The sequence below is a fragment of the Cupressus sempervirens genome, chromosome 10, assembly GCF_028749045.1.
Source record: "Cupressus sempervirens isolate cs-2001-9-10 chromosome 10, ASM2874904v1, whole genome shotgun sequence".
NCBI lineage: Eukaryota > Viridiplantae > Streptophyta > Pinopsida > Cupressales > Cupressaceae > Cupressus > Cupressus sempervirens.
Window position 1 is genome coordinate 684,964,228 of NC_143127.1, and position 144,179 is coordinate 685,108,406.

Genomic DNA, 144,179 nt, shown 5'->3' on the forward strand with positions numbered 1-144,179 from the left:
GCTCCAACTTAAGTATCAATGAAGTTATTGCAGATTTTCAGTGAAAATTTTTGGAGAGAAATCTTTGAACTCAAAATTGAAGGCTTTAGAGGCCCCGAATGAGGTCCAAAAACTTGACAGAAGGGTGCTTGCATTATTTTGAGCCTATAGATTAAGAGCTAGCATTTCTGGAAAGTGGTTATAATAGCCAATCAGAGCAATGGTTCAAGAGTTATGGCTTTCCAAAGTGGCTACCTGAAATTTCAAAAATAATTGTCAAAGATGTATTTGACCAACTCTATATGTATTGTTAGGGTTTTCTGGTTCTATGTATTAAGTTTGAATGTCTAGAACCTTCTCAAGTGATATAAAATTGCCTATTTAAGAAAGGGTCAAACATTGTTTAGAACAACTCTGGGTGGTAGTTTGCAGCTTAGTCTTGCAGATTACTATAATAAAGGTGCCCATGTGGGTTAGCATATTGTACTTGTGAATTTTCTAATTCCACGTTTGCAGCGATAATAAGAAGTTCATATTTTGTTCTCGTATTTTCTATTGTTCTTTGTTTATGTTATGGGTTTATGGCATTAAGGGGAGCACCCTTCATCAGTTTTGTAACCTTTAACAAGGTTGGCTCCTAATAGAGCTCACTTTAGAAGTGTGAAAAAATGGTAGCATATTACTGGTAATTTTTTCCATATTGGGTTTCCACATTAAATCCTTGTATTTAACATTGTGTAGATGTTTTTTGTGTGTTTATATTACTTACTATTTTTAAAGTCTACGTTTATTGTTGGCTGTGATAAGTTTCCATGATTCAACACATATAGAATAGAGAGCTATAAATGAATAAGTTGGATTGTAATGAACAATTTTAATGAGTGATTTATTGAGTTAAATTTTTTGAAGTTTTAAGTGTTTGATTTATACATCTGGACTTGGGTATAACTGATTCACTTCGCCAACCCCCCTTGCCCTTGATTTATACATCTAGACTTGGGGATAACTAATTCACACTGCTGCCAACACCCCCCACTCCTAGTTATTCCAAATATTCTAATAATTGACATTAGAGCTCTTGCTGTTTGTGTGAAAGTTTGAAGGAAATTGGCATTAGAGCTCTTGGTGTTTAAAGATCAAGATGTATAAGAGAGAGATACCCTAGCTTAGCAAGGAGAAATTTTCAACATCATGAAGAGTGATGAAGTTGCATCAATGAAGTATTGGAGATATTGCACTTTACTATCTTGAAAATGAGTACATTGAATTTCCCACACCTATGATTGTTGAGTAGATGAAAGAGAAATAGGAGCATAGCCAAATGATGATTGAGCTTTCATCCTCTCTAAGCTATTTGGAATTTGACAAAGTAAAATATTGTATGAATGGAAAGAAAATATGAGACAAGATGGAATTAATTCATGAAGGAGACTCAAATGTAATGAGAGATAAGGTAGAAATTCTAAGAGGAAAGTTTGATGACATGAGAATGAATGAAGGTGAGAACATAGCACAATGTGTTGGACAAATAAAAGAAGTTGTAAATGCTACTAGGAGTTTTGGAGGTTCAATATCTGAGGATAAAGTGATTATCAAGGTACTAATAACTTTACTTCCTATTTATGCTATTAGAGTCTCTGCAATACAAGAGTTGAGGTGCACACCTGGTAATTATCTCACATTGGATAGTCTAGTTAGTAGACTCACAACTTTTGAGATGGTAAATTTTTATAATTATTCCCTTTCTAATGTTGAAAGTGCTTTCAAACAAAAATTGACTCTTGATGGCTCTAGAAAAGAGAAAAGAAGCAAACATGTGAATTATGATAGTGACTCAGATGAAGAATTTGATGTACTTGAGGTGATACTAGCTAAGAGGATACCTAGTGGAAAATATAAATACAAAGGTAAACTTCTTATTATCTACTTCACACACAATAAGGTTGGTCATATTGTTCCAAGGTTTCTTGACAGAGAAGATAAGGATGAGAGGACTTTAATGTTGGGGCAGTAAATTGTTGGAAATCCAATAGGGAAAATGTTATATTGAGGGGTGGGGGGAGGTGGGGGGGGTGAATTAAGATCTATAAAACTTCTTCAAGTTCAAACATGAAACATATTTGATATCATCACATATACCCTTATTTGAACATTAACCTTACATCAATGTAATCATTCACATCAACATATATCATAACTACCTTCTAATTGCATGAATGAAAACTCATAAATACATAACACATTAACACATAGATTTGGTAATGTAGAAACCCTCCAAGGTGAAGGTTTAATCACATAAATACATTTCTCCCATGTTTTTGTCACTCATGGGTGGTGGGGTGGAGGAGTCAAACTAAACTTATCCAAAAATGGTTTGTGAATTTGTAAAATATTTCTCAATGTACTATCTTAGTTAGTCTTGATGGATTCAATGACATGAATATCTATCTCCAATTTTGTGCAAGATCCACCATGTTGTCAACAATTGATAGATTTGGATATACTTGGACTAAGTCTTTTGCATTATTCAAATGCACCTACATAACCTCAAGGTGAGGTGTCATCATGGCTTGAATAGAAATCAATTTAGCTCTTATTCTTCTATACTCAACACTCAATTTTGCAAGCCTTTCCTATTGAAAATTTACCTTGGATAAGTACAAAACACTAGAACTAGCATCCATAGTTAGTGCATTAGCACTATATTGCAAATCAACTTCTAACTTACCCATCTACTCTCTAATGTCCTTTGTATAGGTGAAACTATCAAACAACTTGTTTAACATTATATGTATATTATTTGAAATTCTTTTTGAATTAGTCACAAGTTGTGATAGCTCTACCTATATAACAACAATATATGCTACTACCTTTTTTATCACTCTTTTCTCAAACTTCTTTTCTAACCATTGCATTAACTTTTTATTTGCATCTACATTTGGGTCATCTATATTTTCTACAATTTTTATCAATTGCTCAACAATGGGAGCATAGTCATCTAAATTATCAATAATAAAAGAATTAAGAAATATATCCTTTATGTCATATAACACTTTTTTTGTGCTTGTTTTGGTTGATGCTCTCTTCTCATCTTGACTTGTTTTCCTTTCCTAGAAAATAATTCACTTACAATCTTCATTTTCTCCTCTATAAATTGGATTTGTCCCAATCTAAAATAACCATGTCCTCATCAAGCATAACAAGCTTCACTTGGAATGTAATTAGGGACTGGGCTCTCTTCTTCTTAGTCCTCCTTCCTAGAGTGTTAGAGCTCAACACTAGTATTTGCAAACTTTGTGTTTGAAGCTCTAGAATTGGTCTCTAAGTCTCAAATTTAGGTTATTTAACCTTCTTAAGCTCTCCACTATGTTCCTTATCATTATTATATATGAGTTCAACTACAAAACTCTATTGTCCTACCTCTTCTGCTCCCTCAAGTTGAGGTCTCAAGGCTTGTGGTCATTCCTCACCACTAGTATATTTATCTACTTGACCATTTTGATCCTTATCTCTCTATTCTAATTCAATGTTTGTTGTAACATTTCCCTATGTGGTTATATCTATGTTTTTTTGTCACTTTATTAGTGACCAACCCACTCTATTGCTCAACAACAACTACTTGTTCATCACCTTTGTTGTCATATTTACTCACCATAGCAATAGAAGTAGTTACAATTTCAACCACCTATGTTTCCACCCATATCTCAATCTTTGGATAATATTTTACTATGCTAACATAGGATTAGAGTCCAATAACTATGTAGGGATTGGCAACTAAAGACACTTGACATGAACTTGGCTCTTAGTTTGTGATGTTGGCTCAATCATTACCTTCACAGGATTTGTTTCTGATTCATCATTGATTGTCATAGTCTTTGTCCTATGTTCACTCATATGCACTAGGTCATTGGACGTATCTCCTAGGTTTCCCTGATCATCAACATCTTTTGTATTGTCAAGTTCTACTTGAATAGCCCGTTTCTCCTCTTTTTCCTTGTCATCTTCATCATTAGGTATAAGACCAAAAAAATTCTTCCATATTGTCTTACTTCATCTACAAGTTCAATTTTATTCTTCAAAATCATATATGCCCTTCTTTTTGGCACAAACTTATTAGTGTATTTCTTAGTAGCTATAGACATGTGGTGTTTATCTAAATCAAACACAACTTGGGCTAATGTAGCCTCTCTCATCTATCTCTTAGTGGTTAGAGAATATTTCCATTTGTTATCTAAATTATTGTACAATTCCTCTAGAATTGACTTTCCCAGCTCTATAGGTGTATACTTAAAATTAATCATCATATCAATTACTACCTCTTCAACTTCCTCCTTATCTTCTCTACTCAAATTGTCATACTTAATGAAATAAAAACTAGAAAACCTTGTAGTATTTCTAAGATTGTCACGTACCTCATCAATATCCTTAGGTTTCTTATGTACTACAACTTTAAATTGACTCAATTCATCTAGCTTGGTCCTTTCTACTTCTTCTTCTTTTTCTTCTTCTTCTTCTTCTTCTTCTTCTTCTTCTTCATCTTTCTTCACCATGAGTCTTCTTCTCAACTTCTTCACTAGTTTACTTGGCTTAGTCTCTTCAGATGTTCCCTTTCTCTTTGTTGCACTTGGTATTGGTGTAGGCTTGGTAATTTTGACAACTCCTTTCTTCAATGAATCGATAGCTAAAGGACTAGCTACCTTGAATCTTTTTCTAGCAACGCTTTGAGGTGTGGTTGTGGGCTTGGTAGCTACTTGATTCAAAATTTTATTCACTTTTGGTTCAACTACAACAATCTCTTTGCCTTTTGTTTCTTTAGGCTTGACAACCAATAAATCCTTACATTTCCTTCATGTCCTTCTTCATCATCACCTTCATCTTCTTCCTCACTACTAAGGTCTTCACCTTTTCCTTCTATTATCTACAATGGTGCCTAACCAACTGTAACCTGTAAAATTTCTATCAGATCTTCTTTATTTTTCTACCTATCATAGGAACTTCAGTATGCATTATCATCTTGATTTTTTCTATCTCATAAATACCAAAGGGTTCTACATTCTTGTCTATCTCCTTGGCCAAAACTGTTATGATAACTAATGAAACTTCATCAATCTTCACCTCAAAATGAAGATGTCTTAGCCATGAAATTCTAGGGATAATGTCTTGAGCATATGTGTAATTATTATCCACTGAGAAACATATGCTATCATAGTATTGATCAACTATCAACTTAGGGATCCTGAATGTGCTCTTCATATTCTACTTAAAGCTTTTAAAATACTCATCCATTACTATTTTGAAATTGTCATATAACTGACCAAGAAATTTATTTATTTTCTTAGTGATTGGCTTCCTTTAATCCCATAGTACATATCCTATTATAGGGAAGTAATTTTGTACATAAAATAATATATAGACAGTGAAAGAATTGAACTTACATGAGTTATTCTTTACCTTCCTTATTGCTCCTAGGTTCTCTGCCAATTAGGTAAGTTGTAGCTCAACCAAATCATAACTATGATCTTTATTTACAATTTTGTAACCCATGTCAATAGCTACATATGACATGTTGTTCAGTCAACTCGATTGATTAAACTTGTGTGCAATGACTTGAACAAAAATATTTATCTATGGGTCTTCAATGGTGTTGATTGACATGCCTCTATCATTCCATTTTAACTTTATGTTATTCTCAATTACATCCCTTTCTTGACATCAAATGTTCTTTACCATATCCAAAACAAGGTATCTCGTCACTTGATGAATGATTGACTTTGTTTATCCAATCACATGATGAATGATTGACTTTATGATCCTTACTAGTTCATTACCCAATCATAGTTTCATGTCATGGATGGAATTTAACACAATCTTTATCTACTCTACCTTAAAAACCTTTTGGAAAATCTAGGACAAGAGTTAACCCTTCTTAGCCCCAACCTTGTGTTTTTCTTTTAACCTGCCATTGTCACTAATTTTTTTCCATGCACTCCTCATTTCAAAATAACCAATCTCTCCAATCTTGCACATGTAGGATGATCTGAAATCATGAACCATGATTACCCTTGGCAGAATTGTTGAAAATACTATGTGATGTGGAGCCTAATTAGACTTAGAGGTTTATTTGGTGTAGTTTCCCTTTAGATTATTTCTACAGGGGTTTGGGGGAAGTGCCCCTATGGGGTCCTGGGGCTTATATTGTCAAAGGTGTTGGCTACTATTTTTCTATTATTCTAGCCCTAATTTTGTAAGTGGCAAAAATATTGTATAAAAAGCTTAGGGTTGGGGATTTTGATAGCGTGTGATGCAAAAATTGGTTCTTGCGGTGGTATTGAGATGTAAGGGATTATGGATTGTAATTAGGTTATAATCACTAGATAATAATAATATTGAATTTTAGTTGGTGGATGTAGCCCAAAGATTGGGTGAACCACGTTAGATCTTGGTGTCTTGTGTTCTCTTTTATGTGATCTACTATTTTTTGGTAATTGTTATATTTGCATGTAGCTATTATTTTTATATGAGGTTAATCCTAACAAGTGGTATCAAAGCCAGATGGTCATCATTTTTTTTTAGTTAGATTGTCATCATTTTTGGGTGATGCTCTGCAAGAAGGTCTCATGGTTGATTGGGAGTAATGGCAGCCAAGGGTAAGCTAAAGGTGGAGAAATGTAATGGGTAGAACTTTTAGTTATGGAAGATGCAAATGGACTATCTTTATCAGAAGGATTTATGGAAGCTGTTGGAAGGAAAATCCAAGAAACAAGGAACTATGTCAGATGAGGACTGGGAGATTTTAGACATAAAGTCACTTGGAAGCATTTGATTATGCTTGGCACCATCAGTGACATTTAAAATTGCAAAAACAAAGATGATGGAAGAGTTGATGGAAACCCTAGCAAAACTATATGAAAAGCCCTTTGCTTCAAACAAGGTATTTCTTATGAAGCATTTATTTAATGTGAAAATGGTAGAAGGTGGATCTATTATAGATCATTTAAATGAGTTTAATAATGTTACTAGTCAGTTATCTTCTATGGGTATTAATTTTGATGAAGAAATTAGGGCTCTCTTGATTTTGTGTTCTTTGCTTGAAAGCTAAAATGGCTTGCCAAAGGCTATGAGTAATTCCATTTTTGGATCTAATACCCTAAAATTTGATGATGTGTTTAGTGTTATTTTGAGTGAGGAAGCTCGTAATAAATCCTTAGGTAGATCTACATCAGGAAGTGGTTTGAATGCACAAAGCAAAGGCATAATGACCAAGAGAGGAAATAATTATGAAAATCATGGGAAATCAAGAGGAAAGTTAAAGGAAAAGAGGTCTCAATCCAGAGGACCGAGAGATTATTGGTACTGTGGTAAAATAGGGCATAAGAAGAAAGATTGTTTGACTTGAAAGAACAATGAAGGAGATAAACCAGAAGGGAACAAGGAGGAAAATGTGGTAAATACAAAATTTGAAGAGGATGCTTTGCTTCTATCTTTAGAAAGTGTTGATGATTCATGGGTTTTAGATTATGGTGCTTCATTTCATGCTACACCTCATAGAAGTTATTTCATTGATTATGTCTAAGGGGATTTTGGGCTTGTTTTTTTGGGGGATAATGAATTCTGTTAGATTGTTGGAAAAGAAAAAGTTAAGATTAAGTTATAGAATGGGAATCATTGGCTAGTACATGAGGTAAGACATGTCCCAAGGCTAAGTAGAAATTTAATTTCAGTAGGGCAACTCGGTGAAGAGGGTTGTGTAGTTATTTTTAATGATAAAAATTGGAAGGTTTCAAAAGGTTCCCTTGTAGTAGCAAAAGGTGTGAAATTAGGCACCTTATATCTTTGTACAGGTCATATTGTTCCTTCTACTTTGATTGTTTCAGAGAAAAATGAATGTTTAGGAACAGATGCTGTAGTTGAGTAGAGTGAACAAATAGCTACTGTAGATTTTGATACAACACTATGGCACATGAGTGAGAAAGGTATGAAAGTACTTCATTCAAAGCAAGTTTTACCAGGTTTGAAATGTGTCAATATGACTTTTTGTGAAAGTTGTGTGTATGGAAAACAAAAGAGAGTTAGTTTTGTGAAGAGTGGGAAGGAAAAGAGAAGTGAAAAATTAGAGCTAGTGCATATAGACATATGGGGACCAGCTTAGGTATCTTCCCTTGGTGGCTCTCATTGTTATGTTACATTTATTGATGATGTAACAAGAAAAGTATGGGTTTATCTCCTTAGGTATAAATCTAATGTATTTCAAACTTTTAAGAAATGGAATTGCTTGGTTGAAAATGAGATTGGAAAGAAATTAAAATGTCTTAGATATGATAATGGTGGTGAGTATTGTAGTCATGAATTTGAAGATTATTGCTCCACTAATGGTATTTATCAAAAGATAATTGTTCCAAGGACTCCACAGGAAAATGGAGTGGCTGAACACATGAACAAGACTATAATGGAGAGTGCAAGGAGCATGAGGTTACATGCTAGGTTGCTCTTAAAAATGTGGATAGAGGCAATCAAAACTATTTTATATTTGATTAATAGAGGTCCCTCTACTCCTTTAGGTTATGGTATTCTAGAGGAAACATGGGCTGGTAAGAAGGTGAGTTACTCTTTTCTCAAAACCTTTGGTTGTGAAGCATTTTCTCATATAGATTCTGAAAATAGAACCAAGCTAAAAGCTAAGTCAAATAAATGTGTATATTTTGGATATGACATTAATGAATTTGGTTATAGGCTTTAGGATTTTGAAAATCATAAAATTGTAAGAAGTAGGGATGTCATATTCAATGAGAAAGTGTTGTACAAAGATCTATTGCAACAAAATGAGAAGAAAGAAGATGATTATATAGTGCTGGATGATACTCCAAAAGCTAATGTTCCAGCAATTTTTCATGATTTGCAACAACCACAACAATAAATACCACATACACCAATGAATGTTAGATGATCAACAAGGCCCAGTAGACTTGTAGAAAGATTTTCTCCTTCTTTGTATTCTATTTTACTCACTGATGCTGGTGAACTTGAATGTTATGATGAAGCTATGCAGGTGGATACTAAGATTCATTGGGAGTCTAAAATTAAAGAAGAAATGGACTCTTTGTTGAAAAATAAGACATGGGCTTTATGCAAGTTACTTGTGGGTAAAAAGGCTTTGCAAAATAAATGGGTTTACAGGTTAAAAGAAGAGGATGGAGGTAAGAAAAGATTTAAAGCTAGGTTAGTTGTAAAAGGATTTGCAAAGAAAAAAGACATTGATTTTGATGAGATATTCTCTCTTGTTGTTAAGATGACTTCTATTCACACTATTTTGAGTATTGTGGCTACTGAAGATTTTCATTTGGAGCAACATGATGTTAAAACAAGCTTCCTTCATAGTGATTTGGATGAAGATATATATATGTATGTATGTATGTATGTATGTATGTATGTACATATATGTATATACATACATACATACATACATATGGCACAACCATAAGGATTTGAGGTCAAAGGTAAGGAGAACATAGTGTGCAAATTGAAGAAAAGTTTATACAGCTTGAAACAAGCACATGGGAAATGGTATCTAAAATTTGATAGGTTTATGAACGAGCATGGATATAGTAGGTGTCATTCAGATCATTGTGTTTATTTTAACAGGTTGGATGATGACAACTACATTATTTTATGTTTATATGTTGATGATATGCTTGTAGCTAGGTCTAACATGGATCATATTAAGGGGTTGAAATGCTAGCTAGCACATGCATTTGCTATGAAAGATTTGGGGGCAGCAAAAAAAGTCCTTGGTATGAATATTTGTAGAGATAGGAAGAATAGGAAACTGACATTATCTCAGGTTGATTATATTGAAAGGTGTTGCAATATTTCTCTATGGAGAATGCTAAAGCTATTAGCACACCTTTACCTAGTCATTTGAAGTTGACTAAGGAGATGTGTTCCAAGATACTAGAAGAGGAGGATAAGATTTCCAAGGTACCTTATGCTTCAGCTGTAGGAAGCTTGATGTATGTTATGGTATGTACTAGGCTAGATATTACACATGTAGTGGGAGTCATTAGTAGGTATATGAGTCATCTAGGGCTTGAGCATTGGAATGTAGTTAAATGGATTCTTAGATATTGAAAGGAACATCTAGTACTTGTTTACACTATGGGGGCTCTACTATTGATTTACCAGGTTATTTTGACTCAAATTTGGCAGGGGATATTGATACCAGGTGAAGTACTATAGGTTATGTATTTACTATTGGTGGGGTAGTAGTGAGCTGGGTTTCTAGCTTACAACAGGTTAATGCTTTATCCACTACAGAGGCATAGTATGTTGCTGCTAAAAAGGTAGCTAAGGAGATGATATGGCTTTAGTTCTTCTTGGAATAATTAGAACACCCTTATAAGGATACTTATTTGTTTATAGATAGTTAGAGTTCCATTCATCTTGTGAAGAATTCAGGTCTGCATTCAAAGACAAAACACATATAGCTGCATTACCATTTCATTTGGTTAGTTTGGGATGATGAATAGTTAAAGCTAGAGAAGATGCATATAGATGAGAATCCAAGTATATGTTTACAAAGGTAGTGATAAGGGAGAAGATGAACTCCTCTTCAGCTTCGGTTGGCCTTCTAGATTGAACAAACTAAAAGAACAATAGAGTCTAGGGTGGTTTAATATTCCAATAGGAGCTACAAGTTTAGTAGTACTATGATCAATCTCCAAGTGGGAGGTTATTATTGTGGAGTCTAATCAGTCTCCAAGTGGGAGATTTTTGTGATGTGGAGCCTAATCAGACTTAGAGGTTTATTTAGCATGGTTTCCCTCTAGATTATTTGTATGGGGGTTTGGGAGTAGTGCCCCTGTGGGGTCCTAGGGCTTATATTGTAAAAGGTGTCAGCTACTATTTTTCTATTATTCTAGCCCTAATTTTGTAAGCGACAAAAAGCTTGTATAAAAAGGCTTAGGGTTAGGGATTTTCATAGCGTGTGATGCAAAAAATGGTTCTTGTGGTAGTATTAAGTTGTAAGGGATTATAGATTGTAATTAATTTGTAATCACTAGATAATAATAATATTGGAATTTTTGTTGGTGGATGTAGCCTAGGGATTAGGTTAACCATGTTAAATCTTGGTGTCTTGTGTTCTCTTTTATGTGATCTACTGTTTTCTAGTATTGGTTATATTTGCATGTAATTATTATTTTTGTCTGAGGTTAATCCTAACAAATGCCTCTAAAGAATCTCTAGTTAATGTGATATTTGAGTATACCTTAATATTTGGTGGAGGACATGCCTCATTTCAAATAATTTGTGCATTTCTATCCTTCAATGCCTCCTCACAAGAAGACATGATAGATGCCATCTTTATAGTTTAGGGTTTAAAATCAAACAACTTCACAACTCGGTCTAAATACAACTTTGTAGAACTTACTTGTGAATTTGATGACACACACTTAAATCTTTAGTAACTTCACTCCATCAATTCTCAAAATCTTGGGTGAGAGAAATGATTGATAAAATATGCTATATAGGTTCAAATAGTCAAATTAGGTTTGTGAAATTCTCAACAATTGTCTTAGTCAACTCTACTAGATTGGCACACACTCTTCCTTTAACTTTTCTTGATTAGTATCACAACTCAGTTCATACTAACATTCAATACTAGCACTTGGTCCTTACCAAATTCTCAACTTGGCACTAAAATTTATCTTAAATCAAACATTAGATTCTATACCTATGCATCTATTATTATGTTGATTTGGACTTACATTCATATAGTATTAGGAACAAACTATGATATAGAAATTTTAAACATAGTTCCATACATAACTTTCCATTTAGTTTGAGGGAGGGGAATCACCTAATCCATTGGATTGCGATTACAACTTCACTGTTAAAACTATTGCTTCCATCAAACTTCTTCCTCCATGTTTGATTCATTTCATTCATTGCTTCTTTAATATTGACCTTTTCCTTTCCATTATTCTCATCTATATTTGGTGCTCATGCTCGGTTCATACATTCCTTTCTTAGATGACCAACCTTGTGATGATTGAAATATACTAGTCCAAAGTTTCTCTAGTTTCCATACCTTCCTCTAAGATGTATCCAAGCACAATTTTTTTCAATATGCTCATATTTTTCACAATATTGATAATTTACCCAAGTATTTTAATCCCAATTTATGATATTACCTTGCTTGGGTACTTTTCCTTGACCTTTAGGTATCCAATTACTCTTTGATTTAGATCTACAATATCATGCCTTATGACCATACTTCTAACATGTATAACAATAACTTTCAAATCTAGAAGTAGTTGGTGTCTTGTTTTATTTTAATCTATACTCATGTGCTTGATGACCTTGTTTGTTGCAATTAAAGTAATTACTATTGAATTTGGGTTTAGGGTTTGACTTACCAACCTTTTTCCTAAAAAGTGGTTGTATGACTTGGTTTTCCATAGTTATAACATGTAGGCTTCTTATTCTTTGTTTTTTCATTCACATTCCTTTGTTCTCCTTTCTTTGATGATTCTCCTTGCTCAACACCTTATAGGAGCTTGACATAACCTAGGCCAAAGGTGTCATGAGGTAACCTTGGTGCATTCATCTATTCATTAAGGAATCTCATAACCTATTTATGTTTGTTCAACCTCCCAAAAAAATTCCTTTTCATCTTTCAACTCATTCACCAATCTGTCATTCTCAGATTTCATATTTACAATCTTTAGCTCCTTTCTTACAATCTCATGATTTTCACTTATCAATTGATTGATCATGTCAAATTGATAGTGGGTCAACTTTTGTACCTCATTTATCCTTTCATCAAGCCTTGTAACTAACTATCTTTTATCTTCATCAACTATTTCCTTGTCTTCGTCAGCCTTTGTTTTGTCTTCCTCAACCTTTTTCTTTTGTTAGTCACTTTACATGGCCTTACTTCTTGTATCTCATGTTCTCTTTTAAATTCTCTAACTTCATCATTTTTAAAATTTCATTCCTCTCCAACATATCTACTATTGCTACATTAGATTCATTGGAACTTCCTTCATCAAATAGTTCTTAAACAATCTCTTATTTGTATTGTTTGTCATTTTGTTGAATTTCCATCTCCTTCCCCATTTTGAAGGATTTCCTTAATGTCTCCTTTGCGGCCTTGACTTTTTCATATGCAAGATGGACATCAATCTTGTTTTTTTCAATGATCTTTCCCAATTTGTAGGCTTCCAGATATTTAACTGCCAAGTGGTTAGACTTCTACCAAGAGTACACTACTTTGATACCAATTGTTGAAAATCTAATAGGGAAAGTGTGATATTGAGAGGGTCGGGGGGAATGAAGATCTATAAAACTTTTTCAACTTCAAACATGAAACATTTTTGATATCATCACATAAACCCTCATTTAAACATTAACCTTACATTAGTGTAATCATTCACATCAACATAATATAAGATCTACCTTCAAAATGAATGAATGAAAACTCATAGACACATAACATATTACCAAATAGATTTAGTAATATAGAAACCCTCCAAGGTGAAGGTAAAATTATAGTGTGAATCACACCCATAAAATCTTCACTACTCCAGCAATAAAGTGTGCTTGTTAAGGATATAATTTTTGATCACTTTTGATGATCTACCCTGTGAGGGGTCTACCCTATTAAATGATAAAAAAACTACTATGTTCTACCTTGATTCAAGGACTTTTACATGATAATAAAGTGAGTAATTTTTTAGGAGATTTACAAATCCCTATTAAAGCTACCTTGTTAAGATATTTAAACCATGAAACACTTGTTAGAATGTTTAGTACCTAATGCTTTGATATTCACTTATAATGTTGATATTATTAGATTTCCTCTACGAAATATAATATCACCTTACTACAATTGATCTTCTTTATCAATTCTTGAAAGTGTTCATTTCACTACTCGATCTCTTCTATCCTTAAAATTATAGTGTGAATGACACCCATAAAATCTTCACTACTCTAGCAATAAAGTGCGCTTGTTAAAGATATAATTTTTGATCACTTTTGATGGTCTACCCTATGAGGGGTCTACCCTATTAAAGGATAAAATAACTACCATGCTCTACCTTGATTCAAGGACTTTTACATCACAATAAAGTGAGTAATTTGTTAGGAGATTTACAAATCCCTATTAAAGCTACCTTGTTAAGATATTTAAACCATGAAACACTTGTTAGAATGTTTAGTACCTAATGCTTTGATATTCACTTATAATATTGATATTATTAGATCTCCTCTATGAAATATAATATCACCTTACTACAATTGATCTTCTTTATCAATTCTTGAAAGTGTTCATTTCACCACTCGATCTCTTCTTTCCTTAACATTCTGATTCACCTCCAAAGCTTCACATGCAACCAAATTATTTATTAATACATACTCACACACATGAATTAGGTCATAAAACCTCCTTAAATAGTTATTTGGTGAACCTTCTAGACCTTAATCAATGATCTAGATTCATTTATTTTGCTTCTTAGTCCTTGTAATTTCTTAATTAGTGGATTGTCTCACATAGGGATTAATGATCATCCATTTGACATGTAATCAACTCCTTGATTACCTCCTCAATCTTCAAAACATGCTTCTAGCTTCATAAAAATGGTTTATCTTAGGTTATATTCCATTCCAAACAAATATGTCAAACTGTGTTACTTGACACTAATGCCTTATTGACACTTGACATAAACTATTTAATCCTTCTATCTCTCAGCCTTAACTGTACTTGGCATATATTGAATTACTTGGCCTTTGTATCACTTGGCATTAACTACTATCCCTGATAAACTCAATAATTGCTATATTACTTAGCAACCTCTATCTTTCTCATCAGTAATTAGTGCTTGGAAAATAACTTGTAATGTATACACGTATTTAATACTTAGCTCGACCTATATAGGATGTCTCACTCACAGTGATGACCAAAAAACCCTACCTTATGAATGACTTAGTGTTTAACACTAATAGACAACATGATTTAGGGATCAACATAAATAATACTCCTTGATTTGAAAAGAAAATAAAAAGAAAGAAGTGATATGTTATTGGTCATGCTTGGGAAAGTTTTTTAGGAGACAACAAAAATAATGTTAATCATTATTAGATAGAGTTATTGGGCTTCTAAAGCTTGTACAACATGATCATATTTAATGGTATGAAAGTATGGTTAAATTTTGGAAACATTATTTGTAAAATAAACAATGGACAAAGGGTGGTTGATTATGTCATATGTTCTTAAGACCATATCACAAGGTTAAAAGAGATAGAGATACAAGACTAATGCAGTCGCGGTAGGAGTTTTGCCAAACCATGCAACTAGAGTCAACATAGTGGAATTAACAATCTATAAGTTAAAACAACATAACAAACAAGCTAAGCTGATATTCTTGTTATTATGGAACCAAGGATTCACATCAAGTATGCCTGCAACATGTAGTTTACATTACTTTAGAACACACACTTGATTCCAATGGAAACCTATCAATTTAACTTCTCCAAATCCTATCCCTAGAATTTCCACCTACTAAGGAACTAATACTCCTATTATATAGAGGATTGTAAGCCACAATTCAATTAGATTGATAATATTCACCAAGAAAGAAAGAAACATATTACAACATATAGGTCAAAGCCCAAATATTATAGATCTTATTACATAAATCATATCAACCTCTACGATTCAAGACATAAGTCCATGTGTGAGATAACTAGGAGGGAGTGTGGTGGTGGTGGGGGGGTGGTGAATTTGTTATAACTAGATACCCTACGTGCATTAAAACACTTTTCACCAACTCAAACACTTTAATCTTTTAGATAATAAGCTTGGTAACTAGATCTAACATCAATATATGAACTATTATAAATTTTGTAATAAATTGTCAACTTAATATACCAAGTATCAAAGTTATATTCTATCTTTTATTGAGTTGCAACAATAAACATGAAACATGAAATAAACTTCCAACATCATAAGCATCTACACACATTTGACACAAGTATTTAATGTAGAAACCCTGAAAAGGGAAAAACCACCTAGGATTTGGAAACCCAAAAATCTCACTCTTCTAAAGTGAGCTCTATTAGGAGTCAACCTTGTTAAAGGTTACATACACATTATTAGTCTAATGTTGTTAGAGGGTTTTCACCAAAGATTGTTTAGACCTAATTCATTCTTTGAAACTTCTAAATAATAACCTTATCTGAAGGACTTACAAAAAAATCAAAATAATGTCACTATATAGGATTTCAAAAGACTATTAGGTACATCCAGTTAAGAGATTTTTATGCTAGAATGATTAGAGAGTAACACTAAAATGATCTATTAGGTTTAGCACTACCTTGTTTGTTTAGATCTTGGTTTTGCTCAATCTCTTTCTAATCCTTTTTTGGCTGATTCACACACTTCACCCATCAATTTAGCACTTTCCCTTCTTGATCTTCACAATGAATTTATGATCTATGCTCTTTGTGGCTATCAAATTTTCTCTTCAACTTGATCAAAAAAAATGATAAAAAAAAAACATTGTGTCCATTCTTTAAATATAAATCTTTTATCACTCCTCTAGAATCTTCTAAGCTTTGCCACTTAATCACAATCATCAAATCTTACATTTATTGAATCTAGACAATCGAGAAATATACATCCACCTTGAAATTTGTGCTCCATTTCCATTTGTTAAATCTCCTTCATCAAATCTTCTTTAAATTTCTCTAGTCATTGATCTTGAATAATAAAATTCATCCTTATCTTTGAAACTTCTCTAACAACCTTTACTTTCATCAAATGTTAGCCTTGGACTAAATATTTTTAAAAATGTTTTCTTTTTTCATGCTTGATTAACATTGGATCTTTCTCAGTCAACACTAGACTCAATTAACATTGAATTGTTCAGTTGACACTACACTTTCTTCATTGCTTCATCAAGTACTTAGTGACAACTATAGTAGCTTGGTTAATACTGTGGTTCTCTATTCATCGATAAAACTATCTTTTTTATACATGATCTCAACACTTAATCAAATCATGTAAAATAATAAAACCACCATTATATTGTCAAAGCTTAAGTCATTCAAGTGCACATTGAATACCATACACTTATTAACTCTTACATCATCATAATTTCTTCAAATCCTCTTAATCAATCAAGTCCTCTTCATCAATCAAATGATATGGCGTTGTATGGATTTAGCATAATGTCTAACCAATTAAGGCTTGACATTAATGACAACATAAAAATTGATATGACCCTTCCACATAAATTAAAAGCATTATCAGTTGGGGTTACCAATCTCTCAATTTGGCATTGATGGAAATACATAAGATATTACCTTACATAAATTTACATTATTCAATTTCAAATACCAACACATCTTCTACTCTTTGATTTCATTTGGTTTCTTTGTAACACTAGGTTAAGCATTAGGTTCTTTAGCTTTGTTTGCTTTGACAATTTATCACCCTTTGGGATTACTTCTCTATTTAGTATCATCTTTAATGTTTATAATCAACTATGTAACAAACTTTCACTTTGACTATACAATACTTCATTGTATTAGTCTATATTTCATTACATGTCACTGTATAGTTTTGTCACCTATTTGACAATAATGTTGTTTCATTATCATACTTCTAATCACTCATTCTAATTTTCTCCCATTTTGATTCTCTTTCTCTCTAATTCTAACTCTCTCTCATTCTAACTTTCTCACATTCTGATTCTCTCCCCCTTTGACAACAATGCCAAAGGTAACTATAAGTTCCAATGAGAAACCTATGAAACTATGTAGTTATACCTTGTACCTTGCTTGCACTAATTTAATTAGCTTGATTACAATCTCTTTCACAACTTCATAAAATAGTCGCTAAAGAGTGAACTCTTAGATAAGCTCTATGAACATATTTCTAATAATCCATGAATTGATACACTATGTATCTTCTCATAGTGAATATTGGATAGGGGAAGGACCCCTAACTTACCTCTCAGATACTCAAAAGCATCCTAAAGTAATGACTTTGTTAATATATCTACAATTTTCTCCTTAGACTTTACATACTCCAGCCTTACTCTAATGATACTTGATAGATATGTGATTGTGTTTTGTATGCATCACAAGATTCTTTGATATGTTAATAGCAGTTTTGTTATCACAATATATAGTAACAAGTTTAGTGACTTCTTCTTGCATACCTTCCAGTAGTTTCTTGGTCCATATAATATTTAAATAGTTAATAGAAGTAGTAACATACTTAGCTTCAATAGTAGATTGTGACATACATCTTTGTTTCTTTCTTAGCCATGTAATCAACCTTTCTCCAAATAAGAAATCTCCACCACTAGTAATTTTTCTATCATCAATGTTTCCTACTCAATCGACATCAATATAAACTCTAAGCTCAAAATAACCTTCTTTGTTGTACCATAGTCCATATTCTTCTATTCTTTTCAAACATTTGAATATTTTCTTGACTACAATCATATGTGTCTCCATAGAATTAGATGAAATTCTTGCAACTATTCCAACTAAATGTAAAATATCAAGTCTGTTATGTAAAACATATTGCAACTTCCCAATCATTGATAAGTTTTGTATTTCATTTACTTCAATAGTGCTATCTTCCTTAGATAGTTTGCATCCACTAACCATAGGTGTTCCAACTACTTTTGACTCATCCAAACCAAATGTCTTCAGTATATCCTTTATGTACTTAGATTGGGTCACATATATAAATCCGTATTTTTGGTGAATTTGTAAACCAATAAAAAACTTAATCTCACCAAACATAGACATCTCAATTTATTTTCTTATTTGATCAATAAATAATTTACACAACAAATTACTATTACCAAATATTATATCATCAACAAATATTTTATCTATTAGGACCTTGTTTTTAGCTTCAGTTCTCAAGTACAAAATTATTGTTTTCATTTGTTCTAACAAATCCAATCTTCATAATGACATCCCAGGATGGTCTAAAATTTGGATGAATATAGTCAAAAGTAGAGGATTGTTAAGGGAAGGGACAAGGTGGATTGTGGGAAATGGTTTTAGTATTAGATTCTGGGAAGACAAGTGGATGGGAGGGAAACCACTGGTCTTTAGCAAATTTAGAAGGTTAATGGAGTTGGTTAAAGAAGATGTGGGAAATAAAGTTGGAGATTATATTGATCAAGGGAGGAAGTGGAGGAAGCTTGTTAAGGAAACTTACTCTCAAGAGGACATTCAAATTCTCAAGGAATTAGAAGAGTTGATTGGGGAACATAGAATCCCTATACTTCTCCAGGAGGATACCACGGCTTGGGATTTAACTACAAGTCGTAGTTTCATTGTTAAATCGGCTTACATACACCTATTTAGTAAGGATCCTTGCTTGCACTTGTGGAGTAAGGTTTGGATAAGTAACCTTATTCCTAAAATTAATTTCTTTTGGTGGACAACTTAGCACGGATTTTTTTTAACATTGGACAATTTGAAAAGAAGAGGCTTTTATATTACAAACCATTGCTATCTCTACAAGGAAAAGGAGGAAACCATAACTCACCTATTTCTAGAATGCCAGTTTTCCTTTGAGATCTGGAGTAGGGTCTGGGAGAGATTTGGATTAAACTGGGTTATGAAAGACAATTTGGGACAATTTGTGGAGAATTGGAGCTGTCCCTTTGCTCACCCTAGATTGAATTTTCTATGGAAGATGGTTCCACCATATGTATGCTAGCACATATTGAAAGAAAGAAATAATAGAATATTTAGGGAGGAGAATAAACTGATGGAGGTGGTCTTTGGAATAATGGAGAAATTATTGAAGGAGAGTTTAAGAGTGGCTAAATGTAAGATGCCAAAGGAGGAACCAAGCAGACAAGAAGGACTAATGGTTGAAAAATGGGGTTGCCATGAGGATTTTTTCCTCTTTGATAACTCAAAAATGATGAAGAGACAAAAAACAAGATGGAGACAACCTACCCTTTCACATTATAAATTATATTTCGATGGTTCTGCCAGAGGAGGTATAGGAGTGGTGGGAGGAGTGTTGTAGGATAGGAATGATGATGTGCTATTGGTCTATGCTAGGAAAGTGGGAAATGGAGGCAATAATCTAGCCGAGGCAACAACATTGTTTTGGGGCCCTCAACTAATTAGGGAAATGCAGATTAAGGAAATAATAATTGAGAGGGACTCTAGATTAATCATTGATATGGTCAAGGGAGTCTCCCAACTAGGATGGAATATTCGAAATATCATAATGGATATTAAGAAAATGTTAGAAGGGATGGAAAGTGTCCACCTGTAGCACATCTACAGGGAGGGAAATAAGGTGGTAGATGCAGTGGCTGCTGAGGGGTTTAAAACTATGGCAATCATGTGTTGGAGGAATATGGTTGATCTCAATGATGATATGAAGTCATTGATAATCAAGGAAAGAGGCAGGGATATTATTCAATTATGATTATTAAATTTAGAATCAGGACCAATTTTGGCAATTATGTGATGATGTTCACTAAATTTAACAAGGGTCTATTGGAAATGAGGAGATGTGGCCATACAAACAAAAAAAGGAGTGAATGCAAATTAAGAGGGATGTCATTTCATAATTATGGAAACACATCGTGGATTTTATTTTACACCCCATTTAAAAGTACGAAGGATATCATTTATCAAACTATCAAAGATTTTTGGGGTGTGAAAATAATGATGCTATGTAATCACGAATCCTACAATATTTTCGCATGGGATTTTGAAACTTATCAAGCACAGGTCTAGAATTTTTTTGGTTTATTGTTAAAGGGCTTAAGGTGAATAGTAGTTGTAGAGATATCACAGAAAAGGAAGTTCAAATGATCATTACTGAAGAAGGGGAGGCAAAAATTGGCAGAATTGAGATGGGTGGGGACCTAAATAGGATGGAGCCCACAAAGATAGAGAACTTCAAAGATAGGATGACCACCTGGTTTTTGCTAAAAGAAGTGGGTTTTTTTCCCTACATGCAGTCGATGGTAGGGTATGACGAGTGCACCTTCCAATTTGTCAATGGATGGAATGATCACAAGGTCACCATCAATGGAATCACCTTCCAAGTGACTGAGGAAGTGATTGCCATGGCGAATGGCCTTTCAATGAGGGGGGAAAAATGGAGAAAGGTCACTAAAACTATAAACGAGGCTAGTATGAATAATTTCTTTGCAAAAAATGAGAGCCAGTTCGATTTAAACGAGGGTTTAAAAGGGACAAGCTGCTAGCCCCATGGGACGATGTGTGCTTGGTTCTCATGAGATATCTGACACTGGAGGGTAGGTTTGGTGTCTGTTACTATTGCCATTTCCCTTTGTTAACTCATTTTAGAAATAGGGATTTCATTTCTATCTCATTTTATCTTTTGCATTCTCTTGAGGATATGGTATTAGATATTAGGGAAAAGAGAAGTAAAGGGCAAAACTATACCATAATCCATCAAGGCCTAATTTTTCACCTCTACCACTTTCACCTTGCCTATGTCCCCTGAGGATGGTGGTGGTTGACAACCAGTGCCACCACTAGAATTCACCCTTGAGCATTAGTACTGGTACTAAAATTCACACCCCCCGCCCCTCCCCTTGCTAGGAAAACAAGAAAAAGAAAAAAATTGATACGACTATGGAGCAAAAGGGTAATAAGAAGATAAAAGTTGAAAAACCCATAGAGGTGGATGAAGGGGATTCAAAGGAGGAGGTTGGAGGTAAGGCAAGGAGGAGATTTGGTAGACTTACCCAATCCTAGGCAAGACATAAACAAAAATCCAATAGGTTTAGGGTGGAGGAGGTTGAGGAGGAAAACTCAAAAAATAATAAAGAAGAAATGGAGGAGGAAGAAGAAGGAGGTAAGGAGGAGCTAGAAAGAAGTATAAAATTGGAAGATAATTCTATTGATAATGCATAGACTCAGGTTTCTACTGGTAATGCTGATACAATAGAGGTTACACATGTGTCCACAAGCTTTTCCCTCTAGCCCATAACCTTTTGTGAAGAAAACAATAAAATGGATACCTCCCCCATAACCATTTCATCCCTAGAAAAGGAAAATTCTAAGGTTTTTACTAATCCAAAGGTTTTGCAGGATAAAATCCAAGTTTAGAAAACCAAGGAGGAAACAAGGAAGGTGGAAATGGAAACCAAGGAAGAGACCGAGGAGTAGGTGGAGCAGTATGCCAAGCTAGAAAAGAGGGTTAAAGTTTTAGAGGAAGGGTTCTTTACCTTCTCTAAATTTAACCTCAAAGTCACCCATGCCATGACCACCACCCTCCAGCTATTGGCACAAGAAAAAGAGGATACTAGAATGAATATGGAGGACCATAAGGTGCTCTTCAAATTCCTTGCTGATGACTGGTCTAGGATTCTGCTAGCTATGAAAGGGAAGGAGAAAAAATAAATTTGAGTTTTTTAGTTTAAGGGGATCCTCAAATCCAAGACTTTTATGCTTATCTGCTATTTTTGGTTTTGTTGGTATCCAACTATAATTAAGACTTTGTGTTGGCTTGTTATGCCAACAATTATCTGGATGAACTTCCATAGTATTAGATCTTTTGGAGTTTTTAGTTTAGTTGTTCCTAGTATTATGCTATTTAGTTTCTAGTTGAAAACTCTTTGGTTTTTTAAAGTTTTAGTTAGTTTTTTGCTTGCTGTTGGACATTGTTGGTAATGTGCTAGTTACCAAATTTTTTCTTGTAAGGGCCGACCCTCTAGTTTTGGTCGCTTTATATTTCAAAAACAAATCCAATCTTGATAAGACATGAATGTAATCTTTCATACCATTCTCTCAGTGCTTGCTTTAATCCATACAATGCTTTTTTCAATTTACATACCAAGTGTTTCCAATTTGGTTCTACAAATCCTTCATGTTGTTCAATGTAGACATCTTCTAGTATTCCATTTAGAACTATAGACTTAACATCCATATGATAGACTTTTAATCTATTGTAAGTTACATAAGCCAATAGTGTTATGACTCCTTCCAATCTAGCTATAGGTGCAAAGGTTTCTCCATAATAAATTCCTTCTTCTTTATCATAACCTTTACAAATTAATCTAGCCTTGTTTCTCACAACTTCTCTTTTCTCATTCAACTATCTATTCATTCATAGCATTGATCTAGTCATCATTATCAAGTGCAACTTTCATAGTTCTTGGCTGAGATTTATAAATCAAACATTATTGCCTTTACCTTACTTCTTATCATGATTCTAGCACCCTTGTCTCCAATTATTTAATCTTGTGAATGATTCCTTCTCACATACTTTGCTAAGATAGGTTCAACTCTATGATATCTAGCATTACCTTCAATTAGTTCAGGGCTCAACATTCTTCTTGGGTTGTTCTATCTATGGCTCAAGTAAGGTAGGATATTGCTCGACATCTCTCTATTGTTTCTTAGTGTACCATTAAAATGATTTATTTTAGTTCTTAGGTATAGTAGCTAGTGTACCATCATAGACACACACAATTTTTGTAATCATTAGGCTCCTTCTTGATCTCTTCACCATTCTTATCTGCAAACTCATCAATTCTAACATTTGCACTTTCAATCATTATGTTAGTCACCATGTTCAAACATTGGTAAGCCTTGCTCCTAGTAGAGTAACCTAGGAATTTATCTTCATCACCTTTTGAATCAAACCTCCCATTCATTACATCTTTATGAATATAACACCAAATTCGAAATATTTTGAATTTTTTTTGTGTATGACCATACTGATATGACATTTTTGTAACATCGAAGACAACACACAATTAATCAATTGTATCCAACAATCTCCCTCTTTGGCATTGGTGGCAACACAACATGTCATAGCACAATGAAATTTTAAGAACAAGACTCCCTCTTTAATTGATACACATAACACTTCTCTTATAGTGTTCTCCCTTTATGAAGGAACTTATTAACTTATCCCTCCGCAAAATTTCAAAAAGATATGATAGTAAACTTCTCCCTCTTTGACAACACATGCTGAAGGAAATTTTAATTAGTACAATGTACCTTCAGTATAGATTCATTTGCAATATGTCCTTGTTAATATTGCATCAACTGATTGATTTTCAACTTGATTCCTATTGATGCATCACTAAACTTTATTTAGTGAGCTTTAGATAGGGCAGTGACCCCTAGCTTACCTCTTAGATACAAAAATGAATCCTTAGGTAATGGCTTAGTGAATATATCTACAATTTGTTCTTTTGTATTAACATATTCCAATCTAATTTCTTTGTTTTGTACTAATTCTCTTACAAATCAATATTTGATAGCAATGTGCTTTGTTTTGGAATGCATCACTAGGTTCTTTGATATGTTGATTGCACTGGTGTTATCACAATACATCACTATTGGCTCTTTGATTTCAACCTTCATTCCTTCCAACAATTGTTTAAACCAAACAATGTTAGAACAATTTACTACTACTGCTACATATTCTGCTTCTATTGTGGATTGAGATGTGCAGTTTTGCTTCTTGCTTGTTCAAGATACCAACCTTTTACCAAGAAAGAATGCTCCACCACTGGTGCTCTTTGTGTCATCAAGATTTCTTACCCAATTAACATCAGTAAATAATTTAAGGTCAAGGTTTCCTACCATAAGCCATAGTCTTTAGTTCTTTTCAGATATCTCAAAATTCTTTTTATTGCCATCATGTGGTTTTCTCTGGGTTTAGCTGAGAATCTTGCTACTATCCCAAATACTAAGGCAATATCAGGCCTTGTATGTACCACATACTATAATTTCCCAATCATTGATCTGTATAAGGTTTGATCTAGTTCTTTGGAGTCATCCTTTTTTGTAAGCTTGAGTCCAGTACACATGGGGGTTCCAACTAGTTTTGAATCCTCCATTCCAAATTTCTTGAGTATCTCTTTGATTTACTTAGATTGAGTGATATAGATACCATTTCTATTCTTTTGTATCTGCAATCCAAAAAAGAATTTTATTTCACCAAACATGGACATCTCAAATTCCTTATTCATTTATTCTAAAAATGCTTTGCACAAGTCATCATTTCCTATGAATAGAGTATCATCCACAAATATTTCTTCCAATACAATATTCTTGTCTGGTCCTTCCTTGATGTATAGGCTACTATTATCATTTGTTCTTTAAAAACCAATTTGAATCAAATAGTTATGTAGTCTTTCATATGAGGTTCTAGGAGCTTGTTTGAGACCATATAAGGCTTTGTGTAATTCACAGACCATGTCCCTTTTCTCTGGATCAAAAAACCTTCTAGTTGCTCAATGTAGACTTCCTCACCAAAAATTCCATTCAAGAATTCAGATTTAATATCCATCTGATATACCATGAATCCTCTATGAGCTACATAAGCAAGTAAAGTCCTAAAAACTTATAATATTGCAATAGGAACAAAAGTTTCACCAAAATCAATACCTTCTTCTTGAGAATAGCCTTTACATACCAATCTTGCTTTATTTCTTGACACTTTTCCATCTTCATTCAACTTATTTCTGAATACTCATTTTGTACCAATCACATTTTTATCTTTGGGCCTAGGTACAAGAGTCCAGGTTTTATTCTTTTTTATCTATTCTATTTCTTCATTCATAGCCTCAATCCAACTTTCATTTTCCAATGCATCTTTAACACTTCTAGGTTGAAATTCAGCAAGTAAACATGTACCTTTTAGTTTTCTTCTTGTCATTGTTCCATCAGATTTGTCTCCAATAACCTGATTAGGTGCGTGATGCCTTCTGAAATATTTATCTAATACAAGTTCTTTGACTTTTGAATGAATTGCATTGTCTTCATTTTGAATTTCAACTTCTGGCTTAGGTCCTTCTATCTATGGCTCAGGTTCTTCATATTCGATATGCACTAACTCAATATCCACTAAATGTGACTCAGGTCCCTGTGACTCAGTTTGAACTTCTTGCAACTTAGTAATTGATGGATATTTGGAGAGCTTGGGAGCTGAAGTCTCCTTTATGTCAAATATTTTGGCAATGTATTAGGTTCATAGTAGACAAATCTTCTGTAATCTTCTGGTTCCTTTTTGCTTTCTTCTTCAGTCTTTTTAGCAAATCTATCAATTCTCACATGTACACTTTCTATGATTTTGTGAGTGGATAAATTTAGACATTTGTATGCTTTACTTTTGTAGGAATATCCTAGAAATATGCCTTCATCACCTTTTACATCAAATTTTCCTTTTCTAGATTCCTTCAAGATATAACATTTGTGGCCAAATACTTTTAAGTAACTTACATTGGGTTTGTACCATACCATAGTTCATAGGGAGTTTTGTTTGAGTCCTTCTTCAATTAAACTCGATTCAAAGTATGAATTGTAGTGCTGATAGCTTCCTTCTAGTATTTGATAGAAACATTCTTTTCAAACATTAGCGTCCTTGCACAATCCATGATGGATCTATTTCTTCTTTTAGCTATTCCATTCTACTCAGGAGTACTAGGGGCTGATACTTGTCTTTTGATTCGTCTTTCAATGTAGAAATTTTTAAATTCATTTGAGATGAATTCATCACCTCTATTTGATCTCAAGCATTTTAATCTTTTCCCAATTTTTTTTTCTACTCTAGCCAAATACCATTTGAATTTCTCAAAAGCTTATGATTTTTCTCTCAAATACATAATAGTCATCATTCTAGAATAGTCATCGACAAAAAGAATGAAAAACTTTTCTCCACTATAAGTTTCTATTCCAATGGGTCCACATAAATCAATATGCACAATTTCAAAGACATCTTCTAACTGATAGTTTTTGCTTTTAAAACTCATCTTTCCCATTTTACCAATTTGGCAATTCTTGCATAATCCAACATCAACTTTCTTCAAACTAGGAAGACCTCTTACTCTTTTGAGTTTGCTAATCTTGACCATATTATCAAAGTTTACATGACACAGTCTTTTGTTCCATAACCAACTTTCTTCTAATTAAGTAAGGAAACATGAACAAACATCAAGGTTAAGATAAAATAGGTTACCTTTTTATTTCCTGCCTGATCCAATCAGATTTCCTTGGTTATCTAGTAGTCTTGCCTTGCTATTCATGAATTCTACCTTGAATCCAATGTTGTTTAGCTCTGCTACACTCAGTAAATTATGTTTTAGTCCTTCAACCCAATAGGCATAAACAAGTTCATAGGTTAATGAGATTCAACCTTTCCCTTTTATGCAATAAGGTTCATTGTTCCCAAACCTTACACTACCTCCATTATGGTGTTCAAAATGTTCAAACTTAGTTTTATCTCCAGTCATATGGTGAGATCATCCACTATCTATGATCCATGTGTCATTTTTTCTAACATGAGAGACAAGTTCCATCTTATCTCCTTCATCATCAAATTCATCTTTTACAATAATATACACTATTTCATCTTCATTGTTATCAGAATCTTTAGCCATAAAACAAGTTTTCTTACCTTTGTCTTTGTAGGATTTGTGACCTTTGAATTCATTCTTGCCTTTGTACTTGTGGCTTTTCTTCTCTTCCTTGCCTTCTTTGTTTGGACACCTAGCAACAATATGACCAATTTCTTCACAAGAAAAACATATTAGAGGGATTTTACCTCTGTACTTTCCTTTTCTCCTAGAATATTTCTTTGCAAGTAGAGCTTCAAAAATTTCAAGATCACTATCATAACTTTCTTCAGTTTCTTCCTCACTTTCTGATTGATTATCTTTTATTTTCTTTCCTTAGCTTCAAATATAGACTCAATATTCTTGGAAGTGAGAACATAGTTGTCAAAGTTGTCTAATTCAAAGGCTTCTAGTCTTCCTCCTAGGGCATCCAAACCTATATTGTTATTTGGATCACATCTCTTTTCTTGAATGGTAGACACTTTGATTGCATAGATGGGAAGTAGAGTTCTGAGAACTTTACTTACAACAGTTTCTTCTTTAATTTCTCCTCCAGATGGTCTGATTGCACTAACACTAGCCTTGATTCTTTCTGCATATTTTGTAACATTTTCATCTTCTCTCATCCTCATTTGATCAAATTTTCCTCTAAGGCTTTCTGCTTTGGCTCTTCTTACATTGTCATCTCCTCCATAGATTTCTTTTAGCTTGTTCCCCATATCAAAAGTAGTTTTACAATCTTTGACCTCATCAAATTCAACACAACTAAGAATAGATGCAATGTCAATCATCATGATGTTATGGTTCTTCTTCTTAGCAATATCATCAACTGATAATGTTCCAATGGGAGTTTTATATTCTTCATCAAGATATTTGCATCTTGAATCACTGATGGTAGGTAGGTGAAGCCTCATAAGTCCTTGCCATGCTGCAAAGTTGTCTCTGTTGAGCTTTGGAATCTCTCTCTTGTAAGACATCCTGATCTTTAGCTTAAGTCCTTGAAACCTTCTTTGCAAGCACCAAAAAATCTAATACCAATTGTTGGAAAAATAAGAGGAGTAACTGAGGGGGGGTGAATTAGTTATCACTAAAATAAATCCTAGATCCCTTATACATCAACTATAAAATTTAGACTGATAAAATTGATTACTGCTGATACTCGATAAACACACAAAAGTTGCTGTAACTCAATAAATGTGAATTACTTTAGTGAATCTTAAAATGTTATTAGTAATTATTTGCAAGCATGAAAGAAATAATATGAACACATGAGACACTAGGATTTAACATGGAAACCCAATTTGGAAAAAATCACTAATGTAACTAGTTACTATTTTTTACTCCTCTAAAATGAGCCCTTTTAGGAGCCAACCTTGTTAACTATTACAAAACATGCTGTTAGGTGTGAATCTATTAAAGGATTTAACCACCTTATTAGGAGTGGCCTTGCAAAAGGTCTAAAAACAATTTTAGGAGTGGCCTTGCAAAAGGTCTTAAAACAATTCAATGGAAATGTCACCTTGTTAAAGGATTTACAAATAGCTGTTAAACCAACTCACTTAAGAGATTTTAGTTCACTGCTATAATGGTTAGAGAGTAACAATGAAACGACTTGATTTTAATGAAACTAAATTGCTGATTATAGATCTTTTCTCTGGTTCATACTTGATCCTTCCTGATTGAATAATACTTTTATTCTTCACAAGGATATCTACTTATCCTTCAAATTTGCTTCCTCTTCTCATCTCTTTTAAATCATTCAACTTGCATCACACACCTTGAAATCACAACTTGAATTTTTACTTATACCTTTCAGATTGTCAAGTTAGCTCAAATACAAATCAAAATAACTAATATTCATCACCTCAGTCAGCTAGAATCATTAGGTAAAATAATTAAGCCTTACATGCTAAAATAAGAAAATCCTGTGGTAGCTGACCTAGCTCTGTAGAAACTAATTTTGAAGTAATTTCTTGTGTTAGCTAATAGAAGCTCGGTTAAGATTGCAAACTTAAAAAATTCATTTGGTAATTGAGTGAACTCGATTAAAACTTACTCTACTCAACTCTCCCTTTGTTAACTGAGTGAGCTCGATTAAGACTCTTTTATGCTTAGCTTTCTTCAATGCTCAAGTGAGCTCAGTTAAAACTACCTTCTACACAGAGTAAACTCAGAAATGCTTGCTAGACTAGGAAAACTATCTTCACTGACCAAGTGAGCTCGGCATGCACTATCTACCAATTGATATGACATTTGCGTAACATCAAAGACAACGCACAATTAATCAATTGAATCCAATAGAAATATCTATCTTCATAGTAGCTCTCAACTTTCATTGGTCCACACAAACCAATATGTACCAACTCTAGAATATCATTAGATGAATTTGTCTTACTAGAAAAACTAGACTTAGTCATCTACCAAGTTGACATTTCTTGGACATAGCATTATCAAGTTTATGCATATTTGATATGCCTCTCACTTTCTTCTTTCTACTCACGTAGACCATATTATCAAAATTTACATGACACAATCTCTTATGCCACAACCATACATCTTCAATTCTAGCATCAAAAATATACTAATAGTAGGATCTAGGTAAATGAGTTACCTCTTGTTTTCTCTCTAGTACTAATCACATTTCCATCGTCATCATAGATATTTACCTTCTTGTTCTAAAATTCCAATTTGTGACTTGTATTATTTAGCTATGCAACACTCAAAAAAATTTACTTTATTCCTTGAACCCAATAAGTATCATCACATTTGATTTTATCATTTAGAATCAATGAACTTCTACCTTTCACATGACATCGAATATCATTTCCATGCTTAACAGTTCCACCATCATATTCCTCTAGCTTATCAAATTTGCTAATATCATCAGTCAAGTGATGTAAACAATCACTATCAATAATCCATGTATCACTTTTACTAACACGAGGAATAAAATATTTTCCCTCCTCATACCTTTCCTCATCTGGATCTTCTTTAACATCAATATAGACCACTTCCTCACCTTCATTCTCATCATTAGATTATGTCTTGGTGTGTGCTCCTCCTAAAAAAATAACATGACTTCTTTCCTTTGTCCTTGTAGTCCTTATAATCCTTGTTCTTTTTGAATTTTTCCTCCTTCTTATCTTTCTTTTGATGTATGTTCTTGTTAGGACATCTAGCAACAATAGGACCAACTTCATTGCATCTTAAACATATAAGAGGTAGTTTACCTTTGAATCCTCCTTTACCTCATGTTAGCCTCCTTACAAATAATGCTTCAATCTCATCCATCTCTTTATCATGTAAATCTAAATCACACTCATCCTTTTTACTCTTCTCTTTCTTTAAACTTCCAATGGTTAGTGATAACTTAAAAGAATTTTCAGTCTTAGGCACACTATTATCAAAATTACTTAGCTCAAATGTAGTCAATCTACTATCCAAACCATCAAGAGTAAGATCATTACCAGTCATAGCTCTAAATTCTTGAATAGAAGACACTCTTATAGTATAAATAGGCAATAGTATTCTTAGAACCTTATAGCTTCTTCATTGTTGATGACTACAACAATTTTGATGGCACTCACAACTTCTTTGATTTAGTTAACATAGTGACATAGGCAAAAGGGTTAATAACTAGGGCCAAAGGCTCACCTAGCTATCCAAACCACCCTGCAAGAGTTAACACAGTGGAAGCAAACATAAAGAACAAAAACCAAAGGAGGAAGAAAAGAGAATACTTTTATTGATTCATCAAAATATCTTCATACATGCCTATCTATAAGGCCTTCTGGGTTATGGTCAATTACAATACATTCATATACAAAGATCCAACAAAAAATTCACACCTTCAGTTCTCCTCTAAAATCCTTTTCTCACAAAATTTTTCTAACTCTAAGCCTAAACACTCTATTTATACTTTCCAAAATGGCTTATAGATAATTCTAGAACATTACATAAGAGGAAGGTCAACCCAACAATGGTCTAGACTCATCGCAAGAAAAGATCTTAACATAAATGTTGTGAATGAAATAAATCCCACAAGTCAGCCCACAAAAATCACATCCAAATACTGACACTCAAAATTCACTAGGTAACTCAACACATGAAGAATCACTCGGCATACATTGGGTAACTCGACACATACTGGATAACTCAACAAACACTAGACTGTAGAAACCTAAATTTGATTACATTGCTTTGGTAATCCTATTTAATTATCTCTAAAGGCATCATTAATTAAATTCCTATTTAATTAATCCTTTGCCATCCCCTAGCTGATTAATTTAATTAATCATCTATAGTCCTAATTGATAAATCAAATAACCTATTATTTATCAATTAAATCCTATTCTTCTATCTAAATCCAAAATCCTCATTTATTAAATAAACCTGTTTGATAAATAAAACCCTCAAATCTAATAACCCTTAACTTATTCCTAAACCCTCTTTTTAGCCTAATCCACCCCATCCACCCATAATAATTAAGCTTAGTCACTAACTCACCCACCCTCATGAATGCCATCCACTTGCAAATCTCTAACAAGCCTAATCTAATCCTAAACCCAAGCCTAATCCACCCCCTAATGTTTTCACATTCCCTAAACAAGCTTAAGACTTTCTTAAGCCAAGGAAAGTCAACAATCTCAACTCCCCTCAAAATATCCCAACCACCCAACAATGAATGCTCTTACAAAAGCCATAAAGACTCTTACAAGCTCTTACAAGCCATAATGAAGGGTCTTTATGAAGATATTATCCTTTGAGCCTCCTTTTTTGACTCATCCTTCCCCTTTCCTCCATCCACTCACCTTGTGACATGTGTCACTCCCTGATTGCTGCTAAACAAGCACAATCCATGTGCTCCCTTTTGAGTGCATCCTAGCCCTCCTTAAGTTTTCATCTTTCCTTCCATCTTAGCCCTCCATCTTTCAAGCCCTTAGCCTATAAATTGAATCCCCTCCCAAGCCATATCATCACAATCTTGGAGCTAAAGTTATAATGCCCTTTTGAGAGCCAAAAAGCCATCAACCATACCCTTATGATGCCAAATTGAGAGCTCACAAAGCTACCAATTTGCCATTTTTCATCTCCATTGAAGCTAGTTTTTGAGAACCTTGAGCATACATCCCAATCTTTAGACCCATCTACCAAGAAAGGAGCTAAATCCCATTGGGAGAGTCCATTCATTTGGCTCGCATTTCCAATTGGGGTTTCCTCTTTAGTTTCTCATTTATGTTATGGTTTATATGCTAGTTAATGCTTTTGCTTTTGAATAGATTAGTATTATTTGCTAACATATTTCTCATATAAATTATGTAGACACCTAAATTTGATTACATCGCTTTGGTAATCCTATTTAGTTATCTCTAAAGGCATCATTAATTAAATGCTTATTTAATTAATCCTTTGCCATACCCTAGTTGATTAATTAATTATCTATAGTCCTAATTGATAAATCAAATAACCTATTATTTATCAATTAAATCCTATTCTTCTATCTAAATCCAAAATCACCATTTATTAAATAAACCTATTTGATAAATAAAACCCTCAAATCTAATAACCCTTAACTTATTCCTAAATCCCCTTTTTAGCCTAATCCACCCCATCCACCCATACTAACTAAGCTTAGTCACTAACTCACCCGCCCTCATGAATGCCATCCACTTGCAAATCTCTAACATACCTAATCTAATCCTAAACCCAAGCTTAATCCACCCCTTAATGTTGTCACATTCCCTAAGCAAGCTTAAGACTTTCTTAAGCCAAGGAAAGTCAACAATCTCAACTCCCTCCAAAATATCCCAACCACCCAACAATGAATGCTCTTACAGAAGCCATAAAGACTCTTACAAGATCTTACAAGCCATAATGAAGGGTCTTTATGAAGATATTATCCTTTGAGCCTCCTTTGTTGACTCATCCTTCCCCTTTCCTCCATCCACTCACCTTGTGACATGTGTCACTCCGTGATTGGCTGTAAGGAAGCACAATCCATGTGCTCTCCTCTTATGCAATCTAAGCCCTCCATAAGCTTTTTCATTTCCTTCCATCTTAGCCCTTGATCCCTCAAGCCCTTTGCCTATTTAAGGAATCCTCTCCCAAGCCATTTAATCACAATCTTGGAAGTAAAGTTATAATGCCATTTTGAAGCCAAATCCATACTTTTGCATGCATCCACACCAAAAATCCCAAAAATCTCCATTGAAGCTAGTTTGAAGCTTGAGCATACATCCCAAACTAATCCATTAGACTCATCCCTAAATCAAGTGACTATCCTCATTGGGAGAGCCATTCCATGGCTCATATTCTCATTTGAGGGTTTCACTTTGTCTCTCATATATGTTATGTCTTTTATGCTAGTTAATGCTTTGTTTTCTTGATAGATTAGTATTACTTGCTAACATATTTCTCATATACATTTTGGCACGCCCGGTGGGACCCCACTATGGGTCATTTAATCATCCATTTTCATCTATATGTTGTTTTTTCTAACCATCTAATGTTTGTTATTGTTTGAGTGTGTTGTAGGGTGTTTTTCTTATTTTTACAGGTTAAAGAATGCACTTAGGAAGAAGAAATACCATCTAAAAATCCGAAAATAGAAAAAAATTTAAAAAATTTTGGAAAAAATTCGCGTTTTTCAGCTTTTTTCGCGTAGTGTCGTCTCTGTAGTTTGGTGTCTACGCCTGCAAACTGTCGTCTTCGCCGGCTACTTTGTCGTCTGTGCAACCAAATTGACGTCTTTGCAGTTTGGCGTCTCTGCCTAGTTTTCTGTTGTCAGTGCCACCACTAGACTGTCGTCTGCGCATCCTCAACTGTCGTCTCCTTAGATCCACGTCTCCGCCAGCTACTCTGTCGTCTCTGCAACCTGTTCTGTCATCTTTTCCACCACCAACCCAAATCTGCGTTTGCGCAAATCGGCATCTCCACTTGTCACCTATTTTCTGCACCGCAAATCTGACCTATCCTCTCTGCTCTGTCATCTTCAAATACTAGCGTCTCTGTAGTTTGGCGTCTCCGCTTCATAGACTGTCATCTCCGCCTGTTTATGTTGCATTTTTGCTTTAAAATCTTTATTTCTGCACTTTGTAGTTTTTTAAAAAAAAAAAAAAAAGAAAAAAAGAGTATAAATCAAAATTTGACTTTTAGTGGTTCCGTAGGATTTAGACCATTTTAAACATTTTTACGCCTAGGAAAAATAGCAAAAAAAGTTAATTTTTTTTTTCCCATAGTTAAACTTTCCTTTTGGAAGATTTTGGGTGACTAATCAATTTTTTTTTTTTTGTCTTATTGCAGGTTGGAGCAACAAACTCAATCATGCTTTTTAGATTTTTCATGGAATGAACTTGCATGTTTAAACATGTTTTTCCTTTGAATGTATGTTGCTCAAACACAATCTTGAATGCAATGGTTTAAAATCAATCTTTCTTGGAATGCATGCTTAAAACAACAAATCCAATCTTGAATGCCAAGGATCAATTAACAATTGCAATATCTCACACTTCCAATTTGGGCTTAAAACACTCTAACACAATCTTGAATGCCTAACAATCAATGAACATTGCATGGTTTTGATGCATCTCAATGATACTCGCATTTCTTACGTTGATGAATTCTCAATTTTCATTATGTTGACGACACTGTCAAGTTGGAATGAACATTGTATGCCATAATCACGAGTGTCTTCAATCATAGCTTACAAAATCTAAAACATCAATTGGAAAAGAACTCTACTTTTTAGCCCAAGGTCATCCAAGTCTTCTCTCCCCTTGTCATCTTTCGAGGTCATCTTGGGTGGATAAGATTAGGATCCAAAACCTTGTTTCTTTTTAGGAGGTTTGCTTGGGGATTTCATCACCCTTTGGATGACCTCAACTCCAGCGTTTCGGCAGAGCATAAGAATTGGGAGGTGAATCAAAAGACACCTCTCTTGGAATCAAGATTTTGTCACTCGGGCTAAGCCTCAAAGAACTTTATACCCTTGAGAAGTGAAAGAGGAGAAGTGGGTTACCGCTCCTCTCGGCTGTGTGACATCTTTTTGGTTTCATCTACGGATATGGGCCTCACGTACCTTGCATATATCGAGGACTCCCTGGCTAAACCAAATTTCATCCTTGTAGAAAGCTTCCTAGGATGTTGGTGTGTTTGACGTGCTTGCTCCAAAATTTTGTTTGCTTGTTTGTTCATAGCCTTTGAATGAATGTTTGCCAACTTTGGTCAAAATCCCAAAAAAGTAGAAATCTCCCAGCTCAAGGCATACTTAGCGTAGTCACTGCCTCATCAAAAAATCATCCAAGCTCCCTTAGTTCTTTTCTTTAGAACAACTTCAAATCCAAAGTCCATCCAAATCAACCCCCCCAGCCAACTAGAAACCCAATCCAAAATCACACCCAAGCCTTTAAAGAGTTGTTGTCACTCTGCTAGAATTTTCTATCCAATCAATTTGACCAATCCACTAGCCTCACCAAGGTTATCCCTTTGACAAAGCTTTGTCTAGGGTAATCTAGCTTTGTCACTTGTTATCCCTCATCACCTTGAGCTAAAGGTTGGGATCCACAAGTGGTCAATCTCGTGTCATGCCCATAGGATCATTAGTCTATCCTTAAGTTGACACAATCTCCACCAATCCTGCACATAGGAAAGCAAAACTCTCACTTTTTGATAGCATGCCCTTGAAGTCTTCCATCCACAGGAAAGCCAAAAAAACTCCAGCCAATCCCCCTTAGGTCTGTCATATAGCTTTGACTCTCCCCAGAAAATCTTTCATCAGCCAATCCAAAATTTGAGCTTAATCCAAATTCGACCATGAGCTTCCGTGTTCATCCATATGCAAGACCCCATCCCCATCAAACTCATCGTCAAAGCATGAAGTACCAACCCTATCATGATGTTTTTGGTCGTATCGTCCTTGCTCCTGCCACCTCCTATTCCAATGATGATGAAAATTTGGTTGACTATGAAGGGCATCTTGAGAGCCTTAAAAACATTCCACCAACCATCCCCCAAAATCTAAGAGTTATTCCAAAACTATCTAGTCATGCCATCTAATATCCCAGCTTCTTCTCCATCACCCAATCAAACAAGCTTCCAATCTTCCACCCCCATCACACTAGCTATTCCTGTCAATTCACCTCCACCTCCAACACATAAGTCTCCAAGGAATCTCCTAGAGAAAATACAAGAAAAGTAGCCTCCAGCAGTCGATAAGCCATGCCATCCAATCCAACCATGTGAAATAGTCAGTGATGAAGCTTCCCCATCCATAATGTCGTCTCCATATCCCATAGCTATCATCCCCATACCATCCATCAAATTGCTTAAAATCCTTCCACTTCCCACAAGCATCAAGATCCCACCACCTATCAAATCCCTCCAAATCCTATCCACCTCACCTCTAAGCATTTCCCAAATCTCCCATAATGACCCTTATGCATCCATCTTCTACACACCCATCTCCACTACTGAATCTCCCATCTATCCATCCACTGCCTTTGAAGAGTCCATCCCTTCACCTCCTATTGCACCATCTACTCCAAACCAATCCTACCAAGATCTTGCCCAAAAGCATGTTGACATCCCCCAAAGCATAAAAGAAGATATCATCGTATCATGTCTTCCATCCATAGTGCAGTCACAATCCCCTCCATCTCCAAAAACTCAAGCCATACCTCCTCTACTGAAGGATATCTTTTCATCCCTTCAGCTAAATCAAGATCCTATCCTATCCACCTCATCTCCAAGCATTTCCCAAATCCTATCAAATAGACTCATCCCTAAATCAAGTGACCATCCTCATTGGGAGAGCCATTCCATGGCTCATATTCTCATTTGAGGGTTTCACTTTGTCTCTCATATATGTTATGTCTTTTATGCTAGTTAATGCTTTGTTTTCTTGATAGATTAGTATTACTTGCTAACGTATTTCTCATATACATTTTGGTAACTCAACACATACTGGATAACTCAGCAAACACTAGACAACTCAGAACATACTAGATAACTCAACACATGAAGAGTTAGTCGGCATACATTGGGTAACTCAGCACATACTAGATAACTCAACAAACACTAGACTGTCACATACTAGATAACTTGACAAACACTAGAAAACTCGGTGCATATTGGATAACTTGGCACACACTGGACAACTTGACACTCACTGGAAGCTGGCACTCAGTAATGATTGGAAATTGGCATTTGGTAGTAACTTGAAACTTGGCAAAAACTAGTAGAATGAACAAAAGTGCAGGATTATAAGGAAACGTAGGATGCTCCTACATCAGACAACTAGGGTTGGGAAAAATGATTCTCATGAATCATGCAAGTATCCAAACCTGAGCTAAATCCAACTTAGATTGAGAAATCCATGCAACATCTTCAATAGGTCTATTATTCCACTTCACCAAATACTCACAATAATCTTTTTCTCTTGTGCTCTTACAAATTCTTTGATCCAATTTTTGTTCAGCCTCTTCAATTTGCTTCTTAAGATAATCATTAGGCACAACAACTTCATCATCACAATATTGAATATAGGAGATATATCCATGTCATCAGGTAACTCAACTTCATATGCATTACCACTATCAAATTTCTTCAAGATCTTACAAGGACCAAATTTCTTCATCTTTAGCTTATTGTATATTCCAACTGGGAATCTTCCTTTTTTCAGATGAACCAATTGCCAACTTGAAAATCATGGTGTCTTCTAGACTAATTAGCATTCTCCTTATACTTCTGATTACTTTCTTCCAACCTCAACTTCACTTTCTTATGCAAATAATCCATAAAATCAGCAAATTCTTCTCCTGCAACGCTTCTCTTTTCTTTACCAGCAAAATCTCTCAAATCTAATAAACCTCTAGGATTCATTCTAGTAACAATCTCAAAAGGTGTCTTCCCTATACTCCTATTCACAGAATTGTTATATGCAAATTCATCTTGTGCCAATACCATCTCCCAATTACTTGGCTTATTCCCAACTGAACATCTCAACAAATATTTCAAGCTTCTATTCACAACCTCTATCTATCTATCTATCTGTGGATGGAATGTAGAACTAAACTTTAGCTTAGTACCCATCTTCTTCCATAAAGTCTTCCAAAAATAGCCAACAAACCTATTGTCTCTATCTAAAATAATACTTCTTGGTAATCTATGCAATCTCACAATCTGTTTAAAGAAAAGTTCAACAACATGCTGAGCATCTGATGTCTTCTTACATGGTATGAAATGAGCCATCTTAAAAAATCTATCCACTACAACAAATATGGAATCATACCCTTTCACTTTCTTAGGAAATCCAAGAACAAAATCCATACGTATGTCAGTCCAAAGTTTCTCAAGAACAATAATAGGTGGATACAAACTAGTATTTTGACTCACTCCCTTAACAACTTGACAAACTCCACAAATCTTTACAAATTTCTGAACATCCTTATATATTTGTGGCCAATAATACTTCTCTTTTAGAAAACTCAATGTCTTATCAATTCCAAAATGTCTAGTTAATCCACCACTATACTTTCTTTAATCAGATTCAACCTCATAGAACTTCTAGGAATACACAACTGAATACCTTTGAACAACATACCTTCTTGAATGAAATATTTATCATACTTACTTATGTGATCTATCAGATTTGGTGCTCTACACTCTCTCCATGCCTTAGAAAAATTAAGATCAACATCATATAACTCTTTCATCTCATCAAAACCAAGAATTTCAACCTTCATTTTAGTCAACAAAGAGCATCTTCTACTTAATGCATCAACAACTTTGTTAGTGACTCCACTCTTATGCTTAATGACAAATGCAAAACTTTGCAAGTACTCAAGCCATATCATATGTCTCTGATTCAATTTATGTTGACTTCCTGAGTATTGTAAAGCTTTATGATTAGTATACAACACAAACTCCTTAGGCATCAAATAATGTCTCCACTTCTTCAATGCTTGAACAATAGCATAAAACTCTTGATCATACATAGAATATTTCCTTTTATCATCATTCAAATTTTCACTAAAGAAAGCAATAGGCTTACCTTCTTGACTTAATATAGCTCCTATTGCATTACCACTTGCATCACATTCGACTTGAAATACTTTGTTGAAATCAGGCAAAGCCAATATAGGTAATTCATCAACCTTTTGTTTCAAAGTCTCAAAACTCTTATCAACTACATGTGTCCACTTGAATTCCTTTTTATCTCCCCTTATTGTTTCAGTCATAGCATTACAAATAGCACTGAAATTCTTTATAAAATTTCTATAAAAATTAGCCAAACAATGAAATGATCTTACCTCACTCACATTCTTAGGTGTAGGTCATTCCAAAATTACTTTAACCTTTTGAGGATCCATCTTCAAACCATCAGCTAAAATCACAAATCCTAGATACAAAATCTCTTCTTGCATAAAATAACACTTTTTTAGATTAACCAACAACTTTTCCTCTTTCAACCTCTGCAATACTTGTCTAATATGCTCAAGATGTTCTTCATTAGTCTTACTAAATATCAAAATATCATCAAAATAAACAATCACAAAATTACCCAAGAATCTTTTTAGAACTTCATTCATCAACTTCATGAAAGTACTAGGTGCATTAGTCAAACCAAAAGGCATAAGCAACCATTCATATAAACCACCTTTTGTCTTGAAAGTAGTTTTCCATTCATCACCTTCTCTAATTTTGATCTGATGATAGCCACTCTTCAAATCAATCTTGGTAAAATACTTTGCTCCACTCAAACAATCCATTATGTCATCCATCCTTGGCATAGGAAACCTATATTTCACTGTTATCTTGTTAATGGCTCTAGAATTAGTACACATTTTCCATTCTCCATTCTTTTTAGGTGCTAATATAGTAGGTACATGACATGGACTCAAGCTTTCTTTGATCTAACCTTTCGACAACAACTCATGCACTTGTCTGTTAAGTTCTTCATTCTCTGTAGGTGTCAATCTATATGGTGCTTTGTTTGGAAAATTAGCTCTAGGAATCATATCCATACAATGACTTATACTTCTTACTGGAGGTAAACCATTAGGAATATCATCAACAATAATGTCTTTATATTCATTCAACAATTTTTTAATTTCTTCTGGTACTCGGCTATCACTATCTGCTATCACTCAATCATTACTAGCTTCTGCTACTCGACCATTACTACCAACACTTGGTCCTCTAGGAACTATGGAAAAATAGACTCGATTCCTTTTCAAATTGTTTCCCATTAACCTCATCTAGACTTTCAATCAAAGGTAGAAATGTTTGTTTCTTCCCATTTACCCAAAGAGTATATTGATTCAATCTTTCATCATGTACAACATATCTATCATATTGCCAAGGTCTACCCAACAAAATATAACAAGAATAATATCACACAAAACTTCATCAAAGTAATGTCCAATTTTGAACTTCACAAGGCATTTCTCACTTACTAATATCTTAAGCTCATCTTTGATCCATGAAACATGATAGGGTTTGGGATGTTTCAACCTCTGCAACTGCAACTTTGTAACTAGCTCTTCTAATGCCAAATTTGTAGAACTTCCACTGCCAATAATCACTTTACAACATTTTGTAGCCATCTTAAATCTTGTCTTGAAAAGACTTCTTCTTAAAATAGGTTCCTCATCACTTCCTTTGTTACATAAGGTTCTTCTCACCATCAGATTTTCTCCAGCGTCAGGTCCACTTGGTGAACCCTCATCATCTTCTTGAATCACAACATTTCTATTACCTTTCCTACTTTTAGAGGATCTACATTCAAAAGATCTATGCCCTTCTTTGCCACATCTAAAAAAAAACCATGAAATCCACCTCTAGAATAAGAATTACCTCTTCTTCGGTAAGAATTAGTGCCTCCTCTATAAGAATTACCACTTTTCCATTTGATCTTACCTTTGTCATCATTATTCCATTCAAATTTTCCTTTATGCTACATAGAACTGTCAGATCTACCACTTTCTCCATAAGATCTACCTCTGCCTCTCTAGAATCCGTCATCTCTACCTCTTTGTCTTTGTTCATGCTTCTTTGTCAAGATCTCCTCAGCTTTCAAGGCATATTGATATGCTTCTTCTACACTTTCCAACTTCACAAAACTTATTTCATCTTGAATTCTAGATCTCAATCCATTAATGTACCTTACAATTTTCTCAATATCATCATCCACATGTCCAGATTTGATGTCTAATCTATAGAATTCCTTGGTATATTCTTTCACAGTCATGTCCTTTTGTTTCAAATTTTGCATCTTTCTCAACAAGCTAACTTGGTAATTAGCAGGAAGGAATTTGTTTTTTACCTTGTTCACCATCTTTGGCCAAGTTCTGATCTTCTCCTTTCCTCTCCTTTGTCTATCAGTTTGCAAGTGCTCCCACCATAGTGATGCATGACCTTTCAACCTAGTGACTATAATCTTCACCTTTCTATTATCAAGAGTGTTTTCATACTCAAAGAACTTCTCCATATCAAAGATCCAATCCAACATAGTATTGGTATCCAATTTTTCATCATAAGGAACAAATTCTACAACAAGCTTTGAATTTTCCCTAGACAATATTTGCAACAATCTTTCCTCATCTCAATCTTCTTCAGGTTTTGGATTATGGTTTGGTGCTACTGCTTCATCATCACTTACATCATCAAGATGTACTCCTCTCCTTTGGGTTCTCTCCACAACATCTAATCTAGCTACAATTTGTCTCAACTAATCCAATATAGCATCATCAACATTTCTTCTACCATGAACCATCTTTACAAAATAGGTTCCTGCAAGATCGTAACCCTCTGCAAGTTATAGGTAAAATTTGTAGATCTACCACCCTACAACCAAATCCAAATTAGAGTTCTACATGATCCAATCTCCACACAAATGAACCTCAATCTCTGATACCAATTGATGCAAGCAAAAGGGTAACTAGGGCCAAAGGCTCACCTAGCTATCCAAACCACCCTGCAAGAGTTAACACAATGGAAGAAAACAAAAGGAATAGCAACCAAAGGAGGAAGAAGAGAGAATAATTTTATTGATTCATCAAAATATCTTCATACATGCCTAGCTATAAGGCCTTTTGGGTTTTGGCCAATTATAATACATTCATATACAAAGATCCAATAGCAAATTCGTACCTTCAGTTCTCCTCTAAAATCCTCTTCTCTCAAAATTTTTCCAACTCTAAGCCTAAATATTCTATTTATACTTGCCACAATGGCTTACACATCATTCTAGAACATTACATAAGAGGAAGGCCGATCCAACAATGGTCGAGACTCATCCCAATAAAAGATCTTAACATAAATGTCATGAACAAAATAAATCCTGCAAGTCAGCCCACAAAAATCACATCCAAATATTGGCACTCAACATTCACTAGGTAACTCGACACATGAAGAGTCACTCGACATACACTGGGTAACTTGGCACATACTGGATAACTTGACAAACACTGGACAACTCAGCACATACTAGATAACTTGACAAACACTAGACAACTCGCCACATATTGGATAACTCGACAAACATTGGACAACTCAGCACATACTGGATAACTCAAAACATGAAGAGTCACTTGGCATACACTAGGTAACTCAACAAATATTGGATAACTTGGCAAACATTGGACAACTTGACACATACTGGATAACTCAAAAAATACTGGACAACTTGGTGTATACTAGATAACTTGGCACACACTGGACAACTTGTCACATACTAGAACTTGACACACACTAGAAGCTAGCACTTGGCAATAACTAGAAACTGATACTCGACAGTAATTGGAAACTCAGTAGCAACTAGCAAAATGAACAAAAGTACAGGATTACAAGGAAACCCAGGATGCTCCTACATCACATAGTGAGCAATGTTTTCTGCTTCTCTGATTCTCATTTTATCATACTTGCCTCTTATACTTTCTAGTTTGGCTCTCAATACATTTTTATCTCTACCATGCAAAAGTATTAACTTATCCCACATCTCTTTAGTAGTATCAAAGTCCTTGACATCATCAAATTAAACATCATTTGGTGCAAAAGCAATCTCAATCATTAGGCTATTATGTTCTTTCTTCTATTTTATCTCATCAACTATCATAGGAGGGTTTGGAGGGGTGTAGCAATTCTCCATTTAATATAATGCATTTTCTTCAATCTTAGATAGATGTAACCTGATGTAGGAGCATCTTGGGTGTAAGAGCAATCTTGTATCACCCAAATTTTTTTTCTTTTCAACCTTTTCTATTTTTAGATAGGGTGGTTACTATTTATGGAAACTTGATATTTTTAGTAATTTTGTCATATGTTCTCATTTTCTACAAGAAGGTTCATTTTAGAGCTATAAGCCTACCATAAACATCTCATTACTCAAGCATAAGTATTAGAGAAGTTATTGTGGATTTTTGGTAGAAAAATTTACAAAAAAATCTTCAAGCTCACCATTAGAGGCCTTAGGGTGCCTAGATGAGGTCAAAAAACTCGACAGAAGGGCGCTAGCACCATTTCAAGCCTACAGATCACAAGTTGACATTTTCAAAAAGTGGTTATAATAGCCAATTAGAGCAACAATTCAAGAGTTATGGCTTTCCAAAGTTGGGCTATTGAAATATTTGAAATAACTTGTCAAAGATGTATTTAGCTGACTTTATATGTATTGTTAGGGTCTTTCAGCCCTAGGTATTATGTTTGAGCATCTAGAACCTTCTTGGGTGGCATAAAATTGCCTATTTAAGAAAGGCTTGAACACTGTCTAGGACAGCTCTAGGTGATAGTTCACAGCTTTTCTTGTAGATTATTGTAATGAAGGGACCCATGTGGGTTAGCATATTATACTTGTGAATTTTGTAATTCTACATTTGCAACAAAAATAAGAAGTCCATATTTTATTCTGGCATTTTCTATTGTTACTTTGTTTCTATTATGAGTTTATGGTATTAAGGGGAATACCCTTCATCAAGTGGTATTAGAGCTAGAGTTCTTGAGTGTGTAGACAGATCATTGATTGTGAGGTAGTTCACACCAGGACCATGGTTTGGGCTGAGCATGTAGACAGATCATCGATTGTGAGGTAGTTTGCACTAGGGTTTTAATAGAAGGGAAAAAATGCCTCCACAAAGAAAGCATGGTAGAAGAGGTGTAGGTGTTACACCTAAGGGTTTTTGAGCCCTCCAAAGACAAATGCAAGCATTGGAAAAAAAAATGTGCAAAGGAATAAATCTTCTTGTAAGAGATGAAAGAAAGGATGAGGACAAAGTAGAAGAAAATGCCAAAGCAGAGGCAGTTCTAAACCTAGAGGAAGAGAGGCTTTTTAGGGCCATCTCTAAGGTTGGAAAAAGACTTGAGTTTGAAGTTCCCACATTTTTTGGAAATCTTAACCTAAAGGAGCTAATCAATTGGATCAATGAACTAGAGTACTTTGAGTATGAAGATATTGAGCATCCTGAAAGGGTCAAGTTTGCAAAGGCATAACTAAAGGGACATGTGAAGATCTAGTGGCAGGAGGTTCAGTTGGAGAAAAATACAAAGGGAAAGGACAAAATCACCAGATGGGAATGGATGGCAGCTAAATTGAAATGATAATTCATTCCCATGGATTATGAGCTTGATCTTTTGAAGAAAATACAAGGGCTGAAGCAAGTAGGAAAACCTGTTCAAGAGTAGACCAAAGAGTTCTATTGAGTTCTCATTAGAACCGGCCATGGAGAAGCTAATAAAGAGAAAGTGGCCTATTATCTTTATGGGTTAAGGCCAAGCATTCAAGATGAGACGAGATTGGTTTTAATGAATAGTATTGAGGAGGCATACCAATTTGCCTTAAAAGTTGAGGAGAAATTGAACAAGAAGTTTGACAACAAGAATAATGGATATTCTACTCAAATATATCTTTTCATCTCCACAAGGATATTTTTCTTATCCTTCTTATTTGCTTCCTTACTGCATTATTAGATCTTCAAAATCTTCCATGCATTCACACTCTTACATACTTTCAAATTCTCAACTTGAATTTATACACATATCATTCATATTGTCAAGTCAGTTCATATGCAACTTAGAATAACTAATATTCATCACCTCAGTCAGCTAGAACCAATTGATAAATCAATTAAACTAAATATGCCAAAATAAGAAAAACCTTTGTTAGCTGACCCTACTTGGTAGATAGTAACTTAGAAATGATTTTCTTGTTTTAATCAAGTGAACTCAGTTAACATTGCATATTCGCAAAGTTCCTTTCCTAACCAAGTGAGCTTGGTTAACACTCATCTTCTATAAACTTTCCTTTGATGCCTGAGTGAACTTAATAGACACTACCTTCTGAACTAGGCAAATATAGGAACACTCGATGGATACAAAAAACTATCTTCACTGCCTGAGTGAGCTTGACATGCATTGAATGATAGTGATATGATATTTGTGTAACATCAAAGATAAAACACAATTAATCATTTGTATCCAACAATCTCACTCTTTGGCATTGATGGCAACACAACATGTCATAACATAATGAAATTTTTGAAACAAGAATAAAGTAAAGAATGTATCCTTAGTTTCATTCTAATTCACATCTATGAGAACTTTCTCTGTCAGTATGGACTCATTCTATCTTCAATTTCTCTCTCTATTAGAATACTTCTGTCTACAACAACTATTACCAAGTTCATTCTTCCTCTTTGATATCTCTATAATAGCCCACTTGTCCATCTTACAAAAAATGTCTCTTAATTAAAATTTACTATGAGAAATGAAAGTAAACTTCTCCCTCTTTGACAATACATGTCAAAGACCACAACTTTGTTAATATCAATGTATCTTAAGGACTAATTCATTTGCAATATGTCCTTGTCAATACTGCACAACCTAATTGATCTTCAATAGGTTCTAGTTGATGCATCACTAAACTTCATTTAGTGAGCTTTAGAAAGGGGAATGACCCCTAGTTTACCTCTTAGATATAGAAATGCATCCTTAGGTAAAGGCTTGGTGAATATGTTTGCAATCTATTCTTTTGTGTTCACATATTCTAATTTGACTTCCTTATCTTGCATTAATTCTCTTAAGAAGTGATATTTTATTGCAATGTGTTAGAAATGCTTTAGAATAATCAAGAGAGGGGTGGGGGGGTGGGGTGAATCAGTTATTCAAGGTCCAACATGTCCAATTCAAACTTTTTACTGAGTGTAGTGAGCACATTCAACTATTTGTTCATCCAAGCTTAGACTTTCCTCTTCAACAAGTTACTGTAAATCAACATACAAGCATAACACATAAAATATCAACACATTACACTGTGATTTATGTGGAAATCCAATTTGGAAAAAACCACTAGTAACATGCTACTCAATTTTCACTCTTTTGAAGTAATGCCCTGTGAAAGGTTTGCCCTGTTAAAGGCTTACAACACACTATTAAATGTGACCTAGTTAAAGGATTTAACCACCCTTTTAGAAGTGGGCTTGGTTAGAGGACTTTAGAACATTCACTTGGAATGCCACCCTGTTAAAGGATTTACAAATGGCTGTTAGGCCAACCTAAGTCCATAGGATTTTCCTTCTGTCCTAATTGATATAATTGGTAAAGAGTAACAATTAGGGGTTTTGACTTGATTATAGTATACAACTCAACCTGCAAATTTTAGATCACTATTTAGCTCTTCTCCATTTTCCTGGCTTTTAGTCTCTGTAACTCTTGACAGCTTGCCCTCCTTTCAAGCTTAGTCTCCTTGAGTCTCCATGCTCAATGTACCAGTGCAATCATCTCTCTCTAACCACTTGTCAAAGTAGAGTCACTGTGCTCTATTCTTCCTTCTCCTAAATGCCTTCTCCTGGACACCCTTCTAACCACTTCACAATTCGACACTTCAGTAGCTCTTGCTTCTTGGTCTATGACTCCTTAAATAGAAGTCCTAGAGTTCCTTTCCTACTCGATTCTTCCCTCCTTTAATTTCAATTCATATGGATTAGGTAGGATACATTGAATCTAGCCCATATTATGTTCCTTCTAGAAACATCTTGAAGAATCCTCTTGAATTCACTAAAAAATGGTTTACATAGAATTCTGTGCCATCAAATCATCATCCTTATCTTCTAGTTAGTTCACAAAATTCAAGATAACAAATTTGTTAGCTCAGATTTGGTGAATCATTGTCATTTAAAATAATGCAGTAGCTTGACACTATTGAAATCCTAATGCTTGACACATATTGTGTTACTCGACATCAACTGTGTTTTACTGATGCTCGGCACCTGAAGTTCACTCAAAACCTACTAAGATTTTCTGATGCTTGGCACTTGTTACTTTGCTTAGCTCTTGAACTTCACTTTACACCTAAATTTCACTCAGCAACACTAGAATTTTCATTTACTTGGCTCCTACTAAAAATTTTCTCAGCTTCAACTAGCTTGCTCGACACCCATTGATGAACTTAGTTTAAGCTTTGTAGTCAACCTTGTTACAACTTATACTTCTAATGTTTCTTGGTGCGGCCAACCTTTGTATCTTTGTGTATGTTATCAATACAACATTAACTATTTTCTTAATTGATCCTTGCACTTCATTACAATATCATAACTCAACCTTTCCCTTAGGTGTTCCATTTACATCTTGTTGATCAAATTCTTTTCATCAATCAACTAAGTGATAATACTTGGATCTTGTAAGCAATTATCATTCCTAAAAATAGCAGGTTTGACATCAATGACAAAATAATGATTGAAAATATTCTTTTAACAAAAATCTCCCTCTTTGACAGTAAACCTTCTTCATCAATGATCTTTTCAATCAGATTTCAAACAATCTCCCTCTTTGGCATTGATGGAAAACCAAACTGATCAATCCATCAGACCAAACTATTTAACCAAGTTATTAGCATGCTAACTAGGTTAGAATAGTAAATCAAATTCCAAAATAAAATTGTGTTACCATCAATTGTCACATCTCCTTTTCTTGATCTACTATCCTGATACAATCTCCCTCTTAGCTGTTGTATCTTCTTTCTTTTCGCTTCTACCTTCTTACATTTTCTCCCTCTATATGCATTGTTCATCTTTTACTATTCTCTGTTTTGATCAGCTTCTTAATCTTCTCCCTGAATCTTAATTTGCTTAGTTTCTACATTTTCTCCCTCTTTCTTTATTCTTTATCTTCTCACCAGTTTCTGCTATTTCTCCCTCAAGCTATTGATCAAATGGTATTGATTAGTTTCTTGACATTTCTCCCTCTTTGAAAACAATGCTAAAGACATATTATCTCAGCATCTTATCATGCAAGTGTAGCATTTGTAGATTCATTCAATTTATCCCTTTGTCACCTTGCTTGTGACTAATTTGAAACTTCATCACTTCAATTACTTTAGGCATGAATCCTAAAGTAGGTATCCTTTGCATCAATGTGTAATATCTTAATAATCAGCTTGTTTGATGTAGGGCTATCTTACTTCTTCTTAAGTAGCCTTGGCTAGGGGTATTACCCATAACTTACTTCTAAGATACTCAAAAGCATCTTTAGGTAGTGCTTTTGTGAAGATGTCAACAATCTATTCCTTTGAGCTAACATATTCCATCTTCATTTGTTTGTCTTCCACCAATTCTCTTACAAAGTGATACTTGATTGCAATATGCTTGGTTTTAGCATGCATTAAGGGTTCTTTGATATGTTGATAGCACTTTTATTATCACAATGAAGCATCACATGCTCATTTACCTCTTCCTTTATACCTTGCAACAAATGTTTGATCTATACCATATTGGTGCAGTTTATAGTAAACACCACATATTTAGCTTCTGCAGTGGACTGTGAGGTACAACTTTGCTTTTTGCTATTCTATGTAATCAATCTTTTTCCCAAGAAAAGTGTTCCTCCACTGTTGCATTTTCTATCATCTATATTACCTCCCCAATCTACATCAATGCAGGCTCTTAGCTCAAAATTTTCACTCCTCTTGTAATACAAGCCAAAGTCATCAATACCTTTTAGATACCTCAATATTCTCTTGACTACCATTAGATGATTTTCTCTTATATTTGTAGAAAATCTTGCTACTATTCCAATAGCTAATGCAATGTTTGGTCTAGTATGTACAACATATTGTAGCTTTCTAATCATTGATCTATACATTGTCTGATTCACTTTATCTGACTCATCATTCTTTGATAACTTATGTCCTATTGCCATTGGTGTGCTAACTACTTTTGAGTCTTCCAATCCAAATGTTTTGAGTATCTCCTTGATGTATTTTTATTGGGTCACAAATATTCCATTCTTCAATTGATGTACTTGCAATCTAACAAAGAATTTGATTTCTCCAAACATTGACATTTCAAACTCATGCTTCATTTGATCGGCAAAATATTTGCATAGAGCAACTTTTCCTCCAAATATTATATCATCAACAAAGATTTCAGATATCAAAATGTCTTTACCTTTTTTAGCCTTGATGTACAAGTTTCTGTTGTCATCTATTCTCTCAAATCCTATCTTCACAAGATATTTGTGCAGTCTCTCATACCATGCTCTAGGTGCTTGCTTCAAACCATAAAGTGTTTTATGCAGTTTGTAGACCATATCCTTGTTGTTGTCATCAACAAATCCCTCTAGTTGTTCAATGTAGACTTCCTCTTCTAGTATACCATTTAGAAAAAAAAACTTCACATCCATTTGGTAGACTTTGAAACCTTTGTATGCAACATATGCAAGTAGTGTTCTTACTCTTTCCATTCTTGCAACAGGGGCAAATATTTCCCCATAATCCAATCCTTCTTCTTGTGCATAGAATTTGCAAACTAATCTGACTTTATTTCTAGTTATCTCACCATTCTCATCAATTTTGTTCCTAAACACTCATTTGGTATCAATTACATTCTTATTAGCTGGTCTAGGAACTAGGGTCTAGGTTTTGTTCTTCTCAATCTAGTCTATTTCTTCTTCCATAGCTTTATACTAGTTATCATCTTGTAGAGCATCATTCACTTTTTTGGGCTCAAACTTTCTCAATAGACATGATTCATTTCTTAGTATATTACTTGTCATTGGTCTTGCATCCTTGTCACCAATGATTTGATCTGTAGGATGATGTCTTCTCACATACTTGGCTAGCCTTGGTTCTATCCTTCTTTCCATGTTTGATCCTTTAGCTTCAGAGTCATTTTGTTCTTCTTCATCTGGTATTTCATCATTTCTTTCATGTATACTGTTGTTAGAGTTAGAATGTGCATTTCCTTCATTCTGTAACTGGGCTCTTGAATGCAGCTCGACATTCGCTGTCTGTGACTTGGCTGATACTAAGATTTGTTGCTAATTCCTAGTTTGATTGGTAGTATTATCTTCAATAGTCATTCCTTCATAGAAGTATACAATGGTTCTATAATCCTTTGATTGCTTGGACTCATCAACTTGGACGTCTGCATGCCCATCAAAATTTACATTTGTGCTCTCCACAATCTTGTTAGTGTTAGTACTCAAACACTTATATGCCTTACTTCTAGTGGAGTGTTCAAAGAATATGCCTTCATCACTCTTTGCATCAAACTTTCCATTTCTAGTATCTTTAAGAATATAACATTTACAACCAAAGACTTTAAAATGTTTTACATTAGGTGAGTGACTATACCATAGTTGAAAAGGTGTTGCATTTGTACCTTTCTTGACTTGAACTCTATTCAGGGTGTAAACAATAGTACTTACAACTTCTCTCTAGTATTTTAGAGCAACATTCTTCTCCATAATCAAGGTTCTAGCACAGTCTATTATTGATCTATTCTTTCTTTCAACAATGCCATTCTGAGGTGGAGTTCTTGGTGCTAATTTTTCCTTTTGATACTTTTTCACTGCAGAATATTTCAAATTCTTTTGAAGTAAACTCTCCTCCTCTGTCTGATCTTAGGCATTTCAAACTTTTACCTATTTCCTTCTCAACTCTGGCCAATTACCACTTAAACATTTGAATTGCATCAGATTTTTACTTCAAGAACGTATCAGTCATCATCCTGGAATAGTCATCCACAAATAGAATTATGTATCTATCTCCTAGGTAACTTTGCACTTCTATTGGATCACATAAGTCTGTATGGATTAACTCTAGTACTTTTTTGGATGTGTATGTTTTTCTTTTGAAACTAGACTTAATCATCTTCCCTAGTTGATATTGTTTGCACATTGTATTTTTAGACTTCTCCAGTTTAGGAAAACCTTTGACTTTCTTCTTTTTGCTGACGCTAATCAGATTATAAAAGTTGACATGACACAACCTTTTATGCCATAACCACACATCATCAACTCTAACAACAAGACAAGTTGCATCTTCCATATTTAGGTAAAACAAATTACTCCTAGCTTGTTCACCTTTTCCTATCAGATTTCCATCAGTGTCATAGATCTTGAAAAATTTGTTTCCAAATTCAACTTTGCAACCTACATTGCCTAAATATGATACACTCAACAAATTGTAGTTCAGTCCTTCAACATAATATACATTATCACATGAGATTTTCTTTGTAAGTTCAATTGAGCCTTTTCCTTTGATTTGACATGGAGCATCATTACCAAATCTAACACTATTTCCATCATTTTGAGAAAAGATAATGAAGTTACTTTTGTCTCCTATCATGTGATGTGAGCAACCACTATCTATGATCCACTTTTCATTCTTGTTCACATAAGTCAACAGTGCTATGGCTTCATTTTCATCTGATTCATCCTTCATGGCTACATAGACTACTTCATCATCATTCTCATCAGAATCTTCTTCAACAATGTAGCATCTTTTGCCTTTGTCCTTGTAATCTCTGCTATCATCTTCTTTCTTGTTCTTGTACTTGTTTCCTTCTTTGTAGTTCTTCTTTTGTGTACACCTTGCAATAATGTGACCTACCTCATTGTAATTGAAACAAATGATAGGGAGCTTACCTTTGAATTTACCTTTGCCTCTATGAAATCTCCTATCTAGTAGTGCTTCCAACTATTCCACATCTTCCTCATCTATGCTACTATCATTGGATGCATGTTTTCCTTTTCTTCTCTTCTTGTTTGATGTCACCTCCTCAGTGTCCTTCAATATTAGCTTGGCCTTGAAGGTAGATTCAAGGTTCTTTGGTCTATAATTGTCCAAGTTGGACAATTCAAATGCAGCGAGTCTTCCCACATTTCCTTCAAAGGTTAGTCTATTTCCTTGTACACACCTTAACTCTTGAATGGCTAAAACTCTAATAACATAGATAGGGAGAAAAGTTCTGAAGTATTTTCTATTGATAGTCTCTTCTTCTAATTGACCACCTAAACTTCTTATTGCACTTACCACTTCTTTTATTCTAGCAGCATATTGAGCAACATTTTCACCTTCCTCCATTTTCATGTCATCAAACTTTCCTCTAAGGATTTCTCTCTTCACTCTTTTGACATTCTAATCTCCTCCATAGATATCTATTAGGACTTTCCACATCTTGAATGCAATATCAGATTCTTTGATGTCATCAAATTCAACATAACTAAGTGCAGAGGCAATCTCTAGCATTGCCTGATTGTGCTCCTTCCTTTTGTTCAAATCATCTGTAGTAAGAGGTCTAGTTGGGTCTACATGCTCTATTCCAATTGAGATTTTTGCATAATTTCCTATTGATCCAAGGTGCAATTTCATCAGATTTTGACATGCAATGAAGTTGTCTCTGTTGAGCTTGGGAACTTCTCTCTTGGACATCTTGATCTTCCTGCTTCTAGTACCTTGAAACTAAATCAGTAGATGGTTCTGATACCAATTGTTAGAAATGCTTTAGAATAATTGAGAGGGGGGGAGTGAATTAGTTATTCAAGGTCCAACATGTCCAATTCAAACTTATTACCAAGTGTAGTGAGTACATTCAACTATTTGTTCATCCAAGCATAGACTTTCCTATTCAACAAGTTACTGTAAATCAACATGCAAGCATAACACATAAAATATCAACACATAACACAATGATTTACATGGAAACCTAATTTGGAAAAAACCACCAGTAACATGCTACTCAATTTTCACTCTTTTGAAGTGATGCCTTGTAAAAGGCCTGCCCTATTAAAGGCTTACAACACATTGTTAAATGTGACCTAGTTAAAGGATTTAACCACTCTTTTAGAAGTGGGCTTGGTTAGAGGACTTTAGAACATTCAATTGGAATGCCACCTTGTTAATGGATTTAAAAATGGCTATTAGGCCAACCCAAGTCCATAGGATTTTCCTTCTATCCTAACTGATACAATTGCTAGAGTAACAATTAGGGGTTTTGACCTGATTACAGTATACAACTCAACTTGTAGATTTTAGATCACCATTTAGCTCTTCTCCATTTGCCTAGCTTTCAGTCTTTAAAACTCTTGATAGCTTGGCCTCCTTTCAAGCTTAGTTTCCTTGAGTCTCCATGCTCAATGTACCAATACAATCATCTCTCTTTGACCATTTGTTGAAGTAGAGTCACTATGCTCTATTCTTCCTTCTCCTAGATGCCTTTTCCTTGAAACCCTTCTAACCACTTCACAATTTGGCACTCCAAAAACTCTTGCTTCTTGGTCTATGACTCTTTAAATAGAAGTCTTAGAGTTCATTTCCCATTGAATTCTTCCCTCCTCTTCCTTCTTGTATATGCCTTCTCATTGACACCCTTCTAACCACTTTACAATTTGGCACTCCAGTAGCTCTTGCTTCTTGGTCTATGACTCCTTAAAATAGAAGTCTTGGAGTTCCTTTCCCACTCAATTCATCCCTCCTTTAATTTCAATTCATATGGATTAGGTAGGATACATTGAATCTAACCCATATTATGTTCCTTATAGAAATATCTTGAAGAATCCTCTTAAGTTCGCTCAAAAATGGTTTACATAGAATTATGTGCCACCAGTTCATCATCCTTATCTTCTGACTGGTTCACAAGATTCAAGATAACAACATTTTTGGCTCAAATTTGGCAAATCTTCATCATTTAAAATAATGTAGCTGTATATGAGCAATGTTAGTATGCTAATAGAAACCAAATTTAAATAAAGCTTCTACAAACTAAACAAAATTCATAAACTTCAAGATAGACTAAGATGAGTTCTCAATTGAGAATATGAGCCATTAATGGGCTCTCTCAATGAGAAGCTCTCTTGTTGAGTAGCTTTGTCTAAATAGATAGGATGTATGTTCAAGCTTTATGCTTCAAAAAGGGCTTCAAATGGAGTTGGAATTTGGGTGTGAATGTATGGTTTTGATGTAAAATGGCTTCTCAAAATGGCATTATGACTTTACTTCATGGATTGTGTTAAAATGACTTGGGAGAGAATTCTTTAAATAGGAAAAGGGCTTGAGGGATCAAGGGCTAGGATGCAAGGATGTGAAAAAGCTTATAGAAGGCTCAGATTGCATGAGAGGAGAGCACATGGATTGTGCTTCCTTACAACCAATCAGGGAGTGACACATGTCACTGGGTGAGAGGATGGAGGAAAGGGAAAGGATGAGTCAACAAAGGAGGTTCAAGAGATAAAATCTTCATAAAGACCCTCATAATGACTTGTAAGAGCAATAAAAGGGCTTGTAAGAGTCATTTATGGCCTAGTGGACTTCATAAAGTTTTATGGTTGAGATATTTTGAGGGTGATGAGAGCAATTTCGACTTGGACTTGATTAGGAGGGTTTTAAGCTTGCTTAGGCTTGTGAAAATGATTAGAGGATGGATTAGGATGGTTTAGGATTAGCTTAGGGATAGGCAAGTGGATGGCAAGTGGATTGCAATTAATGAGGGTGGGTGAAGGAGGAGATATTTGTTAACTTTGGCTTGAGTTAGCAAGTCTTAACCCATGTTTAGGGAATGTGACAAGGTTAGGAGGGGATTAGGATTAGGGTTAAAGACATCTTCTAGAAGAGTCTAGGCTTTGGATGAGGATGAAGACTTTCTAGAAGAGTCTAGAACTTCCTAGGATAAGATTTTATGAAATAAATAAAGTTTTATTTATTTCAAGGGTTTGGGTTGAGGAGATATTTATTAAAATATTTTTAATAAACATGAGGATTAATATTTAATCTTTATTAAATATTTTGAGTTGGGATTAGGGGTAGGAAATGATGAGATTAGCCTTTAATCGAAATTAAAGAAGGATTAGAAGATTTTGGAAGAGGTTATTGGTCTTAAAGAAATTGGCCAACTTTTGGGAAAAAAATAAATAAATTATTTATTTTGGGATTTTTGGTCAATTTATTAATTAAATAATTAATAAATAAGGAAATAATGTTTAAATAAGATTTAAACATTTTTGGGAGGGATTCCTTAATTAAATATTTTTAATTAAGATAAAGGGATTTAATGGCATAAAAATTAATTAATTAATTAAATAAATAATTAATTAATAAATGATGATGTCATCAGGGATTTTTTCAAAAAATAAAAATACTTTATTTTCTAAAGGATTTTTAGGTGTCTACATTTTGCCCCTCTTTGATGTGATGCCGCAAGTGGCATGGCATCAAAGATAAGAAAATAAGATGCCCAAGGCTAGAGCAGAAGAGGAGAGAATGGACTGTGAGATGCCCCCTCAAGAAGGCAGTGGGGAGAGAAAGAGAGGCACGATGACTTCTTGAAAAGTACAAGAATCCGGGATGAGCAAGAAGACTCAGATTTGCTTAAGAGAAGAGGTTTGGTTAGCTCAAACTCTCACTATGAGAGAATGATAAAGGGAGAATCAGAGGCACAAGAGGAAGCAAGCTTAAGATCTCAAGGATTGCAGAGGATGAAGGAGCAGAGTGCTATGAAAGGAATCTAGGATGGGGAGATGGATGAGGGGATTAAAAAAGCTGATGCAACAGGATTTCAAAGAGTCAGATTGGCGGAAGATAGGCTTCGGAGATCCCTAGGACTAGGATTGTGGATCTCGAAAGATGAGGCTTGGTGGATTGATTTGGATTAGTGGATCCCTAAGACTAGGATTGTGGATCCCTAAAACTAAAGGTGAGGAGTGATTCAAAGAGATACTGATGCATAAGCTGGGGTAGGAGAGACAGATGCTGGATATGGATGGGGGATAATGGAGATGAAGGAAAACCATTGAAGCTTTTTGAGCGAGGGGGATACTTCAAAGAGAAGTACCACCATGTAGTTGAGCACTAGATTTGCTATAAGACTATTGGTTAATTGCCAAGGTTACCAAGAACATCAAGGCCTTTTCACCAATTGTCCAGAGGACTGACGAATTGACTCAAAACAAACACGCAAGGATTTCCCCAGTATCACACATGAATCCCAGAGGAAGCAGTGTGGAAACGACACTGGGTAACCCACAAGCAAAAAAGAAAAAAAGCAAAAGACATGATCAAGACTTTATGCTCTGATTGCCCCATTCATAGTATACCATGATATGGAAGATCATGGCAACCTTGAGGAGGGAACAAGGAGATTGCTTGGAAAAGATATTTCAAGACCCAAAAGGGAAGATCCCAAATCAAAAGAAAGTGAAAATCCAAAAGAGAGCCATTTGCCAACAAGATGGGTAGGACAAGGTACTAACGGACCAAGATCAGACATGAGGAAAGCTATATCCTCCAAGGACCTATCGGAGAGCCCCGAAGCTAGTGGATTTGGATGAGTGATGCATCTAGCAAGCTGAACTAAGAAAGATAACACTTTGGTGACAGGGAATCTAGCTAAAGGATGCATTGGAATAGCTAAGATGTGCGATGGGTGCAAGATGCTGATCAAGGACAAACTGACATGAACACTGAATAGATACAATGGTACTAAGCTAAAGAGGATGTACAAGCTGACAGACCAAGATATTTACAAGTGAGCTAATCAAGATATGGTACAAGCTAACGGACCAAGATAGTTACAAGCAGGCAAAAGCTCAGGATGATAGGATAGCGGGATGGTTCGATGTTGTGCAAGATGCGAAAGCTAAGGGTGGGGTGATAGCGAAAGATATGGATTTGGCAGGATGCATCCAATGATGATGAGAGATTTTGTGACCAAGGATAGCTAGAGGAGCAGGATGAGATAGCTGGATAGGATGGTAGATAGCTAGGATTATGATGGATATAAAGAGATGACATTGGGTTTGGATGAGGATAGCCTAGAGCTAGATACCAATGACAAGGGAGGATGGACAAGACAAGATCTCCAAGGAATATAGTGCCCCCAATCAGAAGATAACATGTGGAAGGAGGTCTTATGATGGATGTGATAGGATTGAAGCTAGGATGGAAAAAGTTGAAGGGGCTAGGGAGATGGATGATAGCTGAGATGATTGGCTGAAGCTGCATAAGATTAGTGGATGGTGTGAGATGGAAGCTGGAGGATGGAGGATAGGTGGATAGATTGGAAGATGGAGTTGGATGTCAAGAGATGACCAAAAGCATGAGGGTGATAGGCTAAGCTGGGGATGGCAGGATTACGCATGACGCTTGTTTGCCAAGTTTTCATCATGGTACTTGTCCAAGGTGCTTGAATTGCCAAGTTTTCACCAGTGGACGCTTTATTTTTCTTTTATTTTTTTTGAATTTTTGACTTTGTACTTAGCTGGAATCATTTTGGCTTTCTTCAGCTATTTTGGCTTTTTTGGGATTTTTCACTGGCTGTTGGAATGTTCAATTTTGTTGCTAGCTGTTGGTATACCAGATGTGTGATTTATGCAATAGATTAGATTAGATGGGATTGATGGTAGGATATGGAGGGATGAAAATGCTGGAAAGGAGCATGAGATGGGGATGCTTGCAAGAGCAACATTGGCACATGTTGGAATGGGTGTGAAAAGAGCATATGGGGGATAGATGGTAGATGCGGGTGTGATGGAGGATTTGTGGAAGCATGCTTGGGGATATAGGCACCCAAGATGGAGTTAGGAGATGGGGGGCATGAGCCACTAGATGGGGGATTAGCAATGGTGGATGCCATTATGCATTGGGTTTCAACTTTTTTCTTGGGGATCCACATGGTTTTGGATTTTTTTTTCATAGGCTTTTGCATTGTTTTGCATTCTTTGATGGGATTTTTCCTTTTTGGAGTATGTCTTTTAGAATAGACATATGATTGCCTAGGATGTGGATTTTTAGCTTTATGCATTTTGAAGTTGGAATTTACATTGCTGTGGTAAGATTTGGGAAGATGGTTAGGAGAAGCTTTGTGAGATGGAGAGGATATGGGAGAGTGTGTAGGGGGATGATGATGGATGATGTGCCCTGATATGTGCCTTTGTTGATCTTGCATAGGAATGGATGGAATAGGATTTTTATGATGGCTAATAGGAGGATGGAGGATGGTAGATTTTGGGACATAGGGACCCAAAATGGATTTATCGGATGAAGGGGGGATATGGTAGGTTGTTTTGGGTTGCAAAGATGGTGGAGGGGGGATGACATAAGATTTATTGAAGGAGTGATGGGAGGCTGGCATGGTGGGCATGGAGATAGGCTTGGTTTGGGGGTGTGGTGTACCAACACCTTTAGATGGTGAGCCTTTGGATACATATCCAAGACCATGAAATCCTAGATTTTTTTGTGCAATAATAGGCTCTCTGATTCCTTGCTCTTGTGGTCCTAAACCTTGACCTTGATAATGCCATCGATTGAGCATTTGAACAAGCTAAGAAAACTTTTTGCTTGTAGAAAATGGTAGAAGTGATTTATTAGGTGTATTGCAATGGGGAGATACTGCTCTTAATTCTTCTGCTGAGAGAGGGCCATCATGGATGAATGTAAGTGAACCAAGAGGGTAGATTATAGATGGTGGAATAGCTTGGATAGGTGGTAAGATGGAAGCATGGAGCGGGGGAGATGGAAGGATAGGATCTTGATGTAGCTGGTGGGATGACAAGATATCTTGTAGTGGAGGAGGTATGGCTTGAGGTTTTGGAGATGGAGGAGATGGTGACTGCACTATGGATGGAAGACATGGTACGATGATATCTTCATTTATGCTTTGGGGGATGTCAACATGCTTTTGGGCAGGATCTTGATAGGATTGGTTTGGAGTGGATGGTGCGATAGGAGGTGAAGGGATGGATTCTTCAAAGGTAGCGAATGGATAGATGAGAGATTCAGTAGTGGAGATGGGTGAGTAGAAGATGGATGCATAAGGGTCATTACGAGAGATTTGGGAAATGCTTGGAGGCGATGTGGATAGGATTTGGAGGGATTTGATAGGTGGTGGGATTTTGATGCTTGCGGGAAGTGGAAGGATTTTAAGCAATTTGATGGATGGTATGGGGATGATAGCTATGGGAGATGGAGGTGATATTATAGATGGGGAAGCTTCATCACTGACTACTTCACATGGTTGGATTAGATGACATGGCTTATCGAATGTTGGAGGCAACTTTTCTTGTATTTCCTCTAGGAGATTCTTTGGAGACTCGTGTGTCAAAGGTGGAGGTGGATTGATAGGAATAGCTAGTGTGATGGGGGTGGAAGATTGGAAGCTTGGTTGATGGGGTGATGGAGGGGAAGCTGGAATATCAGATGGCATGACTAGATAGTTTGGAATAACTCTTGGATTTTGGGGGATGCTTGGGGGAATGTTTCTAAGGCTTTCAATATACCCATCATAGTCAACAAGATTTTCATCATCATTGGAATAGGAGGTGGCGAGAGCAAGGACAATGTGACCAAACACATCATGATAGGATTGGTACTTCATGCTTTGATGATGAGCTTGATGGGGATGGGGTCTTGCTTATGGATGAACACGAAAGCTCATGGTTGGATTTGGGTTAAGCACAGATTTTGGATTGGTTGATGAAAGATTTCCTAGGGAGAGTCAAAGTTGCATGACAGACCTAAGGAGGATTGGCTAGAGATTTTTGGCTATCTTGTGGGTGGAAGACTTCAAGGGTATGCTGTCAAAAAGTGAGAGTTTTTCTTTCCTATGTGCTAGATTTGGTGGTGGCTGTGTCAACTTGAGGATAGACTAATGATCCTATGGGCATGACATGAGATTGACCACTTGTGGATCCCAACCTTTAGCTCAAGGTGATGAGGGATGCAAGTGACAAAGCTAGATTACCCTAGACAATGCTCTGTCAGAGGGATAACCTTGGTGAGATTGGTTGATTGGTAGGATTGATTGGATAGCAAACTCTGGCAGAGTAACAACAACTCTTTAAAGGCTTGGGTGATTTTGGATTGGATTGCTAGCTGGCTGGGGGGATGATTTGGATGGACTTTGGATTTGGGATTTTTCTAAGGCAAAGAACTAGATAGATTCGGTTGCAGCCGGGGAGCTTGGATGATTTTCTGATAAGGCAGTGACTACACTAAGTATGCCTTGAGCTGGGAGATTTTTGCTTTTCTGGGATTTTGACCAAAGTTGGCAAACATTCATTCAAAAGCTATGAACAAAAAAGTAGAAATTTTTTTGGATCAAGCACGTCAAACACACCAACATCCTAGGAAGCTTTCTACAAGGATGAAATTTGGTTTAGCTAGGGAGTCCTCGATATACGCAAGGTACATGAGGCCCAAATCCATAGATAAAACCAAAAAGATGTCACACAGCCGAGAGGAGTGGTAACCCACTTCTCCTCTTTCACTTCTCAAGGGTATAAAGTTCCTTGAGGCTTAGCCCGAGTGACAAAATCTTGATTCCAAGAGAGGTGTCTTTGGATTCACCTCCCAATTTTTATACTCTGTCGGAACGCTGGAGTTGAGGTTGTCCCAAGGGGTGATGAAATCCCCAAGCAGGCCTCCTAAAAAGTGTAAAACAAGACCACATACATGATCTTGGGCTTTAAAAGACACACATTCATTCCAATTGATGATTTAGATTTTGTAAGCTATGATTGAAGACACTTGTGATTATGGCATACAATGTTCATTCCAATTTGACAGCATTGTTAGCATAATGAAAGTTGAGAGATCGTCAACATAAGAAATGCGAGTGTCATTGAAAATGCATCCAAACCATGCAATTTTCATTGATTGTTAGGCATTCAAGATTGAGTGTGATTTTTTTTAAGCCCAAAATAAAGATGTGTGAAACTCGATTGCCAAGCGCGCACCCGGAGGCCCTCCACATCAAGATTTGTCCAATTTTTATGCCCAAATGAAGTGTGAGCGAGATTAATGCGCATTCAACAAATTGTCTAACTTAGAAAAACCACTAAAGACCCAGGTGAGTGGAGTTTGATCTTTGTGGAGCACTTAACACCCTCTTAGGTAGACCCATCCCCATAGATGGTGTTGGGATTGCAACCAATGGTTAAATTGATGGGTGATTAAAGAGGGTGAGTCCAACTACAAACTTACTCAAAGTGTCTTTATTAGTTTTTATAACTTAGAAGATTTCAAAAATGTGGATTCTTTTTATGCCCCAAAAGATGATTATTTGATCTATGACATTCAAGATTGGATATGTTGTTTTAATCATGCATTCATAAAAAAGAAAAAACTTGATTTTAATCCATGGCACTCAAGAGTGATTTTAGCAACATGCATTCAAAGACAAGTGATTAAACATTCAAGTTTTTTCCTTTGAGCATTCAAGATTGAGATTTTGTGTGTTGTTATAAGAACTTTGAAGTGCTTTTCTGTAACCTCAGATCATTCAAGATTGTTTTGGACTCAAAAGTGAAAATGACTCTTTGGACTTTGGTTTTCATTCAAGATTTTGTGTTCTAGTTTGCATATTTTAAGCCCAAAAATGATATTCCTAGATTGTTTTGATGCATGAATAACCTAAGAAACATTCAAGATTTTGCAACAAGACATTTGTTTGGAACAAATAACAAAGCTTTTAGGACAATTTTTGGCAACCATTTAGGGCTCTTAGTTTTCATGAGATTTTTAAAAGAACTTTAAAATATTTGCAAATGATGTTCATTTTATCCTTGATTGATGCTTTGAGTTTGATTTAGATTTTAGTGTGCACTTAGTGTTAATTTTGAACCTTTTGAAATGGAAACTTGAAGGTCTTTTTAAATTTCCAAAAATGAAGTGTTCCTAACTTTGCATGAATGCATCTAAAACCTTGATGTTGCAAGGATACAAATGATTGGATTGGTTTAGTTTCACTTGTTAAAAGATTTTTTCTTTTTTGCAAATTTTTAGTTTTTAATGGATTTAAGTATGATTTAGGGATTCATTTTAAGCACTAAAAAGAAGTGTGTATGATTTTGCTTCCTTAAAAAAAAAAAAATGCCCAAGATCTCCCACAAGAAGAAGAAGAAGAAGTAGATGGAATAAGAAGAATATAGACAAGAAGAGGAAGAAGAATTCCAAGTGCTTTGTCCACCTATAAGCTTGAAAAATCTACAAATACTATGAGATAGACTATGAGTTCCTTTGTCTTCTTCATGCTCATGTGGACCTACAAAACCAATTTATACAATCCTACCAATCACAAAAATAAGAAAAATTAGCCAAAATTAGCAAATGGCATACAAAACTTGACTAAAAAAGCTAATGAAGATGACCCATGCGGGGTCCCACCGGGCGTGCCAAAATGTATATGAGCAATGTTAGTATGCTAATAGAAACCAAATTTAAATAAAGCTTCTACAAACTAAACAAAATTCATAAACTTCAAGATAGACTAAGATGAGTTCTCAATTGAGAATATGAGCCATTAATGGGCTCTCTCAATGAGAAGCTCTCTTGTTGAGTAGCTTTGTCTGAATAGATAGGATGTATGTTCAAGCTTTATGCTTCAAAAAGGGCTTCAAATGGAGTTGGAATTTGGGTGTGAATGTATGGTTTTGATGTAAAATGGCTTCTCAAAATGGCATTATGACTTTACTTCATGGATTGTGTTAAAATTACTTGGGAGAGGATTCCTTAAATAGGCAAAGGTCTTGAGAGATCAAGGGCTAGGATGCAAGGATGTGAAAAAGCTTATAGAAGGCTCAGATTGCATGAGAGGAGAGCACATGGATTGTGCTTCCTTACAACCAATCAGGGAGTGACACATGTCACTGGGTGAGAGTATGGAGGAAAGGGCAAGGATGAGTCAACAAAGGAGGTTCAAGAGATAAAATCTTCATAAAGACCCTCATAATGACTTGTAAGAGCAATAAAAGGGCTTGTAAGAGTCATTTATGGCCTAGTGGACTTCATAAAGTTTTATGGTTGAGATATTTTGAGGGTGATGAGAGAAATTTTGACTTGGACTTGATTAGGAGGGTTTTAAGCTTGCTTAGGCTTGTGCAAATGATTAGAGGATGGATTAGGATGGTTTAGGATTAGCTTAGGGATAGGCAAGTGGATGGCAAGTGGATTGCAATTAATGAGGGTGGGTGAAGGAGGAGATATTTGTTAACTTTAGCTTGAGTTAGCAAGTCTTAACCCATGTTTAGAGAATATGACAAGGTTAGGAGGGGATTAGGATTAGGGTTAAAGACATCTTCTAGAAGAGTCTAGGCTTTGGATGAGGATGAAGACTTTCTAGAAGAGTCTAGAACTTCCTAGGATAAGATTTTATGAAATAAATAAAGTTTTATTTATTTCAAGGGTTTGGGTTGAGGAGATATTTATTAAAATATTTTTAATAAACATGAGGATTAATATTTAATCTTGATTAAATATTTTGAGTTGGGATTAGGGGTAGGAAATGATGAGATTAGCCTTTAATCGAAATTAAAGAAGGATTAGAAGATTTTGGAAGAGGTTATTGGTCTTAAAGAAATTGACCAACTTTTGGGAAAAAAATAAATAAATTATTTATTTTGGGATTTTTGGTCAATTTATTAATTAAATAATTAATAAATAAGGAAATAATGTTTAAATAAGATTTAAACATTTTTGGGAGGGATTCCTTAATTAAATATTTTTAATTAAGATAAAGGGATTTAATGGCATAAAAATTAATTAATTAATTAAATAAATAAATAATTAATAAATGATGATGTCATCAGGGATTTTTTCAAAAAATAAAATACTTTATTTTCTAAAGGATTTTTAGGTGTCTACAGTAGCAACTCGGCACTATTGAAATCCTGATGCTTGGTACATATTATGTTACTCAGCATCAACTTTGTTTTACTGATGCTCGACACTTGAAGTTCACTCGGCACCTACTAAGATTTTTTGATGCTCGACACCTGTTAGTTTTCTCGACACTTGAAATTAACTTGACACCTAAAGTTCACTCAGCACACACTAGAATTTTCATTTGCTTGGCTTCAACTAGCTTGCTTGGCACCCACTAATGAACTTAGTTTAAGCTTTGTAGTCAACCTTGTTACAACTTGTACTTATAATGTTTTTTAGTGTGGCCAGCCTCTGTATCTTTGAGTTTGTTATCAATACAACATTTAACCATTGTCTTAACTGATCCTTGCACTTCATTACAATATCATAACTCAACCTTTCCCTTATGTGTTCTTGTTACATCTTGTTGATCAAATCCTCTTCATCAATCAACTAAGTGATAGTACTTGGATCTTGTAAGAAATTGTCATTCCTACAAATAGAAGGTTTGACATCAATGACAAAACAATGATTGAAAACATTCTTTTAACAACAATCTCCCTCTTTGATAGTAAACCTTCTTCATCAGTGATCTTTTGAATCATATTTCCAACATAATGTGCTTTGTTTTGGTATGCATCACTGGATTCTTTGATATATTGATTGCATTAGTGTTATCATAGTATATGACTACTAGATCTTTGATCTCTATCTTCATTCCTTCCAACAATTATTTGAACCAAACAATGTTAGAATAATTAACTACTGCTACCACATATTTTGCCTATACTGTAGATTGAGAGTTACAATTTTGTTTCTTTCTTGTCCAAGACACTAGTCTTTTACCAAGAAAGAATGCTCCATCACTAGTTCTCTTCCTGTCATCAATAATTCCTATCCAATTAGCATCAGTGAATATCTTTAAGTCCAAATTGCCTCCAAGTTTGTATTATAAGCCATATTTTTCAGTACCTTTCAGATATCTCATGATTCTCTTGATTCCATCATGTGATTTTCTCTAAAATTTTCTGAAAATCTTTCCACCATACCAGCTGCTAATGCAATATTAGGCCTTGTATGCACTACATACTACAATTTTCCAATCATTGATCTTTATGTGGTTTGATCTACCTCTTTGGAATCATCATTTTTGGAAAGCTTATGTCTAGTAAACATAGGGTTCTAACAGGTCTTGAATCTTCCATTCCAATTTTCTTTAGTATCTCCTTGATATATTTGGATTGAGTAATGTAGATACCATCTCTTCTATTGAATCTACAATCCAACAAATAATTTTATCTCATCAAACATAGACATCTCAATTTCTTTACTCAGTTTTTCTAAAAATTCTTTGTACAAGTCATCATTTCCTAAAAATAATGTATCTCAACAAATATTTTTGCTAGCATAATCTTCTTGTCTAGTCCTTTGATATATAGACTAATGTTATCATTTTTTATTTGAAAGCTAATTTGTATCATGTAATTTATGAAGTCTTTCATACCAACCTTTGGGAGCTTTCTTGAGACCATATAATGCTTTGTGCAATTTGCAAGTTACCATGTCTCTTTTGTTAGGATCTACAAAAGCTTTTGGTTTTTCAATGTAGACTTCCTCATCAAGAATGAAAATTTAACATCCATTTGATACACTTTAAATCTTTTGTGTGTTGCATATGCTAGTAGAGTTTTGATACCTTCTAATCTTGCAAGAGGAGAAAAATTTTCACCATAATCAATACCTTCTTCTTGAGAATAGCCTTTGTACACCAATCTTGCTTTGTTTCAAGAAACTTTTCAATCTTCATTCAACTTGTTTCCAAACACCTATTTTGTGTTAGTTACATTTTTATCCTTGGGTCTAGGAACAAGGGTCTAGGTTTTGTTCTTTTTTATTTGTCCTATTTCTTCATTCATTTCTTTAACCCAAATTTCATTATCTAGAACATCTTTAACATTTCTAGGTTCAAATTCAACAAGTAAACATGTACCTTTTAATTTACTTCTTCTCATTGTTCAATCAGATTTGTCTCCAATGATTTGATTAGGTGCATGATGCCTTCTAAAATATTTTTCTAACATAGGTTCTTTGGATTTGGAATGAGTTCCACTTTTTTCATCATGAACTTCAGTATGTAGCTCGAGTTCCACTATCTGCAACTCAGGTCCATCAAACTTGGTTTGAACTAGCTCAGTAGCTTCTAACTATGACTTGGGTCCTTTAGATTGTGACTTGGGTTACACTATTTAGAACTCGATAACTATTGGAGATTTTGGGGACTTAGGGGTGAAGCTTCCTTTCTCTTAGATAGATTTGGTAGGGTATCAGGTTCATAGTAAACAAATCTTCTATAATCCTTTGGCTTTTTGCTACTTTCATCTTCACTCTTTTCTGCAAACCCATCAATTCTCACATGTACATTTTCTATGATTTTATGAATAGAAAAATTCAAACATTTGTACACTTTACTTCTATAAGAATATCCTAAAATTATGCCTTCATCACCCTTGACATCAAATTTTCCTTTTCTAGATTATTTCAAGATATAACATTGTCTACCAAATACTTTCAAGTAACTTACATTAGGTTTGTAGCCATACCACAGTTGATAAGGAGTTTAATTTGAATCTTTCTTCAACTATACTCTGTTCAAGGTATGGAGTACAATGTTGATAGCTTCCTTCTAGTATTTGATTGCAACATTAGTTTCAAAAATCAGTGTTCTTGCACAATCCATGATGGATCTATTTCTTCTTTTAGCTATACCATTCTGTTGAGGTGTACGAGGGGTTGATACTTGTCTTTTGATCCCTCTTTCAATGTGTAAATTATTGAATTCATTGGAGTTGAATTCACTACCTCTTTCTAATTTTAAAAATTTCAATCTCTTTCCAGTTTCTTTTCTACTCTTGCCAAATACCATTTGAATTTTTGAAAAGCTTCTAATTTTTCTTTTAAATACATTACATTCATCATTCTAGAACAATCATCAACAAAAAGAATGAATTTTTTTTTTCCACTATAACTCTCTATTCCAATAGGTCCACATAAGTCTGTATGCACAAGTTCTAAGACTTCTTTTGACTAATAGTTCTTGCTTTTGAAACTAGTCTTTCCCATCTTACCAATTTTGTAATTTTTGCCTAGACCCATATTAGGCTTCTTCAAACTAGGAATACCTCTTAATCTTTTATGTTTTCTTATCTTAACTAGATTATCAAAGTTTACATGACATAATATTTGGTGCCATAACTAGCTTTCTTCTACTTGAGCATTAAGACATGAAATTTTAGTGAGATCAAGGTAAAATAAATTAATTTTTGTTTGTTTTCCAGATCTAACCATATTTCCTTTACCATTTGGTAGTTTGGCCTTTCCATCCATGAATTCTACCTTGAATCCAATGTTAATCAACTGTGCCACACTCAGTAGATTATGCTTTAGTCCTTCAACCAAATAAGCATTATCACATATAAGTTCTTTAGTCAAAGAAATACATCATTTTCCTTTTATGTTACAAGGTTCATTGTTTCCAAATCTCACACTACCTCCATCATAATATTTCATGTGCTCAAATTTTTTTTTTTCTCCAATCATATAATGTAAACAATCACTGTTAATAATCCACGTATCATTTTTGCTAATATGAGAGATAAGTGCCATTTTATCTCCTTTATCATCATATTCATCTTTAACTGCAATATATACCATTTAATCTTCATTGTTATTAGAATCTTTAGCCATAAAACAAGATTTCTTACCTTTGTCCTTATAGTTCTTGTAGTTCTTGGAATCCTTCTTTCCTTTGTGCCTATTGCTTTTCTTTTCATCTTTGTTTTCTTTTTTTGGATACCTTGTAGCAATATGACCAACTTCTTCACAAGAAAAGCAGATCAGAGAAACTTTACCTTTGTACTTTCCTCTGCCTTTGGAATTTCTTGCAAGTAGAGCTTCAAATACTTCAAGATCATTGTTTGAGCTTTCTTCTATTTCTTATTCTTCACTTCTTGATTTACTAGACTTTTATTTTTTACTCTTTTACTTGAGTGAGAGTTTAACTACAAATGCAGACTCACTAACTTTTGAACTAGGAACATAGTTATCAAAGTTATCTAACTCAAAACCTATCAATCTTCCAACTAGCACATCCAAAGATATTTTATTATTTGGACCACATTTCATCTCTTGAATAGTAGATACTCTAATTTCATAAATAGGAATAAGAGTTCTAAGCACCTTTCTTATAAGTATTTTTTCTTCAATGTCCCCCCCAGATGCTTTGATTGCTCTCACACTTGCTTTGATTCTTTCCACATATTTTGCAATGTTCTCATCTTCTCTCATTTTCATCTGATCAAAATGACCTCTAATACTTTCAACCTTCACTTTTATTAAATTTTCATCTCTTCCATAAATTTCTTTTAGTTTGGTCCACATTTCATGAGCAATTTGACAATTTTTTACTTCATCAAATTCAACATAACTGAGAGCAGATGCAATATCAATCATCATGATGTTATGATTCTTATTTTTAGCAATATCTTCAACTGCTAATGTTCTAGTGGGAGTCTTGTATTCAGTATCAAGATATTTACAACCTGAATCACTGATGCTAAATGTAACCTCATAAGTCCTTTCCATGCTACAAAATTTTCTCTGTTCAACTTGGAAATATCTCTTCTTTAAGACATATTGATCTTTAGCTTAGGTCCTTGAAACCTTCTCTGCAAGCACAAAAAGCTTTGATACCAATTGTTGGAAATATAAGAGGAGTAATTAAGAGGGGAGAGGAGAATTAGTTACCACAAAAATAAATCCTAGATACCTTTAGATGTTAGTACAAAATAAACTCTGAAAATTGAATACTGTTGATGCTTGACAAACAGACATAAAATGTTGTAACTTGGTAAATACTGAATATTCTTGGTAAGTACTTAACATGTAAATCTTAGATGTTATTTGTGATTACCATATGTAAACACATAAAATACATTAGCATGAACACATTTGACACTAGGATCTAATGTGGAAACCCAATTTGGGAAAACCACCAATTGCAACTAGTTACTATTTTCACTCTTCTAAAGTGAGCCCTGTTAGGAGCCAACGCTGCTAAAGCTTAAAACACACACTATTTGGTGTGACCCTATTAAAATATTTAATCACCTTGCTAGGAATGGCCTTGTTAGAGGTCTTTAGAAAATTCAATAGAACTTTCACCTTATTAGAGGCTTTACAAATAGTTGTTAAGCCAACTCTGTTAAGAGATTTAGATCATTGCTACAATGGTTAGACAGTAACAATGAGATGACCTAATTTCTAATGCAAATAAATTACTAATTATAGATCTTTGTTCTAGCTTGTACTTGAACCTTCATGATCAAATATATATTTTTAGCTCCACAAGGATATTCTGCTTATCCTTCTGATTCACTTCCTTACTGCATCATTAGATCTTCAAAATCTTCCATGCATTCATAATCTTACACACTTTCAAATTCTTAACTTGGACTTATACTTACATCATTCATATTGTCAAGTCAACTCATATAAAACTTAGAATAACTAATATTCATCACCTCAGTCAGTTAGAACCAATAAATAAATAAATTAAACTCAATATGCCAAAATAAGAAAATCCTTTGTTAGCCAACCCTGCTCGGTAGACACTAACTCAAAAATGATTTTCCTATGTTAACCAAGTGAACTTGGTTAAAAATGCATATTCACAAAGTTCCTTTGGTAATCAAGTGAGCTCAATTAACACTCATCTTCTATAAAATTTTCTTTGACACCCGAGTGAACTTGGTAGACACTACCTTCTGAACTAGGCAAACACATGAATGCTCGATAGACACAAAAAACTATCTTCACTACCCAAGTGAGCTTAGGATGCACTAACTAATAGTGATATGACATTTGTGTAACATCAAAGAGAATACAAAATTAATAAATTGTATCCAACAAGTGTTGTGATGTGATCATTGGCAGAAATGATAGTCACCAAGTTGAAGATGAAGAGACATAAACACCCGCATCCATACCATATTGCTTGGGTGAAAGATAATTGCAAGGTCATGGTCAATGAGTAGTGCTCCGTGAAGTTCAAGATTGGAAGCTACTATGATGAGGTACTATGCGATATCCTACCTATGGACATATGTTGCTAGGTAGGCTGTGGCAATTTGGCAAGCATGCTATACATGATGGGCGAGAAAATACCTACACTATGACCAAAGATGAAGTGAAACATAAGTTGAAACTATTGAAGGATAAAGAAGAAAAGGTATGTAGTGCTTCCAATATATGTTTTGTTCATGGAAAAGAGTTTCTCAAAGGTATGAAGCAAGAGCATGTGTGTTTTTTCATAATTCCAAAAGATAGTAAAGAGGAAATAGAGGAGGTACCTATAGAAGTTGTAGATATGTTGGAAGAGTTTTTCAATATTGTATTAGATATTGTACCTTATGGATTGCCCCCAATGAGGAAGATCAATCATCAGATGAATTTAGTTCCAAGAGCCAGTTTACCAAACAAGGTAGTGAATAGAATGACACCAACAGAAAGTGAAGAGTTGAATAGATAAGTTCATAAGTTTTTGTAGAAGGGGTTGATTTGAGAGAGTAAGATTTCATGTGTTGTACCAGCCATATTAGCACCAAAGAAGAATGGAGAATAGAGGATGTGCACATATTCTCACACTATCAAGAAGATCACAGTCAAGTATAGATTTCCATTGCCAAGGATGGATGATATTATGAATTGTTTGAGTGGGCCAAGTATTTCAGAAAGATAGATTTGAAAAGTGGGTACCATCAGATTCGTATCAAAGAAGATGATGAGTGGAAGACTACTTTTAAGACAAGGGAAGGATTGTATGAGTGGTTTGTCATGGCTTTTGGGTTAAAAAATGTACCAAGAACTTTCATGAGGCTCATGAATGAGGTACTAAAGTAATTTCTAGATAAGTTTTTCATTGTTTACCTAGATGATATTTTGATCTTTGGTAAGACATTGGAGGAGCACTTGATCCATATCTACAAGGTGTTTGATAAGTTGAGGGAAGAAAAGTTGATGATAAAACTAAAGAAGTGTAGTTTTGTAAAGAAGGAGTTGGTGTACTTAGGATTTGTAGTCTCAGCAAAAGGTCTAAAAATGGACCCAGAGAAAATGAAGACTATCCTTGAATGGCCTACTCCAAGGAGTATGATTGAGGTAAGATCTTTTCATGGGCTGACTAATTTTTATAGAAAGTTCATAAGAGGTTTTAGCACTATTCGTGGATCTCTGATTGAACAATGAGAGGAGATAGGAAAGAATTTACGTGGACTATAGGAGCAGAAAAGAGTTTTAATCTATTGAAATAGAAAGTTATTGAGAAACATATTTTAGCTCTTCCAAATTTTAACAAGGTGTTTCAAGTAGATTGTGATGCTAGTGGTACTACAATAAGAGCTATTTTGAGCCAACAAGGTAGACCTGTTGCTTATTGTAGTGAGAAATTGAATCATGCCAAAAGAAAATATTCCATTTATGATTAGGAATTTTATGCTATAGTTCAAGCATTGAAGAAGTGGAGACACTATCTTCTTCCTAACTAGTTTGTTTTGCATAGTGATCATGAAGCTTTGCAATATTTGAATAGTCAAGGAAAATTGAACCAAAGACATTTGAAGTGGGTTGAGTTTTTGTAGAGTTATACTTTTTTTTTGAAACATAGGAGTGGGAAGTCTAACAGAGTTAGAGATTCTCTTAGTAGAAGACGAATTTTTTTGACAAAAATGCAAATAGAGGTGGTTGGGTTCAAGGAACTCAGTACTTTGTATCTAGATGATCTTAATTTTGGTGAAGCATGGAAGGCTTGTACAAAACCTATTACACTTGAAAAGAAAAAGTGGTTGGATTTAATGATCCAAGATAATATGTTGTTCAAAGGAAGCCAGTTGTGCATTCCCAAAAGTTCAACGAGAGAGAATCTCATCAATGAGAAGAAAAATGGAGGATTGACTGGACATTTTGGTAGAGATAAAACCATAGCTTTGGTTACTAAGAATTATTACTAACCATAGCTGCATCAAGATGTGAAGAAGTTTGTACAAAGTTGCAAAATATGTTAGATAGAGAAAGAAATGAAGCAGAATAAAAGGTTGTATTAGCCATTAACAGTACCAGAGAAGCCGTAGGAGAATGTCAGCATAGATTTTGTTTTTGGCTTACCAAGGACTCAACATGGGCATGATTCTATTTTTGTGGTGGTTGATAGGTTTTCAGAGATGGTACATTTTATTTGTTGCAAAAAGGCTAGTGATGTTGTTCATATGGAAGAGTTGTTTTTCAGAGAAGTGGCAAGACTACATGGTCTTCCAAAGAGTATAGTTTCAGATTGAGATACCAAGTTTGTTGGGTATTTCTAGCATACATTGTGGAAGAAATTGAAGATAAAGTTGAAGTTTAGGTCATTACATCATCCATAGACTGATGGATAGATAGAAGTTTTGAATTGTAGTTTGGGAAACTTGCTAAGATGTTTGGTTGGAGACAAACCAAAAGGATGAGATCTAATTTTACCACAAGAAGAATTTGCATATCATAATTTTGTGAACAAGAGTATTGGTAAATCACCATTCCAAATTGTATATGGGAGTAGTCCTAGAAATGCTTTTGAATTAAGATAGTTGGATAAAGAAGAGATAAGTAGTGCTAAAGAAAAAGATTTTGCTAAACATTTGGAGAACATCCATGAGGAGGTGAAGAAGCACATCATAAAGATGAATACATAGTATAAGGCTATGGTAGATGTGAAAAGGAGGTATAAGAAATTTTAGATTAAGGATTAAGTCATGGTTCATTTGAGAAAGGAGAATTTTCCAGTGGGTACATATAATAAACTAAAGATGAATAAGTTTGGATCATGCAAGATAGTGAAAAGGCATGATTTTGGAAATGCTTATGAAATGGAGTTGCTTGCTAAATTGAATATTTCACTAGTATTTAATATTTCAAATTTGATAGAGTATTATGAAGGAGGTGATGGAGATAAAGTTGCAAAAGTGCAATGGAGTATTCCAGCAACTAGTTCAACTACAAAGGAGATTGAGGAGATATTGGATAGTTGTGTTGGCAAAAGTACCAAGAATAGAACTTATGAGGAATATCTGGTCAAATGGAAAGGGAGGCTAGTAGAGGATTCATCATGGCTAGTAATGGAGGAGGTTAACCATCTTGGTTTTCCTATAAACACCTAAGACGTGACAGAGCCACTTCTCAAATTACCCCAAGTGTCTGATGTAGGAGAATCCTAGGTGTAAGAGCAATCTTGCATCACCCTAAAAAATATTTGCTTTTTAGTCTTTTCTATTTTAATAAGGACTAGTAGATAGGGTGGTTACTATTTAAGGGAACTTGCTATTTTTATTAAAATTTTCATATGATCTTGGAATGTTGTCATTTTCTATAGGAAGGTTCATTTTAGAGTTATAAGACTACCATAAAAATATCATTGTTCAAGCATAAGTATTAGAGAAGTTATTGTAGATTTTTGGTGGAATTTTTTTTAGAAAAATCTTTAAACTCATCATTGTAGGCCTTAGAGTGCTTGGAAAGCTCTAAAAACTTGATGGAAGGGTGATAGCACACTTCTAAGTCTATAGATCATGAGCTGACATCTTAAAAAAGTGGGTATAATAGCCAACCAGAGTAACAATTCGAGAGTTATGGCTTTCCAAAATTGGGCTATCAAAATATCTAAAATAACTTGTCAAAGATGTATTTAGTCGACTTTATATGTATTGTTAAGAAAGGCTCGAACATTGTCTAGGACAACTCTGGGTGATAGTTCACAACTTTTCTTGCAAATTATTATAACAAAGGCACCCATGTGGGTTAGGATATTGTACTTGTGAATTTTTTAATTTTTCATTTTTGATGCAAATAAGAAGTCCATATTTTATTCTTGCATTTTTTGTTATTACTTTGTTGTTGTTATGTGTTTATGGTATTAAGTGAAGCGCCCTTCATCATAACCTCATTCTTATTTTTCATGAACATAAGTTCTCCTCATTTAGCTTTGGTACCTCTCTCTTATATATCATTAGATCTTTAGCTAAAGTCCCTTTAAAATTTTCCTTCAAGAACTCAACTCCAATACCAATTACTAGATAGTTGAGAGGGGGAGTGAATCAATTATAAATAGTTATCCTAAAAGACTTGAAAATCTTTTCATCAACTCAAATAATTTAATATTTCATATCATAAGCCTAATAACCAAATCTAACATCAACATATAGACTATTATAAACTTTGCAATAAACTATCAACTTAATATATCGAGTAATAGAACTATCTTCCATATTTTACCAAGTTACAATAATAAATATTAAACATGAAATAAATTTGCAACATCATAAACGTCAACAAAAAGTTGACACAATTATGTAACATGGATACCCTGTAAAGGGAAAAGCCACTTAGGAATTGACAACCCAAAATTTTCACTCTTCTCAAGTGAGCTTTGTTAGGAGCCAACCTTGTTAAAGGTTACATATGTTAGCCTATTTTTGGAATAGGATAGTTAAAATATTAAGGCATATTTTTTGAGCTTAAGAATTGTTTTAGGGTAGGGTTCTAGAATCTCTATTTTTTCCTTGTATTCCTTTTTTTAAAAATTATTTTCTCTCCATGATTTTGATCCTTAGGTCAATCTTTTATATGTACAATTTTGCATTTGAAGTGGGTTGGTGTTACTTTTAAGTTGCAATGTTGTGATTCCTTTCTAGGCACCATATATCTAGTCTAATGATTCTTAAGTATTTTGTGGTAGAAATAATGTAGTACAATTTGCTGGATGGGCATTCACAATGTCTCCATAGTTAGTAATGATGGGTTAAATAGGCTAGCGACATTGTAAAGGATCCTCTTGACATGAGATCTCTAGGGCTATGAAGGTTCACAAATGTGCCACATGGGATAATCTAGGAAAAGTGCTATGACATAATTGAATTGAAGGTGAAGAAGCAGTGATCAATGGAAAGATGAATTATGACACTCCTTCATGAGTTGAAGTTTTTAGTGTCGATATTAAGTGGAATTTGTACACTAACCATGTTTGCAACTTCATGTAGTTTGAATTGATAGTGGCAAGGTAGCAAGAAGGTTAAACACTACAAACCTTGGTTCATGTTGGGTCTCACAACTTAAAGGAATGAGTTTAACAAAGGGTTATGAAGTAATGAAAAGGATAATGTAGTAGTTGTTCACTACTTTGCTGGATGTTGTAGAAGAAATAAAGAAAGAGAGGTGCAATGTGGTGATCAACTGTAAAGATGGTTAGCACTTGATCTCTGCTTTAGTGATTTCTATTTCTTATAGCTATTGTGACTTGGTGATAAAGGGATGACATGAATTTCATTGTTTTGCAGAGTTAAAAGTCCAATGGAGAACATGAGTCATGAAGTGGAGATAAAGTTTACACAGAACATCATGGAAAATACAATATGTTGTTATGAAGGACTCATGATGTTGCAAAAAGCTGAGGTTGTTGAGTCTTCATACCATCCTGGCTTGAGATATTAAGCTACTGATACCTTTGAGAAGTGGAGATGGGTAAGAAAAGTGGCCACCACTACATTGCTACTCATAAAAAGTGTAGGTACATTATTAAAAATCAAATTCCCTAATGTTGGTTAAATGATGACTAGTAGGATGAATGCTATAAAGTGTAAATGCAAGTATTTTTTTGGAAATTTAAAAGATTTCATTCATGTTACCTTAAACACCATTAATGCCACTTTCAACTCATAGAATCCATTAAAGGGTTTATCTTACAAATCTTTTTTCATAGCCTCAATGAAGTTGATATTGTAGAGAAGAGAATTGTGGAGAGAGCTTGATAAAATATTTGAATTGTAGAAAATGTCACAAGAAGGAGGAAAACTAATTTCTCAAGTAGAGGTCAAGGAGGCTCCTTCTAGTGTTGTGCAAGGAAAGAAAAAAAGCCCCAGCCCATTCACAGTGGATGTATTTCTTGTCATGTTTCTCAAATGCATAGTCTGCAAATTCCCATGTTCTGAACGACCCATACAGTTTTTTCAAAGATGAAGTTGTGCCTAAAATAAATTGAAATGAATTATTCTAGTTCTTCTACAATAATAGGGTGTGTAAACCTCTAGTTTCAAATTGTTGGAATAGGCATTCGAGTAAGCTAATTATTTTGGAGGTTTGTTTTGATGTAGACCTACTAAAGGCTTTGATTAAAGCATTTAATCTAGTGAGCCAAACTTTTCACAAGAAGGATAGAATTATATTGTGTACATTGGATAAGTAGACTTTCATAGAGGGTTTTGATTTAGGAGGACCCATGACTCGAATTATTGATTTGGGGAAACTTGAAGAAACTTTCAAGACACAAAAGAGTTTTCTCACTGAGAGGTCACGGGGAAACATATCCCTATGTCCAATAAGGAGAACGGTGAAATTCAAAAGAAGGTAGGGGGCTTCATTCCCCTTGACTATTTCAGGAGATATCCCCAACATACTATCTTTAGTCTGAACAAAGTAATGAGATTGGATGGGACCATGAATACTCATGGTGCTTTGTATATAATGGCATTGGATATCTTGGATCAACATAAAAATTTGGATATTACTTTGTCACTTACATAATAAATGTTATCCACAATGATATTGTTGCTGCACAGTAGGGAGAATTGAAGAATTTTAAGTTTTAGTAGTTTTTGCTATTGATGCATGTTATCATATACAAGAATGTGGGGTATATAAACTCAAGTTTCATTGAAGAGACAGAAGAAATAGGAGAAAATTTACCTATTCAACTTTGGACAAGGGTATGAATTTTTTTTTACCCGTTTGCAAATCCTCTTTCTTTTTACAATGATTTTGTGTATCCTATTCTAAACATGCTAGGTGATGTAACTAAGAGGGTCCCAAGAGCTATTAGAAAATTTCTCAAACCATCTAGGTGTTACAATGAAGATTAAAAAATGGAACATGATTGGGGAAGCATTTTTATATTTGAGAATTGCTCTATAATAAGGTTTTATGGATGCTTGCAATCACCCCAAATATGTCCCTAAAAGATTGGGAATTATATAATTTTCTGGCAATTGACTTTAATGAATAGGGAATACTTCGGGCCTACTATCCAAAAGGGGACCTTTTTTTGTAGAAATTTAAAAGTGAGAAATTTTAATATAGGAAAGGATGAAGTTGAGGAAATTGATGCATTCAATAGAGAGTTTAAGTTTCCAACTACGCCTGCAAGGACATATGATACTAATGATGTTGTCAGGATAGCCTTGAGATAGATGAGGGGATACAATTTGCCCCAAAGCAAAAAAATATGGAAGGAGGATGCCATTACTAATTATTTCAAAATAGAGGTATGAAAACATAGAAATGTGAAGTGGAGAGAGATAATGGTAATTGAAGAAGACATCAAAAGGATTGACCCTTATTTCAAGGGTTTTCATCATGAAGAAAGATATTTGGATAGGTATAATAAATGCCTTTACAATTTTCAAGAAATAATATCCCAAGTGCCTAAAGAAGTGAGAGATAGGTTGGAGCCTAAGTATCTTAAGAAGGACATATTGCTATAAGTTGATGAGGAAGAGGAACAACCTACAAGATCAGCTTGGGCCAAAAGAGGAAAAAAGGAACAAAAATTGATTGAGATACCACACAAGGTTAGAGAAAAGGCTCTCCAAATCATGCCAAGTAGGAGCGAATACTTTGATGATTTAAGGCATAGATTTTTGATGAGATAAGCTATAGAAAGTAAGAATATTCCTAATAAGATTGAGCTTGAGGCCAAAATGATGTATGAAAAAATAATTCAAGCCAAAAAATTCTTAAGTGATGATGATATTATCACAACTGAGGAATTTAGAAGTTTTCATTTTAAATTAAAACAAAATGAATTGACTTTACAATTACAACCAAGAGATTTAGATGAAAAGGTGGTTGAACTAGTAGGAAAGCTACAAGAGTATGATCCTAATAGTGAAACCATCATTATGGAAGAAGTTAGAGAATTAGTGAGCAGAGGTAGAATGATAGTGTTTCATGGCTAGGAAATGAGTTCCTCTTTCATGCTAGACTAGATCAGAAGACAAGAGAGGTCTATATTTTTTGAAGATGTCAATATACCAAGAAAGTTAAAAGGATATGCTTTTAACATTGATGCCTAGACAATGGAGATATGGAGTTTTGCTCTAGAATTTGACAAACCAACATTTGATGGATTTTAGAGATTCGTCACAAGGGAATATAGTTTTCTAGAATGTCCATTCCACTTCTGGAGATTGGATCTTTAATATGATGAATTCAATGTCACTTATGGTAAAATGTAAAATGGATTTACTTGAAGAGAAACTATATCAGGCCTACAAAAAATGTATAGAAACCATAAATAGTACAAGGAGGAAATGAATCTAAGCCATATGTATTAGAACAAAGAAACACTCATCTAGAAAATGAAGTAAAAACATTAAAGGTTGCTACTAGACTCATTATAGAGGTCAATGATAAAGAGACAAAAACATAAGGAAATATGTCATACATGGATGGGGTAGCAAATCAACTAATAATACATGGAATTTGATAAAGAATAAACATATAATAAAGTGGAAATAAAGGACAATGGAAAATATGCTTGTTCACAAGATATGTTTCCTGAAACAAATCTCACAAAATATCTATGGTAGTTACATCTCACTATAAGGTTTTGAAAACCAATGTTCTGAGGCACTATCTTTGCTTTCCCCTCTATTCAGTAAATGGGGTCCATACATGCAATTCTTTGATAAAATTATTCCAGTGTTAAGCCAAAAGAAATAATTTCCAAAAGAAATAAAAGGATTCCCAAGGCTTTGGAAAAGGGTCTAAATTCTTATTCAGTGATCATACATATCATTTTAAGTCATTGCTATCTCTTGTGTTAAGTATTTGATGTATTTAGCTTATTTTCTATAGAAATTTGGAGATCAATGGAAAACTCTATATCTTTGTCATTAATATCATATCAGAACCATGTATTATTTTCAAAGAAGTTAATACAAGAAAGAATTTTAGGGTATCATTTCAGAGTTTCTTTTAATTCAAAGAATTAAGTAAATGCTTCTATGGAATGATAGGATCATTTAGGGTATAGAAGGGATATTATAAGTATAGGATTTTGAGATTAACAATTGATTCATTTAGTTTCAAGTCAATTAAATAGATCTAAATGTTAACTAATATGACTCTATTTTTAACAATGGATTAAGACACTAGTCTTATAGTTGAAGAAACCAAGCAATAACAATCATTTCTTGGCATGAAAACATTTTTATAAATCAATTACTATCATAATGGATTGTAAAGTTGGTCATTACTTGTTGCATGAATATGTCAAGTTCATTATTGGCTATAATTGACTTGTAATTTATTTTAAATTTTCAAGAAGTTTCAAGGCCAAAATCTATTGTGAAGGGTTGTATTAGAGAGAATTATGCATAATAGGTGTCAAATCGTTAGGTTAACTAGCCTTGGTTTAGCAGAGCCTAGAGTGTAGAAAGCATAAGTGCTTTGTTAAGCTAGTCTAGGCCCAAATAAGATATACCCAACATGAGAAGTAGTTAAACCCTAGGTAATATGTTATTTTTTGTTTTCTTGGTATTAATTGCAAACCTATTAAATCATAAACCATCAACATACACACTATAAATGTGACCTTATTAGAGGGTTTTCACCAAGGATCATTTGGACCTTGTTGATTCTTTGAAACTTCTAAAAAATGGTCTAATCTAAAGGACTCACAAGACATTCAAGTGCCTATAGGGTATGTGTATGGGTTGGAGACCTTTTTCCACCCTTCTAGATCCTTCTGTTGACTTTTATGACCCCTTAAATATCTCATTTTATCTTTGTGCAAAAATTGACCATATCCATGAGGTTTGTCAAGTTTACACTTCTTCTTAAAGGTTGTCTTGATGGTAGGAACAAGTGGAGAGACCATAGAAGGCTTAAGTCAAGTTTGGAGTTATTACTATTTTGGGTAGGTGAGTTTAGAAGCCTATTTAATGGCCATTTTGAGAGTTGAAGGTTGTTCACCAATTCTCTACATTTAGAGAAAGTCAAACTTGAAATTGAAGAGGAAGAAGGATTTAGCTCATCTCAAAACTCCATTTCCATAACCTTTGTGAAGGTAGGATTCTTCATGACCATGTTTTTTATGCATTGTTCATTCTTTCTTATATACGTCTCTTGCATGCATGTATTTCATATTTTTATTGTAACATGTGAGGGATGGGTTATTTGTGGGTTTTCTATTTCCTTTCCTTTCAAGTTTTCCTTTTGGTTTTTTTGGGAAATATGTAAAGGGTGTGTTGGAATTATTCACTCTCAGATAGGGTAGAAGTGGCCACATACGAGAGGAGGGCTTTAGTTGGACTCTGGGTTAGTGTAGAGTCTCTCCTCATGATGAGGAGAGGGAGAAAGTAAGGTGTTATGGGTCCTTACTTGTCAATACAAACTAATTTTTTATGGGGAAATAAGGAGAGAGAGAATTTTGGTAGCCTCAGAAGAGGCATATGATTTGTGTTCATGATTAACTTATCCTACCTAGAAAAATCCACCTTCTCTCTAGTCTTGGTTCAATATGGAACCTATTGTGAAAACTTTGGATGGGAACTATATGTTGAGTGTGTCATTGTGTTTGTTCTAATTGTCACCGGGATGATTAGTGGTTCTCCTAAGCTTGGGGTGTGGCCTCACATCAAGGCCTTAGTTGGGAGGTGAGCTCACCATGGTTGTCTTTATGTATTTGTAGATTTCTTAGATGGTATCTTGAAATGGAGCAAAACTGGATTCAAAGTCTTTTTGGTGGTCTTGAGTTCATTTTCATGGAGACTTCTCCTTGTTGTGATTCCATTGAATCTTGTTATATGCTATGAAAAGAAAGTTGTATGTCTATTGGATCTATTTGATTTCAATCTTCCTAATGTAGTTAGTATTGTAATAAAGGGAAATATGATCATGATGCATAAAATTTGATAGTAAAAATGAGAACATGTTAAACAAAATTTATTTTAAATCTCTTGTAATTGATTTGGTATAGGATGAATACATAAATGTAGTTGTTTCACAATTCACTCCTTGTAACACTTCTTGTACCTTGAAAATTTAGTTCTAAATGCAAAGTGATAAATTGTATTTTAGATAGTGATGTTATATGAAGCTATTCAATGTGATTATGGCTATGTCCTAAATGAAATTTGATTCAAATAAATGTTACTTTTTATTACATGTGTTAGAGACTATTTAAGAATCACTCATAATGTGGACACAATTATTTATTATCCATATTGTAATTAAAATCCACTCTATAAAATGTCCAAATAATAAATAGATTAAGACACTATTAAAATTCTAATAGGAAACCTAGTGCTATGAAGGTGAGAAGAAACCTTAATTTTTCACCTAATTAGAGAGCCAAAATGCTCTTTGGATTTTGTATGGGAAACTTTAATTCACAATTTTAGTAACATGGAATATTCTCCTAAAAATCCTATTAACACAATTAAAAATAATAATTATATAATAATAAAATGAAATAAAAATAAAAATCAATTAAAACAAAACTACATTATCCTACCCTTACCTTATCCCACCCCCACCTATAAATCTTTAAATCATTACTTTCCTCCCCACTTGTCATTTCCTTATCTCATGTCATTGGTTGGACATGCAAGCCTCCATGGAAAGAGGCAAAGTCAACTTAAGCATTAAGCAAGAAACCAAGAAGAATTTTTAATTGTTCCAATTTATTGCCATTTATGCCCAACATTGTGTTTGAATAGACATGTTTTGGGGTGCATGGGCTCCACCTCACCCATCCTACCCTTCCATTTTCTCTCCTCATGTGAGTTGAGGCATTAATTTTTTTTAGCTACCCCTGCATTGCATGCATCCTCATCACCCTTGTAAACATGGGGCTATGGGCCAATGGGAGTTCATGGGTGTTTTAATTGTTGCCCCCCTTGTACTTACCTTTTTCAATCTCCAATACACTTGATATTCTCCCTAACTCTTTCCAAGAGCTCATGCATTCAAACAAGGAACTAGTACATGCCCTAGACTTGACAATCCTTGGGCATCACATTGAGAGGGTTTAGGAAGAACACCAATGTTGGGGAATTGGGACTTGGGCAAGTGAACAAGTTAGTTGAAAGTAGGATAATAGAGATTAAGGAAAAGGTGTGTAGGGGTTAGTTAGGATCTAAAATAGTGTGGAGTAAAGTAAGTAAAATTAGTTAGTAGTTAGTAGTTAGGGAATGATTAGATATATTTAATATTAGTTTAGGATTTGTAGATCTAATTAGTATTTTTATTAAATTGTGTTGGTTTAAATTAGATTATTTAATTAGTATGCGGGTTAGAGTTTTAGGAATAGTAAGATGCATATAGTGGGTATGCAAATTTATTTTGTAAGTAAGTTATTTAGAATTTAATATTAAGTAGTAAGAAATGTTGATATTATTAGTGATTAGTCCATGTTTGTTTGATAAATAAATTATAAATGTAGATTTACAATTGAATACATTTATTATATGTAATAAATTGTTTCAATGTGTATGGATTATTAATCTTTTGATGTAGTATTAAAGTTGAAATAGAGATAGGTTTATTTAGAAGTGGTCTAATGTTTCATTATTTGGGTAAGGGCATAATAAAATTTCTCATAGAATATCAATCTATTTATTATATTATTTCAACTAAATTCTGAATTAAATATAATTCTTAATGTTATTAATCTTAGGTGTTACCAAGCTAGTTAGTGTTCATATAATGATCGAATTGTCATATGTCATAGTTGACTAGATAACTTGTTCAGGTGAATCGAGTTATGTTTTAAGATGAAATGTATGTTATAAATGATTAAATGAGGAATATTTAATGTTTGTATTAGTTTCCAATAGTTTATGTGTATAACTAAAATCCAGTATTAACTTGATAGTAGGTTAACCTTTAAGTGCATAATTAGTCCTACTAGGGGACTGACCTAGTCAAATGTAATAAGTGTTTAGTATTGGATTAAATTTAATATAACTTATGTTATCAATAAAATAATATGATGTGGAATGAATGTTAGTTAAGTAAGGCTTATCAAACTATTAAATAGGGTAAAATCTTGAATGTGTCAAAGTTGTGGTGTTTTCTATCCTCATGTTAGAAGATGAAAAGTATGACCCTGACTCTACTAAAAACTATACCTAACTATCTCAAAATAAATTAGAGAACTTGGAAACCCTTAAATGACATACCTTTGAATACATACACCTAGGGTTTAATTAATAAAGCTAATTAAACCTTGATTTATGGGTTTCAAGCCTATGTAGTATGATTGGATGCCGACCCTATATCCTTATGAGATATAATAGAAGATAAAATGGTTGTATAACTCTTGAAATGAAGAATAAAATCCTCTATGAGTACTAAAACTTATCATTACCATAATCAAGGTTCTAATTAGAAACCAAAACCCTAGAACTCTTTAAACTAATTGTGAAACCTTATAATTCAAAACTAATCTTGTCATCATCTTTTCACATTGTATTCAATGTTAGCATGTATTAAATATAATATTTATTACTTTAAAAAAATTGGTTTAATTTTTCTCTAATGTTTTGGGCATGGAAATAAACATTGTGTTCATCCTTTAAATAGAAATCTTGTGTCATTCCTTCAGAATCTTCAAGGTTTTGGCAATTAATCATAATTCTCAGATCTTACATTTATTGAGTTTAGACAATTGGGAAATGTACATCCACCTTGAACTTTGTGCTCCATTTCCATTTTTAAAATGTCTTTTACTAGATCTTCATTTAATTTCTTGTTATTGATTTTATTAAAAAAATCATCCTTTGTTGGAAATGTAATGATGAACGAGTGATTGGGGGGGGGGGGAGGGGGTGAATCAAGAACCCATTAAAAAAATTCTTTTACTTACTCCAACTTTATTAAATTATCTAATCTACTTGCATGCATGGAACATAAATAAATAAATAAAAAACACCACAACGCTTTGACATAATATTTGGTAACTTAGAAACCCTCCAAGGAGAAGGTAAAACTAGGGTGGGGATGACACCCAAAATGCTTCACTATTGTAGTAATAAAGTTGGCCTCTTAGAGCTTATAATTGGTCACTTCTGGTGATCTACTCGATTAAGAGTAAGTAGGATTGCTAGGTCCACCTTGTGAAATGATTCATACAATACAATAAAGTATGTACTCAGTTAGGAGATTATTGAAGGATTGTTAGGTCCACCTGATTAGAGAATTTGAGATTGATACACCTATTATGATGAATCAACAGGTTGATCTGTTCTTTGCAACTTTTTTTGTTGATGAAGATCCTTTGAATAGTATAGTGATCACCTAACTATGATAAATGAGTCTCTTCTTTGCCTTTGTACTGCTTGATAGCCTCCTAATTAATCTGCTCTTCCATTATCCATAGTGACTTGTAATAATGTAACACTATTTATATTTAAATAAAATAAGATGTCTTCCTTATATATTTATCCAAATGATAACTCTACATTAGGTCAGCTATAATAGAAATTTAGTAATTTCAAAAACAATTACCAAGTTGGCTTAATGTTGACACTTAGGTCTAATAGCATACTTGGGTGATATGGAGGCACTTCGGATATACCGTCAACTCAGCTAACTCTGGCACTCGGTTGAATCTGGATGCTCAGTTCACATTGACCACTTGTCAAACTCAGGTGGCTCGGTTCATACTACTCTGCCTACTTAGTTCTCAATATGAAACTAAAATACTAAACTAGCTTGATTTACACTAGAGCTTAGTTTATACTATAAGCTCAATTCATACATGAGATCAGTTGACACTCTTCTATTTGGTAGCTTGGGCTATATTGAATTCCATGATGACTTATGTGTTTTTGCACTAATTGACAATATGTCTTTCCATAGGGTCAACAATCCTTATCTTCTAAAATTCTTGAACAATCTTTTTTTATCCAATGTCAGCCTCAGATTAAATCTTTTCTTAAATTTTTTTCCCTTTTCAATGCTCATTTTATATTACATCTTGTTCAGTAAACACTAGACTTAGTTAACATTGATATTGCTCGGTTAACACTACACTTTCTTCATCACTTCATCAAGTGTGCAGTGACAACTATAGTAGCTTGATTAATATTTTGGCTCTTCATTCATAGTGTAATGCCCTACCAAGGGATCCAAAAGAATTAACCTAAATTTTTACTAGGTTTTCCAAACAATTTTTTTTTTTTAAAATCATGAAAGATAAACCATTCATATCAGTCACATAGTAGCGGAAGTAATAACATACAGTCAACTGTAAGCATACATAACATGTTACATTCCTTAAGGATCCCAAGAAATTGAGTCACATTTAAACTAATTAATACTAAGACTAACACTACCACATCCACATGAAAGAACAATTAAAGAGTCCAATGTCCATATTACACATTTGTTCCAAATGCCTATTCAAAATGCTCAATCATCCACTGCACATGTCACAGGGTATAAAAGGCTTAAAAGAATATACATGTGCAAAAATGAAGTACATCATCCTATTCTAATCCATGATGCAAGTGCAATAAAGTAAATGAAACTAGATTCCATACATGATACATCATCATAGAGGATATAAAAAGCCATCATAAAAGATAGCCATCAATCATAAACACAACACATAATTATCTAAATGCATGGTTCCTCCCAACCATAAATAGAATCATTAGACCATCATGGGCCCTAGCCATCCCTTCGTGCATAAAATCCCAAGTCACCGAAGAGATCATCAGTATTATCATAATAGGAATGTTACTCCTAAAACATACTACATCATATGTAGAAAGAAATCTAACATGCAAAATAAAGCATAAGATAAGTAAATAACATCATCTATCATATGCTAATCATCAATATAAGGATACATTTCCACCATCAAAATCAAAGAATGCATTAGCCATGGTGTCTCAGATGGATCTCATATGGTAAGAGTGAAAAAACACTACCACTTGACCGTACGGAACCTAAATGGCCCACTCCCACCGTGCTAAGGAGATAGTCTCAAGTCCAAAATAGGCTACCAATCACATAGCACAAACACTTTCTAAGTATAGGAATCCTAAAAGTATACTAATTCAAAGGTCCCAACACACAGATTAACATCTACTCCCAAAGGCACAACAAAGACATGTAGGAAACCTACTATGCAAGTGAGAAAGTGTCATCACATGGATCATGCTAGAGTTACCCTAGTAGTCTCTCTATAAACCTTAACCCCTTAGTGATCCCTATGCAGCCACTAGTATCCTCTCATACTGATGAGGCATACCACAGAATGCAAGGTCACAATCAAGCATTCTCTCTACTCCCATCCTAGTCTATACTAGCAATCGAGGCATGGGCGAGAACAAAAAATTATCTTATTAGGTTCATTTAATCCCCATTTAGTGTAAATGTTTTCACTTATTAATAAAACTTACAATGAGTTACCCTGGTAGCCACTTAGGGTCCTAGCCCCCATTGCAAGCCACTTCCTGACACTACAAGTAGATAACCTACCCTAGGCTCAATAAAAGCACAAATCCATAATCACATAAAATCACCCCAGTCTTAAACAAGCAATTGGAAAAAATACCAAAAGATAATCCACAATAAGAACATCAAATCTTCATGAGCAACTGAAAAGCATCCATTGATAATCATGACCACAATAACTCTTTATTGGCAACTAAAGGTATCAATGAGAATCACAATGTCCATTGGTTATCAACAAGCAACCAAAAAGTATCTCAAAGTAATATTGATCGAAGACTCCAAAATGGTCAAGTCAAAACATGTCACAAGATGACATCATCAAGACCAAATAAACACTTCAGTCCCATCAAGGCATTTGGAAAGTAACCCAAGTATAACTGATCAATGACTCAAAAATGGCTAAGTCAAGTGTCTCATACACATAAATCTCAGCTTCACATAAGAAGAATAGAAAGCAATAACAATCAATAAATACAAACATCTCATAGAGCATACCATCACATTACCATGGTTGGGTTTTAAAAAGATTGAGATCAAATAACATCAACATGCCATCACATTTGCATAACTCCCAAGCCTCTGGTAGATGTCCTAACTGGTCAACACTCTAGGACCACCCAAACCCCAAAACATGGATAGCATAAAGAACAAGATACAAACACATATTTTAGTTTGCTTTCACAATCACATGGTTAAGCCAAATATGAGGTTTCAATTTTTGTTTCAAGTACACTTCAAGTGTTTAAGATTCTATATTTAATTTCCATGTCAACATAGAATTATCCCACCATTGTTTTAAATTTTTTTTCTAAATAATCATAAGATAATGATATACTTGTATAAATCATTGCACTAGCACCCATTAACTTTTAGATAAAATCACTCACGCTATTCAAAACAATAGAATAATACTTATCAACTTTCAAATAATTAGTTTACAATTTCCTTCAAACACTTCAAGGACAATAATTTATTTAAAATAATCCTCATTGATTTTAAGTAAAATCAATCTCATTAATAATTCAATTATTTGATTCCACTAAACACTTATTAATATCTCTTTTAGTTTGCCCTCATTTAAAAATCCATTTACTTAAATTGACTAATAATTAATTAAACTTCTTCTACTATTAACTAATCTTAATTAAATTTAACTTAATTAGATTAGTTAATAAATCATATAAAACTAATGCATAAAAATAAGATTCTATTTTAATTCGAACCCAAACCTGCTGCAGTGGTAGAACAGAAAGCTTATGCGACAAGAAGTCTAGTGGCAATAGGAAGAAAGCATACAGAACTATAAATCCAGAATTACATTGTGACAGGAAGTCTAGTGGTGACAAGAAGATAGCATACAGAACTATAAATCTAGAATTGCATTGCGACAAGAAGTCTAGTGGCAACAGGAAGATAGCATATAGAACTATAAATCCAGAATTGCATTGCGATAGGAAGTCTAGTGATGATAGGAAGATAGCATATAGAACTATAAATCCAAAATTGCATTGTGATAGGAAGTCTAGTGGCGATAGGAAGATAGTGTACAAAACTATAAATCCAGAATTGCATTGCGACAGGAAGTCTAGTGGTGACAAGAAGATAGCATACAGAACTATAAATCCAAAATTGCATTGGGAAAGGAAAATAAAGAGTACAAATGGAATATGCAAAAATCACGAGTGCACTTGGATACTGATGCTAATTTGATATGCCTTAGAAGTCCATAGAAAAATCCCTTCCTTCTCTAACATTCGCCATTCCTCCAAGAATTAAACCAACCGAAACTCCCAAGTGACTAGAAATGCTTGTGGAAGCATATGAGCATGTAGAAGCATATGAGCTTCTCGAATGCATTTAAGCTTGTCCATACACACTAGGAGAGCCTCTATATAAAGGCCTCTAAGATGCATCTAGAATGTGTCTAGAAAGAACTAGGAGATAAGCATGACAACTAAGCACATAACTTCCATGATAAGAAGATAAACATGATGAGGTCTCTAGAATGTTGTAGACAACATGTGCTTAAATAATATGCTAACTCCTAAGTGTAGAAAACACGTGCATAATTAGAGTGCAAACTCTTGTGTTGTCTACATGACAACTCCCAAGAGTTCGCATACTCCTATGTGAATAAATATTAAAATAATGCACATTAATTTATTTAATATTTACTTTTCTCTTTTCAAATTAATTTATTAATTCTTAAATCTCATGCACTCACTTTAGTAAATCCACTTGTTTTATCTTTATGTGTATATATATATATATATATATATATATATATATATATATATATATATATATTTTAATCACATGCACACATCACGCAATCTAGAATCTTTTAATAATTCTAATATCCTTTCCACTTTTTAAATTTATTTTTCAAACTTAATTGATAAAATATTTACTAACTTAAATAATAATATTATTTAGCATTTATTTAAAAATGTACTCTAAATATATTAGTATTAAATTAAATAAATATTATCACATTCCAAATCTAAACTTATGACTTTTATCTTCAAATTTAATTCTTTTTATTTAATTAATTTCTCAAATAATTAAATAAAATTAAATATTAAAATTTCATATTAATTTTCCATTAAATTAAACCATTAATTAAATATTTTAATTAGGCTTAATTAATGGAAAATACACTAAAGACTCATAAAGTAAAATACAAAAATCCATCATAGCAAAACACATATAAAATCAAACCAAAAGGGTTAATATCATGAATTACGTCATCCGACATATTTGGAAGGTACTCAACTTAGATAATTGTCTTAATTTTCAATTAGGACAAATGGCTTAAAGGGTTGGGATTTGGACTTGAGAATTTATCTCCCCTCTCTTACCATTGAGATAATGCAATAGGGTACGCTCATACTGGCAATTCAGGGAAGTCAATACATGGTACCTTCAACCTGCATAAAATCCATGCATGTACAAGCACAATATAAACTAAGCTAAATAGGCAATGGTAGGAAGTAGTGCATTGTGTAGATCCTGACTAGTAGGTGACTACGACTCCCTTCCTTAACCACATCAGAAATGCCATACAGAAAGGAAACAAACACGCACACGCACACCATACAGATGTAAGTATGGGGTAAGTATCCATAAGAAAACATATATGATAATAAATCATCTTACTAATCATCATTAATAACTGCAAACACTATAATAATCATCATACATACATGAAATATAAAGTACCAAGTAATCTCATCATATATAAACTGAATCTGAAACAATATCTAATAATCTCAAAATAATGTCACTTATAATCATCAACATAAAACTATCCTAAAAGAGTTCGACCACAATAGCAAAATGCGAACTAGGGCAGGCACTACATCCACCCCCCCTAAAATTAGGCTTACTCCTGGAAGCTTGCATGAATGCTAAAACTAAGATACTCATTGCGAGGGTCCCATTGAACCCTTTCCCCCAGTAAGAGGAGATGACTCCACTGAGAACACTACAATACACTTAGAGCAATATGATTCTAGTTTAATAGTAAACCAAAAACCACATTGATCCAACATCCGTTCTTTTAACAACTATTGAAATAGATTCTCTAAACACTCTAAACAAGAGCAACATAATTCTTGCAAAGATAATCAAAGGCATACTACCTTAATACATAGATAAAAGATACATGTTTTGAAAATAGAATAAGTTCCAATTTTTAGTTTTCCCCATGTTTAGGTTTTCAGTATAATTTTAGGTTTGAAACCTAAGTTTGAAGTATGAAAAGTATGCAAGTTACAGTTTAGGTCATGTTTCAACTCACCTAGTTTCAAGTTTTAGTTTGAAAGAGATACACATGATAGTTCAAGTTTTTTGTTTTGTTTTGTTCAACTAGTTAACACTAGTGACATTCCAATATACCCAGAGCTCTCAATGTTGAAACTCAAGCTCTGATACATAGACCAAACTATATTGCTTATACATGATCTCAATGCTTAATCAAATCATGCAAAATAATGAAATTAACATTATACTGCTAGATTCTAACTTATTCAAGTGCCCATGGAATACCACACACTTCTCAAATCTTACATCATCATACTTTTTTAAAATCCTCTTCATCAATCAAATCATATTCATGGCATAAATTTTATTTTTATTCTTAATAGAAATATCCTTCTAGTATACAATAGTCATAGTTTACAAATGAATACTTTTATTATTATTGTCTCAAGACTTCACAAACCTAGTAATATACCTTTCCTCATTAGATAACACTCTTTAATTTCTTTTACTACCCTTGTTCAAATCATAGAAATCACACATCTTGACTCTACCGCTAGTTTTTAAATAATTGGAAATCATTGTCTTCTTATGTTTTTATAACACCATTTGTTGTTATAAATCTTTGATAATTTTTGAGTTTAAATTCCATCACTAGATCCTTCCTTAATTTCATAACCTTAGATGCATCATTAGCCACTTGTTGCACATCTTTCTCCACCTAATTTTTGATATTATGATTCTCTAAGGTGTAAGTCTTCATCACTCTCAAGTTATTTTTGCTTCTTCCTTCTTCCTCCAAAAGAATTAAAGTAAAATTTTTGTTCTTCTTCACAATAGTATCCACATTCCTTTTGTAATCATCAATAGCACTTCTAAGATATTGCCAAGGTATATCTAATAAGACATGAGAAGCACTTGTGTTAACCACATCATATAAATTCTTTTAAGGCCTAATACTACCACAACATTATTCTTTTACTTTCACCAAATGATCATCCTGAAACTAACCTATTCCATAAGGATAAGGGTGTTTAATTCTTCTCAAGCCAAACTTATGTACCATCACCTCTAATATAAGGTTATTACTACTACCATTTTCCATAATAACATTGCAACATTTGCATCTTAATTTTCAAAAAGTTTTAAACATATTCCTCATTTTCATAGGATACAAATTATTTCTTAACATACTTTTCCTAATCATACTTAGAGATTATCCCATTTTAGGTGTAGCCATACCTTCTTCATGTTCATCAGAATAACATTTATCATGTGCCAAAATATTTAATGTTCCAATACTCTTGGTAGAACATTGAAAATCTTTACATTCTATATTCCCACATCTGAAACAAGTACCTATAAAATCCTTATTTCCACAACCTCTCTTAATAACCTATTGGTGTTTGAAAATGTTACCCATTTTCAATTACCCTGATGAGAACAAAACATATCTAGGGGCAGCTAACTCCCATTATCAACACATCCATTCAGACACAGGCCAACTGTAAGGCATGACCCTTCTTCTTCTTCAGGCTCTGTAAAACCTAGGTGGGTAGACCTAAGAATCAATTGATACCGTACCAGTGCAAAACATATCCCTGAATCTATTTAATGTAGATAAAAACCCCTAATTCTTCTATGCTTAACTAGGAGTTCACAAGCATGAAATAGCTAAGGACATGACTCATGAAAATTGGAAAGCTAAGTGCGGGTTATACTTTGAATACATTTCATCATAAAATGAAAATGATTTAATAGATTGATGACAGAAGGACCCCGGTATGAGAAACAAAATTTAATGATCCTATCTGTGATCAGTGCCTTATCTATTGGGCAATTAAATGAACTATAACCATACATATTTTGGAAATCTGAGACACATTACTACATCCAGATCCCTGATCTATCCTTCACCTTGTGAATAGACATCTGCTTTAGATTTGAATCTCTTACTCAAAATATCTCATCATGAAATCTGCAAAACCCTGTGATAAATACCAAGCAATTACATGGATCTTTTGATCCATATGCAAGACATTTTAACCACATACATTCCAAAATGAAATGCAACCTAATCTATGATCCTTGATCACAAACTAGAAAGATTACAGATCCACAAACAGGAGACAAGATATAGGCTGAATTTGAAACCATTGCCGCTCTTTATTTTCTTTCCTTGAAATTAAATACATGAAAGATGTATAGAATACTTCATAAATCACCTAACAGACATGAACTATTTTCATAAAACTCAAAATGCTATTCAATACAAGAAGAAATGCTAAAGAATGGTCTCTCAGTATGGGAACATATCAAAACTAGATCCAAAATTTGGTATCTCAGTAGTGACTAGTTTTTCTCCAAAGACTGGAACCCCTACAAAGAATGAAAGATAGAAAGATATAGAAGAGAAAGAATTCTTGGATCTATTTTGAAGATGACAAGTGTCCACTTGAAATTCAATCCTGTGCAACTGAGTAACCTCTTTTTTCTTTCATCCCATCTGATCTAATTTTGTTTCATAATTATCTGCAACTGATTTACAAAATATCTTTGCTTAATGATGAAAGCTTTTTTTGAATCACTAAAATATATGATCACCCCCATGAAAAAGCCAATGAAAATGAGTTCTTACTGAGTAAATTTGAACAAATTCGACCCTAACTACATTTTCATTGCCTTCTACTGATATTCAGGTCATTATCTTGACAAAAAAAATCAAAACTGAACTTCCTGGTCTGAATATGGTTGCAATTCAGGTACCTGATAGAAAACCTTGTGTAGCTCAAACTGACTGATACCTGTGCAAAAACCAACTCCAGAATCAAAAAGTTTGTCTTCTCCCAATTCTGGCGATATATAACATCACCTATCTGGCCTCTCGAAAACCTCCAGAATCTTATTTAAAAAAAAGAAGTCCTCTGCTAGAAGGTTTAGGCTTGCAACTTTGATTTTTTTATAAAATTTTAAAAATTCCAAAGTATAAACTGTAGAAAATGTTTCTCTTTGAAATTTTTGAATGTGCATACCCACTGCCTAGAAAAAATAAAAAATTATTTTTTATTTTCTACAAATTTTTCCTTGCCCTTTGAATTTGGGGTCAAACTAACTTTGACTAGCTGCCACGTGTCTGCATTTGATTGGCCCACATGATCTGCATCATCTACCATGTTAGCACGCTACGTGGATGCCATGTCACACTCGCCACTTCACTATATTAATCAATGAGCAAGTTCACCTTAGCGACGTAGTGACAATCGTCAGATCTGCCACGTGGCACGATCTGGTGCATTCTAGAAATCTGTCTGCCACATCATAGCGTGTCTTGGAATTTTTGCCACATGGCACCCTACAATTGGTTCGAAATTTGCTCATCACTAACTCATCCCTACCATGTCAGCATCACTATCTTGCCATGCTAACTCCCATGCATCTTCTGCTTGGCGAGATAGCAAGGGCCGCTCGATAAAATTCGCCAAGTGGTGCAATCTCATGCAACCTCCATCTTTTGGTGCCATATCATCGTAATTGTTCTTTCAAGTAAAATTTTGCTTATTTCTCGCTAACATCACTCGGGCCCATGCGCATTAGTCTTGCCTTATAAAAGGTGCCAACTTTTCAGACACTATGGTTTCGTGTGTAAAAGTATTTAAACTATTAAAAGTTTGGTGCATAGAGAATGTGGGATAATGAGTTTCAATTGTCTTTAGCTTTGTTCTCCATTTTTGTGTCATCTCAGATTGTTTCAAGTGCACGTATGTGGTGAGCTTTGTGCCTCTGCCCTCTCACTTGACTACATGGAGCTCTTTGTTAGCATTGACTGCCTATGATACTGCATGAGTTCTTCTTGCCTTTTCTTGGCAGCTTTCCTTGTCTTTGTGACTCCTTCCTAACATTGGATGCTCTGCATTAAGGCATCGACTTCCTTTGATGCATGGAGGTTCTGTTCTTTCTTCGGTTATGATAATTAACTGGGCTGTAACTTATACTTTGACTTTGGCTCCTCTTGTATCTTGGAGGAGTTTTTCCTCAAGGCAGATGTCTGTAGTGCCTTGGAGGAGAGTGTTCAGGGTAACTTTAGTAACTTGCATATTTGTCCCTATCTAGAATTTTGCTGGTAAATCGGGACCTTGGTGGAGAATGCTTTGGAGATGGAGTGTGATATCGTCGAGCATAAGAATAGTGTTGGCTAAAACCATGACCCTTCCTCACACATTTAGGTGTTTCCTTTGCACTAAGACTCCTTGCTGTACTCTGACTTTGATTGGGAGGAGGTGTTGTACTCTTTTCTCCCAAGGGGCTATGGCTTAGGCCTTTTGACAGTCTTCTACTAGGGGTCCTGCTTTAACTTCTCGAAGGATTTAGAGGTGGGTTTTTCCTCGAATATCTGCTCAAACTTCTGGGTGGGCTCTTGCTCTGGCTCCTCCGAGGGCTCACACTTGGGCTCCCACTCAAACTTCGAGGACTTAAGCTCCTACTTGACCTTTTTGGTGGTACAATGTTGAGGCTCCTTTGTGATACTGACCGGTTGTGGCTTTCAGAGCATTTGGTTCCCCTATTCTAACTAGTGCCTTGGTCTCTATTGAAAGACCTCACCACTACCCTCCTCGTGAAAAAGCATATCTTCATTTGCATGTGGGGCTATTTGTTATAAATGCAAAATCATCACTGTAATAGCTTGCATAACAACGAGCAGATCAGTCTTTAAATATATGGATAGCTCCATCTTCACCTCCAGTGAAAAAAAAATGACCAAATTGACTGCATTTCAAAGAGTAGACATTTCCAACATGGACATTCAACCTCACTGTGATTAGCTCCCCATCTTCATTTGATGTGCAGCTTGCTCCTTTTTATTTCTTGGTGCTGTCCCCTTAAAGATATCATTCCTTCACTTTTTGAATTTCATACCCAAGCTCAATAGCATAAATATCATTTGAGTAGCCAACTTGGCAGTTGGTACCAAGATCAGTGCGCATGGGCTATTTGGAGTAAGATTTGCATTGCACCAATTTGGCAAAATCCACAATCGTAATCAAAGAGAATTTGAAACATATTCATGATTATTTAGTCTTTATTTGACCACTTGTGAATGTGGATGATCCCCTTCAAAGTTTTAAAAAAAATAACACCTACTCTCCCATCAGCCTTAGACTTTGTAATTAAATCAAGCCACATTTGATAAATCTTTTACAATGATGCCCTCATATCAAATTGCCTTCATCTCTAAACATCACACCAGTCTGATATTGTTTAGTCGGGCCCCGAAATGGGTCTGGCTAAAAAAATTTTCATTTTCAAACAACTAATACTCAAAATTAATCCATTGACCATTTGATGCTGATTGGAATCAACTTCAACCACTGAGAACCACCTTTAAAACTCATTTTTCAATGTTCAGTCAACTGTCAAATATGTGCTAGGAGGTCCATTAACTGGCTTTGAAAATTGGCCAAATCAACTGATCATGATGTGAAAACTGGCACACTGATTCTTTGCTCTGCACTCTCACACCTTGTCAGATCTTGTCTCATGAAAAATTCCCAGTCAAAAGATATTGACCGTCAAAGTTGCCTTCTTAGATTTACCTGCAAGAAAACACATCAGAAAACAACAAACTAGGTTTGGATTTGACCTTGAAAACTGGACAAATTAGCACATGGGAAAATGAAAACTGGGACACTCATTCTTTGTCATGAGGAAATTATAGATCTATGATTTAGGCTCATGACAAATAATAGGGCGCAAATGGTGATCAGTCAAAGTGGGCTACTCAGAATTTTGCAAACTGGACATGCTAATAGAAAGCATTTTTTGTGAATGGAATTGACCTGGAAAAGTGTGCAAATGGATTCGTTATAACTTGCAAACTGGCACACTTAAAGTATTTCCAAAGGACAACACAAGGATACAATCCATTTGACTTGACCAATCATGTATCAGGAGATATAACGTCACAAACAGGGCTTCCAATCAGTCTGCAAATAATGACACTAGCAAAAAGTCAAAAATTCCATTTGGAATCATGCTTGAAAACTGATCAAACGGATTCATCGTGATATGAAACTTGAAACATAACAAGTCTCTGATGCCTACAATGTAATGCAATAGGAATTTCAACACTTGGATCAACTGGTCAAAAGTTATTACTCGTCAAACAGGGCTTCCCAAAATTAGGTACAAAGTGCAAAAGCATGAAAACAACAACTGACCAACTTCGAGGGATTCAAAACCTAGTCAGACGAACTCAAAATGGCTCAAATCTAAAATGTAGGTTCTTGGGTATGGAAACTAGATAATCTCAAAGTGGCAAGTCATGACACATTTTTGGGTGTGAGATATTCAATGGCAAACACAACCTCCTGTCGTTGTTTAACACTAGGGCAAAATTGCAAATTTGACAAATGCTTGAAACATGACTTCGTCAAATGACTCAGAAACTCAATTTAACTTCACGAAACACATAGGCATGCTGAATGAAAGGTGCTAGAAGCATAAAACACCTCATAGGGTTCAAAGGTATAGCCAAGTACATAGGCTTCACAAAGCATTTATAGGCCTCAAATTCTCAATGGTGCTCAAAATGTGGGCTACAATTTTGAGTGCCAACATAACCCTTTGATGAAATTCTTCCTTAATCAATTACTTATTCTAGGCTTTCTTTATTTCCTTTAGGGCATACTAATAAGTGTCTTCAACTGCATTTCTCCTTAAAATGATTAACTCATAATGAATATTAAGTCTCTAGACATTAATTTACCTAGCCATATTTTCCTTAGATGAATCTCCATCTCAATCAAATATAATTGTTATCTTGTATCACTTTTCAATATCATACTTCACACTCAAATCCTTTTATTTCAAGTTCAATAATTTCTTGAACAACTTCAAATCATAATCCCATGGTATGAATTTGAACTCAACTATATAAATTATAACCCTCCATCTAGTGATCTTAGATTCACCCTTATCTTCTCCATCATTTTGTAGTTCTTTTCAACATAAAACAAAATGAATGGTCTAAGCTAACCTAATTCTCTATTGCTCCTTAATATCCTCAAGCTCAAACTAATCCTCTAATTTACCAATCCAATATATTGAATCCTAAAGATATAATGAACTAGAGAAAAAATAAATATCCATTATATGACTCTTATCCATTTATGCCACAGTCTTTAATAATCATTCTTCGTCTATGAGGATCTCAACTTTAATGAATTCAATATGTTGAACAAATTCCTCATATTCATCTTCAGTCTCAAGATTCCTCCTCAATCTAGTTAGAGTATTATGAATCTCATAACTCATCTCATCTCTAAATTCATCCATCATATATTTTGGACTTATATGGATCATCCTTCTTGGTGACATCCTTCTAGTCCTTTGATGCAACTACCTTAGCTCTAGTACTTCAATTACTTATAATGCTTCAATTGCCTCTCCTTCAATGATCTATTGAACACACTTGTAGTCTGCCTCCCACTTGGCAATATGCTCACCTACAAGATGTTCTAGTAAATTCAAGGTCCATATGCCAATCAGCCTATTTGTAGTTCTTTTGTGCAAGTTCATTGTGATTACAAGTTAGATTTGTACTCTTCCACCTCATAACCAATATATTTAGGCATTCATAAGGCCATGAAATTTGACCGATCAAGAAAGAGTCATGAACTTGGATCTGATACCACTTAGCATAGTCATTGCAAGAGTTTCCCCTATGGATATGATCCAAACCATGTAGATAGAGTCAACACAATGTAATTAAGAATCTTTAGAATAAAATAATACAATGAAAAATAGAAACCAATATTTCCATTATCATAGAACCAATGATTTACATCAAGTACATTTGCAACAAGTAATTTACATTCCTTCCATACAAAAGCTTTATTACAATGGAAATCTATTAGTTCTAGTTCTTTAACTCTTATCCCTAAGATTGTTGCCTGCTAAGGACCTACTACTTCTATTATATAGAAGATCACAAGCCACAAGTCATCCAAAGTAATCACATTCACTAATAAAGCAAGAACCATATTACAAAATACAGGTTAGGACCCAAATCTCAATGAGCTCATTACATAAGTTGTGTAATCCACTATGATTCAAGAATAATTCCACACAAAATCCAAGAAAATTGAGAAATGTAAAAAATAGGCACTCCCAAGAAAGATTTAGGAGCATGGGATTGAAAACCACCAATTGTCTACAAGTATATGAAGAATAAATAAGACCAAGCCAAGCTTAAGATAAGTTCATCAAAAATGAACAATTAGAGTGTGAACTAAGAAACATAATCTAAATGATTTACATAACAATCCATTTGGATTGCATGAGATAATAGGCCAACTAAAAGTATTACAAAGCAAAACACAAACTAGCTAACAAGAACATAAAGGAAATGTTTTTGGTTGATGCAAGATTACTAGCTGCTCAAGGATGCTCATACATCAAAGAATTCCAATTAGGGATAAAATCCTATCACAATCCAATATATTAAAAAAAAAATTTCTCTTAAATGTGAAATAGAAGAAGCAAATTTATCTTAAGAAAAAGAAAGCACCCTCACTTGGAAAATAATAACCTAGGAAAGTCAAAAAATATTTGAAGATGTTGTTAAAGATTTGATTTGAACACACATAAAAAATATATATAAACAAAGATACCTTGGTTCCTCTATTGCATGAGGAATTAAGAAAGAGTATAAGAACTAAGCCTAGAAAAGAGGCAAAAAACTACTTTTCTAGTAAACCATTGGTTTGATGATGACTAAAGATAGCTAAATGAATTTTGAGGAAAAGAATGAGTAAATAAAACCTGGAAGATTATGAAAAGTTGTTAAGAAGATAAAAATATATACATAAGAATAAGAAGAACAGAGCTGATTGATCTTGGAAAATAAAATCCCAATTTTTTTGGAAAGATTTATAGAAAGAGGAACATCACAAGGTCCCAAAGGTTAGAATATGCAAAAAAGTTATGTGAGTATGAGAAGGTTAAGCATAGACCCTTGATAATCAAAGTCATGAATGATATTTTCATGATTATGTTGATCTTAGATTGGTTTTGACAATTGAGTGTCAACATACTTAACCAATTCTCAAGATGATGCCGAGTATAATATAAAAGCTAAGCTACAATGTGTACTGAGCCAAAGATTCAATAGGTGCCGAGTGAACTTTAGGTGTTGAGTAAAATTCAAGTGCCAAGTGATAAGTGATGCTGAGTCACTATAGGTGCCAAGCAGAGTATAGATGCCGAGTGAAACAAAATCACTATGGGAGCTGAGTGAGACTAAATTCCTATATGTGCCGAGCATCAGCAATTAGTAAGCGTTGAGTAACACAGAATTAGCATATGAGTTTGTGCCTTCACAAACTTAGATGTAAACCATTTTTGAGCCGACGCAGGATGAATCTTAAAGGATCTTGAAGATAAGATCAAATATTTTGCATTACCTATGTAATCAACATGCAACCAATAATAAAAATGGAGAAGGCATGCAACCAATAGGAAAAGTGAAAGAATTGAGTAGGAAATGAAGAATGAGTATTGATTGTAGATTCATACCTAACCCTAAGTCTTCAAAGCCTTTAAAAGGAGGACAAAACCCCATTTTGTGTATGGATGTGAGAAGTATATGGGTGAATTATAGTGAAGTACAGAGGAGTGTAAAGAATTAGAAAGAGGAGAACAACATTGTAAAACTCAATTGATCAAGAATAGAGCATCAAATTTTTGAAGAGAGATATATTAGATCAAGTAATGATTAGAATAGATAGAGCAGAATGAGGATCTAGAATCAGCAATTGAAGATTGTAAGTCATTAGGTCAAGACTTCTAATACTCTCTAGCAATTGTATTAGGAATAAAATCCTATGATGATAGGTTGGTTTAATAGCCATGTTGTAAGCCTTTCAACAAGGTGCCAAATGCTTTAATAGGGTAACATTCCAAGTGAGTGTTTGTAAATCCTTTAACCAGGTCACTTTTAACAGAGTGTAAAGTCTTTAATAGGATAGGCCTTTCATAGGCAAAACCATTGAAAGTGGTCAAACTTTGTAACCTTAAACAGTTACATATTTCTGTAGTAATACTTTGTGGATGTCATCCCCACCCCAATTTTACCTTCTCATTTTGGAGGGTTTCTGGGTTACCAAAATCTTGTGTTATCTATTTTCATGCATGTCTTTACTTTCATGTTTATTAGATGAATTAGATGCATGTGAATGATTTCAGTTAAAAGGTTTTGAAAGGTTAAAGTTTGTTACTTTTGATTCACCCCCCCTCTCAGAAGTAAATCTTCTCACTTATAAATTTCAACAATTGGTATCAAAGCCAAGTTCTCACAAGGAGGAGCCTTGCAACTTGGAGAAAAGATCTAGAAATGGAAGTCTACAAACTTGGGAAGATCATAGAGAATTAGACAATTGATATACAACTTGCTGTACACACTTTGGAAGAAGCAAGGGAAGAATTGAGAAAATCCTTAAAGAGAAGAAGATAGATTTCCATAGTTGAGAATGATACACAATACAAGGGAATTGCCCCAAGAAGTGTGTCAGTTATGTACTAGAAACCATCTTGATATTTATTTCAAAAATCCTGATTTTTGTACTAGATAACCTCGATTTCTATGCCAAAAAATATTGATTTTTATACCAAAAACTCTTGATTTTTGTGCAAGAAAAATTATAATTTCCATGCCAAAAAACTTCAATTTCCATGTCAAAAATCTCAATTTTTGTGAAAAAAAATCATAAAATCATCACCTCAAGAAATGTTCCCAATTTGGGAGCAATTTTTTTCCCTAAGATTCCAAATGTCTCTAAACTAGATGTGCCTAATAGTAAAATAAGGATTTTGGGACACTACAAGCTCAACGGTGAGGTTCATTTTTTCTGAAAATGCACCAAAAATCAATTACCCCCCATATCCAATACAAAAATCCTCTAAAAAATGAAACCCTTTGAAAGAAAAAGCATAGATCTAAAAACCAAGCCAAATTAGCAGCATGAAGATCTAGAGCTCTGATACCATGTTGATGTTGATGAAAGATCAACCCCACAACTCCCAAGAATCACCTACATCCAAACACATATCACAAAAAGAGAGAAGCAAAAGCTATGGAGGCTAGAATTCCTAGATCCACAAATGAGACATTCTTGATGTGCAAAAAATAACTTGCAATAGTGAATGAATAATTATTACAAAGAGATCAATCCATATAAAGGAGATCAAAATCCTAAAAGATAAAGCCCAAGTTGCATGATAATAATTGATAAAAGAATTAATTATTACAGCTCAAAGTTTTAGCATAAGTAAACTAGAGATAATACTTGTGACTTAATAATTCAATCAATATGATTTAATTAATAAAAAAATACTTTATTACTCTAATAATTTTTTTATATATGCATTGGTAAGAGGTAGTTAAATAAATGAAATGAAATATTTTAATAATGTTTGTGAGGCAAAAGTAGGCTCTAGAACCCCTTAAAAAATAGCAAACACCCCATAAAAGGGTGTAATAATTTTAGGCCTTTTAAAATAGCTTCTTTAAGTCAACTCTTCAACAATGAATTTTGATCACTAAATTTTTTTTCTTGTTTAGTTGAATTAATTCAAAAATAGTATCTAAATTTCCAACTTCTAGAATATCCTTGTGTCTACACTAGATGTCATTGTATCTTGGGCACTCCATAATAAAAGGTCACTTTTTCTCTACTAGTGCCACCTTACAAAAAAAACATATTCTCTTCACCCACTCTTCCTTAAGCATCATCTATCTACAAGTTTCACACCTCAAATGATGAGAAATTGTCCTATGTTGTGCTATGAGCATTTTAGCTCTCTAGTTGACATTTTCTCATGTATATTCCTTCTCATGATCTTTTGTGGGGTTAAATTCTTAGATATAATAATATTTTTGTGTCCCTTTTAAATTAACCATATGACTCTTAAAATTTTCCTTTGAAAATATTTCTATTCCATATTGTTATCTAGATCTTTATGCATGTTAGTATTTCATTTTTCCACCCATTTAAAATTTTATTTCATCCACACATTCTTTCTTCTGTCAAGTCCTTCTTGTGTGATCAATTTAGGCCATTGATGTTTTTCCATACCTTGGGTTTTGTTTAGAGGGTATGTGCAGGATCATGGTGTACCAAACTATGGCCTTAAGTGGCAGTGAAAAACCAGCAAATCAGGGTTATGTCAACTTGACACATAATTTTGAAGTGGTTTTGGACTTTATATCAAAAAGTTGTAAGAAAATAATCTATAGGAAATTGAATCTAGTTTCTAAACTATAAGGCCTTATCTGGAGAAAAAATTATTTGATTGGTCAAAAGTTTGGATTTTAATGCAGTACTACAAAAATTTTAGGGAAAAAATAAAAAGTAGGTGTATGTCTGACCACCTTAATCATAATCAAATGATAATATTTTAAAATATAATTTTAGATATAAAAAGTAGACTCATGCCTGGATGTGATGCATAGTTTTGGCAATTTTTATTCCAAATAAATAATTAATTATGAATTTTCTACTATACTATTTTTAGAATTAAAAAACTCCCGTGTCCCACCTTAACTAGTTCCAAAAAAAAATCAAAATTAAGTTTTTTTTTTTTTCTTATACTAGTCAAAGCATAGAATGTTATGCATCTTTTGGATTTCACAAATCTTATACTGTTTGAAAGTGTTGGATGATGTTGTCCTTGATGACACACAAATGTCATATTAGTCATTAGTCTCAAGTTTATCGAGCTCAGACAGTCTGCAATGCAATCTACAGTGCCAACTGAGCTCAATCGGTCATCGAAGGAAATGTGGAAGACAGTGTTAACCAAGCTAACTCGGTCAACAAAGGAAAGGTGAAAGACAGTGTTCACCGAGCTCACTCGGTCAATGAAGGAAATGTGGAAGTTAGTGTTAACCAAGCTTCACTCGGTCTCCAAAGGGTAGTTTCCACTGAGCTCACTCGGTCATCAAAGGAATCATGGAGAAGTCAGTGTTAACCAAGCTTCACTCAGTCTCCAAAGGGTAGTTTCCACCGAGCTCACTCGGTTATCTCAGAAAACTCAGTACTTATCGAGTTCTCACAATGATTGAAGGATTGTCACGAAGTTTGCTGTATTAACCGAGCTCAGTCGGTTAACATAGGAATTATTTTTTGAACAAAGTTCACCGTGCAGGGTCGGCCAGTATAGGGATTTTCTAATTAATTACTTCTAGCCGACTGTTGTAATTGTTTGTTTAGTCAGTGATTTGAGCCAACTAAGATAATATGTAAGGTATATATGGTCATTCAAGTTATGAATTAAAAGGTGTGTGTGATTGTGAAAAAAGAAGAAGTTATGAATGCGAATTATAGTATGAAATGAAAAGGAGAATGTTGAGCAAATTCTGATGAAGGATTAGATGTGTTGAAGGAGCTGTAAAGTTGTATTTGATCAGTAAGGATACAGTCAAGCATAACAGAGATCTGTAATCAGCAAAGATAAGTTGCACATTATATCAGGTCACTTCATTGTTGCTTTCTAAACATTGTAACAGTGAATTCAAAATCTCTTAACAGAGTTGGTTTAACAGCCATTCAATAAATCCTCTAACAAGGTGACAGTTCAATTGAATTTTTCTAAAGACCTCTAGCAAGGCCACTCCTAACAGGGTGATTAAATCCTTTAATAGGGTCACACCTAACAGTGTGTTTTTGTAACCTTTAACAGGGTTGGCTCCTAATAGGGCTCACTTCAGAAGAGTGAAAAATAGTATCTAGTTACATTGGTGGTTTTTCCCATATTGGGTTTCCACGTTAAAACTGGTGTCTCTTGTGTTCTTAATTGCTGAATTGCTTTGTGCATGATAACATATCAGTTCTTAATATTTATCATTTGCTGCATTATCAAGTTTTAGCATTTTATATTAATCAAATCAAGGGTATATTTAGACATCTTAGGGACTGTGGAAAGTTTTGTAGTGACTGATTCACCCCCTCCCCCTCTCAGTTACTCTATTCTCATTTTCAACAATTGGTATTAGAGCTTTTGGTGCTTGCAAGAAAAGATTTCAAGGATCTGAGCCAAAGATCAAGATGTCTTACAAAAGAGAAATTCCAAAACTCAACAGAGATAACTTCTCCGCATGGCAAGGATTGATGAGACTTCATCTGGCTACTGTTGGTGATACTGGACTGAAATACCTTGAAGAAAAATATGAAGAACCTTCTGGCACATTGTCTATCAATGACATTGCTGAAAAGAAGACTCACAACAATATGATGATAGACATAGCATCCGCTCTTAGTTATGAAGAATTTGATGACATTAAGGACTGCAAAACTGCCTTTGAGATGTGGAACAAGCTAAAAGAGATCTATGGAGGAGATGATAATGTGAGAAGAGAAAAAGAAAAAAGTCTAAGAGGAAAATTTGATCAAATGAGGATGAGAGAGGATGAAAACATTGCAAAGTATGTTGAAAGAGTTAAAGCATGTGTGAGTGCAATTAGAGCATCTGGAGGTGATATCGAAGGAGAAACAATTATAAGCAAAGTTCTCAGAACCTTGCTTCCCATTTATGCAATCAAAGTTTTTGAAATTCAGGAAAGAAGGTGTGAAGCAAATCATCAGATAAATCTTGAGGCCATAGTTGGAAGACTAACTGCATTTGAACTAGATAACTTGACAACTATGTTCCAGCCTCTAAGAACATTGAATCAGCATTTCAAGCCAAGCTCTCACTCAACGAGAAAAACAAAAAGGAGAAGGAATCTCAGTCAAAAAGTGAAAATGAATCAAGCCAAAGTTCAGATAGTGACCTCGAAGTGATTGAAGCTCTACTAGCAAGGAAATATTCTAGAGGCAGAGGAAAATACAAAGGTAAAGTTCCTCTAATTTGTTTTTCTTGTGAAGAAATTGGTCATATTGCAGCAAGGTGTCCAAACAAGAAAAAAAATGATGAAAAGAAAGATTACAAATGGAATGGAAAGAAAGACTTCAAATCATCCAAGAACAAGGGTAAGAAATCATGCTTCATGGCTGAAAATTCTAAAGATTCTGATAATAGTGAGGATGAAATTGTTTATATTGCCATTAAAGATGATTCTAATAGTGATGAGGAAGATAAAATGGCACTTGTTTCTCATATAAGTAAAAATAATACATGGATTATTGATAGTGGTTGCTCACATCATATGACTGGTGATAAAACTAAGTTTGATCAGTTTGAAGACTATGATGGTGGCAGTGTAAGGTTTGGTAATAATGAACCTCGTTTCATAAAAGGAAGAGGAAGAATCTATCTAACCAAAGAACTTGTATGTAATAATGCCTATTGGGTTGAAGGCCTTAAATATAATTTGCTAAGTGTGGCACAGTTACTCAATACTAGATTCAAGGTGGAATTCATGCGTGGAAAGGCAAGACCGTTGAATGAGCAAGGAAAGCTGATAGGATCTGGCACCCGAACTAAAGGTAACTTATTCTATCTAGAACTTGGTGAATGCTCAAGTTTTATTGCTCAAATTGAAGAAAGTTGGTTATGGTATAAAAGGTTGTGTCATGTCAATTTTGATAATCTGGTAAAAATAAGAAAATTCAAGAAAGTAAGAGGCATTCCTAACATTAAGAAACTTGAGGTTGGTCTATGCAAGAATTGTCAGATTGGTAAAATGGGAAAGACTAGTTTTATAGGTAAGAACTATTAGTTTGAAGATATATTAGAAATTGTGCATACTGATTTATGTGGACCCATTGGAATAGAAAGCTATACTGGAGAAAAGTTTTTCATTCTTTTTGTTGATGACTACTCAAGAATGATGACTGTCATGTATCTAAGGAATAAATCAGAAGCATTTGAGAAATTCAAATGGTATTTGGCAAGAGTAGGAAAAGAAATAGGAAAAAGACTAAAATTCTTATGGTCAGATAGAGGTGGTGAATTCATCTCACATGAATTCAATAACTTCTGCATTGAAAAAGGTATTAAAAGACAGGTCTCAGCACCAGAAACTCCTGAACAAAATGGAATAGCTAAAAGAAGAAATAGATCCATCATGGATTGTGCAAGAACCCTGATGATAGAAAAGAACATTGCTATCAAATACTGGAAGGAAGCCATCAGCACTGCAGTTCATACCTTAAATCGAGTATAGTTGAAGAAGGACCCATTCAAAACTCCCTATGAATTATGGTATGGCTAAAAACCCAATGTAAGTTATCTGAAAGTATTTGGAAGCAAATGTTATATTTTGAAAGAATCTAGAAAACGAAAATTTGATGTAAAAGGTGATGAAGGAATATTTTTAGGATATTCTTGCAAAAGCAAAGCATATAGATGTGTAAACCTATCCACTCACAAAGTCATAGAAAGTGCACATGTGAAAGTTGATGAGTTTGCAGACAAATCTGAAGAAGAAAGAAAAAAGGTACCTTAAGATTACATAAGATTTGTTTACATTGAACCAGATACTATACCAAGCATACCGTTCACTCGAGAATCCTCAACTCCCAAGTCATTAGTAATCGAGTTGCAAAAAGTTCAAACTGAGCCACAACAACATTCAAACATTACCAAGCAAGTGTCTACTAAGTCTAAAGCACCTGAGCCAATTCTTACCAAGCCACAACAGCCTGAACATGAAATTGAAGCACAAGGAGATAGCAATGAAACTCATTCAAGAGGCAAAGAACTTGTATTAGCTAAATATGTCAGAAGACATCATGCACTAGATTAGATCATTGGAGACAAATCTAAAGGAACCTTGACAAGAAGCAAGCTGAAAAATACTTGTTTACTTTTTGATTTTGAACCTAGAAGCATTAAAGATGCATTGGCAAATGATAGTTGGATTGAGGCAATGAACGAGGAAATAGAACAGATAGAGAAGAACAAGACATGGACTCTTGTACCCAAGACTAAAAATAAGAATGTAATTGGAACCAAGTGGGTATTTAGAAACAAGTTGACTGAAGATGGTAAGATATCCATAAACAAAGCCAGATTTGTATGCAAAGGATACTCTCAAGAAGAAGGGATAGATTATGGAGAAACCTTTGCTCCTATTGCAAGATTGGAAGGAGTCAGAACCTTACTTGCATATGCTGCTCACAAACGATTCAAAGTTTATCAGATGGATGTCAAGTTAGCATTCCTCAATGGAATACTGGATGAAGAGGTTTACATTGAACAACCTGAAGGTTTTGTTGATCCAGATAAAAAGGACATGGTCTACAAATTACATAAGGCACTGTATGGTCTGAAACAAGCCCCTAGAGCATGGTATGAAAGATTGCATAACTATCTTATTCAGATTGGTTTTCAAAGAACTAATGATAATAGTAGCTTGTATATAAAGGAAGGACCAGATAATAAGATTGTCTTGGCAGAAATATTTGTAGATGATACTGTTTTCACAGGGCATGATGATCTTTGCAAAGAATTTTCAGAACAAATGAAAAAGGAATTTGAAATGTCTATGTTTGGTGAAATAAAATTCTTTGTTGGTCTTCAAATTCAACAAAATAAGAATGGCATCTACATCACTCAATCAAAATACATCAAGGATATATTGAAAAAGTTTGGTATGGAGGACTGTAAACCTATTGCAACTCCTATGTGTACTGGATTGAAACTTACCAAAGATGATGAATCCAAAGAGGTAGATCAAACATTGTATAGATCTATGATTGGAAAGTTACAATACATAGTTCATACCGGACCAGATATTGCCCTTGTAGTTGGTATTGTTGCATGATTTTCAGCAAAGCCAAGAGAAACTCACCTGATGGAAATCAAAAGAATAATGAGATATTTGAAAGGAGTTGAAGATTATGGCTTATGGTACAAATTTGGAGGTAATTTTGATTTGAAAGTGTTTACTGATGCTGATTGGGCAGGAAATCTTGATGACAGAAAAAGCACAAGTGGAGGAGCATACTTTCTTGGAAAAAGATTGGTTTCTTGGACAAGCAAAAAGCAAAATTGTACATCCCAATCTACAACAAAGGCAGAGTATGTTGCTGCAGCAGTAAACTGTTCAAATATTGTTTGGTTTAAGCAGTTATTGCAAGGAATGAAGATGGAAATCAAAGAACCAGTTGTCATGTTCTATGACAATACTAGTGCAATCAACATATCTAAGAATCTAGTGATACATTCCAAGACCAAGCATATTGCAATAAAATATCATTTTTTCAGAGAATTGGTGCAAGACAAGGAGATCAGATTGGAATATGTCCATATAAAGGAACAAATTGCTGACATATTCACAAAGCCTTTACCTAAGGATGCATTTTTGTATCTCAGAGGTAAGTTAGGGGTCATTCCCCTATTTGAAGTCCACTAAAAATAAGTTTTGGTGATGCATCAACGCATACAAGATTGAAGATCTATCTATTGATGCAGTTTAATCAGAAATCATTGCATATGAATCAGTACTAAAGGTACATTACAATTCACTTAACTTCTATTATCTTTGGCATGTTTTGTCAAAGAGGAGAGATTTACTGTCATATCCTTCTGAAATTTGTGAGATTTGAAAAGTTTTCCATGAAGTCCCTTAATAGAGGGAGATTATTGAAGGAGGGAGAAGTCTGTTATCTTGTTGGACTTATTTTCAAAATTTCAGTCTATTATGACATGTTGTGTTGCCATCAATGCCAAAGAGGGATATTGTTGGATAATGTTGTCCTTGATGTCACACAAATGTCATATCAGTCATTAGTCTCAAGTTCACCGAGCTCAGACAGTATGCAATGCAATCTACAGTGCCAACTAAGCTCACTTGGTCATCGAAGGAAATGTGGAAGATAGTGTTAACTGAGCTAACTCGGTCAACAAAGGAAAGGTGAAAGACAGTGTTCACCGAGCTCACTCGGTCAATGAAGGAAATGTGGAAGTCAGTGTTAACCGAGCTTCACTTAGTCTCCAAAGGGTAGTTTCCATTGAGCTCACTCGGTCATCAAAGGAATCATGGAGAAGTCAGTGTTAACCAAGCTTCACTCGGTCTCCAAAGGGTAGTTTCCACCAAGCTCACTTGGTTATCTTAGGAAATTTAGTACTTACCGAGTTCTCGTGGCGATTGAAGGATTGTCACGAAGTTCGCTATATTAACTGAGCTCAGTCAGTTAACACAGGAATTATTTTTTGAACAAAGTTCACTGTGCAAGTTCGGCCAGTATAGGGATTTTCTAATTAATTACTTCTAGCTGAATGTTGTAATTGTTTGTTTAGTCAGTGATTTGAGCCAACTAAGATAATCTGAAAGGTATCTATGGTCATTCAAGTTATGAATTAAAAGGTGTGTGTGATTGTGAAAAAAGAAGAAGTTATGAATGCAAATTATAGTATGAAATGAAAAGGTGAATGTTGAGCAAAGTCTGATGAAGGATCAGATGTGTGAAGGAGCTGTAAAGTTGTATTTGATCAGTAAGGATCTAGTCAAGCATAACAAAGATCTGTAATCAGCAAAGATAAGTTGCACGTTATATCAGGTCACTTCATTGTTGCTTTCTAACCATTGTAACAATGAATTCAAAATCTCTTAACAGAGTTGGTTTAATAGCCATTAAATAAATCCTCTAACAAGGTGATAGTTCAGTTGAATTGTTCTAAAGACCTCTAGCAAGGCCACTCCTAACAGGGTGATTAAATCCTTTAACAGGGTCACACCTAACAGTGTATTTTTGTAACCTTTAATAGGGTTGGCTCCTAACAGGGCTCACTTCAGAAGAGTGAAAAATAGTATCTAGTTACATTAGTGGTTTTTCCCATTTGGGTTTCCATGTTAAAACTGGCGTCTCTTGTGTTCTTAATTACTGAATTGCTTTGTGCATGATAACATATCAATTCTTAATATTTATCATTTGCTGCATTATCAAGTTTTAGCATTTTATATTAATCAGATCAAGGGTATATTTAGACATCTTAGGGACTGTGGAAAGTTTTGTAGTAACTGATTCACCCCCTCCCTCTCTTAGTTACTCTATTCTCATTTCCAACAGAAAGTTATAGCTATTTTTCAATCAGTATGTCAATAAGCACTTTGTAGCTAACTCCATTAGAAAATAAGTAATAATTACTTACTGAACTCGTAATTTGACAAAACTTACATTTATGAAAAGCTAAGAACATTCTTAAGAAACCCTTTTCATTACATCAAATTTTGGTTAAAAAAAGTCATCAGCTACATGCTTGAATTAAAAAACACATAAGAACATGCCAAAAACACATTTTTGGGATGTTTTAAAGATGACCATATAAGGTTGGTATTGAAAGATATAGTAGGAATTATAAAGGTATTAATTGTTTTCATTTAGTATCAGGATGGGTGGGAAAAAAGTGGGAATAGATTTTGAAATTCTTTGAGGCATTTCAGAACTACATATTTTTCAGATCACCACTTTTTGGCACACCATGATCCTACACATACCCTAGATAGCTTAAGAACTAAACCATTGTTGAGGCTTCTAAAGGGAATATGAATGCTTCAACCAAAAATATTTCATAGGGAACCATTATTTTAATTTGGAGGTTGCTAATGATTTATTTTTTTGTATTCTTTCTACTTGCCTTTATTTTTTATCTGACATGTTGCCACCCCAAATCTCACATTAAAAAAGGGTCATTGGGGGTCTCCAACAAATAAAAATCATGTTGTTTTTTTTCCAATCCCATAACTTTGGGTTACTATATCTATTTTGTAAAGAATTTACTTCTTTTACAACCTCCATAAATTGATTTTTCTCTACATGTTTCCTAGACAAGTTTTTGTGGAAATTGATCTCGGTGTACTTTTTCTCATCCACAATCTCTAGAGGAGTTTTGTTGAAAAGGAATGTGTTTTGTGTCCTAGTCTTGTTTCTTTTCAAAGAGAATATCATCAATTTGATTTTTCTAATGTTCACTTGCATCCCAAATTCATGAAAAAAAGCATCAAGCATCTTCAAGTGTTCCGTCAAACCATCAACTATTTTAGCAATTAAAATGAAATGATCTACATATAGGAGTATCTTTATTACATTTCTAGCTAGCTGAGCTCCATCACCATTAGTATTGCTTAACCAATCTTCTAACTTATCAATACATGACCCATAAAAGGTTGGCGAAAGGGGGAATCTTGATTCGACACTTGTATCATTGTCAACATGCTCTTACATCACATCCATAATTATGATTTTAGCTATGACCTACTCATATACTCATATAGTTTATGTATCACATCCCTAAGATTAATATGAAAGTTAAACTCTTCCATTTGTCCTACAAATTCTCTCATAGGACCATGTCAAAAGACTTTTTAAAGTCAATAAAGTATAAAAGACCTCCCTACCCTATGTATTCCATTGTTTTTCAACCAAAACTTAAAATGTAACAACATGATCAATAGTGAAATGTCTTGGTTAAAAACCAATCTTCTCTTTGGTTCTTTTACCTTCTATTTTAGCTCATTTGTTGATTTCACATTCAACCATGGTACCAAAGAGCTTCCTTAGGAGGGGGTTCCAGTTAATCACAATAGTGCAATAATTTAATGGCTCATTTATGTCACCACTTTTGTGGAGAGGAACAACCATGCTAGCCAACCAATTTTTAGGAAATATGTCTTTATTGACATCATTCAAAATATAATATATAAGAGGTGTTCGAACATCAATGCCTCATTTAAAATGTTCACCTTATAATCCATCTATATCTTGGGCTTTTACCCTTTCTGATCTCTTTATGCATTGAAGGATATCTTCAATTTGTTGGAATTTACAAGTGGGAAGATTAACTTTTGAGGAGGGGGGTGAATCAAAAGTAACAAACTTTAACCTTTTTAAAACCTTTTAACTGAAATCATTCACATGCATCTAATTCATCTAATAAACATGAAAGTAAAGACATGCATGAAAATGGATAACACAAGATTTTGGTAACCCAAAAACCCTCCAAAATGAGAAGGTAAAACTAGGGTGGGGCTGACACTGACAAAGTATCATTGCAACAATATTAACTGTTTAAGGTTACAAAGTTTAACCACTTCCAATGGTCTGGCCTATGAAAGGCCTATCTTGTTAAAGACTTTACACCCTATTAAAAGTGACCTGGTTAAAGGATTTACAAACACTCACTTGGAATGTTACCCTATTAAAGGATTTAGCACCTTGTTGAAAGGCTTACAACATGGCAATTAAACCAACCTATTATCATAGGATTTTCATTCCTAATACAATTGCTAGAGAGTATTAGAAATTCTTGACCTGATGACTTGCAATCTTCAATTGTTGATTCCAGATCCTCATTCTACTCTGTCTGTTCTAATCCTTGCTTGATCTGATATGTCTCTCTTTGAAATTCCAATAATCTATTCTTGATCAACTGAGTTCTGTAATGTTTTTTTGTTCTTTCTAAGTCTTTACACCCCTTTGCACTTTGATATAATTCACCCATACACTTCTCACATCCATACACAAAATGGGGTTTCATCCTCTTTTTAAAGGCTTTGTAGACTTAGGGTTAGGTATGAATCTATGATCAATGTTCATTCTTCTTTTCTCACTCAATTCTTTCACTTTTCCTATTGGTTTCATGCCTTCTCCATTTTTCTTATTGGTTGTATGTTGATTACATAGGTAATGTAAAAGATTCAATCTTATCTTCAAGATCCTTCAAGATTCATCCTGAGTCAACTCAAAAATGGTTTACATTTGAGCTTGTGAAGGTGCAAACTCATATGTTGATACTATGTTACTAGGAACTTACTAATTGTTGATGCTCGACACATATAGGAATCCAGTCTCACTTGGCTCCCATAGTGATTCTATTTTGCTCAGCATCTATACTCTGCTTGACACCTATAGTGACTCAACATCACTTATCACTTGACACTTGAACTTTTCTCGGCACTTGAAGTTCACTCAGCACCTCTTGAATCTCTTACTTAGCACACACTATAGCTTAGCTTCTATATTATACTTGGCATCATCTTGAGAATTGGTTAAGTGTTTTGACACTAAATTGTCAAAACTAATATGAGATCAACAATCTCCCCCTTTGACATGAGTGGCAAAAACACTTAACTAAACATTATGAATCTAATCTCTATGAGTATACTACACATTCTCAAAAATTTGTAACTCCCCTTGAGCTGAAGTGCCAATTTTGTAACCAAAATTCCCTTAAGTTGAATTTGTCTCATGCTAGTATTACATTATCTACCTTATCATTCCTTTGCCTCTATTTCTATGTACCCTGTTTCTACTTTGTTTGTACTTCCTCTTTGCTTCTGCTCTATGTCTACTCCCCCTTTTACATCTTCTTGCAATTTTTATTGTCCTTTTTTCTGTATCTCCTTAGTACTTCCTCAAAATTTGAATATCTCCCCCTTTGGATATTCTTTATTTCCTCCTTCAAAGAATGTAGTATCTCCCCCATTCTTATTATATGAATATCTCCCCCTTTTTGACACTTATGTCAAAGGGTCCTAAGAATGAATAGAATATTTAGCCAAAAATATTTTATTTACCTCCATTATCATCTTTAGAGAAGCATCCCAATTTTCTAAGGCAATTTCCAGTGCTTTGTGCTAGATGGCTATCTATGTTGCAAGATGTACTAGGCCTTCTAGGGTAGAAAGATTGGAGTCTTTCTTTAAGACATTTTTTGCATAGGCCATTTCCTTATGTAGTACTTCCAAGTGTGGGGTAATAGAAAATTTAATCTATATCAATTTGGCCTTAACATTGGCCTCTTCTGCTGTTAATATAGCTAACTCCTTCTGAGTGTGAAGTATTGTTGCAAAATGCTTCTTACTTTGAGCTAAATCTTTATGTAGCTATGTACTAGATATCTTAAGATTGTGTTCCAAGCTCAGTATCCTTTGGCTAGTTTCTTGTATGAAGTATGATGAGTCACAAAATTTGGAGTACAATGATAATCAAGTACTGTATTCACTTTCTCAACTTTCTTGGCTAGTTCAACTTGTGATAGTGTTATCTCACTGGATATTTTCTCATTAACTTTCATTTGAAATTTCTTTTCAGACCACTCTAATAATTTAAAATTTTTATCAAGGTATTCATTTTGTACTTGGTCCACTATGTTGGACAATTTCTCCATGATGGGCTTTGTTTCATTAGGTATAGGCAAGTTGAATGCATCAAGGAATATGTCTTTGATTTCTACAAATGCTTGCTTTTGTCTATACTCATTTATGAGTATCTCCTGCTTCTTCTTCCTCTCAAGTGCCTCTCACACTTCATTTATCTATGCCAGGTTCATTTTTTTGTAATCATAACTAGGTATGACTATTTCTTCATCAAGTGCAGGGTCTCCATAGTGAAGTACCCTTGCTACCTTTGTGAAGCTTGAGCCTAGTGCTAAGATTTGTAGTGGTACTGCATCAGTGCTCAACTATTTGGTAGGAGTCCTTGTAGTAGGAAAATTTACCAGTGTTTGTATTGCCTCTTGCTCTCTTTCCTTGGAGGTTTTCTCCTCTTCCTTCTCTTCTTCTCTACTACCTTGATCGATGATAATGATTTGAGGAGGTGCACCTTGGCTTTGTGTTGTAGGAACATCTTGTCCTGTCTGCTCCTTTGCTGGCTCCTTAGTAGTTGTTGTTGCTATTACTATGGGATCAACCTTAGTAGTTGAGTCTTGTGCTACTTGCTCTTTTGGTTGATCATCTATAGTTGTGGGAGGTTGTGAAGGTGGTTCTTTTGTTTTCACCTTCTCCCTAGTAATCTTTGCTATAGTTTTTTGCAATTTTTCCACACTCACTAAAATAGGATTTGTGCATAATTTGGTGAAGGATCTTTTTGAGATCCTATGTAGTTAATGGATCAATGTTCTGAACTGAGGTGTTAGGAACATCCTTGACAATTATAGTTATTGCAAGTGTTGTATGTGGAGGACTTAGTGGTGGCAATTGGGTGTCTTCGATACTCTGTTCTGGCTGCTGCTCCTCAATTGTTGCCTTTTCACCTTGTTGTGTCTTCTCCACTATTACCTCTTCTTTTTCTTTCTCTCCTTCTTCCTCTTTCTCATTCTCCTCTTCTTCCTCATCATTTCTTCCCTCAAAGTGATCTTCTTGCCCTTCCTTGATAGTAGTCAATCCATAAATCAGTTTCCACATTTATGTGGATTTCTTTACAACATCCTCTATCTTATTTTGTAAAATACTGAAGGCTCTATATTTGGGTGCAAATTTTCTCCCGTATTTCTTACTAGCCTTAGTTATTTGACCTTTTGTAAGGTTTGGTATCACATGAGCCAATGTTGACTCCCTTATTTCCTTCTTCATATTAATATAGTAATGCCATTTATTCTCTACAATGGAGCTTAGCTCCTTAGGCATAGAATTGTCTAGTTCAAGTGGGGTAGTCTTGAACTTGGCCATCATAGTGTAGATGGACTCTTCCACTATGTTTTTTTCTTCTCTTGAAAATTTATTAAAATCAATTCCTTTTAATGTAGTCAAATCTACATTGTCCCTAATGTTATCACAAATACTTTCCAAATTAGATTTGGTGGAATGCCTTACCAACTTGAGTTGATCATTTTCAGATTGTCTTTTCTTCATTTGATTCTGGAGGTGCAACATATTTTTATCTTTTCTTTTATTCTGCAGGCCCTCCATGCTCGATAGATTTTTTCTTCGCCTACTCCTTTTCCAATTGTGTTGTTTCCCTAGTATTTTCCCTTGTAGTTGGCTTGGCTAGGCTTGGCTTTATTGCTTTCTTCTTCCCCTTAGGCTATGCAACAGGTTGTTTTGTGCTTTTCTCTTCTTAGGTTCAACCTTGGGTGCTTCTTGCTTGGCATCTCTTTCTTCCTTTGCATCCTCACCCATGCCTTGGGTCAAAGAAAGTGTTTCATGTCCTTGTTCTTCTTCATCATCTTCATCTTTTTCACCTTCTTCTTCTTCTTCTTCTTCTGTAGTGCCCTCACCAAATTTGGCCTTTAAATTCTTTACAAGTTTATCCTTCTTCTTCAGTGTGGAAGTAGTCTTCAACTCCATATCCACCTTTGACCTTACCACATCATAGGTTCCAAAATGTGGTGCACTTTTGTCCACTTCCTCAGCTAGTAGTGTAGTTATAGCTATTGATGCCTCATCTATATTTATTTCATAGCCAAGAGGTCTTAGCCATCTAACTATTGGTGTAGTAGCTTGAATATAAGTGTAGTCAATATCTACAAGAAAGCATGCACCATTTACATGCTTCTCTACCAATGAAACTAGTATCCTTAGCCTTTGATTCATGGTCTTCTTGAAGTCTTCAAAATAGCTAGTCATTAGGGTCTCAAAATTAGCTCCCATTTGTTTTATATATTCATTAACTTGAGCTATGATAGACCTATTTTATTTCCAAACAACTTTGACAAAAAATAGAAACTCATTCTATACATATAAGAATATACAAATCAAAATTGCACCAAACTTGCACTGTGCTCCCTTGATTCTTCTTATTTCTACTAAATTCTCATTGATTTGTTGCAATTTCAGTCCTACAAGATCATAAGTATGATCCTTTTTCACTAGTTTGTAGCCCATATCCACTGCAATGCATGTTGCACTGTTATGTCTATTGGATTGGTAAAATTTGTGTGCAATAACTCTAACAAAAAAGTCAACAAGAAGGGCTTGGATGGCATCTATTATCATTTCTCTCTTGTTCCATTTGGAACTAATGTTCTTTTCAATTGCTTCCTTAGAATCACTTCTAAGGGTCTTTAGCCAATCTAGGGTTGGGTACCCTATCACTCTATGTACAACCCTTTTTGTAATTAATACTGGACCATCCTCCAACAATAAACTTCCATCATGTATCTTGCTAAGTACTATCCCGATCCATTCAATTTTGAAAACTATGGGAAATTCTAGGACACGTGTCAAACCCTTCTTCTCAACAATTTGATACTCTTCTTTCAAAACCCCATTTTCACACAATCTCTCATAGGCTTCCCTCATCGCCATGTCTGCTATGTCTCCAATTTTGCAATTGTAACATCTTCTAACATCTTGGACCGTAACTACCTTAGGGGGTATGATAGATAGGGCTCCAGCTGGGTCATTTTTATATGCTACTTTAGGGATTAGCTAAAAATTTGGTTGTTTCACTTCGTTGGACACTAGTTGAACCTCAAATGGTTCTTTCTCCTATGTTTTCCTAGAGCTAGAAGCCATTTGTGAAATCTAGGGTTTGAACACGAAGAAAATGTTGGGGCAATTTTGGCAATTTTGATGCTAGTTATTTTTCCAAACTTAACTCTAGACACATTCTATTCATTTTTTTGCTTTTTTATATTCTGGTGGATATCTTGGTTATTTTAGGTCTAAGGATCAATTTCATTGCTTTAGATGTTTCATTATGGGTATTACTATCTATTGTATTAGCCTTATGTATCTTATGGTCATTTTATACATCATTTCTATGCATTCTTTCAAACACACTGAGATAAAGTACCATTTTGTGTCTATATTTTTATTTTAGTTGTTTTTCCTTCTAATTAAAGTAGTGTCATCTAAGGACACTTGTAGATTATTTTATTCTTGGAGTTCATCATATCTTGTGCCTGATTGTACATGCACTACTTTAATTAAAGTGCCACGGGGGTTGATGTTTTGCATTTGTTTTCTATCTTCCTTTGTCCAATGAGTTTTCCTTCTGTGACATTAGCCACATGACATGTATGAGATTGACCAGCTTAGTATACAAATGTATTATTTTGTGCATCTTGATTTTGGTTCCTTGACATAAATTTCAATTGGCCCACTTTTTTAGTTTCTTAGCACCTCACCCTTTTTTGCATTAGGGGGGTTCTTCTATTATTTCTCATTCTTCCTTGGTTTGATGGAGTGAGCTATATATTCAATATTTGTTCCTATGTACTAGATAGATGCAATAGCTAGGTACCTATGCATTTTAGTGAGATGGATCATTTACCATATAAACACTCTTCTTTTCATTCCTACTTTGGTTGTAGCCTCCCATGTTCGATTGATTAGCCCATCAGGCTTTCGTATTTCATGCCATCTATATCTTCGAGTTCAATTTTTTGCCTTTGTATGCCTCTTGATTTGAGTAGTGTCTTCTGAGAAAACTCATGCATATTATAGTGTTCTCTACTTGGTTAGGTTCTATTTCAGTGGAGGTTCTTCAGATCATTAGTTACTTTTGATAGAGCTTTGTAAGTTCTACATGCTTTAGTGGCATTCTTCATTATCATCTTTTGTTCCTATCTTTTGGAACATTCCCTAGTTTGGAAGCTTCTCTAGTCCTTCACTAGTTCCTTTTAGCATTATTTCCATTTCATTTTGGAGTAGGGTTTTTCCGATGTGGTTTTCTCTATTTCTCCTCTTTTTAGAGATTGGGTTTTGCCTGGGTACCTCATTAGGCCTTGTTGTCGAGACCCAAATTTACTTTCAGTAGTAGTTTCTAGTTTTTTAGCTACTCCCTAAGTTTATCTTAAGAGGGGTGTTAGAGAAATAAAGTATTTTCTTATTAATTAAATGATATTGATTTAATTATTAAGTCACTTATTATCACTAGTTTAATTAAGCTAAACTTTGGATATATAATAATTAATTCTTTTATTAATTATTATCATGCAACCTAGGTTTTACATTTTAGGGTTTTGATATCCTTTATAAGGATTGATCTCTTGGTAATAATTATTCATTCAATATAATTGGAACTTAAGTTTTGCACATCAAGAATGTCTCATCTATAGATCTGGGAATTCGAAGCTCCATAGCTTTTGCTTCTCTCTTTTTGTGATAGGTGTTTTCATGTAGGTGATTCTTGGAAGTTGTAGGGTTGATCTTTCATCAATTTCAACACAAATAAATTACTATTGTACCACATTAGGACACACAAATTAAAAAAAAAATCATCCACAAAATAGTAGAAATTAGCTTATAATAATTAATTGTATTTATTATAAATATTAGTTCAAGTGTTTAAATTTAGCATTAATGATCTAGATATATTTGTTACATCTTTCTAATGATCTAGATATATTATTGAGCCCCTTTTAAATTTATTCATCATTTTTAAAATTAAAAATTTTAATAGAGAAGCCCAACTCTATAGTTTTGAAATCTTATATGGTTTATTATTATGGATATGAATTTCAATGTAGATATAAGTTTTCTTAAGAGATTACTTTTTCTAAATGTGTCCTAAAACTTATGATGTACAAATTTGGTCGAGGAATTATTTAAGAACATTTTAGAAGTATATCTTTTAGATTGTTCATGCACCTTGATTTTTATTGATGAAGTCAATGATATCTCATCTATCTATAATAAGGATTTGTGTATACATTTTAACACCATTAGGTTTTTAATTTAACAATATGAGTAGATAATACATCAACTAAATTTACAAAAGAAAAACCCACAAACATATAAATGTTCAAACGATAAAATAATGTGCAAGGTCTTATTTTTTCCATCTAGAATCTCACATCTCCATCGTGGTCTCATATTTTTCATGTTGGATTTTCATTTTATTTTATACACTTACTATGATCAATAAAATTGCTTGAAATAATGTTATTAGGTGCTAAAGGAAGAGGTAATTGTATAATACTCAATTTTTGGGTTTTTAAAAGATATTCTTAGTGAATAGATACTATCATGTCATTATGACATGTTAACATAAAGGTGTTGTCACTAGTAGAAATAATTGAAGTTTATATAAAGTTAAAGGGAGAGTGAATTGGGTAGTGTTTGGAAGTGTGAAGTTCCTTATCATAATATGATGTAGTTCTCTTTTTCTCATGTGTGTGGTTATCACAATATTTAATTATATTTTTTTTAAACTATGCAAATAAAGATAGTTTAGATCTATATTCTCTTAAGTGATGTTATATACTACTAGTAGTATGGGCATTTATTTCATATTTTGGAATTATTAGTCCTACCTTTAAATAGGCAGACACTAAAGTTTTCATATTGCTCTTACCTATTAATTCATTTCTTGGAAATTGTGTGTAGTTCTTTTAACTTATGTTCTATAAAAATACTTAATTAAAGTGAGATTTTTTTATTTAATTCTTATTTTGTGTAGTGATAATTTTCTCAATGGTCTTTTTTTTTTTCTATTGAGAAAAATAGGAAAATTTATTTAGGAACATTTGCACATTTATTGACTAGTACATGTAATAAGAGTTATTTGACATTCGGTGACATCATTAGGAAAGCATGTGACATTTTTCATGCATACTTTTTATTTTATTTCTAGTGTTCCTACTTCATCAATTGACCTATTTCAAATGATAATTAGAGAATTATTTTTAGAGTGCATTACTACATATACAATACCTACTGTGATGGACAAGAACATGGTGGTTATGATTAGTGATGGTAACCCTTATATTTTACTTTCACGTGTCAATTTCTTTCATGAATTCCTTAGATTTAAATTTTAGATTCTTAAGAATACTGATGAAATTAGGTATATCCTCTACTATTTAATTTTAATGCTCATAATTTCTTCTCATACAGATGAGATGGTGGAGTGTGATAAGTCATTGAATGAACAATGATTGATGAATCCTAGCTATCCCTTAGCTCACTCCAAGGTGAGGTATCATTGAACTTTAAATTTTATCTTTAAGTACTACTCTATGGGTTCTATTGTTGTAATTTTTTATTAGAATGTGCTTTCCACATTTATGAATTGGGTTGAAAACCCAACATTGCCACATAAAGATATGATAATTCTATTGGTTGACACTATAAATGTCATCACAAAAATCATACTAGCACCTTGCTCCACTATATCAATTGTACTTTGAAATGTCAACTTCTAAATTTAACTAAAAGTTTAATTTGTTATTCTCTCTTAATTTCTTAGGGAAAACTACTCATCTAGTAAATTGATTTTTTTTATAGTTGGAGAAAATTTGTCATTGTATTGCCAATACTTGGAAATATCAACCACATCCAAAAATTGACATCACTTATCATTGTTTAGTTTGATTACAATATTATTTGTATTTATTCTTCACTGAGAAGATATTATTCAAAAGAGATCTACTAGAATTATTTCCCTTGCTATAGTACATCATTTTCCCTATACAATCCTCTCCATATTTGGTCTCTTCCTAATGGGATACCAACATCAAAAATTCCTTGGATGTTGAATAAATAATCATTGGATTTCTATTTCTTGATTATTTAAGGATGGTTTAGTTCTTTTAACATTTTAGAATGGTTTTGGTTATTGGTGGTGTTCTCCATTTAGAGAAGTAGAAGTAGAAATTGAAAATTTTATTTGAAAAAAAGTTGGTTCTTATAATAAAGAAAATATACTATACATTCTATGTAAATTCTCTTTGATGTATATTGGCAAATTGAGTGACCAATGATGAACCATATGCATCTTTTGTAAAGATCCATATAGAGTTCAATTAACCAACTCTCCTCATTGTTCCAACCAATATCTCATTGGCATTTGCTAGTTAAATTATGACTAGGTTTCTATTTTCTAATTATTCAAGGATGGTTTAGTTGTTCTAACATTTTAGAATGGTTTTGGTTATTGGCGGTGTTCTCCATTTAGAAAAGTAGAAGTAGAAATTGAAAATTGTATTTGAAAAAATGTTGGTTTTTATAGAAAAGAAAATATACTATACATACTACTTAAATTCTCTTGGATGTATATTGGAAAATTGAGAGACTAGTGATGAACCACATGCATCTTTTGCAAAGATCCATATAGAGTTCAATTAACCAACTGTCCTCATTGTTCCAACCAACATCTCATTGGAATTTGGTTTCTGATTATGCTAATCTATCTATTCTACTATCAACTTGCTATTTTGCTATGAATTCCAAGGTGATGATAAGTAAAAAACAATATGGTTTAATTAATTAATGTTTGGAATTATCTTAGCTTGATTTGTGTGTTACTTGAACTAGTAGTTTTAAAGTCCAAGATGAAGACTGAATAATATGAATGAAGATTACACTATTTTTTCCTTCTAAGCTAATGATAAATTGAGTTCCAAAACATTAAAATAATTTTAAAAATATTTTATTTACATCTATCACAAGGATTTTTCTAAGGGGAATACTTATTTTTCTATTAAGATTTATTTTATTTTCTAATACTAGGTGAAAAATTTCTACCATAAATTCCTATTAATTTTTTTGGAAGAGCTCTGTTATATACAATTCATTTTTTGGATTACTAATCTATCTTTTCATGCTTGGTTAGTTTAGAAGAGATGAGAAGAAGATATGGACTGACACTAATTTACTAGTATTCTTAGTGTGTGAATCTAGATCATTTTGTAACAAATGTCATGGTAGTTTCCCCAAACTCATCACACGAGTGTTAGATGCATTCTTGAACCATAACGTTGTCAAATATTTTCTTGGAATTGTGTATTAATTGCTATTCCATCTCATGTAAAGGAAACTAGTCATACACATGAACCTTATCATATGATTGTTGAATTAGTTGTTTTCTTTTATTTTCGAGGCTCCCATGACTATTTTCTTAGTAGTGACTATTCAACCTCTAGTACTATTATTTCCTAAGGTCCAAACATGGATGTTCTATGTGGTACTACTTAAACCCTATATTTTCATGGAAATATTTTTAAATATAGAGAATTCTTTCTCGTGTTTTGTATAATTTTCTTTTGTAGATGTGTTTTCTTAAACTTAATATAATTTTGGGGACACTTTTTCCCTCCTCTTTGTTTTTGTTGTTATTTAATATGTACTCATTAATTTAGTGTAAAAAATAGAGATTGGCCACTTGAGTATTTTGAATGTTGCTAGGCAGTTGTCACAACTTATATCCATGGTATTGTAGATTTTTGCTAGCCATATTTATTTCCAAAATCCTACAAAAAATTACACAATCAATATGGTGTGAAGTGTATGTTGATGTTCTATATTGAGTTTTTGTGGAAAGTTCATTTTCCTTGGTTGTGTTAATATCATTTTGCAAATATTTGGTAAACATAGTACTTATATAAAATTGAACATTGTGATTTAGTTGTTAATATTGTACTATTATGTAGTAGTCTAGTTCACTGGGTTTGGATCTACTTAGAAAAAATGTTGCATCTAGATAGTAATAATAAAGTTTTTTTTTCTTTTATCTTGAGAAAAAAAAAATTGCTGGCAAGTCTTGAATTGCCAACCATTGTCAAATAGAATTTGTCTTATAGCCTTGGTGAATAATTAAGTATCTTTCCATTTATATTTTCATGTGTTAAATTATCTTTTTAGAAAGTTAGGGAGGTGACGCGAAGCTACATATAGAATCTACAATAATAATTCCAAAGCATTATGTCTAGCACTACTCTTTAAGAGATGCATTTATGAATTCTTTGTTATAATATCTCATGAAACTTGACTCAAGTTATGTTCTTGCACAACATTGTTATCACACTCATACCAATGAAATTTATGATAAGTTAACCTATGTTAGCCACACAATAGATGATGTCCAATAGTTTATTAACCATAATGTTCAATCCAAAATGTATTTCTAGTGTGCATTATTTTTTACTAATATCAACCAAATATTCTAATGACATCTCACTTTTACATTCAAGACAACCTTTATTTTTATTCAATTAGGTGGACTTCAACAACTCATGTGTTGCTTTCGTAAATGAATTTTTAAAGAGGTTTGTGTCATTTCTAGACTCATTGGTGGGTGCATATTCCATGATTATGTGATTATAATAGTTGGAGAAGTAGTTTGAGATGTCAACAATTGAAGTTTTCTTGCATGGATAGTAAAAATACTTCTATAGTTGTAATTTGGTAGCTATCATGGTGATTATGTGAATAGTGACCCTTTTCCTTTTAAGGAAAATGACCCTTCATCTAAGTTAGCTAGTAAAGAAATCATCAATTAAATTAAATTATTGATTATTAGAGTGATATTTTTATCATACATTATTGATCACATATTTGTTTTCCCATACAAATTGGTCTCTTTAATGATTTTATTGTCACTGGATTGGTCTCTTTAATGGTTTTATTATGTCTAGTTGGAATAAATATGCAAAATACAATCACGATGAACACATGTCCTAACAAGAGAATGCATAAGAGTTTCCTTCCTTGGATAATCTTAAAAATCTTATGGAACTTACCATATTATGCATAGGGTAAAAGTTATTGAACCTATAACATATTTTAGAATGACTAAATACTCTCTATCAAAATATTTTCAATAAGAAATGATATTTTAGTAAAAAAAAATTCATCCAAAATGATAGGGTATGTATCATTTTTTAAGAATATTTTTGAAACTTTCACTTGAATTAGAAAAGAGATTGATTTTTTATGAATGCAAGCTTGCAATCTTGTAGTGAAAAAAAAAACATTAAAACATTTCAATTAGTTGCATTTTTCCACATTTTTTTGCATGCACAATGTTGTATTTACCATATAAATACTACTACTTTTATATGTGATTGATAGGATCCTTTTTAAGATGATGTATTCAAATTTAATATCTAGTTTCTTGGGGACATATCCTGACCCCAGTACTAATCTCTTGCTACTCAAACACATATTGTACCAGAGACATACAATGTCAAATTTTGACAATAGGGGACTCAAGAATATGAATTCAATTATTTAAAAAAAAATAAATTCTTTTGTATTAATAATTAACTACCCACTTATTTTTCTTTTAAAAAAAAAATTTCTTTAGAAAAAAATGGGGTAAATAGAAAATTAATTTAATAATGTAAGAACATATGTAGAACTTGTAGTCTACAATTCAATATATATATATATATATATATATATATATATATATATATATATATATATATACATGGACTTTTTAGGGACCTGATATGAGCACACTCATGCCTGAAACCTCTTTGGCTTAGAGCCGAGGATTGAGGGGCATTCATGTCATCAAAATCACCCAGGGCACGATCTCGACCTCATCCCTTATGATGTCAGAGCCTTGCACTCAATAAGACTTGATCCTTGGTGGGATCTTTATGAGCCATTCAACTTCACCAGTAGACCAAATGCCCATTTACTTTGTAGAATATTTAAAGTAGACAGTTCTAATGAAATATGAGGATGACTCTAGAATATAAATAAAACACACACACACACACACACACACACACACACACACACACACACACACACACACACACACACACACACACACACACACACACACACACACACACACACACACACACACACACACACGTTTCATTACAGGGGAACCCTCTCTAAAGTGAGGTATGGATTTTTATTTATTTATTTCACTACTAGCTTAATCTGTCACATAGGATTATTTATTGGTTCAAAAAATTATTTTAATTAGTGATTACTTCTAGCTTGCATAGTTCTTATTTTGTAAGGATTAATCAAGACACATAGAAGGGTTTGTGAATGTGAGGCAATGTTTAGTTTTTGTCATGCCCAAAATACAGGGGCAAAAACACACGCAATTTTTATTATTATTATAAAGATAATAATAAATAATTTCACTAAGTTTGAAAAGTTTGTTTTCATAAGTTAAAGTGGTAGGTATAGGGTTGATAGAAACGGGTTCCTAAAACAACACTTTGACATTCCATTTGAGTTCATACTCATGAGTAGGAATAATTCATTAATTTTAAACTTTTGTTATAAAATTGATCAATTAAATTAAACATTCCAATTTTGATTATTTAAAAAAAATCTAATGCATTGTCACTTAATTTACTTTTAAAATATTAATGATTAATGAATACTATGTTTAAATCATTCGGATAACAATGTAAGTAAGAACAATTCTAATTATCTTAAGATTAAAATAAATTGAGTAACATCACTTTATAGCCTTTCACAACAACTTTACACTTATTACTATCCTATTTTATTACTAATTTCAAATCACTTAAAATGAAGAACACTAACTATCTAATTTTATCGTATACTAATTTCACTGTGTAACAAATAAAATAAAATAAAATAAGAACCTAAGATAACATGGACTATCTTCGTCAACTTTTTCCCTCAACATTCGCTAATCTCTCACATCTACTTAACTCAGTTAAATTCATGATCTATTCTAAAATAATAGTAATAATATAGCTAAAATTAAATAACCAAAATCCAAACTAAATTATACTAAGATAATTTATATTTAAAACATACTAATTAACTTTCTTTAACAAAGAAAACTAGATTTACATTAATAAAACTTAACTAAAACCAAAAATAAATACTAACATTTTTTAATAATACTAATGTTAATTAAAACTCAAACTAAATTAAATTTAAAGCTAACTTAATTTAAAACTTGCTTAAATTAAAACTAACTTAAATTTTTAATAACTAACTAAAATTAACACTTAACTTAATTAAAAACTAACTAAAATTATAATTTTTTTAAAACTAAATATCATCATAACAATTAAATATCTATGTGATCTATTTAGATACACTAAAGTTTTGTAGTGTTTGACATCAACTGATAGCAAAAAATCAGTTGGAACCGAGCAAAGTCACAATTTTAATGTATGCCCTACGATGTCTGTATAAGGGATTATTGTAGGATGTCTCTAAGTCTTGTTGCACAATCTTTAATAGGATCTTTATCTTTAAAGCCCTCTCTACTAAATATAGAGTCATCCTACAATAATCCCTTATACAAACATCGTAGGGCATACATTAAAATTGTGACTTTGCTCGGTTCCAACTGATTTTTTGCTATCAGTTGATGTCAAACACTACAAAAATTTAGTGTATCTAGTTTTAGTATATACCTTATACTAAAGTTTTGTAGTGTTTGACATCAACTGATAACAAAAAATCAGTTGGAACCGAGCAAAGTCACAATTTTAATGTATGCCCTACGATGTCTGTATAAGGGATTATTGTAGGATGACTCTATATTTAGTAGAGAGGGCTTTAAAGATAAAGATCCTATTAAAGATTGTGCAACAAGACTTAGAGGAGCTGCTTGATCTATTGTTCAACAAGGATAGGATTGGCAATAGGCATATGGTTAATAATGTTAAATATCCTTAAAGTATTAGTAAAATAGTTTAATCTAAATACTATTAAACTTAAATTGTATGTTGTCTTTCTCCATATTTTTCGTTGAGAAAGTTATGTTACTAGATTGTTATCATAATCTACTTTCTAAACTTTTTAATTAGATGATAATTAAGTGATTTATTTAATTAAATTTAAAGCTAACTTAATTTAAAACTTGCTTAAATTAAAACTAACTTAAATTTTTAATAACTAACTGAAATTAATACTTAACTTAATTAAAAACTAACTGAAATTATAAAAAAAAATTAACTAAATATCATCATAACAATTAAATATCTATGTGATCTATTTAGATACACTAAAGTTTTGTAGTGTTTGACATCAACTGATAGCAAAAAATTAGTTGGAACCGAGCAAAGTCACAATTTTTTATGATGATATTTAGTTAATTTTTTTTTATAATTTCAGTTAGTTTTTAATTAAGTTAAGTGTTAATTTCAGTTATTTATTAAAAATTTAAGTTAGTTTTAATTTAAGCAAGTTTTAAATTAAGTTACCTTTAAATTTAATTAAATAAATCACTTAATTGGTGGAATACAATGCCCAATTCCTTGAGATAAAACTTTCAATTTTCCTTCATAATAATTTATAAAAAGTTTAGAAAGTAGATTATGATAACAATCTAGCAACATAACTTTCTCAACAAAAAATATGGAGAAAGACAACATACAATTTAAGTTTAATAGTATTTAGGTTAAACTATTTTACTAATACTTTAAGGATATTTAACATTATTAACCATATGCCTATTGCCAATCCTATCCCTGTTGAACAATAGATCAAGCAGCTCCTCTAAGTCTTGTTGCACAATCTTTAATAGGATCTTTATCTTTAAAGCCCTCTCTACTAAATATAGAGTCATCCTACAATAATCCCTTATACAAACATCGTAGGGCATGCATTAAAATTGTGACTTTGCTCGGTTCCAACTGATTTTTTGCTATCAGTTGATGTCAAACACTACAAAACTTTAGTGTATCTAAATAGATCACATAGATATTTAATTGTTATGATGATATTTAGTTAATTTTCTTTTATAATTTCAGTTAGTTTTTAATTAAGTTAAGTGTTAATTTCAGTTAGTTATTAAAAATTTAAGTTAGTTTTAATTTAAGCAAGTTTTAAATTAAGTTAGCTTTAAATTTAATTTAGTTTGAGTTTTAATTAACATTAGTATTATTAAAAAATGTTAGTATTTATTTTTGTTTTTAGTTAAGTTTTATTAATGTAAATCTAGTCTTCACGAAGATATAACTTTACTATCAAGAGTTATATCTTCAAACAATAGTCACACGAAGATATAATTGGTGGAATACAATGCTCAATTCCTTGAGATAAAACTTTCAATTTTCCTTCATAATAATTTATAAAAAGTTTAGAAAGTAGATTATGATAACAATCTAGTAACATAACTTTCTCCACGAAAAATATGGAGAAAGACATACAATTTAAGTTTAATAGTATTTAGATTAAACTATTTTACTAATACTTTAAGGATATTTAACATTATTAACCATATGCCTATTGCCAATCCTATCCTTGTTGAACAATAGATCAAGCAGCTCCTCTAAGTCTTGTTGCACAATCTTTAATAGGATCTTTATCTTTAAAGCCCTTTCTACTAAATATAGAGTCATCCTACAATAATCCCTTATACAGACATCATAGGGCATACATTAAAATTGTGACTTTGCTCGGTTCCAACTGATTTTTTGCTATCAGCTGATGTCAAACACTACAAAACTTTAGTGTATCTAAATAGATCACATAGATATTTAATTGTTATGATGATATTTAGTTAATTTTTTTTTGTAATTTCAGTTAGTTTTAAATTAAGTTAAGTGTTAATTTCAGTTAGTTATTAAAAATTTAAGTTAGTTTTAACTTAAGCAAGTTTTAAATTAAGTTAGCTTTAAATTTAATTAAATAAATCACTTAATTATCCTCTAATTAAAAAGTTTAGAAAGTAGATTATGATAACAATCTAGTAACATAACTTTCTCAACGAAAAATATGGAGAAAGACAACATACAATTTAAGTTTAATAGTATTTAGATTAAACTATTTTACTAATACTTTAAGGATATTTAACATTATTAACCATATGCCTATTGCCAATCCTATCCCTGTTGAACAATAGATCAAGCAGCTCCTCTAAGTCTTGTTGCACAATCTTTAATAGGATCTTTATCTTTAAAGCCCTCTCTACTAAATATAGAGTCATCCTACAATAATCCCTTATACAGACATCGTAGGGCATACATTAAAATTGTGACTTTGCTCAGTTCCAACTGATTTTTTGCTATCAGTTGATGTCAAACACTACAAAACTTTAGCGTATCTAGTTTTAGTTTTAGTATATTTCCTCTTCTTCTTTATCCTCACCCATGCCTTGGGTTAAAACTAACTTAAATTTTTAATAACTAACTAAAATTAACACTTAACTTAATTAAAAACTAACTGAAATTAAAAAAAAAACTAACTAAACTAATATAATATACACCCTAACTACCAAATACCCTACATGCCTAACTCCCCTTTATTCACCACCCCACATCACCATGTCCCCACCCCAATCCAAGCGGCAAACATGAGGCGCTAAAATGGACTTAGCTACCCTCCTTTCAAAAATGCCGCCCTCCTTTTTATTAATTTAATTAACTAGCACATCAGACCACAAGGGGGGGGGGGGGGGGGGTATGTTGGGGAGCGTGGTCATAAGAATTAATGCATCTTGGTCAAATAAATCTACATTAGGGGTGATGGTGGGTTTAGTAAATGCAAAGTGGACATAAGAATTAATGCATCTTGGTCAAATAAATCTACATTAGGGGTGATAGTGGGTTTAGTAAATGCAAAGTTTAGTAGATAGCTTTTTCTATTTTCTATTTTATTTTTTTACAGGATAGGATATTTGTTTAGAAATATATATATTTGTTTTAATTTTCTTTTATTTTGAATTATTTAAAAGTTTAAAGGATATTTTAGGAATCTTATAGATTCCCTGTTGCAAAGCAAGAAATAACTTTTTCTCCCCATACAAAATGCAGAGAGCATTTTTGCTCTTGGGGATAAAATTTTTTCAAGTGCATAATTTTCTAAGTGTTATTTTGTCTAAGTGTAGATTTATTTTTTTCAAATAATTTTCTAAGTATGGATTTTCCAAGCAATGTATTTTTTACAAGGGGTATATTTAAAAAAAAAAAAATGGGTTTATAGATTAGAGTTCAATAGTTTGTGTTTCATAATAATATAAGATTAATTTTATCTCCTAATAAGCATGAAATTAAATCAAATTTCCAACCATAACATAATTGAACTCAAAAATTGCATAAATTTCATGTCACCATTTTATCTAATATCCAATACACACGTGCATAAACTAAAATACAATAAGACTCGAATGGAAGCATATTTTTCAATCTCTTTTTCTATTAATCCAGTTGGTTCAAAGGCTCAACCGGGAAAGAACCAGTGAGAAAACCTAACTTCGTTGCCACTTCAATAATAAGTTTAAAATATATTTTACATACGATTTTCAATCTTGATGAGAAATCTCCTCAACATAACTGAATTTTGATAACAAGTTAAATTTCCTTCGTGGCCCTTAATAGGGGATCCATTTCAAATTCTGCAATACATTGCAGTGACCATGGAGAGGACAAAAACTGACCAAGAGACAACCAATCACAACATGAAGACAAAAATTAGACATTCACTCCCATACCAGGTTTTCACAATAGGTTCGACATTGAACCAAACTAGGGAGAAGGTGGATTTTTCCAATAGAAGATGTCAGACACAACACCAAAGCAGGTGGCCTATCCTAGCTATAACTCAAGAACTTTCATTCTTCCATTCTTACATTTCAAAACTCATACGTGGTTTGTGCTAACAAGTAGGGGCCCATAACACCCTACCCTCTCTCCCTCTTCTCATCCTGAGAAGAGACTCTACACTATTGGAGTCCAACTGAAGACCTTCCCCCCATACATGGACACTTATGCCCTATTCGAAGGTGAGTAATGCCAATACACTATACAATCCATTTGAAAATTCAAAACAAAACACAAAAGAAAGACATTTAAGAAAACTTGTTTCAATCCCTCCCAACATACTCAACACACACACAAACATGCATAAGCAATAAAGCTAAAACATGAAGCACAACATGAACATAAAGGAGGTGAAGTATTCCTACCTTCCAAAATTAGGTTATCACAAATGCAAAAATTTGAGATGAGCTTGCTTTTCTCTCCTTCTCCTTCAATTCTAAAATCCACTCTAAAACTAGAGGTTGGGTGAACACCCAAAACCCTCTCAAAATTGCCTCTAAATAAGATCCCAAACTCAACCACCTCTAAAAGAAATAACTGCCCCACTTGCCCAAAAGTTCTAGAGGCTTCTAATACAACTAGACCTAAGGCTAACCTCAAGGTGGAGTTAAGGTCATTCAACTCATGATGAAAACTATCAATTTTCGCAATAAAGCAAAAGTTGGGTTTTTGAGGGACCATAAAAGTCAACAAAAGGGGCTAGGGGGGTGGAAAATACCCCCAACCCATGTCCATACCCCTTGGGTACTTAGATTTCATGTTTTTATGCCTTTAGGATTAATTAGAGGCCTAACCAATGCTAGGAAAAATTAGGACTATCTAATAACCTTCAAAATGCAGATTAAACACTAATCTAGGGGTAATTAATCTTGATTAAAAGCTAATTAGAAAAAAGACACTAACCTAGTCCAACTTAAATCTTTAGGTTACTCGGTTAACCCTAACTATCATGCTAGAATGCATAAATAATTCATAAGTGTCAAGCGACACTATAAAAACACTGTTATGAAACATTAACATTTACTGATTACAGAATGATACATTCATACATCTTACGATACAAATAAAATACGAACAATGTGGTTTCCACAAATGGCACATAAGGTTCAGTTTCATTTCTTTGTTAGGTTTCTCGGCTAAAATATCCTACACACTCATTGCACACATTAACAGCTCAAGAAAATCACATGCACATATGTATATAACGTATCAGGGAAATCTCCTAAATTAAAAAATTCATTTTTCAAACAATTTAAATGTTTATCTCATTCTACTCATATTCTCAATCATTAAAATTGTATAATCGAAGTGTTAATTCTGCATTCCCTTACTTCAATATACATGTTCATAAAGCATTAAATGACAAAATCAAATATCTAAAAGTAAAACATCACACAGCATGAAATAAAATAACATAATATGTTCAGTGTATCCAACAGTGTCTCAACATATCGAGTCATAAGTATCAAAATAATAAAGTATCAACTATGTTACGATGGGTTGGGTGAGGCCTCATAGTTTTGAGATATAAAAAATGGAATTTGCACAATGGACAAAGCCTATTCTTGTGCTATAGCACTAGTCAATTGTTCCTTTGACTAATTCTTGTGTGTATTAACATCGATGAAAGTCTAAAAAATTATATAAACTGTAAAAAAAAAATTCATAATAATATTCCCATAAAAATTATCAAGGGGTCCTTCACTAACATTTAAAATGTTCCTTGAAAATAACATGAAAATATGTGTTGAGCTTCATAAATCTTTTATTTTTGTGCAATAGATTTATCTCAAAATCATTTTCAAAATTGTTGATTCAAAATAATCCCATCATTTGGATGTCAAAGTCAAACAAAAAAGTTCACAACAATTACAAAACTACATGTGTTGATGATGCCTCTTCAACAACAGAAAATTTAGGTGTTTCCTAGTGCAATACACACTATTATTTTGTTCCAGCTCTTCTTTCCATCAATGCCACACTTCATGCAACCCATAAAATATTGAAAATTCTGAACAAAAATAATCATGAAAGTACTTTTGAAATAAGGAAAAAGTTGGCTATAAATAAAGACTACGAAATTCTAGTAAGTTTGAGTTTAATTTTGTAAGGAAACTTAGGTGCAAAAAAAACTTTCTACACTAATCCCTTAAGGAAAGTATTGTGCAAATTCCTATTAAATCCTTACAATTTCAGATTTGATATTATGTAAACAATAATATTGCAGTTAACTATGAATACAAAAAATAGATAGAGAAAGAAAATACATGAACACAAAGATATGCTGGTGGGGAAATTTTTTTTGGTAAAACAACCCCACCCCTCCAAAACGTGCACAATGTATTATCTTCAATACAAATGTTACAACACACTTGCAATGCAAGTTCTTTTAGGACATAGAAGACTAATCTAGTAACAACCAATAATACACTTTTCACTCTCTCCTATCTGCAACCCTAAAAAAGCTTATATCATGCACTTTCCATTTTAGGGCAACTTCCAAAGAACAACTATATTAGAGTTTTACCATTCTCCAAAAATGTAGGAACCCAAAATTTTTTTCGGAGGAATGCCCCGAACCCTGCATGCTAGATGGAGGCTCAAGTGTACAATACTCAATGATCAATTTCCACATGTCTTCACATCTTCAACCATCATCAAATCTTACAAAGATAGCTCTTACACATCATAGGAATTTGTCATAATTGTTTCAATCAAGATCTCCTTACACACAATTCAAGATGCTGACACATGTAAGTGGAGTGACACATCAACATGCCAACTAGACATGTACACTCGCACTTAATTACATTATTTGCAAAAAATACATTTTCAAAAGAAATAATAAGAATAAGAATTATCCAAGGAATAATTACATTATTTGCAAAAAATACATTTTCAAAACAAATAATAAGAATAAGAACTATCCAAGGTTGAGACATCTTATTCCTAACAGTTTTCTTTCTTTTGTGATTTTAGTTGAACTTCAAATTTTTCTAATATTTTTTAGAAATTCAAAAATTTCTTTAAATTTATAAAAGAGAAAATGAAAGGACTTTTTAAAATGTTAAAAAGTTACAAGAATTAAATTCATCAAAAATTCTACATTTTATTAGTTCACATCATTTACAAATTTAAATACGAAGTCCACTTTTGCAAAGTTGACATTTTTTTGTTGCGTTGGATAATTTCTTTATAACAGTGTGACAAAGGTTTGTAGTTTTCATCAATAAGTCATTTAGGGTAGAGATCTTCCAACAAAAATGACCCTAAGTTAACTAGGCTATAAGAATCCATAGATGATATTTTTGAAAGTTCTAAGAGTTCAAGCTCAATTATGCTTCCTCTTATTCACTCATTATGTACTTTCAAATTACTTCCTAACTTTCATATTGGCGAAGAGCTTACTAATTCCTCTTTTTCAAAGGTTAGACTCATAGAAATTCTTCAACTTTAGGAAAACAATAATAGTAACTACTAATCAATTTGAGAAATATTAAATAGTGGAGTGGGGAATAATAGGACAAAGAGAGATTCTCATTCAAAGTTTGACAAACAAAAATGCAACAAAAACCTTATTCTATTACTATACCTCAAAGAGATATTTTATGAAGTATTTTAAATATTTAACTTCACCCTTTCAACCCTAAATAATTTATATAGGTCAAATCATATAAATAAGAAAGCATCCTTGTGTGTCTTATATTGTGTTGTTCATATTTTGCTCATTTTTCCCTACCTTGTTTATAATTCTATTCTTTATTTTATACTAGATTTATATATGTGTGTCTTTTAATTTGTTTATGTATTGTTGATATTATTATGTTTTTTAAATAATAATATTATGTAAACTACTAAAGGCACAGTGTATTGGAAATTGTGTATTTCTTTCCTAAGTAAATCTCATTCCTTAGTATACTTACACTTCCAACTCATAAATCAAATTGTTATTCATGGTATGTGGAAGAAAATTGCTTTCATGAGTTGAAGATTTTTTTTTTGGCCACTCTAAATAGTATTATCTTCCTTGTAATTATTCTCACTTTCCTTAGTATTAGTTGAATTAGTTTGTAGACTAGAATGATGAGTATAACTATCATTAACTAATTGCAAAACTTTAGAGGTTAGGTAAACTTCAATTCTTAACTACTAAAAATTGTTGTTTTTTCCATCAAAACTAGGCATGTTGTATGATTGAGAATTATCTTATGCAATCTTGGATCTAACTTAATTTTTTAGTATTTCTTCTAAGGAACCTTTCTATACTGCTAGTTGCTAAACACATTGAAATAGTAAGGGAGGGGTAGTGAATCAATATTCAGTTAAAAATTGAACCCCTCAACACCATTAAAACCAAAAACCAAAATACCTCTTATATTAGATCAACAATAATGAAAAATAGAGTATTCAATAGAACACCAAATTTATATAGAAACCCCAATAAAGAAAAAGCTACAATGATGAATGCCACTACATAAATCAAGTTTACTTGTCTTTAGAACTAAAACCCATGGAAGAAAAAACTCCTTGAAATAATAGTTGTATGGCTACAATGAAAAAAAGTTCACTACATGTTAATAATAAAAAAACTTACAAAAGGAGATTATAAACTCAAAGTATCACGAAAATATATTGACTATTCACTAAAATACATACAAACCATTAGTTTCTGTAAGATTACTACCTCTAGCACAATATTATTGGGCCTATTCAAGTGTATATACTTCTACCTTACTACTTTTATTATGCATTAAGAATTTTATTTACATATTTTATAACTACTTCCCCAACAAAAAACTTCATGAATTTGGTCTTTCATTGATATACTCTATAACCCCCAACAATCTTCTTAGAATTTCACTAGATGAAAAATCTAGACATGAAACATGCATTGACCAATGATGTCACCCCCAAATATTTCTATGATTGAATAAAAATAAATGAAAATCAAGGCAAGAGATACATAGGACTAAAATTCTTTAATACACCACTCCATATTAGTGCTCAATACAATGCATTAACAAATATTTTTCAAGTCAATTAGGCAACCACTTGATCTTCCTATCATCCACTCTTGTCAAACAATAGTACCAAAAAGACCAGGGGTTATTGTGTATAACTCATAATAACATAATGTATATTTAAATATCTTCCTATATCATTATTTCACACTATCAAATCCAAATAATTTGGACCAAATAGATAAACACTAAAATTAGTTATCACTTGCATAATAGGAAACACAATCTTGAGATGTAAAAATAATTGCATACTTTTAGTACACTTGAACACCTAAAATATGAATAGAAGTGTGTGTGTGTGTGTGTCTCCAAACCATAAGAGCATATATTTAACTCCAAAAAAGTGTGAAGTATTCTAACTTCTCCTCTAACATCCTCTACACTCTCTTGATATACTTTGGAGTGTGGTCATTCTAACCTTCTCTATGGAAGTAAATTTAACTTGAAACTTGAGATGTATCATTTTTTAGCTTTATGAAGTTAAACCCCAAATTGCAAGAAAATAGCTTAAAATGAGAGAGATATAGTACAATCTCCAAAATATGACACAAAATTCTTGAGTTGTTTCATTGGAATAATATATCAAAAAAAGTGTACTTAGCATCCAACTATGAACTTCAAACACCTCATTTTATATCCAACCACAAACAATAGATTAGTACATTGACATACAACCATGAGAATTATGTACACATATTTCAGTATGACCATAAATCTATTAGATCAACACATATGGAATCTAACAATAAACATTAGATCAATACATTTGACATCCAATAATGAACATTATATCAACACATTTGGCACCTAGCTATGAATACATACTCAACATGCATCTGACATCCTCCCATGAACATGTATTCTACAACATAGGTTGATATAATTGAAAAACCCACTATTATATATTGCAATATTCTACTCCTAAAAAATCATAATAGGTTGTTATTAATGACAACACCCACTATTCCAAATTTGCAACAATCTCCTATATCATGATTTCACATCAATAACAATACACTTCTCCATGTCTGTAATAGTAAGTTGATTTTTGAATCATTAAGAAGAATGGTCTAATCACAATCTTCTACATTAAGTAAACTTAATTATTAGATTCTTGTTTAATTTTAACATTTCAATGTTAAAGTTAGACAAACTCTATATATCATCTTTTGATTAATTTATTGGATAGAGATTGATCTTCACAATCTTTAATTAGACTTATTTGTTTCCCATCATATACCAATCAATCTTGTTTAAGAAATTTTGATGATACTAAGGAGAAGAGTACCTCAATTCTCCTAAAATATAATCACTAGAAAATGGAGTGCAAAAATCAAGCTTTGTGATATCATATCTAGTAATAATTTTGGTAATAATGACAATTTAGGTGCATAATAAATAATAAAAATTTAAAATAGACGTAGACATATCTCCTTGAATTTGGGGCAAAGAAAAGGCTCTAATGGTCCCTAAAATTGTCTAGGAGAATATAATCTAAAGTGAGTGCCATGACACATGTACAAAATTGAGCTAAAACTAACCTAAGTACAATCTACGATAATAGAGTTCCATCAATTTTAAATATATTTATATCTAGTAGTAGGTTAATGGAATAATCAAACACACAACATAAATATACAATGAATGGCTTGATCAACATCCTACACCTCACTATTCTTAAGTCTCTTAATATCATTTTTAAAGTTTACTTATTCTTATTTTATTATACATTTCAAATTCTAAGGAGAATATGAGAATGGTGATTCTTTGGTTTCTATTATGAAACCTAGTTTGCTATTTTTAGTAAAATTTCTATGTTTGCACATCTCTAAGTGATATAGTTAAGGAAGGAGAACCCCTAAAGGAGATATGCAATCCTTTCAAATAAATATACTATCATGGAAAAACACAAATGAACTAAAAAAAAACACCAAAGGAAGAATTATCATTGAATTTTTATCAAGTTAGCCTATAAATGCATATATAACATCACCTTTGTTAATATAAAACTACAAATAAATTAGATACATTCATTATCTTCATCAACCTATTTACAACTTATCATTCCTCATAGTTATGATACTTCATTAGACTCAAGTTACCCAAGTTTCTTCTATTGATGCTTCTCTCTAAACAACAACCACTATCATTCTTATATATAGGACCACTAGTCGTAAGTTTTCTTGTCCTATCATTAAATTATAAGACAAATGAAACATATTACAAATAGATAGGTCAAGACTCAAATCCATAAGAATAACCCAAAATAGACATAATAAGCCATACAAACATCCAAGATGGTTGATTAATCATATGACAACATAAAATAATGCACCTTTAATCATCACAAGTTGTAAATATTCATCACAACCTATAACTCACCATCAAATCTATTAGAGTGGAAAATACAATAAAGAATTTGACCAATCATGAGAAAAAATAAATCTAGAATTCTCAAAAAAAGATGCAAAGCTAGACATATGACCTCTATGATTTCTAGACTATGCCATAAGGATTGCATAAGAAAACAAACCAAGTAGATCAATCATAACCTAAAATGACATACAATACAAGATTTGAAAAACCTAAGGATTCTATGACATCATATACCTTAGGTCACTAAGAATATGTTTCATAAGAGGAACTTATGAAAACTTTATTATATTCAAGGCATAAATGCCATGTTCATTATTAATTCCTATATCTTCTTCATCGGGAGCAAATGGTCAACTAACTCTACAAACCCATAGGACTAGAAGAATACCTTCCACCACCATTTTCTTCTCTATTATTATTGTTAGAATATATATTCCACCAATATAACTAAGAGGAGAGAGGGGGGGGGGAGTAGTAGGGGGGGGGAGGTGGGGGGTGGGGGTGGTGAATCATTTATACAACTATTATCATAATTATATACCTTTTTAAAATTTAACCATATCAGCAATATAATAAAAAACCACAACAAGATATTCATACACAATAAGACTAGATATGTTAACAAGGGAAGCCCTTGATTAGAGGGAAAACCTTGATGGGGATGGTACCCAAAAGATGATGCACTAATATAAATATTCCTTATTAGAGGATGGACCCTATTAGGAGTCTTTAATAGCATTCAGTACATATGAGTCCTTGTTAGGATTCTTTGAATCCCCATTAAGAGATTCAAACCCTGTTAGGAGTTGTGCCAACCCTATTAGGAGTTGTGGAAGATACGTAGACCCACTGCCCAAATAGCTCCAAGGGAAAGACCAATGAACCCACTATCCAAATGATCTCTATATTATTCATTGTAGAATAAGAGAAATGAAATGCACTTCCTCTTCTTCTGTCCTATCAATCAAACCTTTGCTCCTTTAGATCTTGTAATCAAATCACAAATCTTGCATCCAATAATCCCTTGGATCACTTAAACAGATTCCTCAAACACTCTTCTTCTTTTCACACTTTGCACTTCATACCATGATCACAACACATTATAAAAAAAGAAAACATCTTTCTTTTATACCATATCTTCAAAATAATTCCTCAAGTCAGCCTTGAGGCTTTCCCAATTAATTATAATAAGATAATTATTCAATTAAAATTACAATAGCACTATTGGCTCACAATTTATACAAAACTTGACATGTGTGATACTAGGGCTTGGTCACTTGTTGACATAACCAATAGACTATCCCCTATCACTGCTTGATTGCACATCTTCTTACTACATCTCAGATGTAAGATAGTGGAAAAAAATCAAGAACTACTTTCGCAATACTCTATCTATGAACTGATCTCTATAAATTAGGTACAACTTCTGTACATCTTTAACTTAGAATCTACACACTGAACCACACCATCAAGACATTGTATGAAACATGTCCATAACTATGCATCACTAGAAAATCAAAGGATTATCTGTACAACTAAAATATTTGTTTGCTACTCAGCTAGTCTTTATAGAAACCATACTATGTTGACATCAGTGACAAACACAGTAATGAATGCAACATGTCAATACTCTCTAATGTTTAGGACACTCCCCCATAGTAGTACCATTGACATTCATGCTAACAATCTCCCCCTTTGGCAATAATGGAAACATAGATGAAAAACCATCTAAGTTCCAAGAATACCAAAACAATGTTCTGTTATTGCTACTAACTAGCATAAGTTGTCCACATGCTAAAAAATAAATTCTCAACACAATAGGTGCATATCTCCTACTTTTTCTTTTGGATTGATAAAAAATGTTCACTTCACACTAAAAAAAACACAATACACCAGGTGTATATTCCTGCTTCCTTACATGAATCTTTCTAAATCTCTCTAAAGAGATATCTCTCCCCATTCATACTTAGGAATTCTTCTCCCCCATTTCTTAGTAGATTTTTTTCATGCATATTCACTCCCCCATTGACATCAATGTCAAAGGCCTCAATATTACAACATTCCAATTGTTAAATACCCATTGCTACCATGTTGCTCCAAGTCTTCAACTAGCTCAAGTGGCCAAAGACATTGTTCAGGTCCAATTACCGAGAATCCTCAATAGTTCAACTTATAATAGATACTCCCCCACATGGGAATCATCAACATCTAGTCTAGTCTAACAATAGTGCTTTGTACCACTAGCACTAATACATTTGGTACCAAATTGCAACGGCAGTGCCGTTGCAATTTTTTCATCACAACCTTGTTGTTGTCGCAATTGCGATGATAGACTATCGCAATTGCGATGACAACAAGGTTGTGACAAAAAAACTACAATGGCACTGCCATTGCAATTTGGTACCAAATGTATTAGTGTAGATTGATGCACTTATTCCATCATCTACTTAGAAGCAGGCAAGGACATAACCCCAAGAATACCTCTCAAGTACTTAAATGTATCTTTAGGCAAAGGCCTTGTAAAGATATCTACAATCTGATCTTTGGTACTCACATACACCAATATGATCTCCTTTTCTATTGCTTTCTATCTTGGCACATGATACTTGATAGATATATGCTTATTCTTAGAGTGCACTAAAATATTCTTAGTCATAATCATTGTACTTTTGTTATCACAAAAAATGATAATAGGTTCTTCAAACTCAATTCTTATATCCTTTAGCATTTTCTTCATCTAGATAAATTGATTATAGTTATTTGCAACTACAACATACTTTGCGTTAGTAATACTCTATAAAATACAATCTTTCTTCTTGCTTAGCCAAGAAACCAATATTCCTCCAAGAAAGAATGCTCCACAATTGGCACTCTTTATGTCATCCATAATGCCTTCCCAATCTACATTAGTATATGCACATAGAGTAAAATCAATTGATCTATCATACCAAATTCCATAGTTAGATGTTCCCTTCAAGTATTTGAATATCCTCTTTACTATCACCCATAATACCTTCCCAATCTACATTAGTATATGCACATAGAGTAAAATCAATTGATCTATCATACCAAATTCCATAGTTAGATGTTCCCTTCAAGTATTTGAATATCCTCTTTACTATCACATAATGATATTCCTTAGCATCAACTTGAAATCTAGCTACAATCCCAATGAAATTTGCTATATCTAGTCTAATGTGAGTTAGATATTGCAGACCTCCAATCGTGGACCCATACTTCTTGTTCTCAACTATAGGTGTCTCATCCTTGCTCGATAGCTTGTGACCATTTATCATAGGTATACCAATAGACTTACAACTTTCCAATCAAAATCTCTTAAAAAAATCCTTCAAGTACTTAGCTTGTGAAATGAAAATACCATCACTATTCTATACAATCTGCAATCCTAGGAAAAACTTCATTTCTCCTAGAATGCTCATTTCAAACTCATTCTTCATTTCTTCAGAAAACTTATCACTTGATTCATCATTTCCTCAAAATATGATGTCATCAACAAATATTACTATTATCAACAAACCATTCTCAATTTCTTTCAAATACAAGTTACTATCTACCATACCTTTAGCAAATCCAAGCTTTGCCAAATAGATGTCCAACCTTGCATACCAGGATCTAGGTGCTTGCTTTAGACCATATAGACATTTCTTCAATTTACATACCATATCTTTATCTTTTGTTAGAGGGAAACCTTCATGCCTCTCAATGTATACCTCTTCTTCAAGTTCTCCATTTAGGAAGGCTTATTTAACATCCATCTAATATACCTTGAACTTCTTATTTGCTGCATAAGCCAAGAACATTCTTACTACTTCCATTATGGCTATTGGGGTAAATGCCTCCTCATAATAAATTCCTTCTTGCTATGAATAACCTTTATACACAAGTCTAGCCTTATTTATTACAACTTCACCTTGCTCATTCATCTTCTTTGATATACTTTTGCTAGGAGTTGTCAACTCAACGATTTCTTCTACTTTAGGCCTAGATCTCTGCTCTTCAATCTAATTTGCATTTTGAAAATCATTGTTAGTCTCAATGATACCTTCCACATTTTCATGGCTAGCCTTTGGATCAATAATAGTTACCAAAGCTATCTCTTTTTCTACTTCCTCTTTCTTAACCAATTCAAACTCATTATCTTTATTATCATAGTTATTCAAGAATCTTTCCATACTTGCTTTAAATTCTTCATCTTCATCAAAAAGTGAATTCTTTCAAGATTTTCTTACTCTCTTAGGACATATAGACAAAAAATAAGTAAACTCTTTACATGTCCAACAAACAATTTTTTTTCATACCTTCTAGCTCTCTTTTCATAAGTAGATCAATACATTCCTTGATCTTCTTTTCTTCTTCAGATTTGAATTTGTCTTTATTTGTGCCTCTATTATTTTGCATGCAACAAAATGATTCTAGATCAAGAAACTCAATGCTCATTTATGTACACAATTATGAAATCTCACCAAGAATCTCCATCTTCTTGGTGTTGATATTTCCTCTATCTGACTTAGGACTATCTTTTTCAAAATAACTAACCAATAATCTCCCAAATTTGTTAAGATCTCTCTTCAAGGACCTAATGCTTTGATACCAATTATTAGAATATATAGCCCATTAATATAACTGAGAGGGGCAAGGGGGGGGAGGGAGGGGGGTGAATCAGTTATATGACTATTATCACAATTATCAACCTTATTAAAATTTAACCATATGAGCAATATAATCAGAAACCAAAAGAAGATACTCATACACAATAACACTAGATATGTTAACTAAGGAAACCCTTGATCAAAGGGAAAACCCCAGTGGGGATGGTACCCAAAAGATGATGTATTAATATAAATATTACTTATTAGAGGATGAACCCTATTAGGAGTTGTGGAAGACAACTATACCCACTTCCCAAACAACTTCAAGGGAAAGACCAATGAACCCACTGTCCAAATGATCTCTGTATTATTCCTTGTAGAATAATAGAAATAAAATATCTTCCTTCCTCTTCTTCCTTTCTTATCAACTAGGTCACTACTCCTTCAGATCTTGTAACTAGATCACAAATATTGCAACCAATAATCCCTTGGATCGCTTACAGACATTCCTTAAAAACTCTACTCCTTTTCACACTTCAAACTTCATACCATGATCAAAACACATTAAAAACAAGAAAAACATCATTTTTTAATACCATATCTTCAAAATAATTCCTTGAGTCATCCTTGAGGCTTTCCCAAT